The following is a 144179-nucleotide window of genomic DNA, read 5'->3' as shown; positions in this document are numbered from 1 at the left end:
AGAGCAAGAGGCCTTGTCCCCTGATCCGGCAGTTCCCTTTAAGATAAGTATTGGTTTATTTAGTGGCAGGAATAGTTTAATCATCTTAGCGTGTGCATGGGTAGTATTATAATTGTATTATAATAAACTCATTTGTGTGAACTTACTAATTGGTGTATGGTTTATTGCTTTATTGCTTTGAACTTGACCTTGAAACTTGTGGCGGTATCTTAACGATACCTGGCGACTCCAGAGCTAAGTAGCGAAACAGAGCCAAATTGAGTGTTAAGCACACTCACCCAGAACGAGCAACACTCTCTTTCTCCTCAAGCTGTCTCCGGAGCATCCTCACGACCTCCTCTGTGCCTCGCAATTGTGCCAAGCAGGACACAATTGCCATCGGCTTACGAACTCTACTCAAATTCTTCTTGTGGATCTCGGTCAGGTTATCCCATCAAGTTTGTCCTGTACTACCAGGACCTGTTTCCTCATTCGCACAAAACTCAGACCATAGGGGCCATCCTTTCCCCTTTAGGCATTTCCTAATCTCCTCTTCCCATATGGGACATTATTCTGCTTTGTTGGTCGCTGCGACCTCGGGCTCTTGTGGATGCATAAGGCATTCCATTGCCTTCATTGCCATCTCTATGATTATCTCTGTTTCTACCGGGAATTTGGGACAAGGGGGAATAAAGCGGTGGTGCAAACACGGATACGGCTGAAGCTATTTTCCTGTTTACGCAACTCCCGAAAGTTTCACCCAACAAAATATATCGAGGTTACCTTATATCCCTTGTTGGTACGCATGCAAATTACACACTTTGAATCTGGAGGTTTGATCGATATTGGTCTTACGCTTGTGGTTTCTTTTACTTTGCCAATTTGGATTTCTAATTCAAACGCATTTGTGGGTTCTCTCGGAGTAACACAGCACTTCTGGGTCGAGTCCCTTTAGATGTCGCCAATAACTGTTGCCTTTTTTAACCTACTGTAAATACGGCGATCAATAAGGTTGCCCTTCTTTCTTTTGATATCGATATTGTATTTCTCAGAGTCGCCAGGTATCAGATGATACCACCACAAGGTTCAACCAGCTATCGATCAAAGAGTCAAACACCAGTTAGTTAGTTCAAGACCAAGGGTACTTTATTTACACACACAATTAATCATGCAACATAGACACTACTAGTTAAACTACACCTATCAACTATGACAACCTGTACTTAACTTCAGGTACCCGGATTAGGTCAGAGTAACAGTGGCCATTGTTCGAATTCTATCGGGTTTGTAGAAGTAACTGCTGCTCAGCTAGGCTCATCTGTCTAGTAGTGGGCGTTGAACTTGAACTTGCTTCTGGTGGTTCTGCACTTGGAAATAGACGTTGCCGGAGCGCCAGGTCCAAGAGAGATCGAACACATGGTGGTCTCTCTCTTTATCCTTCGGGTTTTCGCGCTCTTTTGGGCGGTCCTTCAGTTTGGACCCCACTAATTTGGTAATTCTTGATCACTGTGTTCGATTTGAGCCAATAAAGGGGCGGGTGCCTTGATGGCCGGGTGTGTCCTAAGCGGTCATTGACCCTGTTGTTTACTCTTCCTTAGTGCAGGGAGTGGTGCCGAAATGTCTGGGATTGTATCGGTTGCTCAAGTATCAGTCTTTTGTCTGACGGAGATGGGCCATCAAAATGCTAATCGATTGGGGGTTTCAATACCGTCTGGATTCTTCGCTCAGAAATATACATTCAGGATCTGAGCCTGCCTGAATCTCGCATTGTCCATTTTTCCCGTTATGCTTTGCGACCGTCCATGTTCCTTATTGTAAGTGGCCATTCCAGATGGCTACACTCCCTCTCATTATAACATTTCTGTCACTTTTATGACTTCTTGCTAAGATAAAAGGATGTCTTCTCCAAAATCACCAAAGCATCCAACATAATGGAGTGGAGGGAAACTGAAAGAGCTGAAGACAGCCATCATCTCAAGCTGTGAAGAAACCATCGTCTACAAGACCAGGAAACACCAAGACTGCAATGAGAATGACCACACCATCCAAGATCTCTTTGACAAGAAGAGGAAAGCCTTCTGCATAATGAAGTTAAAACAACTATATAGTTACAAAAGAACAACTATCATGTACATGGCATGGGCGATCTCAACCGCGTCTCCATGCCGGTACCCAAACTGGCCGACTTTATATAGAAGTTTAGCTATACATAGTTTGGATTCCCTGCTCTCTTTAATGAGAGAGTTTGTATTCAGCGAGGATCATGGGGCCATTGGATGACAACTCAGAGCAATCCCATGGAGTGGCAATGGTGGCCACCAGCCCCCCTGATTCCACCACTCTGATAAGGCCATGTCTCACTGTCAGCACACAGAACAGGGTGGCACGGCTGTGCATGTGCCGCTGACAAGTGAGCCTAGGCCCTCTGGCCCCAGAGCCCCAGAGGACGCCCACTAGGGACATTGAAGACCACGGGACAAGGCAAGAAGCTGGCTATCTCCACCTCTAATGTGCATCTTGGGGACACACCACGACATAGCAGTAGAGCTAGCAAGGCAAAGCACATCAAAGATCACTGAGGGCACTGGGTGAGGAGGTGTGTGGGGGGATGTAGCTAGGGGCTGGGTGTGGGGCGGCACTATCGGGAGAGCGGGAATTGTAAAACACTATAAACACCCTTGTGCACAATCAGTATGATACCTCTCTCACTTTCTTCTGCAATGCAGGACGACTTCTGAACCCTTGGCCCATATGTCCAGGCATCCCCTCCCCCGCCCCCGGATACACCACCTACAGGTGATGGGTGTGAGTGAGTACTCAGCAGACAGGCAGAGGTCAGACTATAGCATACGTTGAGGAGCATCGGCGCTCAGCTCTTTCCGGGTCATCAACAACCCCCTGCCCTCGATAGTGACCCGCAAACAGCGCCGAAACAGACCAAGTACCCTGGAGAGATGTAACACATACCCTTGGAGGGTGGGAGATGGGAGTGGGGGTGGTATGGTATCGACGATGGACCTGGCCACATCCTAAGCGTATCGGGAGAGTATGAGGGCCTCCCTGACCCTCCGGGCTTGCCGGACCCTCGCCACTTCCGCCTGTCCTGCAGCCTCCGGCTGGTCCTCCAGCTCCACCCTGGCCTTGTCCACCAGACCCTGTTAACCTAGGGCTGCCTCATCATCCTCATCCTCCTCCTCCTCAAAGGTTGGCACATGTTCCTCATCATCAGCCTCATCTCTCGGGACCGGGCACTAGACCCTCCTCAACCTTCGGGCGTGGACATGTCCATGGAGCTGTGTCTCCTGGGTGTTCGGATGTTGGGTGCTGTGTGAGTAGTGTTGCCTCCCACAGTGTCCTGGCATCATGGTCTGGTTAGGATGCGAGGCAATGACTCCCACATACTACATGGCCAGCCATCCGCAGGAATCCACCTGGGTTGTGAAGTGCTCAGTTAGTTAACCACGATTGCCTATTACCTATTAGCCTTCAGCCGCACGTCCAGAGGCCTCGGCAGTTGGTGGGGGTTATGGTGATTGGTGCATCAGATGGGTAGGGACAAGGGTTGCTCCCAGAACAGATACACATGATCCAGGGGTTGGCATGGTGGTGCCATGCGTAGTTGTCCCCTCCGGTTGTCCCCCCAGCACCTCCCACACCCTCCTATGGCGGCCCACCCCTACAGAGGGTCCCCTACCCCACTCCGAGCACTGGGGTGGCAAGCCCAGTACTCCCAGCCTCTTTGCCTTTGAGCAAAGATGGCTACTCACCTCCTCGCTCCCCACAGAAGGCCATGTTCACGTTTTTCAAAAGCAGTACTAATCGGCACCAATGTGACCACTTGCTGGGGAGGCCGATGAATGACAGGATGCCATTGAATATAGGGTGGCTTTCGTTAATTGTATGGAAATAGGGCTTAAGTGGTAATAAGTGGTTTCTCGCCATGCTACAGCGAGATCCCGATTTCGCCTATAGGAGCCAGCCGGTTGCATCGCAAACTGTTTGGTGCCTTCTGCAGTTCCCGTTTCCGGCCTCTCCCACTATTCACTGGCCTCATTTCCCTCTAGTGAGAGTGCAATGAGGCAGGAGACTCACACCCAGAGTCCCATGTCGGGCACGTATGGCCGGCTGTTTTCTGGCGCTGGCAGCACCGAGAACAACCCCGCTATTAAATGTAAGTCTGCTTCATTTCAAGGCCTTGGTGAGGAACTCAGTATCATTTCCTGCACTAATGAGCTCCACTCGCCAGTACAGAGAGAGATCAGGCCACTATTTTAAAATGGCGCCCGGATCTCTGAACCCCCCCCCCACCAAGGACTCCAGACTCCTCCAATCCAACTTAGCAATGAGGGGGCCCTCAAGCCCCCCGCACTGCAGTGATCTGTACATCTGCTGGTATGTAAAGGGTTAACAACAGTATCAGTGCTAAACAACCACTAGATGGCAGCACCAGATCCATGTATATAAACTGTACTCAGAGGATATTCCCGCCTCTTCGTATCGGGAGTGACTAGACAGCAGAGTGTTAGAGAAAAACAGCTTAGTTGGCACATTGAGTTAAACATTATTTATACTTCTTCTTATTTACTTATTCATCAGTTATAGTTGTAGAAAAGTGAGCACTCATTGATATATATATATTCGTTACTCATTAAATGTTATTTGCTTAATTTGATGTTTCATTGAACTACAACCACCAGACCATTCTGGAAGTAAGCAAAAGAGTAACAATGTATTACAATCACGTAATATAACACGCACCTCATCTCATAACAGCAGGGCACCCCCAGGCCCGATCCCTGGCACAGGCAAGATGCCACCCAGGTAACGTGGCATGCCAGCCTGGCAGGGCCCATGCTTACCTGACAGTACCACCTGGGCACCCTGGAAATGCCAGGGTGGCACCTGGGTGGCACCACCAGGGACCTGTGTGGCACTGCTAGGGTGTCAGGTTGGCGGTGACATGGTGCCTGGGGGGCATCGGGGGTGCCAGGGTACTACCCTGCTCCGGGCGCGACCATCCAGTGGCTCCCATTCACCTCGGAGACCCCCCACCCCCAAGTGCCCATACGCCTGGTCAATGTTGGTGGACATCAGTTCTAAACAGCAGTTGCTTGGGGTCTCCGAGGCCCCAGCATTAGATCCCACGCTTTGGGTAACTCTGGCGCGAACATATTCAATTGAGTTTGACTGCACACTTGAATATGCAAATCTGGATCATGAAGCCTCGTGAGATCTCGTTAGATCCTGTGAGGTGTAACAAGGCCGTTAAATCTCATGAGGGGCCCTTGTTGCATCCCAAGTCGGATGTGATGAGCCAATAGATCACGCCCATGGTTTCCTTTTTCACAAAACAATGTTGGCTTTGTTGGATTCCCTTGAATTTATCTTCATACCCTGTTATAATATATTTAATAATGGCTTCTAACATTCTCACTGTTACAGATGTTCGGCTAACTGGCTGATAGTTTCCTCTTTTTTGGTATCTCTCCCTTTTTGAAAAAAGGAGTTATATTTGCTGTCTTCCAATCTAATGGAACCTTCTCCAAATCTAATAAATTTTGGGAAATTAAATCCAATGCTTCAATGATCTCACTGGCCACTCCTTTTAAGACCTTAGAGTGAAGTCCATCAGGATCCGGGGATTTGTCGGCCCGCAGCTCCAACAATATTCTCATACCACCTTCCTGCTGATTGTAATTATCCTGAGTTCCTCACCCTCTCCCAATTCTTACCGTACAGCCATTTCTGGGATATTACTTGTATCCTCGATCGTGAAAACAGAGGCAAAATACCTGTTCTATATATTTGCCACCTCCTTATTTTTCATTATTAACTCATCAGTCCCATTATCAATACTTACTTTGTTAACTCTTCCCTTCAAAATATCTATAGTAACTCTTACACAAGATGGCGCCAGAGCATGGCGATTCTCTGAGCTCTCTCACACAGATCCTCTTCTTACATCTCCTATAACCTAATCACTTAAAACATCATTCTAACACTAACGCGACCACTACATTGTGTACCTTGTTTTGCCCTGGAAATGATCTGTTTGAGCGCACATCGAAAAATACTTTTCACTGTACCTTGGTACATGTGACAATAAGCAAATCCAATCCAATACTATCTGTTTTTATATTTCTGTCTTTCTCAAGTACTCCTTATTAATCTTTTAGTCATTCTTTGCTGTTTTTATACTCTGTTCAATCTTCTGACCTGCCCCCGATCTTTGCACAATTACATGCTTTTTCTTTAAGTTTGATACTATCTTTAACTTTTTTGGTTAACCACAGATGGTGGGTCCTCCCCTTGGAATCATCCTTGGAATTGGCACTTCAGGCTGAAGATTGTTGCGAATGCCTCAGCCTTGTCTTTTGCACAGAGGTGCAGGGCTCCACCATCATTGATGTTGGGGATATTTGTGGAGCCTCCTCCTCCAGTGAGTTGTTTAATTGTCCACCACCATTCATGGCTGGATGTGGCAGGACTACAAAACGTGGTTCTGATCCATTGGTTGTGAAATCGCTTATCTCTGTCTATTACTTGCTGCTTATGCTCTTTGGCAGGCAAGCATTCCTGTGTTGTAGCCTCACCTGGCCGTTACATCATTTTTAGGTTTGCCTGATGTTGCTCCTGGCATGCTCTCCTGCACTCTTCATTGAACCAGAGTTGGTCCCCTGGTTTGGTGGTAAGGGTAGAGTGGGGGATCTGCCCGGCCATGAGGTTACAGATTGTTGTTAAGTACAATTCCGCTACCACTATTGGTCCACAGTGCCTGGTCAATCATGAGTTCAAAGTTTATCACATTTAGCACAGTTGCAGTACCACACAATATGATATCCTCGATTTGAAGACCGGACTTTGTATTCAGAAGAACTGTGCGGTGGTCACTCCTACCGACAGCAAACAGGTTGGAGAGGGTGAGGTCAAGTATGTTTTTCCCTCTTGTTGGTTCCCTCACCACCTGCCATAGTCCCAGTCTAGCAGCTGTGGAACAAACCATTACAATGGGACATACATTTAAGGTGAATGGTGGAAGATATAGAGGGGATGTCAGAGGTAGGTTGTTTACCCAGAGAGTAGTGGGGGCATGGAATGCACTGCCTGTGGAAGTAGTTGAATCAGAAACATTAGGGACCTTCAAGCGGCTATTGGATAGGTACATGGATTAGGATAGAATGATGGGGTGTAGATTAATTTGTTCTTAATCAAGGCCAAAAGTTAGGCACAACATCGTGGGCCAAAGGGCCTGTTCTGTATTTTTCTATGTTCTATGTCCTTTAGGACCCGGCCAGCTCAGTCTGTGGTGGTACTACCAAACCACTCTTGGTGATGGACATTGAAGTCCCCCACCCAGATTATATTCTGTGCCGTTGCCACCCTGAGTGCGTCCTCCAAATGGTGTTCAATATGGAGGAGTACTGATTCATCAGCTGAGTGGGTGCAGTGTGTTGTAATCAGCAGAAGGTTTCCTTGCCCATATTTGACCGGATGCCGTAAGACTTCAATGGGGTTCGCAACCCACGTTGAGGATTCCAGGACAAATTCCTCCCAACTGTACACCATTGTGCATTGTTGCTCGTTGTTTTCTCTCCTTAATTGGCTCTGTTTATGGAGGTTAAAATGGTCGCCTTCCTCAATTTTTATTACGTTTGCTCAAGAGTCAGCAGGTATCTTTCGATACCGCCACAAGGTTCAAAACCGAATACTGATCAAAGACTCGATACACCAGTTAGTAAGTTCCAATCAATGCTCATTTATTTACACACAGTCAATTATACTCATGCACAAAACTCTACCAACTAAACTATCACTACTACTAAAGCCTATACTTAGCTTTGGGCGCCCACTCAGTCAGAGGAACAATGGCTGTTGTCCGGTTCTGAGGCTGCTGGGGTCGAGCTGGTACGGAATAGTAGCTAGGAGCGTCTGTCTCGTAGCGTGCATTGATTTTGGACTTACTTAGAACATAGAACATAGAACAGTACAGCACAGAACAGGCCCTTCGGCCCTCGATGTTGTGCCGAGCAATGATCACCCTACTTAAACCCACATACCCGTAACCCAACAATCCCCCCATTAACCTTACACTACGGGCAATTTAGCATGGCCAATCCACCTAACCGGCACATCTTTGGACTGTGGGAGGAAACCGGAGCACCCGGAGGAAACCCACGCACACACGGGGAGGACGTGCAGACTCCACACAGACAGTGACCCAGCCGGGAATCGAATCTGGGACCCTGGAGCTGTGAAGCATTGATGCTAACCACCATGCTACCGTGAGGCCCTGATGTTGTTCTGATGAGGCCCTACTTGTTCTGGTGCAGCAGCTAGGCAGGACTCTGCTCGCTGAGAACCTAGGCCAAGAGTGCGATTCTCTCTTGGGGGCTTCTTCTTATACCCAAAAGGGGCTTCTCGCGCTTTTGAACGGGCCTTGAACTTGGTCCCAATTAATTGGCCCATATCTTGATCATCGGTATCGATTTCCTCCAATAAAGGGGTGGCTACCCTGATTGCTGGGTGGGCCCTAAGTGGCCATTGGCCTGCTTTGTTCTAGTCTTCTCTGGCGCCGGGGTGTCTGCTTTAGTATCGTTTGCCTAAATGTTACTCTTTTGTCCCCGGAGATGGCCCATTAGTATGGTAAAGTCTTTGCAGTATCGGTCTTGTCTGGGAGCTGTAAACTCCAATCAACAGACAAAGCTTGCACCTCTTTGCTTTCTCAGCATTGTCCATTTTCCCTGCATTCTTTGCAAAGTGTCCATTTTGTAATCAGGACGTGGCCACCCTAGGTGGCTACACTTCCTCCTTGTGATCCTCAACGCTAAGCTTGAAGGATCACATTACCACGTCGTCTTCGTTCTCTGACCAAGCGGGGCACCCATAAGCAGGCTCTACACTGCCCTATCTTATGAAACACAATTTTACCTAAAATCATTTTAAATACATACATTATTATAAAACTCTATGGGCGCTATGACATTCAGGCATGCATTACAAAATAAAAATACTGGAACCTCTGTCTATCCTCAATAAACTATCCTCACTCAAACAATCCAAAAATAATCTATAATATCTTAAACTGTACAAATAGCAGCACACAAATTTATCTGGCTTGGCAGTCAAGCACAGAGTTTACATTTCTTTATTGAACAAAACACACACAGAAAAAAAACGGATGCACTTTAATTCATGTCAAGGGGTTCGGGGGTTTGGTGAAGTCCGAAAATATGGGACCTAAACATGTATACCGGGGTGCGAGAGCGGTGGGCTCTCCTTCGCCATTTCCTGATTCTGCCTGCCTGCACGACACTGCAAAGTATCGCCAGTACTAAGTACTACATACGATAGTGAATACCAGGGGATAAACTTATCACACCAGGTCGGGGTATTGTTAACTGTCGCGGGGCTAATTATCTTGGTGTTCCGTGTATTGCAGGAGTGGGAATCATTGACGGCTTGTGGTGTAGAGGTGAGGGGGTTAGCGGCCGCGCGCAATCGAAGGGATCCCGCTGAGATCCAGGTGAAGAAGATGGAGGTTGTTTTCATCTTTCCTGTTGACGGTCTTCTTCTTTCTCTTCCTGTGGGTTCTTGAGTTTCCGGAATTCTGTGAACACAAGCATAATATCTGTTATTATCTTGCTTAAGATCTCGTGTGTCTGTCTGTCTGTCCTTTATTGCCACTTACCCTTTATAATTGGTCACCATCTGTGACTCCCTCATTTTTAAAAAACTGAATATGTGGACAAGACATCCGAGAAAAATACTGACACAGTGCGAGCCATCTCGCAGCCTGTGCGATTTACCATCCCAGTGTTTGAGGATGTAAATAGCATATGGAGAGCAACCTAAAGGTCGCTGTAAAACAAACCAAAAGTTCAGAATGGGGTGCGTATGGGCCGCGGCGGGTAAGAAATGGATGGAATCCCCGGTCAGGAGTGTGATCAGTGCCGTTTGTGCTCTACCCGAGCGTAGCTGAGCAAAGGGGTGTCCTCAGGCAGGACGGGGACCAGTGCCGTTTCTCCACTGCCTGAGTAACCGGCAAGAACGGGTAAGAATGTGGTTGTCCTGGGGTTGCAGTTATGCATCTTCTCTCACGAAGCAGAAGAGCAGTTATGAACTGTTGTCTGTGGGCAAAATGTTATCTCTAAATAGGTTTCTGTGGACAAACTTATTCCAACGGTTGTCTGTGGACAAACTTGTTCCATTAACTACCAGGGGTTATTAAAGGAGTGGTGGCGTGGGGCCGTGAAAAACGTGTAAATTTAAAAACAACACTTAACATCAACACTAACGAACAAATGTACAACAAACATGGTGCAGGTTCCATCAGAAAGGACACCGTATCTCTCCATCGGTTCCTTTTTACCATCATCTGGACACCTCATTGCTCAATAGCGAACAGAGTCGCGAAGGGATTTGTCTGGTGGGAGTCAGACTCTATGTCATCATCTTCTCCCGGCTGCCATACTCTTGACTGGAGTAGCTTTGCCAAAGCTGCGTGGGGCGAATTGGGGTCCGTCTCATCGTTTGGGATGAGCCTGAACGAATTGTCTCGGTGCCAGAATTGTGTGTCGAGTTTGGAGCTACTGGGGTTTAATCCGTAATCGTCGGCCAGTGGGTCTGGGTCAGGGGCTTTGATGTATGTAATCTCGAAGGGGTCACTGGAATCATGCTCGGATTCGCTGGGAGTGGGGCCTGGTACAGGGGATAGTCATAACGTGGTGTGCTGTGGCTGTCGTCATCGTTATCGCTATCACTGTCGCTGTCGCTGCTGGTTGCCGGAGTCGTGCCTCTGGGGGTGGAGTTGAAATTGTGTCTGAGGATGGGCTGGACTGGCTGGGGGAGGGTAGGAATGCGTCATCTGTGGGCGGGGCGTGATCGTCTGCTGCTGCGAGCAAGATGTAGTGTGTATGGTTATTCTGCAAGCCATAAGCCTTGAGCTGGTTTATGTGAAACCACACAGACTTGCCATTGGGATATGTAATCTTGTATACCGAGGGGCTGACTTTGTCCGAAATGGAGTACGGTCCGGAAAATTTAGGGGAAAGGAATGAACTTGGGTTGTATAAGGAAAGCATCACTTGCTGCCCTACTGCAAACTCAGTGACATGTACTGCCTTGTCGAAACAAGCCTTGCTCTGTTGCTTCTGTGTCCCAAATCTCACAGCTGCTGCGAGTTGGGCTGCTTTAATGTTCTCAATTAGCTGCTGTACAGCGTTTTCATGTGTGAGGGCTGTGACTGCGGGGCTGGCCAAATCCAGTCCTAATAAATACTCTGTTCCTTTCATGGGGCGTCCGGTCATGAAAGTGTGGGGGGTGTATCCTGTGGACGTGGATACCATGTTCCATAAAAACATTAAAGCAAATGGAAGAACTGAATCCCAGTTGCTGTTATTCTGCTGCACCATTTTCCTGAGGGTGGCTTTTAATGTCCTGTTCATCCTCTCTACAATACCACTTGACTGGGGGTGGTTTGCAATATGAAACTTTTGTCTAATGCCAAAAATTGTGAGGACGTTTTTCATTACGCGTCCTGTGAAATGGGAGCCTTGATCGGACTCTATACTATGGGGGAGTCCCAATCTTGTAAAGATGTGGTGGGTTAGGATTTTAGTTGTTGTTTTTGCCGTATTCGTTCTTGATGGAATAGCTTCCACCCATTTTGTGAAGGTGTCGATGACCACCAACACATACTTATATCCATTTCTGCAAGGTGGTAGGGGTCCTACGTAACCTATCTGGAGGTTAGTCCAGGGGCCATTAACGGGGCGGGTATGACTAAGTTGAGCATTTTTTGCATATCTGTCCGGATTGTTCTGGGTACGGATCAAGCAATTCTCAATATAGTGGGTTACATCGGCTTTTAAATCAGGCCACCAGCAGAGCGGTCTGAGGTGGGCTAAGGTGGGTTCAATGCCTTGGTGTCCATGATTGTCATGGAACTGACAAATGATCTGGTTCCTGTCCTGGCTGGGAACTACATAAATGCCTTCTTTCAAAATCACACCGTCATGTGTGGTTATTGTATTTTTAAACTTATCGTACGGGGTTGGGAAGGTTCCCTTTAAAACTTCCCTGAGTTTCTCATCCTCTTTCTGAGCCTTTGCTAGATCCTGAATGTTGGTCTGTGAGACCTGAACTGCGTGTACTGGGGTGTTTTCGGGGGGGTTCCAAAAATAACCATGCCTGGAACCTGCCTTCACTAGGGCATCTGCTTTAACGTTACCAGGGGGAGAAGAACGGTGATGACTGCGAACCTTAATGATGCCATTTTGTCTATCTCTCACTTTCTCTAAGATATGTTGGAGTAATGGGGATGAGGGTAGGGGTTTTCCGTCTGCTGAAACAAATCCTCTCATTTCCCACAGGGGTAGGAATTCCGTTAAACTATTACAGACATACAAGCTGTCCGAATAGATGTCTGCTGGGGTCAGGAACGAGTCGGGGTGGTCTACAATATAAGCGATTTCTGCCAGTTCTGCTCCCTGCAAGCCTAAGTGTCCTGGCAACTTTAGTGAAATCTAATCTAGGGCGCGTCCCTGCGCGTCCCCTACATAAATGCCGCAACCGCTGATTCTCTTTCCCTTTAAAACTGTGGAGGAGCCATCCACATAAATTTTCATGGGTGCGCACGTGTCTGTGGGCTGGGGTCTCTGGGGTGTACTACCTGTTTTCTTTGGAGGTGTCTTTGGTATAAATGGGCCTGTGTTGTGTTGTGTGGTGATGATTTTACACTCATGAGGGGTGACTGCATTATCGGCAAGGAAGGTGTGGGTCTTGATTCTTTTAACTGTAATGTCCCGTCCCTGTAAAAGAAGGGTCCAACGGGCTGCGTGGATTTGGCTGACTGTGCCATCTTTAAGTCGGCCATCTGACAATAGCTGTGTTGGGGTGTGTTCAGTGAGAATGGTGATGGGGTTGAGTCCTGTAATGTAGGCGAAGTACTATACTGCCCAAAAAACTGCGAGCAGGTGCCTTTCACAGGCAGAAAATTCTTGCTCGATAGCATCTAAAACGCGTGAGGCGTATGCTACGGGGCGTAATTGGTCATGGCGTTCCTGGAGGAGCACGGCCGAAAGGGTTCGGTCGGTGCTTGCTACTTCGATAGCGAACGGGGAAAGTGGGTCTGGGACCTGTAGTGCGGGGGCTGTGCTGAGTGCTCTCCTTAAAGCATCCACGGCATCCGTATGCTGTGGAAGCCATTCCCAAGGTGCCTGCTTCTTGAGAAGTTCGGATAGGGGCGCTGCTTTAGTGGCGAAACTGTCAATATGGTTTCGGCAGTAACCAACCAGTCCTAGAATGACCAGAGGCTGAGACATTGTGGGGAAGGGTTAATTTGACGATCGAGTCAATTCTCTTTTGCTCGATCTTGCGTTTACCATGAGTGATTACTGTACCCAAGTAAATCACTTTTTCTTTCAAAATCTGGGCCTTCTTGGGGTTGACTTTACAACCAATTTCTTTTAAGAGTCCAAGGAGTTCGGCGAGAAGCAAAATGTGCTCTTCCTTTGTGTCTGTTTGTAGTAGCAAATCGTCTACATACTGGACCAGACAGTCGGGACGGGAAAATTTTGCTAATCCATTTGCCAGCTGTCGGTGGAAAATGGAGGGGGAGTTGTGGAAGCCTTGTGGAAGGCACGTCCATGTATATTGTTGTCCCTGGAATGTGAAGGCGAATTTGTACTGGCAGGCTTTATCCAATGGAATGGACCAGAGGCCGTTGCTAATGTCCAAAACCGAAATTTTTTTTGACTGGAGTCCCTGTTTGAGCATGGTCTCGGGACTCGTGGCTACAGTGGGGGATTCTGCTGGGATTACTTTCTTCAGTTCCCGGTAATCAATGGTCAGTCGCCATGATCCATCCGGTTTCCTGACAGGCTAAATGGGTACGTTGTTTGTGGAGGCTACTGATCTGAGTACGCCTTGGTCAAGTAAACTCTCTATTATCTTTGAGATTTCTCCCTCTGCTTCCTTGGGAAATCTGTACTGCGTCTGGGGTCAGGACCTGTAATATGCACAAAGCCAGCCAATTTGCCACAGTCGTGCTTGTGCTGTGAAAATGCTGCTTTGTGTTCCTGCAGGACTGCTCTAACCTGTTTGTCTGGACTAATGGCTCGAGAGTCAACCCAGAAGTCTCCTACTGAGCTAATTCTGTTCTCATACTCTCCAACTGTGAGCGAGGCGGGGGCTCATGCTGCCTTTGCCATTTTCCAAACACACTTGTTTACTGGATCAAAAGAAAGATTGTGGGAGCTCATAAAATCGATCCCTAGGATATGTTCAGCTGTCTGGGGCAAATCAACCAAAACTACGGGGTGCTTAGTTGTAATGTTACCTATTTGTATCGCTACAGGGTCTGTGATGTGACCCTGTTGCAAATGACCTGCAAAACCGCTGAGTGTGATGGTGTCTGTTGTGGGCCACGTGTCTCGTTGAAACATCATGGAGGAATTGAGTGTGGTGCGGGACCCTCCTGTGTCCCAAAGAAATTCTACGGGGTGTCCCCGGACTTTGCCTGCTACTACCGGTCTACCGGACTTGTCTCAAAGGGTGTCGCAGACCCAAGTTGGGGAGCCCGAACACTGTCAGTCGGTGCCGTTCATGTCTGCATTCTCTAAACGGGCGCTAATGCTATGGATCGGCTTTGCCCTATTCCTATTTAGGGTGCCTATCTGTTGGTTTCTCTGCTGCTTTTGGGGCGCGTTGCACTCTCGTGCAAAGTGTCCTAAGTGTCCACAATTGTAACATTCTTGGGATTTGGGCTGGGGTAGGCTGTTCCTGCCCTCATTTACCCATGCGGGGTTCTGGTGAGCTCTAACTGAATTCATAGCTGCCTGCTCTTCATCTGGTTTTATAAATGCGGTTTTGCCTTGTACTGATTGCTCCCAAGCGCGGGACAACTTTTCAAAACCCATTTTTCATTGTGGGCCTCGTCTGAGGGGTCATAATTTGCACAAGCCTCTGTCCTGCGTCTGTCGTGTGACAGACCAGTATTCGAGTTCATTTGGCCATATTATCTGGGGACAAATGGGCGCAGGCTAACTCTCCAAAAACTGCTGTGAAGTGTATCCACAAGCGTCCAGCAAACGCTGTGGGGTGCTCGGTTTTATTTTGCCTACACTTGTTTAGACCTTCTACTGGGTCTCCTCTGTTGTAGCCGATCGCATCTAGGATCGCTGTGTGCATTTCTTGGAATGTGCCTCCTCCTACATTCTGTGGGTTGGGAAGGGCTGCCACGACTGAAGGGTCGAGGCTTAGAACTGTGAGCTTCACTTGCTCCTCGTCCAGGCCGTACATGGTGGCCTGCTGTTTAACTCTAGCGTAAAACTGGTGGGCGTCTAATTTGGGAAGGAATGGTGTAATTGTTTCACACGTGTCCTGTAATTGCGTTACGGTTAACGGGGTTGTATAAAGGAAATCTGTGTCTCCTTCTGCTGCGGCCCTGCAGTGTGTGGTTACAGGGTTCATGGGGGTATGTTCCGCCTGTTCAGTCGGGGGTTGGGGTGCTTTCGTTTTCTGGGTTTTTTTCTGCGTACATGTCCCATGCACGTATCTACGGGCAGTTTCATTAAATTCCTGCCAATCGGGGCTGTTTTCCTGATCTAACTGGGATCCAAATGTACTTTGATACCCATTTTGAACGGAAAGCAGAGATTGCAATTCTGCAATTTGCTTCCGGCACTTTGCGTGGTCTACAGAGCTCTGCCTTTGTTCCGTCGTGGAAGTATGGAGTGCTTATAGGGCTGCTTTCAAATCATTGCACTGTTTCTGCAATTTCTCACTTGTTGCTCGGTTTCTTGTCTTGCCAAGACTGCATGTTGTGTGTCCTGGTAGGCCTTATCATATTGGATTCTTAGCAAGACAAGACTGGTGTGCCCCCTTGGCATCATCCACTTCTCTGTCCCTCGCTGCTAACTTCTCTCTTAAATCCTTATTCTCCTTCTCAACTTCGCTCACATCTACCTCACTATTTCTGTCTCTCTCCTCAATCTCTCTACAGAGCGTCCTAACGACCTCTTCTGTACCTCGCAATTGTGCCGAGCAGGACACGATTGCCATCGGCTTGCGAGCTTTCCTTAAGCTCTTCTTGTGGATCTCTGACAGGTTCTCCCACCAAGTATGTCCTACGCTCCCATGACCTGTTTCATCATTGGCGCAGAATTCACTCCAAAGGGGCCATCCTTTCCCTTTGAGATATTTTCTGATCTCATCTTCCCATACGGGACACTGTCCTACTCTACTGGTCGCTGCGACCTCAAATTCCTGGGAGTTCATAAGGCGTTCCACTGCCTTCATTGCCATCTTCTCTATCTAGGTTCTCTACTGAATTTGGAACAGGGGGTGATAAAGTGTTGATGTAAACACGGGTACGGCTTACGCTATTTTCCGGCCTACAAAACTCCATTGGATTCTCAATTCAAATCTGGGTTCTCTCGGAGTAGTGAGGCCACTTCTCAATCGAGTCCCGGCGGAGTCGCCAGTAAATGTTGCTCGCTGTGTTCTCTCCTTAATTGGCTCTGTTTATGGCGGTTAATATGGTCGCCTTCCTTAATTCTAATTACGTTTGCTCAAGAGTCGCCAGGTATCTTTCGATACCGCCACAAGGTTCAAAACTGAATACTAATCAAAGACTCGATACACCAGTTAGTAAGTTCAAAATCAATGCTCATTTATTTACACACACAGTCAAATATACTCATGCACAAAACTCTACCAACTAAACTATCACTACTACTAAAGCCTATACTTAGCTTCGGGCACCCACTCAGTCAGAGGAACAATGGCCGTTGTCCGGTTCTGAGGCTGCTGGGGTCGAGCTGGTACGGAATAGTAGCTAGGAGCGTCTGTCTCGTAGCGTGCGTTGACTTTGGACTTACTTGTTCTGGTGCAGCGGCTAGGCAGGTCTCTCGTCGCTGAGAGCCAAGGCCAAGAGAGCGATTCTCTCTTGGGGGCTTCTTCTTATACCCAAAGGGGGCTTCGCGTGCTTTTGGGCGGGCCTTGAACTTGGTCCCAATCAATTGGACCATATCTTGATCATCGGTATCAATTTCCTCCAATAAAGGGGTGGTTGCCCTGATTGCTGGGCGGGCCCTCGGTGGCCGTTGGCCTGCTTTGTTGTAGTCTCCTCTGGCGCCTTGGTGTCTGATTTAGTATTGTTTACCTAAATGTTACTCTTTTGTCCCCGGAGATGGCTCATTAGTATGGTAATGGCTTTGCAGTATCGGCCTTGTCTGGTAGCTACAGCTCCAATCAACAGACAAACCTTGCACCTGCTTGCTTTCTCAGCATTGTCCATTTTCCCTGCATTCTTTGCAAAGTGTCCATTTTGTAATTGGGCCGTGGCCACCCCAGGTGGCTACAGCACCACCTCTGCTGGGTCTGTCCTGCTGGTGAGACAGGATATACCCAGGAATAGTGATAGTGCTGTCTGGTACATTGTCTATAAGGTGATTCCATTGGTACTGTTGCTTGACTAGTCTGTGAGACAGCTCTCCTAATTTTGTCACAAGCCCCCGGATGTTAGTAAGGAAGACTTTGCAGGGTCAGTAGTTCTGGGTTTGCCATTGTCATTCTGGTGCCTAGGTCGATGCCAGTAGTCTGTCCCGTTTCATTCCTTTGAGGCATTTTAGCAGTTTGACACAACTGAGCTTGCTCGGCCATTTGAGAAGGCAATTAAAAGTCAACCACACTGATGTGGATCTGGAGTCACATGTGGGCCAGACTAGGTATGGATGGCAGATTTCCTTCATGAAACAGCTAGCTTTTTATGATATTCACAATGGTTTCATGGTCATTACTAGACTTTTAATTTCAATTTTTTTTAAATAACCTGGGTCCCAAAAGAATATCCATGTCTCAAGTCCGTGACAACTTTATCAATCTCTCCTTAGCTCTGTCCTATCATTAACTTTGCATTCTGCACTACCCCTCTCCAAGTATTTAATTCATCACATTTCTATCCCTCACCATTCTCCACAGATGCTGTCAGAGCTGCTGCAGTTATCGAGCCCTGTATCATCATCATCCCCGTACCAAAAAAAAGTCAAGCAGCATGCCTTAATGACTAGCGTCCAGTGGCTCTGACATCCATCATCATGAAGTGCTTCGAAAGGTTACTCATGGCATGAATCAACTCCAGCCTCCCGGATTGCCTTGATCCACTACAGTTTGCCTACCGCTGCAACAAGTCCACAGCAGACGCCATCTCCATGGCCCTGCGCTGTACCCTGGAACACCTAGATAACAAAGACACCTATGTCCGACTCCTATTTATCGACTACAGCTCAGCCTTCAACACCATCATTCCTATGAAACTTATCTCCAAACTCCGTGGCCTTGGCCTCGGCTCCTCCCTCTGCGACTGGATCCTGAACTTTCTAATCCACAGCCACAATCAGTAAAGATAGGCAACAACACCTCCTCCAAGATCATCCTCAACACCAGTGCCCCACAAGGCTGTGTCCTCAGCCCCTTAGTATACTCCTTATACACCTATGACTGTGTGGCTAAATTCCCCTCCAACTCGATTTTCAAATTTGCTGATGACACCACCGTAGTGGGTCGGATTTCAAACAATGACGAGACAGAGTACAGGAATGGGATAGAGAATCTGGAGAACTGGTGGGACGCCAATAATGTCTCCCTCAATGTCAACAAAATGAAGGAGATTGTCATCGGCTTCAGGAAGCGTAGTGGAGAACATGCCCCTGTCTACGTCAATGGGAAGAAGTAGAAAGGGTCGAGAGCTTCAAGTTTTTAGGTGTACAGATCACCAACAGTCCTGTTTCCCCCATGCCGACACTATAGTTAAGAAAACCCACCAATGACTCTACTTTCTCAGAAGACTGAGGAAATTTGGTTTGTTAGCTACGACCCTCACCAACTTCTACAGATGCACCATAGAAAGCATTCTTTCTGGTTGTATCACAGCTTGGTATGGAGCCTGCTCTGCCCAAGACCGAAGGAAACTACAAAAGGTCATGAATGTAGCCCAGTCCATCACGCAAACCTGGAACTCTGGATTAGAAGACCAGCGACCAGTGGGCAGCACGGTAGCACAGTGGGTAGCACTGTTGCTTCACACCTCCAGGGACCCAGGTTTGATTCCCGTCTTGAGTTACTGTTTGTGTGGAGTCCGCGTGTTCTCCCCGTGTCTGAGTGGGGTTCCTCTGGGTTCTCCAGTCTCCACCCACAAGAGGCTCCAGGTAAGAGGGAGACCTATAAACCCCAGAGGCTCCAGGTAAGAGTGAGACCTATAAAACGCAGAGGCTCCAGGTAAGAGTGAGACCTATAAAACGCAGAAGCTACAGATAAGAGTGAGACCTGTAAAACCCAGAAGCTCCAGGTAAGAGTGAGACCTGTAAAACCCAGAGGCTCCAGGTAAGAGTGAGACCTATAAAACGCAGAGGCTCCAGGTAAGAGTGAGACCTATAAAACGCAGAGGCTCCAGGTAAGAGTGAGACCTGTAAAACCCAGAGGCTCCAGGTAAAGAGACACCGGTAACACAATAAATTGATAATTGAATCCCAACCAGCCTAATAGATATTTATTAGAGTTGGTGATCTTTCCCATTCCCTGTGCGGGAATGATTAAGCATGAAATTGTCCACATGAATACCACACGGATTAAATTGCACCAAATACCCAGCTCGTTTTGGGGTTTATGCAGAGCCTCTTGCTCTTCCGGCTCTCCAGATTATGAATACTGATAAGACGCAGTGACGCCAGCGACGCCGAGTGGTATTCATACGCACGATGAAGGTGGCGGGGCGGCGTGCACATATTGATAAGCGTGATGATGTCATTGCCGGGGTGCCATATTAATAGGCGTGATGATGTCAGTGCCGGCGAACGTATATTGATAAGCGTGGTGAGGTCAATGTTGGCGTGCGCATATTGATGACCGTGATGAAGTCAGTGTCAGCTTACGCATATTGATGAGCGTTATGAGGTCAGTGTCGGCGTGCGCATATTGATGAACGTGATGAGGTGGCCGCTCGCCGCCATCTTGCTTGTTTGTGTCCGGTTTCCAGGCGGTTGGGCACCGAGCGACCCGTTACCTGGTGACCGAGTGAGTGAGGCCGGGAGTCGGGCACCGCCGCCCTGCCCAACGCGGTGAGTACATGGGGTGGGAGAGAGTCTTCCCACTCATCCTGGAGCGCCTGATGGAGGCGCCGGGTTTGTGAGAGCGGCCAGATCGGGGCTGCGCTTCAGAGAGCGGGGAGGGCCCATGAGAGAGGCCCGGGAAACCCCAAACCCGCGCCCCCACCCCCGAGACCCCCCCTCCCTCCCCGAGACCCCCCCATCCCTCCCCGAGACCCCCCCATCCCTCCCCGAGACCCCCCCATCCCTCCCCGAGACCCCCCCATCCCTCCCCGAGACCCCCCCCATCCCTCCCCGAGACCCCCCCCATCCCTCCCCGAGACCCCCCATCCCTCCCCGAGACCCCCCCATCCCTCCCCGAGACCCCCCCATCCCTCCCCGAGACCCCCCCATCCCTCCCGAGACCCCCCCCATCCCTCCCGAGCCCCCCCCCATCCCTCCCCGAGACCCCCCCATCCCTCCCCGAGACCCCCCCCATCCCTCCCCGAGACCCCCCCCATCCCTCCCCGAGACCCCCCCATCCCCCCCCGAGACCCCCCCCATCCTCCCCGAGACCCCCCCATCCCTCCCCGAGACCCCCCCATCCCTCCCCGAGACCCCCCCATCCCTCCCCGAGACCCCCCCATCCCTCCCCGAGACCCCCCCATCCCTCCCCGAGACCCCCCCCATCCCTCCCCGAGACCCCCCCATCCCTCCCCGAGACCCCCCCATCCCTCCCCGAGACCCCCCCATCCCTCCCCGAGACCCCCCCATCCCTCCCCGAGACCCCCCCATCCCTCCCCGAGACCCCCCCATCCCTCCCCGCTACCCCCATCCTCCCCGAGACCCTCCCCATCCCTCCCCGAGACCCCCCCCCATCCCTCCCCGAGACCCCCCCCCCCATCCCTCCCCGAGACCCCCCCCCATCCCTCCCCGAGACCCCCCCATCCCTCCCCGAGACCCCCCCATCCCTCCCCGAGACCCCCCCCCATCCCTCCCCGAGACCCCCCATCCCTCCCCGAGACCTCCCCCATCCCTCCCCGAGACCCCCCCCCATCCCTCCCCGAGACCCCCCCCATCCCTCCCCGAGACTCCCCCATCCCTCCCTGAGACCCCCCCATCCCTCCCCGAGACCCCCCCATCCCTCCCCGAGACCCCCCCATCCCTCCCCGAGACCCCCCCATCCCTCCCCGAGACCCCCCTTCCCTCCCCGAGACCCCCCCCTCCCTCCCCGAGACCCCCCCCTCCCTCCCCGAGACCCCCCCCTCCCTCCCCCCCCCGAGACCCCCCCCTCCCTCCCCGAGACCCCCCCCCCTCCCTCCCCGAGACCCCCCCCCTCCCTCCCCGAGGTCCTCTAGCAGGACATGTGAATCATCAATAAAGCGATGGAAGGTATCCCCAGCAATGTTATGAGGCAGAATCTACTCAGCAATAACCTGCTCGGTGGGTTTCAGCAGAGGAATTCAGCTCCTCGCGTCATTACAGCCTGGACAAAAAAGCTGTGGTTAATTGACATTAAGGTCCGAGTGTGGCATTAGGAAGCCTGTCAAAATTTGAGTCAATGGGATTCGGGGAGAAATATCTCTGGTTGGGGTCTTGCCAGGTGGTGTGGGAGGATGGTTGTGGGTGTTGGAGATCAAACATCTCAGTCACTGCAGGAGATATGGCACAGTGGTTAGCGCTGCTGGCTCACAACTCAATTGACCCAGGTTCAATTTCAGCTTCGGGTGACTGTGGAGTTTGTGCGTTTTCTCCGTGTCTGCGTGGGTTTCTTCTGGGTGCTCCGGTTTCCTCCTGCAATCCAAAAATGTGGAGATTAGGTGGATTGGCTAGATTGGGTAGTGTTGCAGGGTGCAAGTGTGGGCTTAAGTAGAGTGCTCTTTTTAAGGGCCGATGCAGACTCGATGGGCCAAATGGTTTCCTTCTGCACTGTAAATTCGATGAGTTTCTCAGGGTTATGTTATGGGTCCAACTGTCCTCAGCTACTTCATAAGTCAAACCATGCAGTGAGACCTGGACCTCGTTCAGGTATTGGGCTGAAAGTAGTAGTTGTGCCACCTTAGTGCCAGTCCAGCGAAAGAGAATCTAAATTTCTGCCCTTGACATTCAATGGCATTGCCACTGCTGAATCCACGATCACTACCCTGGGGTTACCATTGAACAGAAACTGAACTGGAGCAGCCAAAAAAATACTATGACCGCAAGAGCAGGTCAGAGGCTGGAAATGCCACCCCTCTTAGGGGTGGCATGTGGCACAGTGGTTAGTACTGCTGCCTCATGATGCCAATGTCCCGGGTTCGAATCCCGGCTCTGGGTCACTTGTCAGTGTGGAGTTTGCACATTCTCCCCGTGTTTGCGTGGGTCTCAACCCACAACCCAAAAACGTGCAGGTTGGGTGCATTGGCCATGTTAAATTGCCCCTTAATTGGAAATAAAATAATTGGGTACACCAAATTTTTTATTAAAAAAAAACTCACTCCTGACTGCACAAAGTCTGTCCACCATCGACAAAGCACAAGTCAGTAATGTAATGGAATATTCTCCTTTTTGCTTGTATGCGTGAAGCTCCAACAACACTCCAGATGTTTGACACCATCCAGGATAAAGCAGCTGGCTTGATGAGCACCCCATCCACCACCTTATCTCCCTCCACCACCGACGCATGGTGGTAGCAGTGTGTACCTACAAAATGCACTGCAGTAACTCACGAAGGCTGTCGACAATAGCTTCAAAATCTACAACTGTACATCTAAAAGGATGAGAGCAGCAGATGCATGGGAAAAGCTCTAATTTTACCACCAAATGGACTGCAACAATTCAAAATATCAGCTTGACGCCAGCTTCCCAAGAATAATTAAAAAGGGGCAATAAATGCTAGCACTAACCCACACCACTCACCATCCCGAAACATTACCTCACTGCTCTCCATTCCCAGCACTCCTTTACCCAAGGCCAGAATTGAAACCGGGAAACTTAATTTAATGTTTAATCCCCCCCAAAGATGGTTGACCATGCAGCTCTCTCTCAACACTGGACTGTTCAGTGTGAATCTAGATTATGCACTCAAATCTGAATCGATCTTGAACCCACAAAGTGCTGACTGATGACACCACTAAGCCAATGGATTGGAATCAGAAGCAAGGACCTTGACTGGTTTTTGTCTCGATGAAAAGGAGCACGAGTAATGCTAATGGCCTTGGTGTAATTAATGAATGCTGTAGCATGACAAGATACAGAATGTGCTGGACTAGTCCAGATGCTGGAGTAGATAAGAACATTTCCCATCTTTAGGAGAACAACCTTTCAATATTGTGATGGTTACTGAGCAGATACGGTTATGGTAGAGTTTGGGTAACTACATTTGGGAGAATTTGTATTGAAAGGGAAGAAGTGCAATGGGTTGAAATATTTTTTGAATAAATTCTGCTGGGGAGGCACTGCACATTATTTAAATTTTCTATCCCTGGTTTTGTGTAATCAGCCTTTGTCATTTGAAGTATCCATGTTAGCAATTTGTGATTTAAATTGCTGCTTAGGGACCATGCGTTGGGATAATTTGTTACTAAAATGAAAATAAAAACATAGGCAACTTCCACTGATCCAGCTCTTGGAATCTATGCATTTATTCAGCATGAGAAGCAGAATCTTAAATCACAATTTTATAACTTTGTATTCCCTCTCCTGTATCTGGTCTTTATGCATTCCATTAGCAAGTGTCAGGCAGCCTTTTTAACTGTGGAGGGACATCAAGGCCATTCTGCATCATGTCAGCACCCAATGTCCACACATTGTAGCAGGGGTGACTGGATCGGGACCCTGGATTGGCACCCTGCCTCATTCTATGCAGCTCAGCCTTGCTGTGCTTCAATATCTGTAGATCACTGCTTCGACTTGTAAAGCTGAAGAAGTGACCGGCCAGAATCATAGAATTTATGGTGCAGAAGGAGGCCTTTCAGTCCACCGAGTCTACACTGGCCCCTGAAAGAGCACCCTACCTAAGCCCATACCTCCACCCTATCCCCGTAACTCAACAGCCGTACCTAACTTTTGGACACTATGGGGCAATTTAGCGTGTCCAATCCACCTAACCTGCACACCTTTGGACTGAGAGGAAACTAGGACCTGGAGGAAACCCAAGGAAATGTGCAGACTCTGTGCACACACAAGTGACCCAAGCCGGGAATTGAACCAGAGTCCCTGGTGCTGTGAAGCAACAGTGCTAGCCACTGCTACTGTGCTGCCCAAGGTGGCTAAATTGCCCCTAAGCTTCCAGGGGCTTTCAGGTTTGGTGGGGTTACGGGGATAGGGTGCGGAGTGGACCTCGGTGGGGTGCTCTTTCAAAGGATTGGTGTAGACTCAATGGGCTGAATGGCCTCCTGCACTGTAGGAATTCTGTGATTCTTCTATGATTCTGCATTTCTTCCCAGTGAAATGTTAATAATGGAAGTTTCAGAAATCGTATGTCAGTCATTGTTTTTTTTCTTTGTCTGTGATGGAATGTGGGCATCATCAGCAAGGCCAGCATTTGTTGGCCATCCCAAATTGCCCTTGAGATTAGTGGCTTGCTGGGTCATTTCAGAGAGCAGCTAAGAGTCAGCCATTTTAGGGCAGCACGAGGGTGGCATGTGGCGCAGTGGATAGCACTGAGACTGCAGCGCTGAGGACCCGGGTTCGAATCCTGGCCCTGGGTCACTGTCTGTGGAGTTTGCACATTCTCCTCATGTCAGCGTGGGTTTCACCCCCACAACCCAAAGGTGTGCAGGTTAAGTGGATTAGCCACGCTAAATTGCCCCTTAATTGGAAAATAAATTAATTGGGTACTCTAAATTTAAAAAAAATGTTAGGGCAGCAAGGTGGTGCAGTGGTTAGCACTGCTGTCTCTCGGCGCAGAGGTCCCATGTTCGATCCCGGTTCTGGGTCACTATCCGTGTGGAGTTTGCACATTCTCCCTGTGTTTCCGTGGGTTTCGCCCCCACAGCCCAAAGATGTGCAGCTTAGGTGGATTGGCCACGATAAATTGCCCCTTAATTGGAAAAAATGAATTGGGTACTCTAAATTTATTTTAAGAAAGAGTCAGCTATGTCTTAAATATTCATTTACAGGATGTGGGTGTCATTGCCCGTCCTTGGTTGCCCTTCAGAAGTGTGAAGACAGAACAGTTTTAACCCTGCCACACTCACGGAAATGACAAATTATTCACCATGATGCAAAGCACCATAAGATTTTGCACTTGTTTAGTGCCAAAACTACATTATATTGATGTGAAAGTTGTAATGTAACTGAAATGGTACCAGGTTAAGCAGTAGAGATGCAAGTTGACAGGTAAGATGTTCTTCCATTATGCTTCTGCCTAGGAATCCGTGTTTACAGTGCAACAACTTGGGTTACTGTGTGTACCCTTCATGCAGTGTTGGAATATTGTCTGGAAATACTTCTCCATTTGAAAAAAAACCTTCCCTTTAATAACTCCCAGACAATAGAATCTCTATAATGCAGAAGGAAACCAATTGGCCCATCATGTCTACACCGACCCTCTGAAACAGCACTGTACCTTGGCCCAGTCGCTGCCCTACCCCCGTAACCCCACCTAACCTGTACATCTTTGAACATAAAGGAGCAATTTAACATGGTCAATCCACCTAACCATGCACATCTTTAGACTGATGAAACCAGTGCGACTTGGACTGCAGCAGGGAGCTCATCTGAAGTTGGCCGAGTCACACTGTCTGGACCTGTAAAGAATGAATTACCTGCAAAGACTCGCATTCAAAGTATCATCTTGCATAATTGGCTTTGTCTATATATGCTGTGTTTGTGTAACCTACTTATTCACTCACCTGATGAAGGAGCTACGCTCGGAAAACTCATGATTCCAAACCTGTTTGACTTTAACCTGGTGTTGTAAGACTTCTTACAATGTTCCGTGGGCACAGGTTCAAATTCTACCACAGTAGCTGGTGGAATTTAAATTCAATGAACAAATCTGGAATTGAAAGCTTATCTCCGTGATGGTGACTGTGAAACTATCATTAATTGTTGTAAAATAAAATTACCTGGTTCACTTCAGGAAAGGAAACCATCCTTAACCTGGTCTGGCTTTGACTTGAGACCCACTGCAGTGCGGTCAACTTTTAACTGTCTTCTGCTATTGCCCTGCAAGCCACGCGGTTCAGCTAGCAATGCCCACACTCAACCCCAACTGGGTCAACTTCATGCACTGACTGGAAGCTGGCCCAGGGGCACATGTCAAGTGCAAGTGGACTACCAACAGCACCCAGGCGACATTGCAAGGTTCACTGCCCTAATGTAGCTTGAGACATCCTGATTGAACCTTGGTCAATGCTGAAGCTAATGTGATTCAATAAAAGCAGTCGCAACATTTCTACCATTTGTTTTATATAAATATTGTTCCTTCGTTCGCGTGATGCTCTGATGAATGTGATTGCATTATTGACTTGTCCTCAATCGTTCCACAAGGGAGTTGTAATGGAATATTCCTGCGATGCTTGCGGATCATCCAATGGAGCTTCTCACAGTTTATTTGTAATTCAATCCACCTTTCAACAGTCATCAATCAGTGGCTGTACAAGATATAGTTTATGCAGAGTGTCACATTATTGAGCACGCCCTCATAGCTTTTGCAGCCATGTGTTTGTGATAAATCTCTTCTGCAGCCATCTGTTTGACTTGCCGCCTCCCATGCCATATAAATGAGAATTAGAAGATTTTTTATTTCTTTCCTCTCTCCTGGCCTTTCACTCCTTTCGGAGAAGCCTCTTACAAGATAACGTTCATCTATTTGAATTGCTGTCCAGTGCCTCGGCCCATGGCTTTTTTCTAAAGAATGCACACGAGGGTGAAAGGGATAGAAGATGGTTTCCTCCCACAGTCCAAAGATGTTCTGGTTAGCTGGATTGGCCATGCTAAATTGCCCTAGGTGTCCAAAAGGGTTAGGTGGGGTCACGGAAATAGGGTGGAGGTGCGGACTTAAGTGGGGTGCTCTTTCCAAGGGCCAGTGCAGACTCAATGGGCCAAATGGCCTCCTTCTGCACTGTCAATTCTATGAATATGCTGGTACAGTTAGATGAAGTAGGGTCTCATGTAGATTATAAAGGTTGGCATAGATCAGTCGTGCTGAAAACATTGCCTCTGAGCAATGTAAAACCTTGATTATGGGGAGACTGTCACAGCTAAATGCGATTCTGTCCTTGCCCCAGTGTCTGTTTCCAACAGGCGTCATCAATGTGGAAAGAGGCTTAGCAGACGTTCTGTTCACTCCTTTTTCCTTCCCAGTTCATTACTACTGCCTGTGGCCCAGTCCACGCTGCACCATCCTACCAACTGAAGTCAGTGAGGTGTTAAAAGAAATGCATTTTTTTATGAACTGTGTTGAAGTGATTGTTATTCCATGATGTGGACTTTAAAGCTGTATGGATTGCTAGACAATGCCATGGAACAGCTCCATGGTGAATTAAAAACTTGTAAATAAAGCAAAAGCCTGATTAGATTCATAGATGTTTACAGCATAGGAGGAACTAGGAGGAGGCCTATTCGGCCCATCATGTCCATGCTGGTCAACAAAGATCTAACTACACTGATCCCATTTTCCTGTGCTTGGCCCATAAGCCTGGAGGCTAAGGCAATTGCTGGAAATCTGAAAGAAAACTAGGAAACAAGACAGGTCAGTCAGTGTCTCTATCAATGAACCCACATCCGAAACATCAGCTCCAATGATCTCTCCCCAGAGGCTGTCTGCCTTTGAACGTCCCCAGTGTCTGCTCCTGTCGTTGATGAAAAAAGTTGGGCTGTTAATTTATTTCCTTACAAGTAAACACTTTTTCTACAACAATCGAATGGAAGTATGACGCCAAGTGTGTCAAATCATTACCAGGTCACTTTAGTGATTGCACCATTGTCATGTGCTTAATTGTCCACACCAATCCCTTCAAAGATGCTATTCCGTAGACTAGTTGGGTGGCAGGGTGGCACTCCCTTCTCTTGGTTCCACTATTACTTATCCAGTTGTAGCCAGAGGACATCTGTGTGGCTTTGAGTGCCCTCAAGGATACATCATTGACTCTCTTTCTATTTCTCAACAACCCGTGGCAACAGCATCTGGAAATGGTGTAGTATGATGTTCTCTGACTGCACCCAGTTCTACCTCACCACTGCCTCTTCCCTCCACTGCTTCTGCATTGTCACACTGCTTCTCTGAAATTCAGTACAGGATGAGCTGATATTTCTACCTTTTTGGAGATTAGGAAAATCCTGACTTTGGTCTCCCATCACAATCGCCATTCCCCGGCCACCAATCTTCTGGCAGTTGTCTGACGTTGGACCAATTTTAGCCATGCTATTTGGTCCTGAGCTGAGCTTCTGATCCCATAGCATATGCGTCACAGCGACTCTCTACTTCCACCTCCATCACAGCACTCTGCCTTTGTTCTTCTATCGCCTCTATGCTCATGGACCTACTTTAGCTCCCAACCCACTAATGTGCCAATATTTAAATTCTCAACTTGTCTTCGAATTTGACCATGGCTTGTACATCCCTATCTCTGTAACCAGTTCCTCCACTAAAAATCCTCCAGAAACCCTGCATTCATTGACCTGAAATTTTAACTTTGTTTCACTTCACCGATGCTGCCTGACCTCACCGATGCTGCCTGACCTGAGTGTTTCCAACATTTTCTTGTTTTCATTTCAGCATTCCTCCAAGTCTGCTGTCCCCTGTGCATCCTCCATTTCCTTTGCTTCACCATTGGCAACCATACCTTTAACCATATCTGCCCCCATCATTTTTTGATAAAGTTAGAGTAGCCAATTATTTTTCTTTTCTAATTAAGGGGCAATTTAGCGTGGCCAGTCCACCTAACCAGCACATCTTTAGGTTGTGGGGGTGAAACCCATGCAGACAGAGAGAGAATGTGCAACGTCCACACGGACTGTGACCAAGGGCTGGGATTCGAACCCGGGTCCTCAGCGCCGCAGTCCCAGTGCTATCCACTGTGCCACATACCGCCACCCTCTGCCCCCATCTTTGCTAATCCTTTCATTAAACCTCTCCGCTTTGAAACCTCTCCTTTAAGGCACTGCTTAAAGCCTATCCCTATGACCATGCTTTTTGTTCACCTGTGCTATCATCCCCTTTTGCTCCTCAATTCTAGGTTTGCACTTCTTGAGCAGCCTTGGGATGTTTTGCTGTGTTAACAATGCATTTAAATGCTAGTTGTGTTTTATAACTGACTTTAAAGCTTGGTTAACCTCGCTGTGCACGTTTGACCAGTTCTTTGTCAGGATGGCTGGGATCAGTTTAATCCTCAGTGCAAAAGAGTAAATACTTGGAAAAATCCGAGGTCTGGCAGCATCTATGGCAAGGGAGTCCAATATGGTTCTTCATCCTCTGTCTAATGCACATATGAAAGATTTTGATTCATTTAAATAATGACTCTGATTGGGAAGTCAGTGACAAAGGACTTTAAACTTAAGAATTAGTTGCAAGGACCAATGTGAGTTCGGAATAATGTTTTACTAATTTTGATGTATATAATATCCAAAGTTGATTTTATTGTTTTAAAGATTTAGTTTTTCAGATCCTCCAAAACAGTGATAGTCAAACTTTATTTTTTTATTTTGCCTGAACCCACCTTTGCAGACCGACTTTTGCACCCACACCTGCTGACCTTCGCTTATCTTTAATTCAAAAGTGGAGCCTGCTTGGTCCTCACAATCTCACACCAAGCAGGTTAGAAGAGAGGGCAATGTGCATATCTGGTGCAGATTTAAGCCAGTTCCTTTGTGCCGTCTACAGTATGGTAGCACAATGGTAGCACGGCAGGGTCCCAGGTTCGATTCCCGCTTGTGTCACTGTCTGTGTGGAGTCTGCACGTCCTCCCCTTGTCTGTGTGGATTTCCTCTGGGTGCTTCGGTTTCCTCCCACAAGTCCCGCAAGAAGTGCTTGTAGGTGAATTGGACATTATGAATTCTCCCTCTGTACCAGAACAGGTGCCGGAGTGTGGCAATGTGGGATTTCCACAGTAACTTAATTGCAGTGTTAATGTAAGCCTACTTATGACAATTTTTTAATAGATGTTTTATCATTGGGTTTTTGAGCAAAGTATATTTACCGTTATGTACACAGGATAAGAAATATATACACACATATATAATAGAAGAGAAGGGCACACCCAAAAATACAAAAAAAAAGAATAAAAAATAAAATAGAATAACTGGGAGGGTATTGTGCACCAGGTCAACTGCAGCAACTCTGTACAACTGGCAAAATTATTTACAACACATAAGTAGGCAACTGTTTGTGGGGGATGGGGGGGGGGGGGGGGGGGGGGGGGGATACATTTGGGTGCCGGAGAAACAATTACTGTGGACAATACTCGAATGGGTTTGGTGTTGTCGCTTGCTTCTCCCGAACGGATCTCGATGTCGTCGCGCGCTCACCTCCGCTTCAGCTGCTCTTACTGTCTTTCGCCAGTATTCTCCTTTGTCTCTAATCCTGGAGATGCCAAGTTTGTTATCGTATCCCGTGCCCTCCTTCCGGCTGTCATTCCCTTGCCTCCCCTACCTCCCTGGTTCTCTCTCGTTCGCTGTCTCTCTCTCTCTCTCTCTCTCTCTCTCCCCACCCCCCTGTGGTTCGCCTTTCTTTCCTCTTGGGTTTAGCTGTCCCCCCCCCCCCCCCCCCCCCCCGTCCCCCCCCCCCCCCCGCTCTCCCGGTCTATCCCCCTTTGGCTACTGTCCCTTGATTCTTGGCTACCTGGCTATTCTTCTGCTTGTTCATTGGCCACAAACATCCCGGAACAATTGGATGAATGGTTCCCATGTTCTGTGGAAGCTGTCGCCTGACCCTTGGATGGCGAATTTGATTTTCTCCATTTGGAGAGATTCTGAGAGGTCCTCAGCCAGTCTGCAGCTTTGGGTGGTGCTGCTGACCGCCAGGCCAAACAGGATTCTACGGCGGGCGATCAGGGAGACAAGGGTAAGGGCGTCCGCCCTCCTCCCCAGAAATAGATCTGGCTGCTCTGAAACCCTGAAGACCGCCACTTTCGGGCATGACTCCACCCTCATCCCCACCACATTGGACATTGCCTCGAAGAAGGCTGTCCAGTACCCCGCAAATCTCGGGCAAGACCAGAACATATGGGCGTGGTTGGCCGGGCCTCCTTGTCACCATTCACATCTATTCTCCACCTCCGGGAAGAACCTACTCATACGGGTTCTTGTTAAGTGGGCTCTATTTAGCTGCGTCAGGCTGAGCCTTGCGGATGTGGAGGTGGTGTTGACCCTGTGCTGTGCTTCGCTCCAGAGTGCTCACCTTATTTCAATCCCCAGGTCCTCCTCCCATTTCTTTCTTGTTACGTCCAGTACGGTGCCGACCCTTTCTACCAGTTGGTCATACATGTCGCTGCAGTTTTCTTTATCTAGTATGATCGCGTCCAGTAACTCTTCCAGTAATGTCTGTCGTGGCGGTTGTGGGTACATCCTTGTCTCCTTTCGTAGGAAGTTTTTGAGTTGTAGACACCTTGGCTCGTTCCCCCTGGCTAGCTGGAATTTCTCTCAGTTCGTCCAGTGTTGCGATCCTGCCGTCCGTGTATAGGTCCCTGACTGTCAGTGTCCCTCCGTCCTGTCCCCACCTTTTTGAAGGCGGCGTCAGTCAGCGCTCATGTGAATCTATGGTTGTTGCAGATGGGAGCTTTGTCCGACATTTTGGTCAGGCCAAATTGTTGCCGTAGTTGGTTCTAGGATTGGAGGGTGGCTGTCACCACCGGGCTCCTGGAGTGTTTTTTGGGTGGGGATGGTGGTGCTGCCGTGGTGAGGGCCCGGACGGAGGTTCCCATGCAGGAGGTCTCCTCCGCGCGCACCCACTCGGCTTCTGGCTTCTTGATCCATCCCCTTATTCGCTCGGCCGTCGCCGCTCAGTGGTAGGATTGTCGGTTTGGTTCGGCTCACACCCCTTTTAAATCTTAAATTTAAAAAAAGAAAAAGGCCTTGTAGTTGTAGATCGGAATGGATCTAAGTAGGAAGGGGTACCTGGGCAGTACGTTCATTTTGATTGTCTGAACTCTCCGTGAGGGAGAGTGGGAGTGTGTTCCATCTTTGCAGGTCCTTTTTTATTTCCTCCATCAGACTGGTGAGGTTCCATTTGTGGATCCCTTTCCAGTCATGGGCTATTTGGATCCCCAAGTTCAGGAATTTGTGCCGGGCCTGTTTAAATGGCAGTCCCGTTAGTGCTGCACCCCCTACTTGTGGGTGTACCGAGAAGATCTCACTTTTTTGCTCGTGTTGAGTTTGCAGCCCAAGAAGGCGCTAAACTCTTTCAGGAGTGCAATGATTCCGTCCATGCTGCTTTGGGGGTTCGAAATGTAGAGGAGCAGGTCATCTGCACAGAGTGAGACTCTGTGCTCTCTGCCGCCCCTTCGGATCCCCCTCCAACTTTTTGCTGCTCTGAACGCGATTGCTAGTGGTTCAATCGCTAGAGCAAGCAGCAGCGGGGACAGTGGGCATCCTTATCTGGTGCCCCTGTGCAGCTGGAAGTATCGGGAGTTGGTGTTGTTTGTCCGTACGCTCGCCATGGGAGCACTGTATAGGAGTTTTACCCAGGAGATGAATACTTGGGCACAATAATAAAGATTATAGATTATATTATCTTTGACAACAGAAAATCTAACCTCGCATGGAGATTTTCATGAAGGGCAATAGCAACAAAATGCTTGTAATACTCCACTGGATACTGCTGAGAGATGCTGCTGCAGAATTCTGACAGCCTCGTGGGCTTTTGTTGTGTTTTTAATGTGCTACCATTAGGTTAGGTGCAGCAGCGCTTTTGATTTGAGGACAGCTATATGTTAATAACTGACTGGGGCCTCAACCTCAATGAAATTTTCAACTACCACTTCTTTTTCTAAATCTGAAACTTCATAGAATCCCGACAGTGCAGAAGGGGGCCATTCGGCCCATCGAGTGTGCACTGACTCTTTGAAAGAGCACTCTACTTGGGCCATGCCACATTACCCCACCTAACCTTTTGGACACTAAAGGGCAATTTAGCATGGTCAATCCACCTAACCTGCACATCTTTGGACAGTGGGAGGAAACCCACGCAGATGCAGGGAGAACATGCAAACTCCATACAGTCACCCAAGGCCAGAATTAAATCCAGATCCCTGGCGTTGTGAGGTAGCAGTGCTAACAATTGTGGCACCGTGCCGCCCCTTTTCTCCTCTCATTTGCCAGTACTTCCCTGCAGATAACACATGCATTGGTACAATTGACAAAACCATACCTCAATAAACCATCTTTAAACATCTGTGTTCCTGAGTTAAGTTTCTTCTTTTGTTGGCTCCAGAGGCCCTGGAGCACTTTACAGAGCTAAAACTACTACTGCTCTGTCCTACTGTGGATTCTCCTGAGCTGTGCTCTCCAGATTTGATTGTGACATCCTATCCAATAGATACACTGCCTATTTGTGCACCTGGCCATTCCTTGTAAGAAAACGATTCATCTTCACAGTCCTCGTGCCTTGCTTGCCAGCAACTAGAAAGTGAGGAAGCTTTCCCCTGTGATTTGGCGACAAAAGCATATAGGTACAGGGTGCTTGATGTCAAGTGTACGTGCAGGGGGCATGACTTGCTTGATGCTGCTTCTGGTCGGAAGACTGCACACGCCCTCATTTCCTTCTCATTTAAAAGGCGGCAGGGGCACCATTCCTAATAAAAATACTAGTAACTGCTGGTGGCTGAGATCGGGACCACCACGACCAATCACCCTGCTCTTCGAGAACATGCTTGCCGTATCCAGGTGCAAACCCCAGGAAAGATTAACAGATTTGTAAATTTGAGATTTTGTTCACTGATTCTGAAATGTTCCTTAGATTCTTGTTAAGGAATTGGTGAAATGCTTTGAAGTTTTTATTTAATGGCCTGTTGACTCAATTCAGATGAAAATTGGGTTATCTTTAGGTATGCTGTAATTAGGGTTCGCACCCCACCCTCACACTATTGTGATGTTATGAGCCAGGTTTCTCCCATTTGTATTTCGGGGAAGGTAGTTCTGTATCATAAAGTTGCCATAGTCCCAGATGGCCATAGACTGCTTTCCCCTTTGAGGGGGAGAGCTGACTGGTGGTGGTCTAACCTGAGGATCATCACACCTCGGGTGGGTGGCAAGGCTGAGAAGGCGGCGCCTTCATGAATAACCTCAGCCAGTACAGGATTTGAATCTGTGCTGCTGGTCTTGTTCTGCATCACAAACCAGCTGTCTAGCCTACTGAGAGAAACCTATAGTCTATATCTATATCATATACATATATATGTGTTTGTTGGCTCTGGAAAGCCTGCAGTTATTACCCTTTTTTTTGCATTAAAACTCAACAATTAAGTGCCACATAGGACCAGCCCCTACTAGGGGTAACACGTTTTGCCAAGGACAGCAATCCAATTGGGTTTTATGACAGTCTGAAAGCTTTCTGGTGCCAGAAATAACCAGATATACTGAAAGGAATTCCCAATTTTCCACATTGGGATTTTCAAATATTCTTTCACCGAATGTGGCCATCATTGGCCTGGTCAGCATTGTTGCCCATCGATAATTGCCCTTGAGAAGGTGGTGGTGGGCTGCAGTCCATGTGGCATAGGTACACCCACAGTGCTGTTAGGGCAAGATTTCCAGGATTTTGACCCAGCAACAGTGAAGAAATGGTGATATATTTCCAAGTCAGGATGATGAGTGACTCAGTGGGAGAGCTTGCAGGTGATGGATTTGCTTGTGCTTGTCCTAGGTGATAGAAGTCACGGTTTTGGAAGATGCAGTCAAAGGATGACTGGAAAGGATGTTTCCACCTATGGGAGAATATAGAATGAAGAGCTATTCTTTAAAAATAAGGTGTCACCCATTTCATACACATTAGGAAATACAATTTCGCTCAGGGTTGTGAGGTTTTGCAATTCTCTTCCTCAAAAGGTAGTTGAGGAAGAGCCTTTGAATATTTATGCGGCAGAAGTAGATTGATTATTGATAAACTTTTGCCCCCTCGCTCCTCGGTGATGGGCAGAAGTGTGCGGTTGAAGTTACTATCAGATGAGCCATCATTTTATTGAATGGCAGAGCGGACTGAGTGGCCTACTCCTAATTCATATATTCGAACCTTGATAAGTTGATGAAGTACATCTTGTAGATGATGCACTCTGCTGCCACTCTATATAATGGTGGTGAACTGAAGAGAGTGAGTGTTTAAGGTGGTAAATGGGATACCTGTCAAGTGGTCTACTGTGTCCTGGATGGTGTTGGACGTTGAGTGTTACTGGAGCTGCACTGGTCCAGGCAAGTGGAGAGTATTCCAGTGAGGAGGAATAGTTTCCAGCCTCTGACCTGTTCTGCCCACAGTATTTATATGTCTGGTTCGGTTTCTGGTCAGTGTTAACCCCTTAGGATGTTGATGGTGGGGAATTTAATTATGGTGATGCTATTCAATGCTAAGTGGAGATGGTTAGATTCTCTCTCATTGGTGGTTATAATTTCCTGGCACTTGTGTGGCGCCAATTTTCCTTGCCATTTACCAGCCCAAGCCTCAATATTGTTCAACTCTTGCTGCGGTTCTGAGTACTGTACCCAGTCCTGCCACTTTACTGCCATGCTTCGGTCACTTTTTGTCATCTATCCTGGTCACAGGTTTGGGAAGATTGAAGTTACACTCTTGCAGGGAAATTGCTTCGGTCACTTTTTGTCATCTGTCCTGGTCACCGGTTTGGGAAGATTGAAGTTACACTTACAGGGAAATTGAACATTCGGTAGCATACTTTGGTTCTCTAGCTGGTTTTGTTAGTAGCAATTGGTTGGAATACAGAAATCTTTGATTCATATATGTTTACAGCACAGAAGTGTTCACGCCAGTCAACAAAGATCGACTGCACTAATCCCATTTTCTGGCACTAGGCCCATTGTCCTGGAGGTTTCTCAGCACAAGTCATTTTTTATTTGTTCATGCGACGTGGGCTTGGAATCTGTGCTGTGCAGCATTTATTGCCCTTCCCTAATTGCCCTTGAGGGGGCAGTTAAGAGTCAACCACATTGCTGTGGGTCTGGAGTCACATGTAAGCCAGACAAGGTACGGATGGCAGATTTCCTTTCGTAAAAGGGCATCCAGATGGGTTTTTACGACAATTGACAATGGCTTCATGGTCATCACCAGATATTTTAATTCCAGAGTTTTTTTTAAATTCAAATTATTGAGTTCAACTAGTCCACACTACTGCCTCTCCTATCTAAATACTTCTTGATGTTACATGAGCATCTGACTTCATTGGCCTTTCAGGCAGCGGGTTCCAGACACCCACCACCCTCTGGGTGATAGTTTCGTCTCAACTCCTCTCTTGGCCTTCTACCTCTTACCTTAAATGTATGATCCCTGGTAATGACCCATTTCCCAATGGAAAAAGGGCCTTCCTATGCTGATGGACAGAATATATCTGCCCTTAGATAGACACAAATTAATCGGGAATAGTCAGCATGTATCTGTTAATGGAAGGTTGAGTTTGACAAATTTAATTGAATTTTTTGAGGAGCTAACAAGTGTTGATACGGGTAATGCATTTGATGTGGTCTATATGGACTTTAGCAAGGCTTTTAATAAGATCCCTCATGGCAGACTGGTCAGGAAAATAAGGGTAAATGGGACCCAAGACACATTGGATCTAAAATTAGCTGAGAGGTAGAAAGCAGAGGGTGACTATCGAGGAATGTTTCTGTGACTAGAAGTCTGTTTCCAGTGGAGATCAGCAGGGCTCGGTGCTCGAACCCTTGCTATTTGTGGTGTACAATGATGATTTGGACTTAACTGTAGGGTGTATAATCAAAAGGTTCACAGATGACCGAAACATTGGTTGGGTGAGAAATAGTGAGGATAGCTGTCGATTGCAGAAGAATATCAATGGACTGGTCAGGTGGGCAGAGCAGTGTCAAATGGAATTCAACCTGGAAAAGTGTGCATTTGGGAGGGATAACGAGGCAAAAGATTACACTATATGATTGGTAGGACCATGGAAAGTACTGACGATCAGAGGGGCCTTGGGAGTATATATATCACAGATCCCTGAAGTTGGCAGGGCGGGTGGATAAGGTGGTTAAGAAGGCATTTGGGATACTTGCTTTTATGCCAAGGCATCGAATACAAGAGCAGGGAGGTCATGCTGGAACTGCATAAAATGCTGGTTAGGTCACAACTGGAATACTGCGTGCAGTTCCTGTCACCACATTATAGGAAGAATGTGATTGCACTGGAGAGGATGCAGAGGAGATTTACCAGGATGCTGCATGGGCTGGAGTGTCTGAGCTGAGGAAAGATTGGATAAGTTGGGTCTGTTTTCCTTTTAAGCAGCAACGGTTGACATAGATAAGATTCTTTCCAGGAACTCTCCCACTACCATGATTAGACTGACTGGCTTATAATTTCCTGGTCTATCCCTACCTCCCCTTTTTAATAATGGGGCAATGTTAGCAGTCGTCTTGTTCTCTGGCACCTTACCTGTGACCAGAGGGGATTTGAAAATGGCTGTCAGTTATTTGAAAATGACCTCGTGGTATCCCTTCTCCCTTGTCTTTTTCAGCAGTTTGGGATACATCTTATCTGGGCCTGCGGATTTATCCACTTTCAGGCTACTAAACCTGCTGGTACCTTCTCTCACTATCTTACTTTTCTCTAATATTTCACAATCTTCCACCCTTAGTCTGTACTTGCATCATCCTTCTTCCATTGTGAAGACCAAAACAATCTATTGAATAAGGACTTGTACCCACGTCTTCCGGGTCCCCCCACACTACCTGTATGGTCTCCAATTGGCCCTACTCTTTCCCTAGTTATTCTCTTGCTCTTGATATATTTTTTAAAACCCTTTGGGTTTTCCTTTCTTCTACCCACCCAAACTTTTTCATGCAATCCCTTAGCTTTCCAAATTTCCTTTTTTAAGTTCACGTCTCCACTTTTTATTTTGGTGAAGTACTGACCCTCTTAATTTTTAAGGTGTCGGCAGTAGCTCAATTGTAAGACTCAGCTCGATGGGTTCAGATTTCACTCCAGAGACTTCAGCATGAAACCTCAGCTGACAATTCAGCACTGTCTGGAGAGAAGACTGCAGTGAAAGAGATGAGATGTTAAACCGAAGCCCTGTTGGCCCCTGTCCTTGGGTGTCAAAGATCATACACAAGGCTAATTTGAAGAACAGCGCAAATTGTCGTTTCCTACTTTATGGCATTGACTACACTTCAGAAAATAAATGTTCTGAGATTGAGTTCGTGATTAAAAACAGCACACACCTTTAAAAAGTACAGTCTTATTTGTTATGGTTTTTCAACTGCTGTGGTGTGAAGATAGTAGGATTGATATTGCCCCAAAGTTGTGATCAATTGAGTCAAAGGGCTGCTTTCCTCCAACCCAATTTTCTAGGTTGGAGGATACTTCAACCCGTAATTCATTAACCAGCAACTGAAGTTTCATGAGAAAAGTGAGTGGACAGCAGCAAGAGAGAAAGTCAGCAGCTGTGGAAAAGTTTAAGCGTGAAGAGCTTTTGCAGCAAAGCACTTAATCCCCAGCAACTGGTTTGTTATAGCAATAAAGCCTCTTATCTGGGTCACCTTTGTGCTCTTTCAAACCACACTGCTGATTCGATAGGCTTCCCTTCTCTGATCTAATTACTCGTTTGTTTTCAAGTGCTGGATGTGTGTAATCAGCAAAGAGGGCGGGTGCTTTGCAATGTGCTAATGACTGACATGCATGTCATTGTGGGAAAGAAGATCATGCTGGCATCGTATGCCCTTGCAGTTTCACAGACGCGTGAAAGAAGTGTGTGGGAAGCAGTCTTTAGTTGGCTGATTGAGGGCTCCAATCTGCCAGCAATTTCTTGGTCTGAGTGAGTTACAAGTAAGTAGACTGAATGTGACCGTAGTGATCCTGTGAGAAAACAAACTATTTTGTGACTATTATGGAGGCCAAACTTTCAGTGACTCTCGGAGCATGAAATTGTTTGTAGTTTTCTTGGGTTCAAAGAGCTTCTGTGAGATTGTTAGCAGCACTGATGTTTTTCAGTACATTCAACAGCAGATCCTTTTGCTTAAAAGCAGACAGTGCCAGTATAAATATAGTTTTTGTGAGTAACAACATTTGAAATATAGGCAGCTTTTCTAATTTTCTGGGTTGCACAATTTGTTATAGGTAATTTTTAAGATCTATTTATTTAGAATTTAGAACAGTACAGCACAGAACAGGCCCTTCGGCCCTCGATGTTGTGCCGAGCAATGATCACCCTACTCAAACCCACGTATCCACCCTATACCCGTAACCCAACAACCCCCCCCCCCCCCACCACACCCTTAACCTGAATTTTTTTAGGACACTACGGGCAATTTATCATGGCCAATCCACCTAACCCGCACATCTTTGGACTGTGGGAGGAAACCGGAGCACCCGGAGGAAACCCACGCACACATGGGGAGGACGTGCAGACTCCGCACAGACAGTGACCCAGCCGGGAATCGAACCTGGGACCCTGGAGCTGTGAAGCATTTGTGCCAACCACCATGCTACCGTGCTGCCCGAATCTAAATGCTGTTTGTTTTTCTGCTCAAAATATTCATAAATGTGTTGAAAATTGTGGTATTTTCTTATCGACTGCTCTGCATACAGAGCTACAAATCAAGGTATATTTACACCAAGTGCTGCAGGCGACCAGACCCAGTCCTTTCGAAGAAAACTGCTGATAGAATAAATAACTACTTAGATTTCTGTAACAAATTTTACAATCTTAGGATGGCTCAAGGCGCTCAATAATTGATAAAATGTGGTATGTGCAAAAGCAATGTTGGCCAAAAGAACTTCCCATTCTTTAAAAAATGGCCAAACAATCTTTTTCATCCACCTGAGAGAGGGCAGAAGAGAGATTTCAGATTAACATCTCATTTGAAAGTCTAACACTTCCAACTGCAGCTGCTTCTTTAGTACTGTATTGATTAAGCCGAGATTATGTGCTTCAGCTGTGAAATGAGACTAAAACATGCATTTAAAAAAAAAAAATTTCATGGGATGTGACATCGCTGGCAAAGCCAACGTTATCGCTGGCAAAGCCAACGTTTGTTGCACCCCCCCCCCTAATTGTCCTTGATCCGAACATTTCAGAGGACAATTACGTCAGCCACATTACTGTGGGTTTGGAGCCACATGTAGGCCAGAGCAGGAAAAGGTGGCAGATTTCCTCCCTAAAAGGAAGAAAGGACGTCAGTGAACCATATGGGTCTTGACAACAATTGAATGATAGTTTTATGGTCACCATTACTAAGACTAACTTTATATTCCAGAATTTTCTTAATTTAATTCAAATCCCACCAACTGGTGTGGGATTTGAATCCATATCCCCAGAGCATTAGCTTGGGCCTCTGAATTGCTAGTTCAACATTACAACGCTACCACTCTGACTTGGGGGAGAGTGGTACCACCTGAACCATGGCTGGTACCTATTTGCTGGCAAATGCCTGGCACTGATAGAGACTGTAATGTTATTGTAAGAATCTCACACACCACTTCTGGAAAACATTTATGTAATTTAAGCACCTGAATGTACTCGTGCTGTTTTATGGATAATCTATATTGAGAGGACATTGGAATCTGGGGACAACTGGAATTAAGTGTTCGGATAAATTATATTGGCTTTAAAAATAACTCTTCCATCTCAAACACCTTCCCTTTTTAAATTTCACGGATGGTGGTATCTATTTGATTTGCCATGTTGTTTGTTTCCGCTGTGATCTTGACCATGCCCTGCCCAATGGATTAAAAATCTAAAAAAATCCGAGGCCACTCAGCTCCTGACCTCATTACAGCCTTAATTCAAGTATGGGCAAAAGAGCTGCATTCCAGAGGTGGCTCCAGAGATTAGATGAGTGATTGCCCCGAATAGCATTTAACTGCAAAAAAAGCTTTAGTACATTTCTTCTGCAATTTTATAATAATCTTTATTGTCACAAGTAGGGCTTACATTAACACTGCAATGAAGTTACTGTGAAAAGCCCCTGTTTTCTTCATCACTCCCACTACCTTTTACAGTCACATACTTACAAACTCAGGCGCACTTCTCCGCATTCCTAAATCCAAGGAATAGGCGGGGAACCGTATGTTTTCTGAAATTCAGTGTACATAACATTTATTATGTCTTCTGTATTCCCCACATTAGTGATTTTTGTCAAAATGTTGCCTGCGGTTCACCCAGACACGGCCTACTTTTCACAGGTCCTCAACCAATTCTTGAAGTAGTTTTCCACTTACTTCTTCTATCTCTGACAGATTAGAAATGTTAACGCTTTCAGAGTTAAACTCACGAGCCTGGGAGTTCTTAGTTTATCCCTTCATTTTTTAAATAAGCAAAAGGTTTCCAATCATTCTATGATCTGGCATTATCTCGACGTTCAGCAAACTTTCAAATAAACCATCTGGGCCTGGAGATTTGCTTTGCCTCTTTCCTAAAATTTTCTTCAAGAAGATTTTCCTTTACTTATCTCAAATGCAAAATAAGAATTCTTGAACTCTTTATCATTGCCAGACTGTTATGAATGGGTCTACAAAACCTAATGTTATATGAAAGCTTTTTAAAATGATCTCTGCACTCATATTTTCTTTGTCCCCTGTTGTCGCTTTTCTTAATCCCCTCTATCGCTTTGTTCCCACACTGGCATCTACCCAGCAGTGTGGAAAATTGCTCAGGTATGTTCCGTACATACAAAGCAGGTCAAATCCAACCCGGCCAATTACCGCCTCATCAGTCTACTCTCAATCATCAGTGAAAAATGATGCCGGGGTCATCGATGCTATCAAGCAGCACTCCAACTTTGCAATAACCTGTTCACTGACACTCAATTTGGGTTCTGCCAAGGCCACTCAGCTCCTGACCTCATTACAGCCTTGATTCAAGTATGGACAAAAGAGCTGCATTCCAGAGGTGACTCCAGAGATGAGATGAGTGATTGCCCCGAATAGTATTTAACTGCGTGTGGCATCAAGGAACCCTAGCAAACTGGAGTCAATGGGAATCGGGGGAAACTCTCTGCCAGTTGGAATCATACATGGCACAAAGGAAGATAGTTATGGTTTTTGATCAGTCATCTCAGCTCCAGGACATCACTGCAGGAGCTCTTCAGGGTAGTGTCCTCGGCCCAACCATCTTCAGCTGCTTCCTCAATGACCTTCCGTTATAAGATCAGAAGCAGAGGTATTTGCTGATGATTACCTCATGTTCAGCACCGTTTGTGACTCTTCAGAAGCTGAAACCGTCTATGTACAAATGTAACAAGACCTGGACAATATCCAGGCTTAGGCCGACAAGTGGCAAGTATATCTTTGCGCCAAATAAGTGCTAGGACCATCACCAAGCGAGAACCAAGCCATCACTCCCTTCACAATCAATGACATTACTATCACCGAATCCATCACCATCCTGGAGGATTACCATTACAAGAAACTTAACTGGACTAGCCATCTAGATACAGTGGCTATAAGAGCAGGTCAGAGGCTGGGAATCCTGTGGCAAGTAACTCCCCTCCAACTCCCCAAAGCCTGTCCACAATTTACAAGGCACAAGTCATAAGTGTAATGGAATACTCCCCACTTGCCTGGATGAGTGCAGCTCTGACAGCACTCTTTACCACAACGCCATCCAGGACAAAGCTCTGCTTTATTGGCACCTCAACCGCAAACATTCACTCCCTCCACCACTGACTAATAGTAACAGCAGTATGTCCCATCTCCAAGATGCATTGCAGGGACTCACCAAGGCTGTTTAGGCAACACCCATAACAATCTAAAGGACAGGCAGCAGATACCTGGGAAAACCACCACCTGGAAGGTTCCCTCCAACCACTTACAATCCTATCTTGGAAATATATCGCCATTGCTAAACTGTCACTGGATCAGAATTCTGAAACTCTGTCCATAACAGCACTGTAGGTGTGCCTACACCAAGTGGACTGCAGCTGTTCAAGAAGGCAGCTCATCACCTTGAGGGAAATTAAGAATGGGCACTAAAAGGGTGGCGCAGTGGTAGCACTGCAGTCTCACGGTGCCGAGGTCCCAGATTCGATCCCGGCTCTGAGTCACTGTCCGTGTGGAGTTTGCACATTCTCCCCGTGTTTGCGTGAGTTTTGCTCCCATAACCCAAAGATGTGCGGGGTAGGTGGATTGAACACGCCAAATTGCCCCTTAATTGGGAAAAATTAATTGGGTACTCTAAATTTTAAAAAAAAAGAATGGGCACTAAATGCTGGCCTAGCCAGCGAAACGCACACCCCATGAATGAATTTTCTAAAAACCTATTCTTCACTCGTCCATTTTTCATGCTGGACATTAAAACTCTGGTTGCATCGCCCTAGAATTATGGCTTTTCTTTTGTAGGAAGAATGACGTTGTAATATAATTACTCTTTTTATGCAGATTTATTGTTCATCTACAAATTTATCAACTAGCAATTGCTCCCTATCCCAACGATTCGTTCTCCATTGGTTAGTCTTTGTTACTCCATTACATTTGTCTGTAAATGCAACCCCCCCCCCAATCTCCTTCACATCTGATTGTGAGCTTTGTCATTTCATCGTCATTGTTTTCTTTATAGTGCACAGGCATAACAGGCACGGTGGATCGAATGACTTCCCCCTGTTTCCATCAGACCACATCGCCCATTTTTTTGGCTAGTTAAATTTGAGTTTTGCTCAAACGAGAGAGATGTTTCGAAGCTTATGGTGGCGCAGTGGGTTAGCACTGCGGCCTCACGGCGCGGAGGTCCCAGGTTCGATCCCGGCTCTGGATCACTGTCCATGTAGAGTTTGCACATTCTCCCCATGTGTGCGTGGGTTTCATCTCCACAACCCAAAAAAAGACGTGCAAGCTAGGTGGATTGGCGACACTAAATTGCCCCTTACTTGAGAAGAGATGAATTGGTTACTCAAAATTTATTTTTTTTAAAGTGTTTCAAAGCTTTTTGGCTTTCTTGTGAGACTAATAAAGATTATTACAGTGTATTATTATTATTACACTCATCGGGGCAAAGACAAGATTGCCAAATCTCCATGTTCAAACCAATTTAGGGTTTGGGTGCTGATTGTTGATAAACCAACTCTGATTGCATGAGTAGTTGCCATGGAGGAAGGAATAAGGGGGCTATAGGTTTCCCAAACTCCTGGTAATTCAAAAAAGGGACAGCTTCAACTTTTCTTGTTGCATGTGCCTGAGTATGAATACATGTCACTGCTCACGAGAGTAAATGAACCACGTTACACGCTTGACTTAAATCTTAGATTTGTTGTTAGTGTAGTTGTTAGCGCACTCTGGTTTGTTCAGCAAGTACTGCCCGATCATATCATCATCTAACAGTAAATGTGTTTTGGGTTTTGCAAGCATGGCTGGTTGAATAGGGTCTGTATCTGCCTATTACAATCAGCCTGGGACTTGGGGCCTACTTACTTGGCATCACATCGACACTGAAATTCATAGACGACATTGCTCAATTGTGTGGTAGGCAAAACATTTTTTGGACTTCCTGCGACTGGAAAACACCACTTGCGTAACTACTGTATAGCATGAAATACTTGCATATCCTGTTAGGATTGTTGCATTGGCTGGGAGATTGTCCTGTTCGACCACAATACCATAAGATATTGGAGCAGAATTAGATAATTCAGCCCATCGAGTCTGCTCTGCCATTTGATCAAGGCTGATGTGTTCCTCACCCCCATTCTCTTGCCTTCTCCCTATAACCCCTGATCTCCTTATTAATCAAGAACACCAGATTTGTGTTTAACATTCTGTTATCTACAGCGCTACAGACCAATAGTTGGAAAGTGAATTTGACAGAATGGTTCTTTCGAGCATAAGAGCTAGGAGCAGGAGTGGGCAATTTAGCCTCCCGAGCCTGCTTCACAGTTCAAAACTATCATTATTTATCTCATCATAGCTTCAACTCCACCGTTATGCCTGTTCTCTGTAACCTTTCAGCCATTACTAATTAAAAATCTGTCTAACTCCTCAAATTTACTCTCTGTCCCAGCATCTACCGCACTCTGGTGTGGCGAATTCCACAGCTTCACAACTCTTTGGGAGAAGTAGTTTCTCATCCACTCTGTTGTAAATTTGCTACCTCTTTATCCTGAGATTATGACCTCTCATTTACATTTTGAGATACTTCGCCTTTCCAGGGTAATTTGCCGGTTTGGTTGAACTTTATGAACAACCCTGGGTGCATCAGTAGCTGCTCTAACAACCAATTTAAGATAATGACTTGAGTTCATAACGCGGCTCATATATGCTTGCTGGAAGTGACATTATGCATACGTAGGAATTGTTCTCTGCAAACAAAAGGAATAGGTTTTTGCAATTGCACTTTCGGGGGCCTAAAGCTTTCTCCATGGCTACATCGTGGCCAATCAGAGTGCGTTTGCCAACCAATCAGCACCCTTTTCGACTGTTGTGATTGTTTGAAAGTTGTCAGTCTTGCATTTTCCTGATGAATGCAACATGTCTCTTTTCAACAAGATTCAAGTTCTGTAATGCCAACGACTGTCTAAAATGAAGTATTGCTGCTTTGAGCTCAAGACTGGCTGATCTAGAAAATTATCTCAATTCAATTCAGTAGGTCTGTTCCCCATCTGACGTCCTATCTGTTGCCCAGTCTGTATGCTGGTTAAAATCTCCCAATCTTAGCTCAGTTGACTGGATGGCTGGTTTGTGATGTGGAGTGAAGCCAACAATGTAGGTTCAATTTCTGCACTGGCTGACGTTACCATGAAGGCCCCTTCTCAACCTTGTCCCTCGCCTGAGGTGTGGTGACCCCCAGGTTAAACCACCACCAGTCTGCCTCATGGCGCCGAGGACACGGGTTCGATCCCAGCCCTGGGTCGCTGACGGTGTGGAGTTTGCAAATTCTCCCTGTGTCTACGTGGGTCTCGCACCCCACAAACCGAAAGATGTGCAATGTAGGTAGATTGGCCACACTAACTGCCCCTTAATTGATGAAAAAAATCAATTGGGTACTCTAAATTAAAAATAAATCACCACCAGTCAGCGGTCTCTCAAAGTGGAGAGCATCCTATTGTCCTCCGGGAGATTGCTGAGTTGCATTTTTAATTTTTATCCACTGTAACCCACAGTTTGGTCTAATGTTGCACACCTCAGTGCTCTTTCCAGATACAATCCAACTGTGGAAAAAAATAATCTGTAATTGATGTAAGACCTGATGAAGGATCATTGACCTGAAACAATAACTACTTCTGTTTCCACAGATGCCAGTTAGAACATAGAACAGTACAGCACAGAACAGGCCCTTCGGCCCTCGATGTTGTGCCGAGCAATGATCACCCTACTCAAGCCCACGTATCCAACCTATACCCGTAACCCAACAATCCCCCCCCATAACCTTACTTTTTAGGACACTACGGGCAATTTATCATGGCCAATCCACCTAAGTTCTGCTGATTGTTTCCAGTCATTTCTGTTTTTATTTCAAATTTCCAGCATCCACAAGATTTTGCTTCTGTAATTGAACTATGAGATATTTTTCAAAATTCTCATGAATGTAGTCCAAAAAATGTTGGCGTCTGCCATTTTAATTTATTTAAATCCTGGCGCTGGTTCAACATTTGTTTGTGTGGGGTTTCTTTTTAACATGAATGTTTAGGAAAGGTTATGGTGTTTTCCTTGGAACTGCAGCATAACAAGTTGAGAAGTGCTTCTGATTGTAGTAACAAAGGCTGGGTATGTATAGACAGTGAACTTGTCCAGTGTGAGGTGACTGTTCGACTGGCTGCTAACAATTCAACATGAATATTCAACAAATATGATCAAGTTTACATCATTAATACCTGTCATGTAACTCCAGGTGTGGGGAATGTAATAACTCCTGACCTGATATTTGACACGTGGGTTATTCATAATTCAGAGTAGTTTGGCCGGTCCGATGGTAGTGGGTTATCGTTGATATTTGCTTACAAAGTCAGTTACAGTGGAGACACTCTGGATAGTCCTACTTTCAAATACCAAATTACAGAAGGTGGTTTATGATAAAGTGGAGCAAGTGAAAAGACAACACTGATGGTTGGAACAGAATTGTACAAATGAAATTAAAAATGGTTTATATACTTTGTTATGAACAGGAAGGGGACTTAATTTAAACAACACAAATTTCTCCTTTTACTACCCCTCTAAACAGAAAAGTGTTATGGTTTGTTTCCCTCTTTAGAAGCGGTGACATCTTTTCCGACCACATAGTTTTGGTTTGATCTATTTTTCTGCTAACCCCACAGAAAACTCTAGATTGGATGAACTCAAAGGGATAGTTTACTTGCACACAAAACATGAAAAGGGCTTCATAATGTCCCCCTCGCCTTCAGATAAAGAGATGATCAAAGTAAGAAGTCTTACAACATTCTTTCTGTGCCCACCCCAGTCCAGCGCTGGCATCTCCACATCACGCTAGAGATGGATAGAGAAAATAAAAATTTACAGTACAGAGACCACAGAGAAAAGAAACATTGTTTCATTTGTGTTCCAGAGTGCAGAATCAAAGTCCAATTTGGAAATATCCTTTACGGAGGTCAGTGTACTGAAAACCTGTGTGATAGATTTCGCTTTCCGGCGATGTTGGCTTCGCACAATGAGCTAGGCAAGCAGAGATGAATCAGTCTTAAGAGTCAATGGCACAAACTGCCAACAGGAATGTAGATGAGACTAGATGTTCAAGGCTACTACTCAGATGGCAAAGCAGACTGAGACTATGAAATTCAGCAAGCTAATACTTGTTCCCCAAGCCTATGACACTCGCCTATCCACTATCTTTAACAAAAGTCTTGTATTCATCACCTGGATTCCAGCAACTGGTAAATATCTCTGCCTTTAGGAATTGAAAGGAAGGTTGCTTTGTCGTTGGAGATAATCTATCTGTCTGGTCATTCTGGCTTATTAAACATAAGTGGCCTTTGTATAGCTCTTGTTATGGGAGTGGCGGTTTCCGAACCCCAAAATGTATCAACCTCTCCCTTTTAATGAATTGTTGCTTTTGAAGCACACTGCTTGTTACCCAGGTGTGGTAGTACAATTATGGACACGTGGGTTTTTAAACACAAAACAATGTTTATTCCATGAATTCAATTTAACCCTTTTAAATAAACATTGGATCCCTTAACACCCAGGCGGGGCCTCACGGTAGCATGGTGGTTAGCATCAATGCTTCACAGCTCCAGGGTCCCAGGTTCGATTCCCGGCTGGGTCACTGTCTGTGTGGAGTCTGCACGTCCTCCCCGTGTGTGCGTGGGTTTCCTCCGGGTGCTCCGGTTTCCTCCCACAGTCCAAAGATGTGCGGGTTAGGTGGATTGGCCATGCTAAATTGCCCGTAGTGTAAGGTTAATGGGGGGATTGTTGGGTATACGGGTTACGTGGGTTTAAGTGGGGTGATCATTGCTCGGCACAACATCGAGGGCCGAAGGGCCTGTTCTGTGCTGTACTGTTCTATGTTCTATGTTCTATAAATAATCCCTCAAAATGTTCCTTCAAGCCTCCAAAAGACTTAACACCTTTAAACAGAAACACACCAGGTTAAAGACATTACTATTATGAGTTTAAATCACCCAAATGATTCAGAGATAATCTTTCCTGGCAGAGATCACGGCAGATCCAGCTCACTGCAAACACTGACCCAAGCTCTTTTGCTCAAAACTGGCTTTTCCTTTCAAACAGCTCACAGCAAACTAGCCAGGTACTTTTCAGCTGCTCTCTCTCAAACTGAAACTAAACACTGCAAAATGGCTGAGCTAAAAACCCAGCTTCACCCACACTCTGACATCACTTCAGTAATATGAGCTGCCCTATTTCTTAAAGGTACATTGCTTAAACACCCATTTCTTAAAGGTACTCTCACGTGACACTCTCTGAAGTTGGGCCATAAACGCCACAAGAGATTGTTGGCGGCTCCTCATTGGAAGTTGAGTTTTTTAATTAAAACTGCCAAGTGGCTCCTTTGCATTCAGGGGTCACCGACAGGCACAGTTTCGGCATTTTAAAAGTCTTTGTTCAGTTTTTTAAATTTTAGAAATAGTGATGAGCATTTTATAAGAATATGTAGTGTGAGATCATTCACAACTTGATTCAGTTTTTCATTTAAAAAAATAAATAAATTTAGAGAACCCAATTCATTTTTCCCCATTAAGGGGCAATTTAGTGTGGCCAATCCACATACCCTGCACATCTTTGGGTTGTGGGGGCGAAACCCACGCAAAAATGGGGAGAATGTGCAAATTCAACACGGCCAGTGACCCAGAGCCGGGATCGAACCTGGAACCTCGGCACTGTGAGGCAGCAGGGCTAACCCACTGCGCCACCGTGCTGCCCTGATTCTGATTTTCATGATTCCTGATGGTCCTGGTCTAATTGTGATTCTTGCCATTTTGGTCTCCCTTATTTCCATCATTAAAGAGAGAAATCTGCATTGCGTTGAAGGCCCTAAAGACTTTATACATAAGCAAGTCACAGTCAGAAATGTGTGTTCCTTGCACCTCCTTTACTTTTCCTGCAGTTAAAGGGTCAGGACGTTGCAAATAATGCCATTTTGAGGCAGAAATTGGGGTACACAGGAATCCTAACAAATGTCACTTTGTGATACTTGGTGTAAGTTTACAGTGTGATTAATTATAAAACTATACATACGTAAAACTGCATTGGAACCTTTCTGATTGGTGCCCTCAAGCTGCTCCCAGCATCAGTGATACATTTCTTTCCACTGCAATAAATAAAATGTTAATTAATATGTATGCTTTTTGAATTTTTTTTTTACTTTATTCCGTTATAATGGTCTATTTTGGATTTCATTTGGGTCCAAATCCAGCAAGTCAACCCCTTGGAAGAATTAGCCATGTAAAATTCCACCCCATGACAGTACAAAGTAAGCGATGCGCCAACCCAAGTTTGGAAAGAGAAAATCCCTCATTGTACTCTGCCATGCTGTCGAGGTTCAAGTGTACATGGTACAAAACTCTCACATCCACAAAAGCTTTGCTGAAATCCCAATCACAAGACTGTTTCTGAACTTAAGTTGTCCATGTCTTCCTTTTAATAATAATGCCCCTCAAAACAGTACCTACGTCAGGTTTTATAACAGAAATATAAAAATCTTTAAAAGATATTTTAATCACTTTGCAACTAATACAAGAACACCTCAGTGAAAGCGAGGAGTGTTCAGCTCGCTGGATATAGTGTTGCAGATGTGTTCTGATGGTGTAAAATTGGCTTCAGTATCACTGGGCTGGAGAGGGAGAAGTCAGCCAGGGTTCCTGCTTCAGATTCCAGGAAAGTAGGTGAATGTGGACGCAGGAATTGACTGTGATGCTTTCCACAGCTCACTGCCTTGGATCCCTGGGTCTCTCAAGGTATCAAGCTTCATAAGAGCAGGTGAAGGTCATTCAGCCTTTTGAGCCTGTTTTGCTATTCTGTTAAATCATGGCTGATTTATATCTTCACCCCATTTAGCCATCTTGGTTCTATATCCCTTAGTAATTTAACCTTCTATCAATCTAATTTTTCACATTTTCAATTGGCTTAGCATCAACAGTCCAGTGAAAATATTTGACTTCAGGACAGCGGAGCAGACAACTGTCTCAGTACGTTGAGTAACCAGACATCTGTGAAGAAAATAGACAAGCTAATGTTTCATTAAAAGTTTCCTTCAGCCACACACCACCCTGACTTGGTCAAAATCCTGGAGCTCCCTTCCCAGGAGCACTGCACCACCATGTATTATAACCACCTCACTGTCATCTTGAGGGCAATTAGGGGTGGACAAAAACTGCTGGCCTCGTCCCATGAACAAATTTTAAAAAGCAGGTGGTGGCACAGTGGTTAGCACTGCTGCTTCACAGAACTCAGAACCAGGGTTCGATCCCGGTCCCGGGTCACTGTCCGTGTGGAGTTTGCTCATTCTCCCCATGTGTGCATGGGTCTCACCCCACAACACAAAGATGTGCAGTGTAGGTGGAGGATTGGCCAAGCTAAATTGCTGCTTAATTGGAAAACCTTTTTTTAAAAAAACAATTCGTTTTTAGAAAAAGATTAACGTCTGATGTGTCTTGCCTTTTCTCTTCTGAAGCTGACAGGGATGTGTGCTTCTAATATTGGCTGTTCATTTTCTCCCATCTTATTTTATTCTCGCTTCTGGATTTGCTCGTATCTTTATTGAATCTTAATGATTCATGTGAAATTCTGCTTGAGCTGGGCATTTGATCACCTTTTTGTGATTTCTACGGTTGCAGCAATTTTCTGCAAGACTTGTAGCATGTGTGTTATTGAGCACTCAAGATGAGGGCCTCACAGGTGCAATACCTTATTGATACTATTTTATTGTCAGATAAGTAGATGTTTTTAGAAACTAGGTTCGTATGCTGGTAGTTGCTCATTATGGAGATTCAGGTGGTTTCATAAGTAGATTTGACCTGAAGCTGACTGTCAAAAGGGAGGCTTTCAGAGCCATCAGCTGACCATTTGTAACATACCTGGATCACTATATCTGCTGTGCAAAATCACCTTTTATTCATTCTATGGAGTAAGACAAAACATTAAAGCATAAGCCCCTACCCCTTTTTTAAAAAAAATCTCATAGACCCTGGCCCATGTGTGACACTGTGGAGTTTGCACGTTCTCCTCTACTCTGCGAATTTCCTCCGGGTGCTCCTGTTTCCTCCCACAGTGCAAAGATGTGCAGGTTAGGTGGTGTTATAGGGATTGGGAGGTGGGAGTAGACCTTGGTAGGATGCTCTTTTGGAGGGTTGCTCTAGACTCGATGGGCCAAATGGCTTCCTTTTCCACTCTAGGGCTTCTGTGGAATGCTGACAGCTATACAGTTGAATTAGGCGTCACAGACTCGCCCTCGGGCCAAGAGCCTCAGCTAATTTGATTTGCTTTCGTGCTTCCTGGCACTGAATGAGACTAGTTAAGAGTGCCCTTGCTACTACTTGCTTGCAGACACAATAAAGTACTGTTGGTGACTGTAACATTGCTCTGTGATTCAGTTCCTTATTGGACATTTGGAGTGGAAGTGTACCCTGTGCCTCTTCCACGTGCAGTTGAAAAATTCAGTTAGTATGTGAGATTTGTTTTTTTCCTGAGTGGTAGAATTGAATATGGAGTTACAAGTGTTGTAGCTTGCCTCTGGGTTTCATTTCATTGAAGTAGTTTCCTGTTTCGCTTTGGCTTAAAGGATCAGGCTGGCTGTTTTTGTAGGCTGAAAATGATACTCCTGTCAGTCGGTTATCTATGTTATTCTATGATATGTTGTTGAATGGAAAATCCAGCTTAGCCATGGCATTAATACCTAGCCTCTTGAGAAGCTGAGAGCTGGATTTCCGTATTAATTCTTTCTCTGGCCCTGCCCATAAAACATATATAGGAGAATGAAAAACAACATGCATCACACTCATCATTGCTATTAAGGCAACTCTGGTTGGATGTGACCTGCTTTGAATTATTGGTGACCATGATGTGGAGATGCCGGCGTTGGACTGGGGTGGCCACAGTAAGAAGTCTTACAACACCAGATTAAAGTCCAACAGGTTTGTTTGGAATCACTAGCTTTCGGAGCACAGCTCCTTCATCAGTCACCTGATGCGCTCCGGAGGCTTGTGATTCCAAACAAACCTGTTTAGCACAGGGCTAAATCGCTGGCTTTGAAAGCAGACCAAGCAGGCCAGCAGCACGGTTCGATTCCTGTAACACCCTCCCCGAACAGGCGCCGGAATGGGGCGACTAGGGGCTTTTCACAGTAACTTCATTTGAAGCCTACTCGTGACAATAGCGATTTTCATTTCATTTTCAACTTTAACCTGGTGAGTAAGACTTTTTGAAGTATTGGGAGATGGGTTGTGCAGATTTGCTGGTGTATCCTGAGCAAGTGCACAGTGTCCCAGGAAATGATTTTGGTCATTGTTTGAAATATTAGTGATGGAATTCTGCATTACATTTAAACCAATAATAAGGGAAAATTACTTTACCAAATTCTTTACATATGGAAATTAATTAGAATGTTTGAGTCTAAATCTGCACCCGTTGATCAAGTTTCTGCTTGTCCATCTAGGCCAACTAACACTTGAATATTGAATTCCAGTGTGCTGCAACTAAATATGAATCTTTCCATTAATGAGCCAGACAGAGCTGCTTGGTTTGAGTAGGGGCCCTGGTTCAATTCAGCCCTCGGGTGACTGAAGTTTTCACTTCCTTCTCGTGTCTGCATGGGTTTCCTCTGGGTGCTCCGGTTTCATCCCACAGTCCAAGCGTGTAGGTTAGCTGGATTGGCCATGCCACATTGCCCCTTGAGGTTAGGTTGGGGGATTGGGCCTAGGTAGGTGGTATTTAAAGGGGTCGGTGCAGACCAATGGATCCGAATGGCCTATGCACTGTAGGGATTCTATTCTGAGAGTGTGAGGGCATCTGCCCCCATCCTCCTGAGCAGTGTAGGTCCGTACCCTATTTCATGGAATGATCAATTGAAAGTACAGAAATCCTCGTGACAGCACTGATTGAAAATGACAAAGAAAGGGATGAATTTTATTTCTAGAAGTTCAAAAGGCGGTTAAATTCTCATTTTTAAAGAAATTCTCTTGAGTTTGGATAAGATCATGAGTAATTCTCATTGTTACGCTATTCTGTTAACTTTAAACCAATTCCAAAGTTAAATCTGTAACATGCTGTTAAAATGCAACAAAATTTTGACTCAAATTTAAGAGACGTCAAGCAAAAGCCACCATGTATGATGACCTAACCTCAAGTAGAACTATGTACACCAGCGAGTCTCTGGTTTGAATTTTGGACTGTGTTGAGTTTTTTTATTTAGCGTACCCAATTCTTTTCTTTCCCAACTAAGGGGCAATTTAGCATGGCCCATCTATCTAGCCTGTACATCTTTGGGTTGTTGGAGTGAGATTCATGCACACACGGGAGAATGTTCAAACTCCACACAGACAGTGAACCGGGGCCGGGATCGAACCTGGGTCCATGATGTCGTGAGGCAGCAGTGCTAACCACTGTGCCACCATGCCGCCCGAGGGACTGTGCTGAGTTAATTAATCACAGTCATGGTATTGTTGGAACTTTTGCCACCCTGCCTGGACACCAAGGTTATTGCAATGTTAAATGTTCATATAAGCAGAATTTTTCCATTTCCCAGCGAAAAGGAACATAACAATTGAGTTTTTTACCCTTCATTATACATGTGACCCGAGACCCACAGTAATGAGGTTGACTCTCAAATGGCCTAGCAAACCATTCAGTTCAAAGGTGTTTAGGAATGGGTATTAAATGCTGGCCCAGCCAGCGATACCCACATCCCCTGAACAAGTAGATATGAAAGAAAATCTGCATGTTCCATTTAACCTCATGGAAGGCTTGTCTTCCTGAAGTCTGAGTCGGTCTTTTTTGACACCACCTCCAGTTTTCTTCCCTGCCCACCTGTTTCTCCACTGCTCAAGTGGCTGTTCTTCAAGCTCAATCTGGTTAGTGAATGTCAGCATCACAGCTGAGCCTGGGCACCATTCTCATCTGGTTCCCACAAATAACCTTGCTTCTGAACAGCAAATAAAAACAAGAACTTCTGATCCTTGCCACCAGCGGTTCTAACAAGGAGCCAGTTGTAGAATACAAACTACTGAATTGAGGGTAGCTTAGATTCCCATCATATCATTGATCAACCTGGTCTCTAAATAATGCGCAACAGACAGAAACAGCGCTGGAACCATTCTTTCCTATTTAATGGATAGTGTCGAGGATATTGACATTCTGATAATACAAACAATAACTACCCTTTGTATAAAGAATTTTTAATATAAAACCGCATCAGAGGTTGCATTGTGAATAGCATTAAAAAAACTGGCTAGGTCAAGGTACACAGTTTTAGACTAGCTGAGGTTTATGCACAATTTGAGGTTGGGGAGACGTTTATGGGCCCCAAGTTCAGACTGCCAATTCTGAAGCTGAAGAAGGCACTTGAAAGGTTTCAGAAGCTGAGGTAATGGTGAGGATGAAGGTGAGCACTCTTAGACACAGCTTGGACTTTGAAGCTTTCCTCAACTCGATACCAAGATGATAAATAGCTAAGTACAGCCTGAGTAAGGGAGAGGAATGGAATCAGTGGCAAGGCATCAGAATTAGTTGTAGCTGCTGAAAACAACAATTCTGATTGTCCATGTGAAATTGGAGGAAGTTACAATTCATTCAAGACTTGGAATAACATCATCAGAAACTGAATTGTCTTGAATCCTGCAGCTCACAGATGGTTGTTTATTACACATCCTTCACAGAATATATTGTTCCATATTAAATGTTGTAGCACCTCATCATTTTAAAACAATGCATCATCTGACTTGTTGCAGGTGACTTGCGAATCATTTTTAAAAATAGACAGGCAGCGCCCATATAAGCTGTAGTCCTGTTACTATTATAACTATCTTGCATCAGCACTTGGCTTTACCCGTCACAACTGCATGCTTGCCAATTACAGGTCTTTGCTATCGCAGCTTCTGATAATATGTGGTTACTTGCTGAAAGGACATTTTTCCGGAGCGGATTGCTATGACACAAATGTTCCAAATGTGCTTTAAAAGGCATGTTTGTCTGGTTTGGGCGAGTGACTTTTCAGCATTTGCAATACAGGAAATATTCTGTAACTAAGGTGATCCTGATTTGTTGCCCATGTTGGTTTTCTGATGCCCCCATTTGTCCTCGTCTGCAAATACTGACCACTTTTTAATTTCAGTTTTGTGAATCTTGTATCTACAAAGACGAGGAATGTTGTGGAATGATCACACATTTTGGGATCGGAGTTTCAGCATTACGTTGATGGTTTGGATACCAAGTAAAGCTCACTGCTCTGTCCAGCCAACAAGCCTCAACTCCAGCCTCCGAAAAACATCCCTGCCACCCCAGGTTGAGGTCATCCTGTGGTCTCTCGATGATCAAGGATCACATTAGTTTTGTACCCGCTTTGAATAGGATTAAGATTGCCTAACCACATTTCATGTTGAACCTTTACAGTAAATACAGAGGATTTGTTCATCAGCCTTCATCCCAGAGGTTAGAGGCTAATGCTTGAGTTGTGGTGCCAGAATCTTTTTGAACTTCAAGTGAGCTGACAGTTTTTCTTTTTTCCCTTTTCTCTTTTAGAAGTGAGCATTGAACAAGATCGCAGTTTGGAGTTGCTCTTACCTGATACTCATTGGTCCTGGGCTGGTCCTCTGGCCCGTATACACCTCCCCAGCAAAGCCAGGCCTATGCGCTGTGCTCCATGTCTCCTCTGAGCTGCGGCCCAGTAACGCAATGTGCCTTTTGGACACCATGGAAGTGGGGAAATATGGTAACAACACAGTTCCAGAGAGAAGCAAAGGCGTGCTCTTGGAGCCTTTCATTCACCAAGTTGGCGGACACACTAGTATGATGCGCTATGACGATCACACAGTTTGTAAACCTCTCATCAGTCGAGAGCAGAGGTTCTACGAATCACTGCCACCAGAAATGAAAGAATTTACTCCAGAGTACAAAGGTGAGATGTTACAAATCTTGTAACAAAGGTTAGCAGTCTTTTATCTGGAGAATTATTGTTAACATCTTTTATCTGTGGAGAAAATTTTAATGCGCCTTAAAAGAAAACATTTTTCTGGGCTTGGGATGAGAACGAGTGGAGGTATTTGTTACCTGGTTGAAATGGAAACACTTTGACTAATAACTGAATCTGCTGACACTCTGCAGTATTCCTGCTTTAAATAAATCCGGTATCTAATCCATGCACAAAATCATGGCCACTGGGAGGATAATAAATTAACCGTAACACTGCAGAGCTGGAAGAGACTCATTGTTTAAAAATAGTACTTTAGGCTTGTAAAGTCAACTACATCTATCAGTGCCCAAATGTGGCATTCTCCAAACTCTCAGCTCCAATTCTACTCCCTGTGTTCCTTTTAAAATAGCAGTTCATTCCATTGATGCCAGATATGCGAGGACAGGGATGTCCAAACATTTGGTTTTGGGCCTTTCCATTCACATGCGTATATGCCAGGTTACTGATACCAATAGTTTTGATATTCTCATTACTGATTTACACACTAACGAGGAGCAAACACATTTCCAGGTGATTCACCTGAAGAAGGAGCCGTGCTCCGAAAGCTCGTGTTTGAAACAAACCTGTTGGACTTTAACCTGGTGTTGTAAGACTTCTTACTGTGCTCACCCCAGTCCAACGCCGGCATCTCCACATCACATTTCCAATTGATCAAGTTGAAACCTGGCAGACCAGAAAACATGAAACTGGATTGAGATGCTTTGGCAACATGGACCAAAGCAGGTTGTCCCAGGGCCATACATTTGCTATTTTGCTCTATGGAACCCTATCTTGTGCTCACCTTCTTTTACCGATACACATGGTGTGTGTTTGGGAGTCACTGCACAACAGTTAGGAACAGAAACTCTGGCTGATGAGTATTTCTTTCTTTCTCTGGTCCAATACCACTGAGATGAGTTGTTCCTCATCATAGCCCCCAGCTGTGATCAGCAAACTCATCTTGAGGATCTTTCTGTCAGACCCCACTGAGCTATAAAGAGAACATTTCTCTTAAAAGATTAGTGCTTCCTCAGTGTTGCCCCCTCTGCATTTATTGAGCCCTTCCCGGTCAGAATCACATCCTCGCCCAACCTCTCAAAGCCTAAACTTCACCCCTCTTCTTACAGACTATTGCTTTGTCCCTTCAAATCTTTGAATATGGAGACCTGGAGGATATACCTGTTTATCCAAAACATCCTCCAGGTCTCATTCGAATATGTCCAAATTTAAAATATGCCTAATTGGGCATAAATCAGAGTAAAGAATTGGGGCCCAAGGAAATGCCAAAGTCATATCAGTATTTATTCTTTGAGTCTTAAAGTTTTAACTCACTTAGCCACAATTCATGCACGTCGGGCACTGTGTTTAAGAACCTGTAATCTGGGCTGCGTTTCACTTTTTAATACAATTTACAGTGATGCCATAAAAATGTGTTAAAAGAAACACTAGCTGGTCCTAATGATTTAAACAATGCTCAAAAGTTGCAATAGACCCACCAGAGAATGACACTATTGGAAAGAAACTCTGGCCACAGTATTGAGAGAGTCTCCCCGCCCTAAACAATACTTTTTTTTTTATAAATGTTTTTTATTCAGTTTTCATGTTTTATATTGAACAAAGTACAAATTGTTAGAGAGAGAAAAAAAACACGCAAAAATTAACATATATATTTACAGGTGAGCATCTTCGTAGTAATAACTGTGGCCTCCCCCTCTTTGTCGGCATACTTATTTTACATTCCCCAACATGTTTATTGGCGTTTATTTAGTTTGGTTTTGGGCCTTAGCTAGCCATCAAACCCCCGTAACGAGCCCGTAGCCCCCCCCCCCCTCCCCGCCGGCTACCTTCCCCCGACTATTCTTCCTCTTGTACGTTGGCCACAAACAGGTCCCGGAACAATTGCATGAATGGCTCCCACGTTCTGTGGAAGCCGTCGTCCGACCCTCGGATGGCGAATTTGATTTTCTCCATTTGGAGAGATCCGAGAGGTCGGACAGCCAGTCTGCAGCTCTGGGCGGTGCTGCTGACCGCCAGCCAAACAGGATTCTACGGCGGGCGATCAGGGAGGCAAAGGCAAGGGCGTCCGCCCTCCTCCCCAGGAATAGATCTGGCTGGTCTGAAACCCCGAAGACCGCCACTATCGGGCATGGCTCCACCCTCACCCCCACCACTTTGGACATAGCCTCGAAGAAGGCTGTCCAGTACTCCACAAGTCTGGGGCAAGACCAGAACATGTGGGCGTGGTTGGCCGGGCCTCTTTGGCACCACTCACATCTGTCCTCCACCTCCGGGAAGAACCTACTCATACGGTTTCTCGTTAAGTGGGCTCTATGTACCACTTTTAGTTGCGTCAGGCTGAGCCTTGCGCACGTGGAGGTGGAGTTGACCCTATGCAGTGCTTCGCTCCAGAGTCCCCACCCTATCTCCATCCCCAGGTCGTCCTCCCATTTCCTTCTTGTTGCGTCCAGTACGGTGTCGTCCCTATCTACCAGTCGGCCATACATGTCACTGCAGTTCCCTTTCTCTAGGATACTTGCGTCCAGTAGGTCTTCCAGTAGTGTCTGTCGTGGCGGTTGTGGGTACGTCCTTGTCTCCTTTCGTAGGAAGTTTTTGAGCTGCAGGTACCGTAGCTCGTTCCCCCCAGCTAGCTGAAATTTCTCTGTCAGTTCGTCCAGTGTTGCGATCCTGTCGTCCGTGTATAGGTCCCTGACTGTCAGTGTCCCCCCCGTCCTGTCTCCACCTTTTGAAGGTGGCGTCAGTCAGTGCTGGTTTGAACCTATGGTTGTTGCAGATGGGAGCCTTGTCCGACATTTTGTTCAGGCCAAATTGCTGCCGCAGTTGGTTCCAGGATTGGAGGGTGGCTGTCACCACTGGGCTGCTGGAGTGTTTTTGGGTGGGGATGGGAGTGCTGCCGTGGCGAGGGCCCGGAGGGAGGTCCCCATGCAGGAGGCCTCCTCCGCACGCACCCACTCGGCTTCTGGCTCCTGGATCCATCCCCTTACTCGCTCGGCTGTTGCCGCCCAGTGGTAGAATTGTAGATTCGGGAGGGCTAGCCCCCCCCCCTGGATTTTGTTTTCTGTAGGACCTTCTTTGGGATCCTAGCATTTTTACCCCCCCATACGAACGCCATGATAAGTTTGTCCAGCGCTATGAAGGCGGCCTTGGGGATGTAGATCGGAATGGATCTAAACAGGAAGAGGAACCTGGGCAATACGTTCATTTTGATCGTCTGGACTCTTCCTGCGAGGGAGAGTGGGAGTGTGTTCCATCTTTGCAGGTCCTTTTTTACTTCCTCCGCCAGGCTGGTGAGGTTCCATTTGTGGATCCCTTTCCAGTCATGGGCTATTTGGATCCCCAGGTAGCGGAATTTATGTCGGGCTTGTTTGAACGGCAGCCCCTTTAGTGCTGCCCCCCCCCCCCCCCCCCCCCCCCCCCCCCCCCCCCTTGCTGGTGTACTGGGAAGATCTTGCTTTTGCTCATGTTGAGTTTGTAGCCCGAGAAGGCTCCAAACTCTTTCAGGAGCGCGATGATTCCGTCCATGCTGCTTTGTGGGTCCGAGATGTAGAGGAGCAGATCGTCTGCATAGAGTGAGACTCTGTGCTCTCTGCCTCCCCTTCGGATCCCCCTCCAATTTTTTGCTGCCCTGAGCGCAATTGCTAGCGGTTCGATTGCTAGTGCGAACAGCAGTGGGGACAGTGGGCATCCTTGTCTGGTGCCCCTGTGCAGCTGGAAGTATTGGGAGTTGGTATTGTTGGTCCGTACACTCGCCATGGGGGCGTTGTATAGGAGTTTTACCCACGCGGTGAACCCTGTTCTAAACAATACTTGGGTGCATTTGAATTCGGGGGAGTGCCCAGTTTTGTGGGTTTTGGTATAAGGTTTGAAAGATAGACATGGAAGACCAAAATAATTTGGGTTGGAGTTATGTATATAATTGAATTACGCCCAAAATACTGCAATCTTTTAAACCACGCAATTGGTTTGTACCCAGATCACAGATGTATCCAGGGGAAAATGTGGAGGGAACTCGAGGCCATTGTTCCAAATCCGTGCCCACTTTACCAGTAATTCCTGTTTGACTCTCCAGTCGGATTTCAGCTCTTACTGCAGCACTGAAATGTCCGTGGCCAACATCACAACAGATTCTCACATTGGGCACAGATGCTGGCATATAATGAATGAAAATGAAATGAAAATCGCTTATTGTCACGAGTAGGCTTCAATGAAGTTACTGTGAAAAGCCCCTAGTCGCCACATTCCTGCGCCTGTCCGGGGAGGCTGGTACGGGAATCGAACCGTGCTGCTGGCCTGTTTGGTCTGCTTTAAAAGCCAGCGATTAGCCCTGGGACGGCAGACATAAGGCAGAGTTACCATAGAATCTACGGCACAGAGACAGGCCCTTTGGCCCAAACTGGTCCAAGCCAACCAAAAAGCCCATCTAAGCTAACTCCATTTAGCCCATATCCCTCTAAACCTTTCCTATCCATGTATCTGTCCAAATGCCTTTTAAATGTTGTCAATGTCCCTGCCTCAACATTTCTTCCAGCAGCTCATTCCACATACGTACCACCCTCTGTAAAAACAAGTTGCTCCTTAGGTTCCCAGTAATTCTTTCCGCTCTTAACTTAAATCTATGCCGGCAGCACGGTGGCTCAATGGTTACCATTGCTGCCTACGGCGCTGAGGACCCGGGTTCGAATCCCGGCCCTAGGTCACTGTCCGTGAGGAGTTTGCACGTTCTCCCTGTGTCTGCGTCGGTTTCACCCCCACAACCCAAAGATGTGCAGAGTAGGTGGATTAGCCATGCTAAATTGCCCCTTAATTGGAAAAAAATAATTGGGTACTCTAAATTTTTTTAAAAACTTAAATCTATGCCCTCTAGTTATCGATTCCCTTGAGTGCATTCACTCTATCCATGTCTCTCATGATCTAATACACCTCTATAAGATCACCCCTCAGTTTCTTACGCTCCAAAGAAAAGTCCTAGCCTGTCCAGTCTCTCCATATAACTCAGTCCCTTGAGTCCTGGCAATATCCTTGTAAATCTCTTCTGCACTCTCTCTCTAGTTTAATAACATCTTTCCTATAGCAAGACGACCAAAACTGAACACAATACTCAAGGCGCGGCCTCACCAACTGCAACATAACTTCCCAGCTTCTATACTCAATGTCCTGACTGATGGAGGACAGCCTGACAAAGGCCTTTTTCACCGACCTATCTACCTCTGACTCCAGCTTTAGAGAACCATGCACCTGAACTCCAAGGTCACTCTGTCCCATGATACTCCCTAAGGTCCCACCATTCACAGTGAAATTCCTACCTTGATTTGACTTTCCAGAATGCAACACCTCTCATTTATCTGCATTGAACTTCCCAGCTGATCAACATCCTGCTGCAATTTTTGATAATCTTCCTCACTGTCTACAATACCACCTATTTTAGTATCATCCGCAAACTTGCTGATCATGCAAATCATTGATATAGATAACAAACAGCAATGGGTCCAGGACTGACCTCTGAGGCACACCATGAGTCATAGGCCTCCAGTCCGACAAGTATCCTTCCACCATTACCCTCTGTTTCCTAACATCAAGCCAATTATATATCCAATTTGTCAGCTCTTCCTGGGGTCCACGTGATCTAAGCTTCCAGAGCAGCCTACCAAGTGGAACATTATTAAAGGCCTTACTGAAGTCCATATAGACTACATCTACCACCCTGCCCTCATCAACTTTCCTGGTCACTTCACCAATGAACTCCAACAAATTTGTAAGGCATGATCTCCCATGCACAAAGCCATGCTGACTACTCCTAATCAAACCCTGTCTTTCCAAATGTTTGTATATCTTATTCCTCAGAATACTCTCTAGTAACGTACCCACCACAGATGTTAGGCTTACAGATCTACAATTCCCAAGTTTTTCTTGCAGCCCTTCTGAAATAAAATAAATTCATAGATTAATTGAATTTGCAGTGCTGAAGGAGGCCATTTGGCCCATCGAGTCTGCACCGACCCTTGGAAAGCGCACCCACCCTGTCCCCGTGACCTCCACCCTGTCCCCGTGACCTCCACCCTGTCCCCGTGACCTCCACCCTGTCCCCGTGACCTCCACCCTGTCCCCGTGACCCCCACCCTGTCCCCGTGACCCCCACCCTGTCCCCGTGACCCCCACCCTGTCCCCGTGACCCCCACCCTGTCCCCGTGACCCCCACAGAGGAGAAATATTCATTGAGAACTTTTCCCATCCCCTGCGGTTACACACAAATGTGTCCACTTTGGTCCTTGAGGGGTCCTATTCTCTCTCTCGTCATTCTTTTTCATTTAATATACTTGAAGTCCCACAAGTCTCGAAAGATGTGCTGTTAGGAAATTTAGACACTCTGAATTCTCCCTCTGTGTACCCGAACAGGCGCCAGAATGTGGGAAGAGAGGATTTTCACAGTAACTTTATTTTAAAAAAGAATCCCTTTGGATTTACCTTAATCTTCTCGGCCAAAGCTTTCTCGTGTTCTCCTAATTTTCTTGAGTATCTCCTGTACACCTCATGGGAATCCATTCATTCCAGCTGCTTGTACCTGAGCCATGCCTCCTTTTTCCTGGCCAAAACCTCGGTATTTTTTGTCATCCAGGGTTCCCTACTCCCTGCCAGCCTCGTCCTTCACCCTAACATTAACATATGGACCCTGAACTCTAGCTATTTCACTTTTGAAGGCCTCCCACTTGCCGGAGGTCCCTTTGCCCTACTCCAATCAACCCTTGCAAGCTCCTGTCCTAATTCCATCAAAATTTGCCGTACCCCAATTTAGAACCCCAATAAGGTCACCATCCCCTTGTTTCTTACTTCCACCCACAAAGCCTTGCAAGATGATCCTTCAGTTATTTTGTCTCTTGACTACTGCCATGATGCCCCCCTTAATCATAATGCAACTTCCCATATTCTCTTTTCTCCACCTCTGTCCCACCTAAAGCACCTGTACCCTGGAACATTAAGCTGCCAGTCCTGTCCCTCCCTTAGCCATGTTTCAGTTATGGCTATAATATCCCAGTCCCATGTACCTATCCATGCCCTGAGTTCATCAGTCTTGCCTGTCAGTCCTCTTGCATTGAAATAGATACAATTCAATCCAACAGGTTTTCCCCTGCTCCCTGCCGTACTCCCGCTCATGTCTATTCAGCTTGCTGTTGCTGAGTACTGTATCTCCTTTCAGCTGCTCATTTGCTTTACTGCTGCTGAGGATCCCACCCCCTGCCAATCTAGTTTAAACCATCCCTTGTAGCATGACAAAATCCTCGCTCCCCCCTCTGGATATTGGCACCGCTTCAGTTCAGATGCAACTCCCTCTTAAACAGGTCACCTCTGCCCTGAAAAGATCCCACTGATCGAAGAATCTGAATCCCTGCCGCCTGCATCAATTCTTTAGCCACGCATTCATCTGCCATATTTTCCTGTTCTTGCCTTCAGTAAGACGGCAGTAACATGGCACTGAAAGCACAGAGATTGCCTCCCTCGAGGTCCTGCTTCTTAACCTTTTTTCCCTAGCTCTCTCTAATTACTCCTCGGGACCTCATCCCGATTTCTGTTTGCATCATTTGTGCCAATGTGCACAACTTCTGGCTGTTCACCATCCCTCCTTAGAATATTTGAGATATCCTTGACCCTGGCACCTGGGAAGCAACACGCCATCCTGGACTCCCGTTTGCAGCCACAGAATCTCCTGTCTGTCCCCCTATCGAGTCACCTATCACCTTACCGTCCTGTTTACCTTTTACCCTTTCCCGCTGCGCCCCAGCGCCAGTCGTAGTGCCACAGATGTGGCTACTGCTGCTTTCACCTGAACAGTCATCCATCTCTTTTTTTTTTTCTCCCCCCTCACCCCGTGCCAAAAATATCTGATGTGGTATATGGGAATGGCCACCGGGTACTCCTGCGCTCTCTGCCTGCTTCCTTTGCCTTTCCTAGTGGTCACCTAGCTACTCCTGAGTGGCTCTAGCTCTCTAACTCAGTCTCCCAGGAGCTCCAGCCGGATGCACTTCCCATAGGAGTGCTACCTGCGCTCCTACATCCTTCAGGTGGAGCATATCACTGCCCTCATTGCCATCCCAACTTCACCAAGACTAAAGAGGATATTACCTGAGATTACCTGTACTCTGCTGAGATGCCACTCGCCAAAGTCTCTCTCTTGAGCCAAAGCCTCACCACTCAAACACTCTGCTGCAAATAGTTCACCTCTCTCTCTCCCTCCCTTTTTCTTTCTTTTGCTTGTGGTCCTCACAGTGACTTTTTTTTTTGGTTAGAGGAGGAGGAGGGAGGAAGGCAAACATTGAAGTAGTGTTTGGGGTTTAACTGTCCCATGACAACAGCTCCTCCAACAACTTTCCAGAAGTACTGACCGCCCAATGCTAATCTTCCCTGCAACAGCCAATCAGCGTCGCCGATCTGCTGGTCCAGTTGTGGCCACAATTAGATTAGCCGTGATCTTATTGAATGGTGGAGCAGGCTGTAGGAGCCTAAGGGCCTACTCCTGCTCCTAGTTCTCGTGTTGTGATATTTCTGTGCTTGGGCATCGCAGTCAAGCCTAATCCTATCCACGCTTAACTATATTACACATGTACTTCCAGCTGGCATCACTGGATGGTGATGAAGAAATGGAATCCTTGCTGATTTTCCACCCACTCAAGCCAATCCTAGGATCTCTTGCTGTCCCTCACCTTAACAGAGAATGAGGATACAACCCTTTTTTGTTTGCATGGTTTAGTTATTCCATATTCCAAATTTCACCAAAACAATAGAAGATTAAATCTTGCATGATTATTGGGCATTAAGGATAGACTTGTCTGTTACTGAGATGAATTGGCTGATAAGTCATATCAGCATCTCGGCAACTGAGCTAGAACATAGAACAATACAGCACAGTACAGGCCCTTCAGCCCAAGATGTTGTGCCAACCATTTACCCTAATCCAAGATCAACCTAACCTCCACCCCTTCAATTTACTGTTGTCCATGTGCCTGTCTAAGAGTCGCTTAAATGTCCCTAATGACTCTGACTCCACTACCTCTGCTGGCAGTGCATTCCACACACCCACTACTCGCCATGTAAAGAACCTACCTGTGACATCTCCCCTATACCTTCCTCCAAACACCTTAACACCCTCGTGACAGCCATTTCCACCCTGGGGAAAAGTCTCTGGCTATCCACTCTATCCATGCCTCTCCACTCTATCCATGCCTCTCATCACCTTGTACACCTCTATCAAGTCACCTCTCTGCCTTCTTTGCTCTTGTGAGAAAAGCCTGAGCTCCCTCAACCTTTCTTCATAAGACATGCCCTCCAGTCCAGGCAGCATCCTGGTAAATTTCCTCTGTACCCTCTCCAAAGCATCAACATCCTTCGTATAATGAGGCGACCAGAACTGGACACAATATTGCCAAGTGTGGTCTAACTAGAGTTTTATAAAGCTGCAGCAAAACCTCGCGGCTCTTAAACTCAATCCACCTGTTAATGAAAGCCAACACACCATACGCCTTCTTAACAACCCTATTAACCTGTGTAGCAACTTTGAGGGATATATGTATGTGGACCCCAAGATCCCTCTGTTCCTCCACACTTCCAAGAATCCTGCCTTTAACCCTGTATTCGATGACTTCCGATGGCGTGGGCGAGCAGGGCGGCCGCAGCGAGAAGAGCTCCCGCCGGTGGCCACGATTCGTGGCGATTTCGGGGAAATCCCCGAGTCTTCACGTACCCCCCCCGGACTATCGGCGGCATTTGGGGGCATTACGAGCAGCCAGCGGGGCCGGTTTAAAAACCGGTGAAGAACCCCGCGCGGGTGTCGGGCGGCGGGGGGGGGGCTGAGGCGCTGGGTCCAGCGCAGCGTCGAGCCAGAGCAGCGGTGGCGGAGCTATGAGGAGGCCGAGGCAGCAGGCCCGAGACCAGGGCACGATGTAGGTGGGGTGTCCCACATCGGATGGCTGCCACTTAGGAGGAAGAAAGAAGGCTGAAACCTGGTCCCAGGGGAGCTCTAGGTGAATGTAGAGGAGAAAGAAAGAAGGTTTAAGGAAGTTTGGTGAAGGTTTTTTTGTTTCTCTCCCCTTTTTAAAAAAAAATAATAATTCAGATTGATGAAGGACAGGAGGGTGGAGGGGGAGAGAGGAGAAAAGAGAAAATAAAAAACAATAAGCCGCTAAAGGATGCGAAAAGCAGCGTCGAAGAAAGGAGAAAACGCGGGTTCGCCGCTGAAGGAGAAGACGAACAAAAGTGTTGACAGGATGGCGGAAGCCGAACTGCATAGCGGGGCCGCACTAACGGTGGAGATGATGACCGAGGTTATGGCGGTGGAGCTGGAAAAGCAGTTTGCGAGGCACATGGAGGCCTTGAGGAAGGAGTTGGCGTTCGTATTGAAGTCATTGGTGGAGGAGGCAATCACCCCGGTAAAGGTGGCGGTGGCAAAGGCATCGGCCGAGGTGAGAGAGCAGGGCGAGAAGATGAAGGAAGCGGAGGAGGCTGTGTCACGACACAGCGACCAGGTCACCTCGATGGGGGATGAGCTGCGGAGGGTGGTGGAGGTTAACAGAGGACTCCGATCAAAGCTTGAAGACTTAGAAAACCGCTCAAGGCGGCACAATTTGAGAATTGTTAATGGTGGGTTGATTGGCGTTCTGTGTTGTGACGGTTAAATGTTATGTTAGTGAATTGTAGGGGTTGGATTGTTGGGGTTTGTTTTGGTGTTTCTTTCTCTGGGACTTGGTGGAAGGGAACGTTATGTCTTGACGGGGGGAGCCACCCGCGCTAGCTAACTAAAGTCAGCTAGTGAACGGAGGTGAGGTGAGAGGAGGGCTGCGGACGTTGGAGCCTGGATAGCAGGCTTCAGTGGACCTACGAGGCGGGCGAGGGGGGTGGGGGAGATGGATGTTGGGGATGTTGTTTCAGGGGGAAATGTAGGGGGTTTCTCGGGAGGGGGGAAGGGGTTCAATGTTAACAATGGACAGGGGCGGATCAGGCTTATGGGGCAGGGCCCGGTGGGATGACGATGGTGGATAAGAAAGGTGAGGGGGGAGGGGGGCGGGTGAGGAGGATGAGAGACCCCCAGTAAGGATAGTCACGTGGAACGTGAGAGGGCTAGGCGGTCCGCTCAAGAGGTCAAGGGTGCTTGCGCATCTTAAAAGTTTGAAAGCCGATGTGGCAATGCTGCAGGAGATTCACTTGAGGGTGAAGGACCAGGTGAGACTTAAAAAGGGCTGGGTTAACCAAGTGTTTCACTCTGGATTTGATGGAAGGGCTCGAGGGGTAGCGGTGTTGGTCAGCAAAAGGGTACCAGATGGAGAAGGTGGTGGCAGATCAGGGGGGTAGATATGTGATCGTGGCAGGGGCACTGGCGGGGAGATTAGTGGCGCTGTTAAATGTATACATTCCCAATTGGGTAGATGTGGGATTCGTGAGGAAGGTGTTTGGGGCCATTCCTGACTTGGACACACATGAGCTGATTGTGGGGGGGGGGGGGGGGACTGGAATTGGTGCATGAGCCAAGGTTGGACAGATCACGGCCGCGCTCGCTGGTCCCATCAGGGGGGGTGAAGGCGCTGGCTGGGCTAATGGTGGAAATGGGAGGGGTGGACCCTTGAAGGTTCCTGCACCCAAGGGAACGGGAGTATTCGTTTTTCTCAGCAGTCCATAAGGTATAGCCGTGGATCAACGTTTTTGTGGTGGGAAAGGCTTTGCTGGCTGTAGTCAAGGGGACGGAATACTCTGCAATTGCAGTGTCAGATCACGCTCCACATTGGGTGGATATGGTGCTGGAGCAGGGGGTAGCGCAGAGGCCGGGGTGGAAACTGGATGTGGGGCTTTTGGGAACCAAGTATTCTGAGAGAAAATTGAAACGGCAATTAAGGAATATGTAGGTTTCAACTGAACGGGTGAGGTGTCGAAGGCTTAGAAAAGTCCTCTGTTAACCTCCACCACCCTCCGCAGCTCATCCCCCATCGAGGTGACCTGGTCGCTGTGTCGTGAAGTCTGGGAGGCTCCAAAGGCGGTGGTGAGGGGTGAGGTTATTTAGTTCAAGGCCAGGGTGGACAAAGAGGAGAGGTTGGAGCGGCAGAGGGTAATAGATGAGATGTTGGCGGTAGATAGGAGTAATGCAGAAGGTGGGGACCCAGCGAAGCTGGAAAAGAGGAAGGAGCTACAGGCGAGCTTCGACCGACTGTCCACCAGGAAGGCGGTGCGCCAACTAAGACGTGCAAGGGGTGCAGTTTATGAACATGGAGATAAGGTATGTTAGTAGGTCAGCTCCGGAGGGAGGCAGCGGCAAGGGAAATTCTTCGGGTAAGGGATAGGGCAGGGAAGTTGGTGATGGCTCCGGAGCTGATTAACAAGGTTTTTGAGGAGTTTTACGAGAGGCTGTACAGGTCAGAGCCACCCGGGGGAGACCGTGAGATGCAGGAATTTCTAAATGGGCTGGAGTACCCGAGGCTAGGGGAGGGGGACAGGGCTACATTAGAAGGAGCAATACTGGAGCAGGAGATAAAAGATGCGTTTGGGAAGATGCAGTTGGGGAAGGTGGGAGGGCAGGATGGGTTTCCGGTGGAATATTATAAAAAATTTAAGGATAAGTTGGCACTCCTGATGGTGGGGATGTTTGAAGAGGTGATAGGGAAGGGAGTGCTGCCACAAACCTTGGGGCAGGCATCGATTTCATTGTTGCTTAAAAAAGATAAGGATCCGACGGAGTGTGGGTCGTATAGGCCCATATCACTTCTGAATGTGGACACAAAAGTATTGGCGAAGGTACTGGCGGGTAGGCTGGAGGAGTGCCTCCCGAAGGTGATAGGTGAGGATCAGATGGGGTTTGTGAAAGGGAGGCGGCTGTTTTTGAATATTAGGAGGGTTTTGAACGTCGTTATGGCACCGGCGGAAGGGAAGGAAACATAGGTGGTTGTGGCATTGGATGCCGAGAAGGCGTTTGATCGGGTAGAATGGGGGTACCTGATGGCAGTACTGGAGCGGTTTGGGATTGGACCAAGATTTGCGAACTGGGTAAAGCTATTATATAAGGAGCCGAAAGCAAGTGTCCGCAAGAACAATATCAGTTCGAGATACTTTTCTCTCCACCGTGGGACGAGACGGGAATGTCCTATGTCTCCCCCCCCCCCCCCCCCCCCCCCCCCCCTGCTGTTTGCACTTGCGATTGAGCTGTTGGTCATCGCATTAAGAAGTTCGGGGATATGGAAAGGAATAGTGTGTTGGGGGGGGATAGAGCACAGGGTGTCCTTGTATGCCGCCGACTTGCTGCTGTATGTGTCAGAACCGAGTGCGTCGATAGGAGGAATATTGGAGCTACTGCGGGTATTTGGGTCTTTCTCGAGGTACAAGAGTGAGTATTTTGTGGTGTCTCAGCCAGGGTGGGGGGGGGGGGGGGGGGGGGGGGGGGGGGGGGGCTGCCATTCCGTAGGGCAGGGACTCACTTTAGGTATCTGGGGGTGCAGGTTGCCCGGGAGTGGGGAAGGCTTCGCAGGTACAACATCACTAGTTTGGTGGGGAGAGTGAAAGTCTTCCTCTGTCACTGGCGGGTTGGGTACAGGCGGTTAAAATGAATGTGTTGCTGCGATTTCTAATCGCGTTCATATGTTTTGGTCCTGTCCAAAGCTAGGGGAGTACTGGAAGGAGGTGTTTAGGGTTATTTCCAAGGTGGTGTGCGTGAAACTAGACCCGGGTCCCCGGGTGGCTGTAGTTGGGGTGTCGGACAAGCCAGGGTTGGAAACCGGTGCGGAGGCAGATATCATTGCCTTTGCCTCGTTGATCGCCCAAAGGCGGATCCTGCTGGGATGGAGAGCAGCCTCTCCACCCTGTGCTCTGGCGTGGCGGGGGGACCTGTTGGAATACTTGACCCGTGAGAAGGTTAAGTTCGAACTGAGGGGAAGCTCGGAGGGCTTCTACAAATCATGGGCACTATTTATTATGCACTTTCAAGAACTGGACAACATCGAACATTAGTTTGGGGGGTGGGGGGGCTGTGTATATTGAAGATGACTATGGGTAATCCCTGATTCCTTTTTGTCATTTGTTTATGTTAACATGCGGGGTGATGTTTGGGGATTGGTGGGAGGATGGGATCGTTGTTATTGTTATTGGGTTTGACATATTTGTTGTTAATTATTGTTTGTTGTTGGTGGGTGTAAATTCAGGAGAAAATGTGAAAAAGGAGGATAAAATATATATATTTTTTTAAAACCCTGTATTCGGCATTCAAATTCGACCTTCCAAAATGAATCACTTCACATTTATCAAGGTTGAACTCCATCTGCCACTTCTCAGCCCAGCTCTGCATCCTGTCAATGTCCTGCTGTAACCTGCAACAACCCTCTACACTATCTACAACTCCCCCAACTTTTGTGTCATCGGCAAACTTACTAACCCACCCTTCCACTTCCTCATCCAAGTCCTTTATAAAAAACCACAAGGAGCAGAGGTCCCAGAACAGATCCTTGCAGGACACCATTGGCACCGACCTCCAGGCGGAATACTTTCCATCCACTACCACTCGCTGTCTTCTTTCGGCCAGCCAATTCAGTATCCAGACAGCCAAATTTCCCTGTACCCCATGGCCCCCAAACTTTCTGAATGAGCCAATCATGGGGAGCCTTACCAAATGCCTTACTGAAATTCATATACACCACATCCACTGCCCGAACTTCATCAATGTGTCTTGTCAAGTCCTCAAAGAATTCAATGAGGCTTGTGAGGCATGACTTGCCCCTCACAAAGCCATGCTGACTATCTTTAATCAAATTATGTTTTTCTACATAATCATAAATCCTATCTCTCAGAATCCTTTCCAATATTTTGCTCACCACAAGACTGATGGGTCTGTAATTCCCAGGGATTTCCCTATTCCCTTTCTTGAACAGGGGAACAGCATTCGCCTCCCTCCAATAATCCGATAATCCGTTACTACTCCAGTGGAGAATGAGGACGCAAAGATCATCATCAACGGCGCAGCAATCTCCTCCCTCGCTTCCCGTAGTAACCTTGGGAAAATCCCGTCAGGCCCAGGGGGCTTATCTATCCTGCTGCTTCAAATTTTCCAGCACATCTTCCTTCTTAATATCAGCCTGTTTGAGTCTATTAACCTGGTTCACACTGTTCTCATGAGCAACAAGGTCCCTCTCTCTAGTGAATACTGAAGCAAAGTATTCATTTAGGGCCTCCCCCATCTCCTCAGACTCGAGGCAGAAGTTCCCTCCACTATCCCTGATCGGCCCTACTGTCACTCTGATCATCCTCTTATTTCTCACATAAGTGTAGAACGCCTTTGGGTTTTCCCTAATCCCTCCCGCCAGGGCTTTTTCATGCCCCTTCTAGCTCTCCTCAGTCCATTTTTGCATTCCTTCCTGGCTACCTTGTAACCCTCTGGAGCCGGGTCATATCCTTGCTTCCTCAACCTTACATAAGCTTCCTTCTTCCTCTTGACTAGAAGCTCCACTTTTCTTGTCATCCAAGGCTCCTTCACCTTACCATTCCTTCCTCATCTCAATGAGACAAAATAATTGGGCACTCACAGCAAGTGCTCCTTAAACAATCCCCACATTACTGTTGTGCATTTCCCCAGGAACAATTGTTCCCACTTGATGCTCCTCAGCTCCTGTCTAATAGCAGTATAATTTCCCCTCCCCCCAATTAAATACCTTCCCATACTGTGTGTTCCTATCCCTCTCCATGATTCTAGTAAAGGTCAAGGGCTTGTGGTCATAGTCACCGAAATGCTCTCCCACCGAGACATCTGATACCTGGCCTGGTTCGTTACTGAGCACCAAGTCCAATATAGCCTCTCCCCTAGTCGGCCTATCTACATATTGAGTCAGGAATCCTTCCTGTACACACCTGACAAAATCTGCTCCATCCAAACCATTTGCACTAAGGAGGTTCCAGTCAATATTAGGGAAGTTGAAGTCACCCATGACAACAACTCTGTTAATTTAGCACTTTTCCAAGATCTGCTGCCTAATCTGTTCCTCTATCTCTCTGCTTCTATTGGATGGTCTATAGAAAACTCCCAATAAAGTGACTGCTCCGTTCTTGTTTCTGACCTCCACCCATACTGACTCAGTAGACAAACCCTCCTCAACTACGTCCTTGTCTGCAGCTGTGGTGCACTCCCTAATTAAGTGCCACTCCCCCTCCTCTTTTAACTCCCTCCCTATTCTTCTGAAAACATCTAAACCCCGGAACATCTCATAACCATTCCTGCCCCTGTGAAATCCATGTCTCCGTGATGGTCACAATATCGTAGTTCCAAGTACTGATCCATGCGAAGTTCATCTCCCTTATTCCTGACATTCCTTGCATTGAAACAGACACTTTAAACCCATTCCACTGAGTGCAACTTTGCCCCATCAACTGTCTATTCTTCCTCACAGACTTGCTGCATACTATTTCTGCCTGTTCAACAGCTACCCTATCCTCTGATCCATAGCTCTGGTTCCCAACCCCCTGTCAAACTAGTTTAAACCCTCCCGAAGAACTCTAGCAAGCCTCCCACCCAGGAAATTGGTGCCCCTCCAGTTTGGGGGCAATCCACCCTTCATGTACAGCTCCCACCTTCCCCAGAAGATATCCCAATGATCCACATATCTGAGCCTTCCTTCCTGCACCAGCCCTGTAGCCACATGTTCAGCTGCACTCGCTCTCTAGTCCTTGCCTCACTTGCACATGGCAACGGTAGCAATCCTGAGATCTGCTCTGCTCTTTAGCTTCCAACCTACCTCCCTAAAATCACATATTAGATCCTCATTCCTTTTATTAGCTATGTTGTGGTGCCTATGTACACCACAGCTTCTGGTTGCTCCCCCTCCCCCTTATGAATCCTGACTCGATCCGAAAAATCCCTGGCCCTGACACCCGGGAGGCAACATACTTTCCGGGAGTCTCACTCGCGACCACAAAATCTCCTATCCATTCCCCTAACTATTGAGTCTCCTATCACTATTGCTTTTCTATTCTCCCCGCTTCCCTCTGAGCCACAGAGTCAGACTCCGTGCCAGAGACCTGGCTGCTAGGGCCTACCCCAGTAGGTCACCACCCCCCCCCCCCCTTGTTTTGAAGGGTAACGGCCACAAGGGATCCTTGCACTGTCTGCCCGTTCGTTTTCCTTCCCCTGACTAACCCAGCTACTCTTGTCCTGTACCTTGGGTGTGGCTACCTTCCTGTAACTCTTCACTATTACCCCCTCTGCCTCCCGGATGATCCGAAGTTCATCCAGCTCCAGTTCCCTGAGGCGGTCTCTGATTGGATTGGATTTGTTTATTGTCACATGTCCCAAGGTACAGTGAAAAGTATTTTTCTGTGAGCAACTAAACAGATCATTAAGTACATGGGCAGAAAAGGAATAAAAGAAAATGCATAGTAGGGCAACACAAGGTATACAATGTAACATCGGCATCGGATTAAATAAGCATCGGCATCGGATGAAGCATACAGGGTGTAGTGTTAATGAGCTCAGTCCATAAGAGGGTCATTTAGGAGTCTGGTAACAGTGGGAAGAAGCTGTTTTTGAGTCTGTTCGTGCGTGTTCTCAGACTTTTGTATCTCCTGCCCAATGGAAGAAGTTGGAAGAGTGAGTAAGCTGGGTGGGAGGGGTCTTTGATTATGCAGCCCGCTTTCCCCAGGCAGCGGGAGGCAGGTTTGTGTGATGGACTGGGCGGTGTTTATGACTCTCTGAAGTTTCTTGTGGTCCTGGGCTGAGCAGTTGCCATACCAGGCTGTGATGCAGTCAGATAGGATGCTTTCTATGGTGCATCTGTGAAAGTTGGTACGGGTTAATGTGGACATGCCGAATTTTCTTAATTTCCTGAGGAAGTGTAGGCGCTGTTGTGCTTTTCTTGGTGGTAGTGTCGACTTGGGTGGACCAGGACAGATTTTTGGAGATGTGCACCCCTAGGAATTTGAAACTGCTAACCATCTCCACCTTGGCCATTGATGCTGACAGGGGTGTGTACAGTACTTTGCTTCCTGAAGTCAATGACCAGCCCTTTAGTTTTGCTGGCATTGAGGGAGAGATTGTTGTCACTGCACCACTCCACTAGGTTCTCTATCTCCCTCCTGTATTCATCTCCCTCCTGTCTTCTGACTCATCGTTATTTGAGATCTAGCCCACTGTGGTCATATCGTCAGCAAACTTGTAAATGGAGTTGAAACTAAATTTTGCTGCGCAGTTGTGTGTGTACAGGGAGTAGAGTAGGGGGCTAAGTACGCAGCCTTGCGGGGCCCCGGTATTGAGAACTATTGTGGAGGAGGTGTTGGTGTTCATTCTTACTGATTGTGGTCTGTTGGTCAGGAAATCGAGGATCCAGTTGCAGAGTGGGAAGCCAAATCCTAGGTTTTGGAGCTTTGATATGAGCTTGGCTGGGATTATGGTGTTGAAGGTGGAGCTGTAGTCAATAAATAGGAGTCTGATGTAGGAGTCCTTGTTGTCGAGATGCTCTGGGCATGAGTGTAGGGCTAGGGAAATGGCATCTGCTGTGGACCAGTTGCGATGGTATGCGAATTGCAGTGGATCAAGGTGATCTGGGTGTATGGAGGTGATGCGCTTCATGATCAACCTCTCGAAGCACTTCATTACGACTGTAGCCAGGGCCACCGGACGGTTGTCATTGAGGCACGTAGCCTGGTTCTTCTTTGGCACCAGAATAATGGTGGTCTTCTTGAAGCAGGTGGGACCTCGGAGTGGAATAAGGATAGGTTAAAGATGTCTGCGAATACCTCTGCCAGCTGGTCCGCGCAGGCTCTGAGTGCACGACCAGGGATCCCGTCCCGTCGCCTTCCGAGGGTTCACTTTAGGGGCAGCACGGTAGCATAGTGGTTAGCATCAATGCTTCACAGCTCCAGGGTCCCAGGTTCGATTCCCGGCTGGGTCACTGTCTGTGTGGAGTCTGCACGTCCTCCCCGTGTGTGCGTGGGTTTCCTCCGGGTGCTCCGGTTTCCTCCCACAGTCCAAAGATGTGCGGGTTAGGTGGATTGGCCATGCTAAATTTCCCGTAGTGTCCTAAAAAGTAAGGTTAAGGGGGAGTTGTTGGGTTACGGGTATAGGGTGGATACGTGAGTTTGAGTGGGGTGATCATTGCTCGGCACAACATCGAGGGCCGAAGGGCCTGTTCTGTGCTGTACTGTTCTAAATTCTAAAAACTTTCAGGAAGGCCGATCTGACCTCGAATCTGTGATGGTGGGTGTGGGTGAGTTATGGGCTGCTGGGGCACTCGACAGTGGATTGTTGGTGACCAGTTCGAACCGAGCTGGAGTTGGGTGCACTCCTCGCAGGTATAGTCAGCGGGGACACCCACATCCTACATGAGGAGCATGCAACTGCCCTAGCCTCCATCCCCTCTGATCTGAATTCATAAAGAGATTTAAAGGGGGAGGAAAAAAGGATTAAACACCCGTTAGGCCCTTGTACTATTTCTATTCTCCCAAGTGAACCCTTGAAAATTGGTGATTCTGCGAAATGAAAGATGATAGCTTGCTGCCCCCCAAAAAAACTCAGTGGGTGACAGAAAGTGTGAAACACACTGCGATTTGGACATAGCGAGATACCAAAGTACTCCTCACAAAGATGCAAATACCATTCCTGAATGTAATATCAAGCGCATCCCAAATTAGAAAAGAGGGCATGTTTTGACTCAAGAATGTTTTGAATGAATTACACAGCAATTAGTCATCATTCCTATTTGTGGCATGCATTGTGTGTGTGTGTGTATGTATATATATTTGTAAGCCTGTGGTGTTAGCACAGTGGCTGTGCCCCCTGTTCCTTAAGCAATAATGTGCTGGAAGCTGTTTGAGGCTTTTAAGTAGGAGATTGATAAGATTTTTGTTAGTGTAAAGCATAAATAAATAAATAGCGTTGTGATAACCATGCTTGAATTGTATGGTAGAACAGGGTGAAGAAGCTGTATAGCCTACTATTCCTATGAATAATCATCACTTGTGGTTGCCTGAATGTGCGTTTCCAGTTGTTCCACAATCCTGACTTTGGCTGTCATGTGTAATGCAATTGAGGCAATCTCTCTCTTCAGAAATCTTCCTTAGCAAATTTGGAACTTTCATACAACTCCTTTTGTGCGAAGTTACTGACAAGGTTGTTTGTGAACGGAGGAAACTCCCTGTGACATAAATAGAGCTGCTTCCACCTGGCTGCTCTGGCATGTTATCAAGCTAGTCATAGTTGGAAAAAAAACTTGCATTTATATAACCTCTATCATGTCCTCAAAGTACTATGATCCCAGACCAGACCCCAACAGTGGGTATGACACTGGTCCGAAACCAAAATATTTTACTTTATTTTGTAAGCCTGTGCAGAAAGATAACTTTGCTCCAGGAGTGATTGCACGAAGAAATATGTTTCAAAACAAAATTTTATTATCAACACAATATTCAACTCTTTAACATTACACCCAAAAATAGTTTAAATTTTTTTTTTTAATTTAGAGTGCCCAATTATTATTTTTTCCAAATAAGGGCAATTTAGCATGGTCAATCCACCTAACCTGCACATCTTTGGGTAGTGGGAGTGAAACCCACGCAGACATGGGGAGAACATGGGGTCCTCACGATCTCACTCCAATCAAGAGGAGAGGGCAATGCGCATATCTGGTGCAGACTTCAACCAGTTCCTTTGTGCCATCTTCAGCACAGTAGTTAGCAATGTTGCTTCGCAGCGCCAGGGTCCCGGGTTCGATTCCCACTTGGGTCACTGTCTTTGTGGAGTCTGCACGATCTCCACATATCTGTGTGGGTTCCCACCATGTGCTCCGGTTTCTTCCCACAAGTCCCAAAGAAGGTGCTTCTTAGATGAATTGGACATTCTGAATTCTCCTTTGTGTACCCGAACAGGCACCGGAATGTGGCGATTCGGGGATTTTCACAGTAGCTTTAATGCAGTGTTAATGTAAGCCTACTTGTGACAATAATAAAAATTATAAATTAGAATAGGCATGTTGCTTGAGGGAAGTCTTGCAATTAGACTCAAATGATGAGCTTTTATCGGGAACATGAGCCTCAAAAGTAACACCGATAATCCTTTTCTGTCAGTGAGCTGCTTCCAGTGGAACAATTAAATGAGAATTGCATCTTTTGTGAGGGTTTGGCTGCAGATTGTGCCCAATTAGTAATCGTTGTCATGGAGGTAACGGCTGGTTTTCAGTTCGACTGGTGTTCCTGACGTTCATTCTTGTGGTTTCTGATTACATCAGACTTGCTGAACTGAGGAGTTGCTCGTTTTTGCAGCATGTTCTGTACTTGGAGTGCTGGAAGGACTGCGCCTAAATAAAGCATAACTACTTTTTTTAAAAAACCTTTTGTATGGATTATAAATAGAACAACCTTAACAGAAAACTAACTACAAACACTTCGGTCTTTGTCTCCTAAAGACACTGACTTTTGTGGGAGTGCTCTTTGACAGTAGGAAGAGTAGTTGCTGGCAGGCAATCCATAGAAGGACATGACCTAGAATATACCACACAGAAACAGACCATTTGGCCCATCTAGTCTGTACTGGTGATTATACTCCATATGAGTATTCTCTCTCATTCTTTGGACTTCATCTCAGCATATTGTTCAATTCCTTTTCCCCCTCATTATTGAGGAGATCACAAGTGAGGCCAAACACCACCACACCCAAGATCTACACAGTTAATTTCTGAGAGATTCAACATGTTAATTGTATTTCCCCTTCAGGAATGTCAAGTCCAATAATGGTCTCCTAATTTCTTCTGCAGCTACGAACAACTAACCGAGCCCTACAACTCTCCCAGATTTCTGTAAACCTCCAATTCTAGCCACTTGTGCATCCCTGATTTCCATTGCTCCGGCACTGATGGTCGTGCCTTTGGCTGTCACGGTTCTAAGCATTCAAATTCTCCTTCAAATCTTTCCGCCTGTCTAATTTAACTTACTACTAAAAATCGACCTCCGTGACAAAGCTTTTGGTCACCTGTCTTTGTAGCTCTATGTCAAATTTCACCTGAACACTTCTGCTCGTGTCTTGTGATGTTTTACTATGTCAAAAGGGCCAAATAAATGCAAGTTGTTAAACACAAAGTGAGAATCTAACTTCTGATATGTCTGGCTGAGTACTGCACTGGGTGCTCCTTTCACTTGTAAGTATATTGGAGTCACAAGTATTTTGAAATGAAAGCTTTGTCCAGTACTGACTTGAAGGAAAACATCTGTGTTTGGTTCTTCACGTTGAGATTATTGTTTGACTGGGACTGTTGGACACATGATGTGTGTGTGATAGCTAGGCTGCACAAATTTTCTTAGTATTGTTGTGCTAATGGATTAAAGGGAAAAACAAAAGGATTACATTGTGATGTACTCTAGACTCAGCAGCCCATTAACTCTAATTATTCCCACCACCCGTTACCGTGCAGTGGTGCAAATTCAGTACATGGTGTGGCTGAGAGTTTGTCTCCATGCTTTACGCAATGCTCCAGTGTTAACGTGTCACCAGACATCTTGTTCTTTGAACCATATTGAATTCTGCAAGTTTTGAGTGGGAAGAGGAGAGAATCGCTCTCTTTTCATCTCGGTGTGTTCTGTGACAAGAGCCCGTGCCGATGTCTGTGTAGGAGAACTTATTATGTTCTATTTTGGTTCTGATTCTTGGAGTAGGAGGAGGTGCCTGCTGCACTAAGAACGCTGGATGGTGTGATGAAGTGCTGAGTACATAAACACTTAGTCAAGTCCAAATCTGTTGTTGGCTGAGAGCATTATTCAGTGGGGATTGAAGCTTTGCAATCAAGCTGACCCATAATCAAAAACCACGTCTAACAAGGCCAATCTGTAGAAAAAATCTAGCAATCTGTTTTGACATTTCCTCCTGTAGCCTCAATTTGGAGAAAGTTCCAGATTTTCCCTATTCTTTGTGTGAAGAATTGTTTCCTGGCATTACCCCTGAATGATCGAGCTCCAATGTTTAGGCTTTGGCTTTTTGTTCCGGACACCCAACTGGAGGAAAAATGTTTATCTTGTCTGCCAGATCAAATCTTTTAATCTTATCTCTTCAGTAATTTTTTATACTCAAGTGAATGCAATCTCATCGCCAAAACCTCTCTCCATAATTTAACCCTTTGAGCTGCAGAATAGTTCTATAACTCTGCACTAAATCCTCTAAACAGTCACGGTATCATTCCTGGAGTGAGGTGCTCAAGAGCTGAACACTGATGGAGTCTAGCCAGAGATTTATGTAACAAACAGATGTCGTCTTTTGTTCCCCATTCTTCCCTCGGTAATTTTGTAATAATTATAGTAATCTTTATTAGTGTCACAAGTAGGCTTATATTAACACTGAAATGAAGTTAATGTGAAAATTAAATGTAATCCATGGAACTTTGCCAAATCCCAGAAGGCTTTAACTACATTATTAGTGAAAATTAATATTGTTGGAGGTGGGAGAAAGTTTTAACAATTTTCATCTCTCAGAATTTGAACTAAGTACTCAGTTTATATGTTGAGTAACCAATCTTCATCTGTTCTTATGGAGATCTTTAGAATTGTTAAATGTGGACATTCTGTTAGATGATGCTACTTTCAAGGGTACCAAGGTGGTTTGTGACTGGCTGTTTATTCCAAGGCAAATACACCAAGTATTGTAAACACTATGCATTCTGAGAATTATCTCCCGTCATAGCACAATTTGAATCATTCCTGAGATAGTTGCTGTAGTAATAGGCCAAAGTTTGAGGGCAAGGCTCACTACTGAGAACTCTTGGTTCAGATTCCTGTATCCCAATGAGTTGCAGACTTAAAAAGTCACATAGGGCCATAACGTCCGAGCCTCCCAGCACCAAGTTGGAGGGGCAATCCCTCTCGGAACCTGAAAGGTCAGAGTTTGCACAGCAATTGCCCAGAAGTACAAACATTCCTTGGGCAATTGCCCTGCACTGGGAACCATCTGAAAATGCAATTTAAATCACAAGCTTTGGAAGGTTCCGGCTATGTTAGAAGAACCAAAATGGTTTTGAACTGATGAGGGACTATTGCCCCCTCACCCTCCCAAGGGAGGTGACTGAGACCCCAATTGAGATGGGGTTTCAAAAGTTTGAGGGAAATAACAGGGAAGAGAATTCCAGTGCAAGGTAGAGGACTTTGGTAAAGGTTGAACCATTTGTAAAAGAAGACAAATTCAAAGCCAAATTTTCAGTTGTGTATGTTGGAGGACAAGAAGCCAATGGTGTGTGAGGAAAGGGAAGTAAGCAGCGCGACTCGGTGCTACTGCGGCCATTTGAATTTGACAAATGTTGGCTGTTGTATAGGATGAAACACCCAAAGGAGGTTTGGAAGAGCTGAGTGTGCAGGTGAAGATTCAATAAGTTGAGAAAGGATCAGGATTACAAAAATGTACAAATTGTGTTTAAATAAGGACTGCTTTGTGGTATTCTTCGAACCATAATTCGGATCAGCGGTGGGGGGGGGTGTTCTGATGTCCTGGCCTTCGTCTCGCTCATTGCTCAGAGACAACTGCTGATGGGTTAGAGATCAGTTACTCCATCCAGTGCCTCTGTGGATCTGTTTTTTAATCGATTTTATATCTCAAGGCAGTCAAGTACACCATGAGGGGAGCAATTGAGGGGTTCTACCAAAGATGGCAGCCGTTTATCTTGTACTTCAAAGAGCTGGTCACCATTGGGGGCGGGGGGGGGGTGGTATTAGCTCTTTTTTGTTTTTTTTCTATGGGAAGGAAAAGGTCAGTGATCGGTATGTTGTGTTTTGGTGTTACCTACAAAATGAAAAGTTTGAGTAAAAATATTTTTTTGAAACTTGATATGGCTTTGATTGTTTCTTGTTGGTTTAATCATGTTGACCTCCTAAATGAGAAGATAACTCGTCAAGATGGTTTTGACCTGTATGCTAAAATTAAGATTGTGTGTCTTGGGCTAACTGATCTCATTTATTGCAAACCCTAGCGTCAGGTTTTTTATTAATTTGTTGAGAATTTTCTTTTAGTTCAAGTTGGAATGCACTCCTGACTGTGACAGTATCTATAATACAGAACATAGAACAGCACAGAACAGGCCCTTCAGTCCTCGATGTTGTGCCGTACAATGATCACCCTACTCAAACCCGCCTATCCACCCTATACCCGTAACCCAACAACCCCCCCCAACCTACTTTTAGGACACTACGGGCAATTTAGCATGGCCAATCCACCTCAGCCGCACATCTTTGACTGTGGGAGGAAACCGGAGCACCCAGAGGAAACCCACGCACACATGGGGAGGATGTGCAGACTCCACACAGACAGTGACCCAGCCGGGAATCGAACCTGGGACCCTGGAGCTGTGAAGCATTTATGCTAACCACCATGCTACCGTGCTGCCCGTGCTTCTGTTTAAACCACGTTGGAATTTTCTCAGTGTCCCACTTCTTGGGATTTGCAAGCCTGGCCTTTTGGCCTTTTATGGACTGGCCGAGCCATAGTTCTTTGACTTGGAGATGCTGCTTTGCCACTATGGCCGCGATCAAACAAACATATCCTAAGTGTAATTTTCAGCTGGATTTGGCTGGGAGTTTCTCCCTGGCTCTGTTGGCGAGTTCCACTGCTATCTAACCACTTAGTCAATTATGTGGGACCTGGGGAGTTTCTCCCTGGACTAACCCGTGCTTAGAATTTTTTCCATCACTGGTGAGCTGAACTTGCTGCCGGACTGGCTCTTCAGAGATTGGGCCACCATTTTGAAAGGGTGCCCCGATCTCTAAGTGAGAGTCCCCCAACCACGAGTAATGTCGTCTCTCCACACACTGGCCTTAGCCCACAATCCCCCAAGTGGGAACACCCTGTTGTAGGGTCACTAAGGGGGCCCCCTTTTCATGCCATACCACGCCGTCTTTCAGGTCCCCCTCCACCTTCAGTACTCCACCCTTCACTTTTCTCTTCTCCCCCCCCCCCCCCCCCCCCCCCCAAAACTTTCTGGAGACCCCTTTGTACTCCATCATCCCTCCTTCCATGGGCATGGCTCCCTCCGGCCCAGTCCTTAGTGTCAGCCTGGCAGTGCCAAAGTACCAGCCTGGCATTGCTAACATGCCCAAGTGCCAGAGGGAGAGCCAAGGTGCCCCCCTGACCATCCAGGGGTCTCCAATGGCCTGGGAAACCCAGCCAGGTGCCATGACGCCAGGTCCATGTGGGCTAGTACTAATCAACATCAATGCAACCTCTGGAGAGCTGGTTAGGTCATGGGAGGCTACTAAATCAGGCTTCTATCTCACTAATGGGGCAGCATGGTAGCATGGTGGTTAGCATCAATGCTTCACAGCTCCAGGGTCCCAGGTTCGATTCCCGGCTGGGTCACTGTCTGTGCGGAGTCTGCACGTCCTCCCCGTGTGTGCGTGGGTTTCCTCCGGGTGCTCCGGTTTCCTCCCACAGTCCAAAGATGTGCGGGTTAGGTGGATTGGCCATGCTAAATTGCCCGTAGTGTCCTAAAAAGTAAGGTTAAGGGGGAGTTGTTGGGTTACGGGTATAGGGTGGATACGTGAGTTTGAGTAGGGTGATCATTGCTCGGCACAACATTGAGGGCTGAAGGGCCTGTTCTGTGCTGTACTGTTCTAAATTCTAATGAGAAGGAGATTGTCCTTAATTGGCCTCGATGATCTGCGCGCCATGTCTAGGTGGGATCAGGATCCCGCCAACAGGAGTAGGCCCGTTAGATTGCAATCCGCTCGGCACCCGTTACGGTTCCCGATTTGGACCTCTCCCATGATCTAGCCTGGCGCAACACGGTTGTCAAATTGCGTCCTTTGTCTTTCAGAACATGCCCATGCTCTCAAATTATCCTCAAAATCTACCTATGTCCTTTTGAAGTTCTATACTCCTGATGGTTCAGCAAATGTTCAAATTTTGTATCGACTGCAAATGTTGAAGTTGTGTCCTGTATACACAGGCCTGGCCATTGATATATATTAGGACAAGCAGGAGTTTTAACACCAACCCTTGGAGAACTTCACGAGAAACCTTTCAAGATGAAAATCAACTGTTCACCATACCCTGTTTCCTGTCCCTCAGCCAATTCTGTATCCATATTACTGTTACCGTTATTCCATGAGCTCTAATTCGCAACGTGTTATGCAACACTGTCCAATACTTTTGGAAATTCATGTACATCACATCCCAACAGCATTACACTCATTAACCTCCCCTATTACCGCATCACAAAGTTCCAGCGAGTTAGTTAAACGTGATCGCCCATAACTAATCCATGCCAACTTTGCTTAATCAAACAGCATTTGCTCTAGTAACTATTCATTTTGCCCCTAATTATCATTTCTAAAGCTTCTTATCACCAAGGTTTAATTTTTTGTTTTGTTTTATAAACTTAGAGTACCCAATTCGCGCTTTTACAATTAAGGGGCAATTTAGCGTGTTCAATCCACCTACCTTGCACATCTTTGGGTTGTGGGGGGTGAAGCCCATGCAAACACGAGGAGAATATGCAAACTCCACATGGAAAGTGACCCAGAGCCGGTATCGAACCTGGGACCTCGGTGCCGTGAGACTGCAGTGCTGCCACAGTGCTGCCCTATCACCAAGGTTTAATTGACTGACCTGTGATTGCTGAGTTTATCTTTACATCCTATTTTGAACAAGGATGGATGTAACTTTAGGACTGAGTTTAGGAGGAACTTCTTCACCCAAAGGGTTGTGAATCTATGGAATTCCTTGCCCAGTGAAGCAGTTGAGGCTCCTTCATTACATGTTTTAAGGTAAAGATAGATAGTTTTTTGAAGAATAATGGGATTAAGGGTTATGGTGTTCGGGCCAGAAAGTGGAGCTGAGTCCACAAAAGATCAGCCATGATCTCATTGAATGGCGGAGCAGGCTCGAGGGGCCAGATGGCCTACTCCTGCTCCTTGTTCTTATGTTCTTATGTAACAGTTGCAATTCTTCTAGCACTATCCCCAGTATAAAGAAGATTGGAACATTCTAATGGTAGCACAGTGATTAGTACTGTTGTTTCACAGCGTCAGGGACCCGGGTTCGATTCCCCGCTTGGTCACTGTCTGTGCAGAGTCTGCACGTTCTCCCTGTGTCTGCGTTGGTTTTCTCCCACAGTCCAAAGATGTTCGGGTTAGGTAGATTGGTCACGCTAAAATTGCCCCACAGTGTCCGAAAGTTAGGTGGGGTTGCGGGGGATAGGGTGGAGGTGTAGGCTTAGGTAGGTTGCTCTTTCAGGGGCCGGTGTAGACTCGATGGGCCGAATGGCCTCTTCTGTCCTGTAAATTCTATGATTCTAACCAGTGCCTCTGCAATTTCCACTCTGACTTCCTTCAGTACCCTTGGATGCACTTCATCCGGTCATGATTCCTTGTCAAGATAGCCTTTCCGATACCACTTAGTTCATTTTAAAGCCTTCGTCTGAGCTACCTCCTTTTCTTTTTTTTTTGATAGCGTTGCCTTGTTTTATACTCTTTTACATGTTGCATTCCCTTTTGATTTAGAAGTTGAACACACTGCTCTCTGTTCAATTTAATGAATGAATTTTCCTTTTGTTTTTAAAAAACCATGCACTATAGAAAGTGGTTGAAAGAGGTCATTTTTTACATTGATGCCAATTTTTAAAATCGGACAATTTCAAAATTAAAGCGTCACACAAGCCAGATAGTTGAGTAAGTCGCAGCCGTCGTCGAAGCACTTCCTCGAGTGCTTGAGAACGCAAGCCCAAAGATCCATAACCGTTTCGTTATTCATGCAAATTGAGTGAGCAAACAGCACAAGAAAACCACTTGAATTTTTAACATTGTTTATTATTAGCATGTGTGTGTATGGAGAATTTGGATTGTTCTCCAAGAGGGTAGGGGGGCAGTAAATGTGTGTGTGTGTGTGGTTGGCACTTAGCTTTTTTGTATAAAGAATCATTAAACAAAATGTGATACTATGTCAATAGTTTCCACTACTTGGCAATTTCTAATAAAATTTCTTAAGAAAATGATTGTCCACAGTGTGTCGTATAGGTTTCAGAGGTAGGTTTTTTACACAAAGAGTGGTGAGGCCGTGGAATGCCCTACCTGCAACAGTAGTGACCTCGCCAACATTGAGGGCATTTAAAAGTTTATTGGATAAGCATATGGATGATAATGGCATAGTGTAGGTTAGATGGCCTTTAGTTTTTGACTTCCCATGTCGGTGCAACATCGTGGGCCGAAGGGCCTGTACTGCGCTGTATCGTTCTCTGTTCTATGTATAAAAAGGTAATGTGCAGAGAGCCTGTCCAAACTAGGGGCTGTGATGAGGTGGTCTCTCAGCTTTTCCTAAGGTTCGTGTTTGAAGGTGCAAAGCAGTTTCCTCTGAATCTCACACACTGCATTGTCCAGCGCTAAAAACCCAGTGACTACTCTCGTCATCATAATAGCCCCTAGTTACCAAAATAAAATCCCCCAAAACAAATAAATTACATTTTTATGAAAACTATGTACAAAATATATTACAAAAGCCTTTTTAAGTAGAAACCTTTTTTAAAAAAACAAAAACAAATTGTAAACATTATTTACAGAGGTATTGCTCCAGGGATTTATATCGCTATGTATTGAGGATGCAGTTACTTTCCAGTAGTCTCATGTCGTCAGGATGAAAAGCTCCTTGTCCTTTTAATGGCAGCCACAGGCTCTGACCACCATGTTCCTGTACTTTTTCAATATAACATTCGAGCTGTCATCGAAGAAAAGGACACAAATTGCATTCAGCTTGGTGGGAGCACAGCATGGTTTTGGAATGTATTCTGGGTTCATGAGATGGACCAGTGTCTGTACAATTGCATGGTTTGTGGCATTCATGTCTGCATTTAGAGGAAATGAGCACTCTCCATCACAGTAATACGCTGCGTATCCTTCTGGTGCTATTATCCACTCCTGCCATCCCAAGTCCCGAAAGCTGACATAGAGTTCATGCTTTTTGCAAGCCTGTCGTTGGTCGCTGGTGTTGTATTCAGTTAAGCTTCTTGCTCTGGGTGACTCTTGAACTGTTGCAGATTTGGTGCGGCCTTGGTGCCTGCGTTTATTGGTAGCCGACCGTGTTGTTCGAATGTGCACCTCACTGACTTTGAAGAAAACCACCATAAAGGGTTGTTTGTCATGCGGCCCATGCTACCCAACGAGGCCTGCCAGTTTGGGGTTGATGCTTTGACCATCCAAGGTCTGCACATGCAGCTGGAGTCCAGGGTTGTGGTGTGGGCTCATCACCCATAGATTGCTTGCAGCAGTGATGTCAAAAACCTGCCAGCCTTCTTCCGAGACCCAAACCACCCGGGTATCCAACAGGAACAAATCTGTGTCGCTGTTCATGCGCTCGTGGAGCACCTGGTAGATGCTGATCTCAAAAGTTTCATTCTCGAAACGACCTCTCACCCATTCCTTAAAAATACAAAACTCTGCAGCAGTGACAGCCTCTCCCTCCGGAATCCGGGACAGGTTAAATTTATACTCCTGCTGATGCGGTTGGTAGAGAGCAAAGCTTTTATCGTGCTCAACCAAGTTAACAAAACTCATGACCATGTCGGCGCGGTTGAGGAAGGTGCTGTCCTGCAGGCTGGCCAGCGGCGGGCTCTGCGTGGTGAACACAGCTCAGTAGCGGGGCGAGAAGCCCTCGCCTCCTCCTCCTCTCCCCCTCCTCCTCCAGTGGACATGGCATTGTACAGGTCGAGCATGAAGAGTGGCGCCAAGTTCTGCTTGCCGAGTGCGGCCGCGGCCGGTGCGGCAGCCCCAGGATGGAGAGGATCTTCCGCTGCATGTTCCTCTTCTCGTGCTGCTAGCTTACCTCCTTTTCATCGCAAACTAGACAGCAGTTTCTTCCTTGCTAAAGGCAGATGCAAAATATTAATTTAATACTTCACCCACCATTCCTGTCTCCATGTGTCAATCTTCCATTTTAATCCCTAATCCATTCCTCTTATTATGCCTGTGGAAGAACATAGAACATAGAACATAGAACGATACAGCGCAGTACAGGCCCTTCGGCCCTCGATGTTGCACCGACATGGAAAAAAAAAACTAAAGGCCATCTAACCTACACTATGCCCTTATCATCCATATGCTTATCCAATAAATTTTTAAATGCCCTCAATGTTGGCGAGTTCACTACTGTTGCAGGTAGGGCATTCCACGGCCTCACCACTCTTTGCGTAAAAAACCCACCTCTGACCTCTGTCCTATATCTATTACCCCTCAATTTAAGGCTATGTCCCCTCGTGCTAGCCACCTCCATCCGCGGGAGAAGGCTCTCGCTGTCCACCCTATCTAACCCTCTGATCATTTTGTATGCCTCTATTAAGTCACCTCTTAACCTTCTTCTCTCTAACGAAAACAACCTCAAGTCCATCAGCCTTTCCTCATAAGATTTTCCCTCCATACCAGGCAACATCCTGGTAAATCTCCTCTGCACCCGTTCCAAAGCTTCCACGTCCTTCCTATAATGAGGCGACCAGAACTGTACGCAATACTCCAAATGCGGCCGTACCAGAGTTTGGTACAGCTGCATCATGACCTCATGGCTCCGGAACTCAATCCCTCTACCAATAAAGGCCAACACACCATAGGCCTTCTTCACAACCCTATCAACCTGGGTGGCAACTTTCAGGGATCTATGTACATGGACACCGAGATCCCTCTGCTCATCCACACTACCAAGAATTTTACCATTAGCCAAATATTCCGCATTCCTGTTATTCTTTCCAAAGTGAATCACCTCACACTTCTCCACATTAAACTCCATTTGCCACCTCTCAGCCCAGCTCTGCAGCTTATCTATGTCCCTCTGTAACCTGCAACATCCTTCCGCACTGTCTACAACTCCACCGACTTTAGTGTCGTCTGCAAATTTACTCACCCATCCTTCTGCGCCCTCCTCTAGGTCATTTATAAAAATGACAAACAGCAACGGCCCCAGAACAGATCCTTGTGGTACGCCACTCGTAACTGAACTCCATTCTGAACATTTCCCATCAACTACCACTCTCTGTCTTCTTTCAACTAGCCAATTTCTGATCCACATCTCTAAATCACCCTCAATCCCCAGCCTCCGTATTTTCTGCAATAGCCGACCGTGGGGAACCTTAGCAAACGCTTTACTGAAATCCATATACACCACATCAACTGCTCTACCCTCGTCTACCTGTTCAGTCACCTTCTCAAAGAACTCGATAAGGTTTGTGAGGCATGACCTACCCTTCACAAAACCATGCTGACTATCCCTAATCATATTATTCCTATCTAGATGATTATAAATCGTATCTTTTATAATCCTCTCCAAGACTTTACCCACCACAGACGTTAGGCTCACCGGCCTATAGTTACCGGGGTTATCTCTACTCCCCTTCTTGAACAAAGGGACCACATTTGCTATCCTCCAGTCCTCTGGCACTATTCCTGTAGCCAATGATGACCTAAAAATCAAAGCCAAAGGCTCAGCAATCTCTTCCCTGGCTTCCCAGAGAATCCTAGGATAAATCCCATCCGGCCCCGGGGACTTATCTATTTTCACCTTGTCCAGAATTGCCAACACTTCTTCCCTACGCACCTCAATGCCATCTATTCTAATAGCCTGGGTCTCAGCATTCTTCTCCACAATATTATCTTTTTCTTGAGTGAATACTGACGAAAAGTATTCATTTAGTATCTCGCTTATCTCCTCAGCCTCCACACACAACTTCCCACCACTGTCCTTGACTGGCCCTACTCTTACCCTAGTCATTCTTTTATTCCTGACATACCTATAGAAAGCTTTTGGGTTTTCCTTGATCCTACCTGCCAAAGACTTCTCATGTCCCCTCCTTGCTCGTCTCAGCTCTCTCTTTAGATCCTTCCTCGCTTCCTTGTAACTATCAAGCGCCCCAACTGAAACTTCACGCCTCATCTTCACATAGGCCTCCTTCTTCCTCTTAACAAGAGATTCCACTTCTTTGGTAAACCACGGTTCCCTCGCTCGACCCCTTCCTCCCTGCCTGACTGGTACGTACTTATCAAGAACATGCAATAGCTGTTCCTTGAACAAGCTCCACATATCCAGTGTACCCAACCCTTGCAGCCTACTTCTCCAACCAACACATCCTAAGTCATGTCTAATGGCATCATAATTGCCCTTCCCCCAGCTATAACTCTTGCTCTGCGGGGTATACTTATCCCTTTCCATCACTAACGTAAAGGTCACCGAATTGTGGTCACTGTCTCCAAAGTGTTCACCTACCTCCAGATCTAACACCTGGCCTGGTTCATTACCCAAAACCAAATCCAAAGTGGCCTCACCTCTTGTTGGCCTGTCAACATATTGTGTCAGAAAACCCTCCTGCACACATTGTACAAAGAACGACCCATCCAATGTACTCGAACTATATCTTTTCCAGTCAATATTTGGAAAGTTAAAGTCTCCCATAACAACTACCCTGTTACTTTCGCTCTTTTCCAGAATCATCTTCGCCATCCTTTCCTCTACATCTCTAGAACTATTAGGTGGCCTATAGAAAACTCCCAACAGGGTGACCTCTCCTTTCCTGTTTCTAACCTCAGCCCATACTACCTCGGAAGAAGAGTCCCCATCTTGCATCCTTTCTACCACCGTAATACTGTCCTTGACTAGCAGCGCCACACCTCCCCCTCTTTTGCCCCCTTCTCTGACCTTACTAAAGCACCTAAACCCCGGAACCTGCAACAACCATTCCTGTCCCTGCTCTATCCATGTCTCTGAAATGGCCACAACATCGAAGTCCCAGGTACCTACCCATGCTGCCAGTTCCCCTACCTTATTTCGTATACTCCTGGCATTGAAATAGACACACTTCAAACCACAGACCTGAACACTGCCGCCCTCCTGCGAAGTCAAAACTGTACTCCTGACCTCTCTACTCTCAATCTCTCGCACCCCAAAACTACAATCCAGGTTCCCATGCCCCTGCTGAATTAGTTTAAACCCCCCCAAAGAGTACTAACAAATCTCCCCCCCAGGATATTGGTGCCCCTCAGGTTCAGATGTAGACCATCCTGTCTATAGAGGTCCCACCTTCCCCAGAAAGAGCCCCAGTTATCCAGAAATCTGAATCCCTCCCGCCTGCACCATCCCTGTAGCCACGTGTTTAATTGCTCTCTCTCCCTATTCCTCATCTCACTATCACGTGGCACGGGCAACAACCCAGAGATAACAACTCTGTTTGTTCTCGCTCTGAGCTTCCATCCTAGCTCCCTAAAGGCCTGCCTGACATCCTTGTCCCCTTTCCTACCTATGTCGTTAGTGCCAATGTGGACTACGACTTGGGGCTGCTCCCCCTCCCCCTTAAGGACCCGGAAAACACGATCCGAGACATCACGTACCCTTGCACCTGGGAGGCAACATACCAAACGTGAGTCTCTCTCGCTCCCACAAAATCTCCTATCTGTGCCCCTGACTATTGAGTCCCCAATTACTAATGTTCTACTCCTTTCCCCCCTTCCCTTCTGAGCAACAGGGACAGACTCCGTGCCAGAGGCCCGTACCCCATGGCTTACCCCTGGTAAGTCGTCCCCCCCACAAGTATCCAAAACGGTATACTTGTTACTCAGGGGAACGACCGCAGGGGGTCCCTGCACTGACTGCTTCTTCCCAGTCCCTCTTACAGTTACCCATCTATCTCCAGTCTTTGGTGTAACTACTTCCCTGAAGCTCCTATCTATGACCCCCTCTGCCTCCCGAATGATCCGAAGTTCATCCAGCTCAAGCTCCAGGTCCCTAACACGGTTTTTGAGGAGCTGGAGTTGGGTGCACTTCCCACAGATGAAATCAGCAGGGACACTGACGGCGTCCCTCACCTCAAACATTCTGCAGGAGGAGCATTGTACTGCCTTCCCTGACATCCCCTCTAGATTAAAAAAAAACAAGAAAAAGGAAAAGAAAGGAAGAGCTTACCTGATATTACCTCAAACCCTGATCCCGCTGAAAGGTAAGCAAATTTAAAGGCACTCCCTCACCTTCACGACAGGCCCCTGCTCCCGCTTCCCAACCACCGTGGGGTGGGGGGGTTGGTTAGAGGAGGAGGTAGGGTGGGAAACACTCACAAAGTGTTTCGGGTTTAACTGTCACTTGCCAACAGCCCCTCCACAAACCACCTTCAACTTAGGCTGACCGCACTGCACGTATGCAAATTTCCCCAGAACAGCTGATCAGTAGCTCTGCTCTGCTGCCCTCTGCTGGTTGCTTGCCTTTACTCAAACTCCTTGGGTCTTCTTCGCAGGTTCACCTTCAACTTAGGCTGACCGCACTGCACGTATGCAAATTTCCCCAGAACAGCTGATCAGTAGCTCTGCTCTGCTGCCCTCTGCTGGTTTTGGATTCTGCATTGTGTAAGCAGCCAGACTATTCTCAGACTCACTTTTTGCTTCTCCAAATTGCTTTTTCAATTCCCCTCTGAACCTTCTATATTCAGCCTGGTTTTCAATTGTATTATCCACCTGACATCTATCTTGAGCAAACTTTTCTGCTTCCTCTTAATCTATGTCTTTCATCATCCAGGCAACTCTGGATTTGTTTGCCTTACCTTTCTCCTTCATGGGAATATTTTTTGTCTGTACTTGAATTATCTCTTCTGTAAAGGCACCTCATTGTTTGGTTACCATTTTTCCTGCCAGAGCCTCGCGTCTTCATGAAGAAAAGACTTCTCAAAAATCAAAATTATGGCATAGCTTTAGGGCAGGACCGAAGGATGGGGGAAGAAAGGACAGATGATGAAGAGGTCAAAATGTGTGTAAGAAAGGCGGTGGCATTGGTAAACTGGGTTATGTAAATGAGATTACTTTGGCTTAATGCAGGGGTGGGCAAACTTTTCCGTGCAAGGGCCACATTCAGAAATTCACAATTCACAAAGGGCCGCATAGTATATTAAGTAAAATAATTACTTCACCTGGTTATGATTCTGGGCGCCTCATATAGAACATAGAACAGTACAGCACAGAACAGGCCCTTCGGCCCTCGACGTTGTGCCGAGCAATGATCACCCTACTCAAGTCAACGTATCCACCCTATACCAGTAAGTAACCCAACAGCCCCCCCCCCATTTTAACCTTAAAAAAAAATGTTTAAAAAAAAATTTTTTTTTTAAAAATTTTTTTTTTTTTTTTTAATGACTTGTTGGGCCGCAGAAATACCTTTGGCGGGCCGCATGCGGCCCGCGGGCCGTAGTTTGCCCACCCCTGGCTTAATGGGTTGTGGCGAACAGATACGTCTTGGAATGAGAATAGGGAACTGTCTTATCCTCGTGACTCATCAGTCATCTGAGAGAAGATTGTGAGCAATGCTGAAATAATGAACAGAATGACCCTTGTCCAAGCAAGAGCATTTTACAGCCCAAAGAATTTTACAGTAGGAGTATGCATTCCTGAATTTTCTTTGGTGGAATGAAAAATTACTACCCACAAGGACACAGCTGGAGATGGTGAGTCTGTGTACCAGAAAAGTTGAATGGGAAGTGAATAAAAGACACACAAGTGGTTAGTACTTCTGCCTCTCTGCTCCGAGGACCCGGGTTCGATCCCGGCCCCGGGTCACTCTCAAGTGTGGAGTTTGCACATTCTCCCCTTGTCTGCGTGGGTCACCCCCACAACCCAAAGATGTGCAGGATAGGTAGATTGGTCATGTTAAATTGCCCCTTAATTGGAAAAAAAGAATTGGGCACTCTAAATTTATTTTTTAAAATTTTAAAAAGACAGGCAAGTGTGGGAACAAGTGGAGCTGTGGAATATAATTGCGCATTCTTGTCATCTGTATCCAACCTGCTGATGACGCTAAGTGCTGTGTGATATCTTGAAACACGCTGTAGCTATATTATGAAGCGATTCATCCATTGTACAATTGTCACACTTTGCTGTGCCAGAAACAATTTCTTTTTTTTTAAACTAATGCAGTCATTACATGCTGGCTTTTTTTGACCAGAAGCTGGAACTTTACAAGCACCTGGCAATCAACAAATTTTCCTCCTAATAATAGTAATTAGTCTCTAATTTGACTTGAATCTGTACCTATCTGCAGAAAACATATAACTTTAAAGGACACACCAGCTTTAAAACCTCTAAGAGAAGTGAAAAAGTTTAATTTTACACATTGAAACTTCCCAAACATGTGTTATTGGACAATGATTTTAGTACCTTTTATAAAAAGTCTAACTTTGTCCTTGCTAGCAGGAAAAGGCATTCAAGATAAATTTCCCCAAGTGTACTTGATTCAAAGCTAATCTGATCACTGTGAAGGAAGCTGCTCATGCCAAAGCTTGTAAACTGTACTTGAAAGAATGAACATTGCACAGCACAAGCAGCTGCAATTTCTTCAAATTCAAGTAGCTGTTGATATTTGTGTGGCTGCCGACGAAGATGGTAAACTGCCAGATTCTGGGTGTTGGCTGAATTATCTCAGATTGAAAACACGGTGACCTTTCCTGTTCAGACTCTGGCTGTGACAAAAGCAGCTTTGTATAAACAGTGATATTAATAGCTCTCTACACATGGGGAACTGATTATAAAGACCTGTTTACAAATTATATGTTGAACGAAACTGTTAAATCACACATGTTCATTGCAACCAGTTGCTTTGAAGGATGTTTTTATACTGTCAGAAAGTAAAGAATTGCTACATTGACTGTCACCTAGGCCATCTTTTGCACTCTATTTTTTGTTGCGAGTTGCAACTCTAGTCTGAGGAATGTGCATCGCAGACTGAGGAGACTGCTGGGCGCCTGCCGCTCTGTACACAGTGGAGGCACACTCAATCGTACCATACCATGATGCTAATTTCCTAATCCTCTCTGGCTACAGGAGAGGTGCCAGAGGACTGGAGGACAGCTAATGTGATGCTATTATTTAAGAAGGGGGATAAAACAGCGGTGGCATGCTGGTATTGTCACTGGACTAGTGAAACCAGAGACCCAGAGTGATGCTCTGGGAACCAGGTTCAAATCCTGCCACTGCAGATGGTGAAATTTGAATTCAATAAAAATAGTGGAATTTATAGTGCAGAAAGAGGCCATTCGGCCCATTAAGTCTGCATCGATCCTTGGAAAGAGCACCCTATGTAAACCTACGCCTCCACCCTAACCTGGCCAATCCACTTAACCCCCCGCGCACAGCTCTCTTGTCCAGGCCTGAGGTCAGGAGCTGAATTCCTCTGTTGGAACTCTGCTCTAGAACACAGCCTGAGCAGGTTATTGCTGAATGGGTTCTGCCTCATAGCATTGCTGTTAATACCTTTAGTCACAAATTAAAAGTGCAATGGTGTTCATTGTCAATTGCTATAAAAATCTATCTGGTTCACTAATGTCCTTTAGGGAAGGAAATCTGTCATCCTTACCTTGTCTGTGCCTTTTGATCCACAGCAACAAGGTTCACTCTTAACTGCCCCTCAAGGGCAATTAGAGATGGGCAATAAATGCTGGCCCAATCTGCGATGTCCACGTCCCATGAACAAATTAAACAAACACAGGTAAACAAACAAAAGACAGCTGGTCTTTTTTTCTTTTTCAACACCCTTTCTGACTGCTTGTCTCCAGACACTCCAGTCAACATCAAGGACTTCCCAGTCAAATGGAGGCCTTTCTTGCAGTCCATTGTACATAGACGCGGGTGATTTGCAAGCTGGTCATCCAGCTGGTTTCCTAGAATGTAGCTGTTCTCCATTCATCTCATATGACCAAGGCAACATGCATGCTGAAGTCCACGTAAAGAAGTCTTTATCCTGGGGACTTCCGATGATGGCATGTTGGTGGAGGTCGCAGGTTGGGTGACTCCTGCTCAAGGCTATGGTTTCTGGACTTTAATGCCTGGTTTTGGGGGCGGTGCAGGAAGGTATAAGGAAGGTGGGAGATGTCGAAGACCCAGAAGAAGGGGGCGAGTGAAAGTCCACCTTCAGGTGAGCGGGTGAGCCTGACAGAAGAGAGATGGCATAGACTGATCGCTGGGTGGGGCCATGTCCCCACAGTGGAAACTCTGACTGAGGTGCTGGTCGGAGAATTTGAGAGGCTGTTCACCAAACGTATGGCGGTGCTGCGGAGGGAGATGATGGCTGCGATGAATGAGTGGGTAGAGGAGGTGATTTGCCCGGTGAAGGCAGCAGTGTTGAAGACATCGGCCGAGGTACAGGAGCAAGGAGCGAAGCTGAATGGGTGGAGGAGGTCTGGTCGCAGCATAGTGACTAGTTCACCTTGATGGGCAAGGAACTGCGGATGGTGGCAGAGGCTAAACCTACGGATCGTGGGCCTGTCAGATGGGGTGGAGGGCACAAGGCCAATCAAGTATTTTGCAAAGGTTTGTTGGGGGAGGGAGAAGAACCCTCGCATATGAGCTGGATAGGGCATATTGGTCGCTCAGGGCAAATCCGGAAGCAAATGAGCCACAAGGACAGTTATAATTTGCTTCCATAAGTTTAATGTTAAGGAGAAGGTCTTGAGTTGGGCAAAGAAAAGGTGTGAAGTGGAAAGGCGTTCGTATTCAAATGTACCAAGATTTGACAATGGAACTGTCAAGAAGACGGAAGCCCTTAGAAGGGTGAAGGCGGCACTGTACAGCAACAGTGTGGTCTTTGGTGTGATTTACCTGGTGAAGTTGAGGCTGAAGAACAACTCGAGGGATTTCTACTTCGAGACTGTAGAGGCAGGGGAGGCATTCGTGAAGGCCGAACTGAGGATGGGGATTGTGCTTTGTCTTTATCTCTCTTTGTTGTTTCTTGTTTTGTATTTGGTGGGGGGATCGCTTGGGTTTTGGGTTGGTTAAACGGGGGAGGGTAGATTATATTTATGTAGAGTTGGTGACTAGTATATTGGGCTTTAATAAGAGTTAAGGTGGTTTTCTAGGGCTCAGTGTTGCATTGGTTTTGTTTGTTTTTCTGGGACTGGGTTATGGGGGAGGGGATTGGGAGGAGAGGAGCCTGGGCAGGGGCCACCGAACTAGCAAGTATAATAATCTTTATTATTGTCACAAGTAGGATTACATTACACTGCATGAGTGTACCCATAGAGTACCAAGTGTTCCCTGCAATCTCGGGGGTTTTGCATGTGGATGTGGAGCCCGGTCCCTGGAAGCCACATTCGGGGTGTCGGACCGGTCCAAGTTGCAGGCAGGTGCGGGGGCAGCCTTTGTCTTAGCCTTCGCCTCGCTGATTGCTCGTGGGCAGGTCATGTTAGGGTGAAGGTCAGCTTTTCCACCCTGTGCCTTGGCATGACGGTGTGATATGCTGGAGTTTTTGACGCCTGAGAAGGTGAAGTTCAAGCTGAAGTGGGTGAAGGAGGGGTTCTACAATTGTTGGGATTTATTCGTCATGCACTTTCGAGAGTTGGTTACCGTTGATTGTTGAGGGGGGTTGGGGATTTTTTTGTTTGGTCGAGGTTGTTTTTGTATGGTGAAAATCTGTTGAATAAAAAAACTTTAAAGAAAGAATAATCTTTATTGGCACAAGTAGGCTTACATTAACACTGCAATAAAGTTCCCTAGAAGGTATAGTCGCTCAATGCTGGGAATTCTGCTGAGAGCAGTGTGCAATGCCTCATAGAATTGACCTTGAGACCTGGGCTAGAGGCGAGTGTCAGGGGATATATTCACATGGGGTTAACTGGGCCTGTGCTGGTTGACGAGCGTAAGACGTCTGCCTGAATCTTCCATGGTGGTCCAATCATCCTGGTAGAGCTTTTTTTTAACCGTGAAACCCAGTAGCTCACATGCTACCTCCTGGGTTTCCCTGCCAGAAAACTGTAGAATTTCTCTTTAAGGGATCCACTTTGAGTGGGTCTCGCTTCTTGCAGTGTAACAATTTCCACATTGACAAAAATGTACAAGGCTCAATCACGAATGTCTTGTCCATGTCCCCAGCTTGTGAAAGGTCATCAGTGAGGCCAGGGTGCATGGTCCTTATATTCCAGATTGCAATGCAAAAGACTGGTATCTTATTTGTTAATTTTGTCTTGCCTGGTACATCGATTAACAATCCTCTGTTGTGAGTAAACTCTCTCGGCTCCAAGCATCCGTTAAAGCAAGCAGGCTATGGCAGGACAGCACCTGACTGAAGACTTCCCAGCTTGAGGCGAGCATTAGTTATCCAGTGAGGTGCTATGATATGAGGTTAAAGTTCCTTTGTGTATTACAATGCTTTCTTCTTCTGGAAGCTGAAGCAGAACAGCATCTGAACGTGCTTAACTCACTGGGAAGCCTCAGAAGGTGAAGTGTATGCAGTGGCAAATCCCATTGCTGCTTTCTCTCTCAAAAGATGCTTCTTGACCTGAAAGTTTTCCAGCATTAGTATTTTGTCTTTACTAAAAGCAAAGATTGTCATCTTATACTTCAAATGTAGATATATTCAAATGTATTACCTTCTCAAAAAAATTAGAATTGAGAAAGTGGATTCGGATGCTGCTTGTGTTGCTACAGCAGCAGAATTCCATTTCCCAATAGAAAGGTTATTGAATTGGTGTTGCTGCGTTATGAGGTGGTGAATAGGCAAGGATTGCTAACATTTGTAGAATTCCCAAATACGAAATTGTGTAATTGATAGTGGGATAATTTGTACAACTGAACTTAGCTTGTTTAAATGTTGTGCTATTCCTATCCAGGTGTTGTGTTGGTATGTTTCGAAGGAGGTCGTGATGGTTACATTAACCTGGTCGCGTACCCGTATGTGGAAAGTGAAAATTTAGAGCAAGATGAGATTCCAGAAAGGGAGCAACCTCGCAGGAAACATTCACGGAGAAGCCTTTACCGGTCAACTAGTGGCAGTGAGAACCTGATTCAGAAGGATGATTCTGACAATGCAGAGAGGTAAGCAGAGTGGTTTCAATATGCGGGTAAATGTGCTTCAGTGTGGATAGTGTTCATAACCTCATTCAGAGGGCATGTTCTAACAATAGTTTGATTGATCGGAGCACTCGGAGATGCTGCAATTTTGGAAGCCAGACGAATACTGCAATTTCTTATACATGCAGCTCCTGACCTCCGTCACATATCTCTGCATAGTTATCACAGTGACTCGAAGTGAAGTGTGGAGGGCAGCTGTATTTGTGTTTTTCTCCATGCAGTGCGCTCCTGGTCTCGGGCACATCAGTGTGCAGTTGTTTCGGAGAAGACCACAATAGGACCAACAGTTCTATTTTTAATAGGACCCTTTTATTTCTTCTGTGGGCTGAGACCAAATAACATATTTTTTTGCCTTCTGTTGGACTGCCGGAAAAGGGAACACTGAATCCCATGAATTGACCATAAAATTAGCTCATAAAACTACAAAGTGTGCCAAAGACTACAGCTGAATCTGGGGCATAGTAATTATCATTGCATTATATGATCCATATCTGTTCTGATTTTTTTAAACAGTTAGCGAGAGATATATTGCTCTTTGAAGACTCTAGCATAGAGAGTTAATCAGAATTGTGTTAGGGTAAACAATTTTCTCTTCACAGCTGGCGTCTGGTGTTTTGATAAAGCAGTTGTTCATTCCGTCATGAGCAACATCAAATTGCAGGCTGGAGATGTGTGTTTAAAATTCATGTGTGACTGCAAACAGAACAGCTTATTGACTGGACTTAAATAAAAACACAAAATATGCCGGAAATATTCAGCAGCTCTGGCAGCATCTATAGAGAGAGAAACAGGGTTAACTTTTCAAGTCTGTGACCTTTCATCAGAACTGGACTATGTTAATGACTACTTTTTTTGACCCTGTCTTAATGTTTTGATTCCTTCCAAATTTGCCCGATGAAGAGAAGCAGGTTTTAAAGTCAATCATTCACAACAACCTGCATTTTTTTTTATGGTGCTTAAAATGTTGCAGTTATTCTTAGACCTAATCATAATGATTTCAAGCTCATTTGAAAGATAACAATAAGATGCATTTATATAGTGCCTTTAAAGCAGTAAAATATCCCAAGGTACTTCACAGGAGTGGTATCAAACAAAACCTGTCACCAAGACACGTAAGGTGACTCTAGGATAGGTGACCAATAGCTTGGAAACGGTTGGTTTTAAGGAACTTTTTAAAGGAGAAGCGGCAAAGAGATTTAGGGTGAAAATTCCAGTTCATGGGTGAAGCAAAGGAAATCGGGGTGCACAAGAGGCCAGAATTGGATGAACACCGTTTTCTCAAAGGTTTGTACGGTGGGGAAAAGCCATGGAGGGATTTGAACATAAGAATGCTGAGTTGTTGTATCGGACTTTGTGGCAGGAGAGTAGGAAGGTCAAAGAGTGCTTGAAGGATTCATACAATCACAGTGCAGAAGGAGGCAATTTGGCCCATCTTGTCTGCACTGACCCTCTCAAAGAACACCCTACCAAGGCCCACAACCCACTCTATCCCCATATCCCAATAACCCCACCTAACCTTTTGAACACTAAGGGACAATTTATCATGACCAATCCACCTAACCTTCACATCTTTGGACTGTGGTAGGAAAACGGAGCATAGCTTTACTGATGTTTGGGGACTCAAATGGTTAGTGCATAAGAAAATAATGGAATAGTGAATTAAAAAAATTATATGGCCATTCGATATTTTTAGAGCTTTGGCATCTCAGTTATTCCCACGAGCTCACCAGGCTAAATCGCTGGCTTTTAAAGCAGGCCAGCAGCACGGTTCGATTCCCATACCAGCCTCCCCGGACAGGCGCCGGAATGTGGCGACTAGGGGCTTTTCACAGTAACTTCATTGAAGCCTACTCGTGACGATAAGTGATTTTCATTTCATTTCATTTCATTTCATTTCATTACATCACTGCCTGATGGGATGTTTTGCAGTGCAGCCTCAGGAGGGAGAAATTAAAAGAGACATGGCAACAGGATCTGGAGTCGAGAAAATCTAACAAGAAAAGGAGGAATTTAAATAAGTTTGGGAATAGGAGTGATGGTTTGGGATTTGGAGCAGCAGCCAAAACAGTCATGCGATCAGGAAAAACTCAAATTGCATGAGCCCTATAACATAGTCATGTTGGGATAGATATGTCAACAGGGAATTTTGAGGAGACAGTCTAAAGGTGTTCAGAGTTAAAGTTAGCAGTCCTGTGGTAGGATAAGGCTAATGTAAGGAACAGGAGAATATGCATGAAGCATCCTACAAAGTGTTGTCTTGATTCAGAGAAGACAGGTGTGACGGTTGAGGGCAGCACAGTGGCTAGCACCGTGGCTTCACAGCGCCAGGGTCCCAGGTTCGATTCCCCGCTGGGTCATTGTCTGTGCGGAGTCTGCACGTTCTCCCCGTCTCTGTGTGGGTTTTCTCCGGGTGCTCCGGTTTCTTCCCACAGTCCAAAGACGTGCAGGTTAGGTGGATTGGACATACCAAATTGCCCTTCGTGTCCAGAAAGGTTAGGAGGGGTTATTGGGTTACGGGGATAGGGTAGAAGTAAGGTCGGTGCCGACTTGTTGGGCCAAATGGCCTCCTCCTGCACTGTAGGTATGTATGTTCTTTGTGAGAGAGTCATAGAATCCCACCGTGCAGAGGTAGACCATTTGGCCCTTCAGATCTGCTCTGAGCCTCTTAAAGAAGGTCCAAGCTCTGCCATATCACTGTAACCCCATATAATCTACTGATCCCTGGACACTAAGTGGAAATTTTATCATGGCCAATCCACTTAATCTGCACATCTTTGGACCAGACGTTTAAGGGTAAAATATCGGAGGATGCAATGCGACAGGTATTTCCGTGGAAAGAAGATGCTGATGATGTGCAGAATCGGCTGCTTGGCAGAGAATGGGAGTAAAATTGGAGTATATGATATGATATCGAAGTGGTGAACAAATGTACTTCAGGCCAGGAGTGTGAATTTCTGACCAGGAGCCAGACTGAAGCTGACACCTGAAATCAGTATTTCATACTTAGCCGGTAACAGCAAACTTGGAGAACGAACTGTAAACTGCACAAAGTTGCTTAAAATTTAAACAATTGGAGTAAAGGGTGCTTGCGCATCTTAAAAGTTTGAAAGCCGATGTAGCAATGCTGCAGGAGACTCACCTGAGGGTGAAAGACCAGGTGAGACTTAGAAAGGGTTAGTCAGGTGTTTCACTCTGGATTTGACGGAAGGGCTCGATGGGTAGCGGTAATGATCAGCAAAAGAGTACGCTTCCAGATGGAGACGGTGGTGGCAGATCAGGGGGATAGATATGTGATTGTGACAGGGGCACTGAAGGGGAGGTTAGTGGCACTGTTAAGTGTATACGGACCCAATTGGGACGATGTGGGATTCGCAAAGGAGTTTGGGGCCATCCCGACTTGGACACAAGCAAACTGATAGTTGGGGGGGGGGACTGGAATGGTGCAGGAGCCAAGGTTGGACAGGTCACGGCCTCGCTCGCTGGTCCCATCAATGGGGGCGAAGGAGTTGGCTGGGCTAATGGTGGAAATGGGAGGGGTGCACATTGGAGGCTTCTGCACCCGAGGGAACGGGAGTACTCATTTTTCTCTGCAGTCCATAAGGTATATTCGCGGATCGACTTTTTCGTGGTGGGGAAGACTTTGCTGGCTGGGGTTAAGGTGTCGGAATACTCTGCAATTACAGTGTCAGATCATGCTCTGCATTGGGTGGATATGGTACTGGAGAAGGGGGTAGTGCAGAGGCCGGGGCGGAAATTTAGATGTGGGACTTTTCGGGGATCAGGGATCTGTGACAAAATTGAAAAGGTAATTGAGGAATATGTAGGTTTCAACTGTCCGGGTGAGGTGTCGAAGGCAGTTGTTTGGGAGGCTCTAAAGGCGGTGGTGAGGGGTGAGGTGATTTCATTTAAGGTCAGGGTGGACAAAGAGGAGAGGTTGGAGTGGCAGAGGGTAATAGATGAGATGTTGGAGGTAAATAGGAGTTATGCAGAAGATGGGGACCCAGCAAAGCTGGAAAAGAGGAAGGAACTACAGGCGAAATTTGACCGACTATCTACCAGGAAGACGGTGCGCCAACTGAGACGAGCAAGGGGTGCAGTTTACAAACATGGAAATAAGGCAGGTATGTTAGCAGGTCAGCTCCGGAGGGAGGCAGCGGTAAGGGAAATTGTTCAGGTGAGGGATAGGGCAGGGAAGTTGGTGGTGGCTCCGAATATGATTAAGAAGGTTTTGAGGAATTTTATGAGAGGTTGTACAAGTCGGAGCTACCCTGGGGAGACTGGGAGATGCAGGAATTTCTAGATGGGTTAGAGTACCCGAGGTTAGCGGAGGGGGACAGGGCTACATTAGAAGGAGCAATACTGGAGCAGGAGATAAAAGATGCGATTGGGAAGATGCAGTTGGGGAAGGTGGCAGGGCCGGATGGGTTTCCGGTGGAATATTATCAAACAAAAACAAGGATAAGCTGGCACCCTTGATGGTGGGCATGTTTGAAGAGGCGGTAGGGAAGTGGGTGTTGTCACAAACTTTGGGGCAGGCATCGATTTCCCTGTTGCTAAAAAAAGATAAGTACCCGACGGAGTGTGGGTCGTATAGGCCCATATCACTTCTGAATGTGGACGCAAAAGCATTGGCGAAAGTACTGGCGGGAAGGCTGAAGGATTGCCAACCGAAGGTGATAGGTGAAGAACAGAGATTCATGGGTTCATGAGAGGGAGGCAGCTCTTTTGGGGGGGCTGCCATTCCGTAGGGCAGAGACTCACTTTAGGTATCTGGGGGTGCAGGTTGCCCAGGAGTGGGGGGGCTCCGCAGGTACAACATTTCTAGTTTGGTGCGGAGAGTGAAAGCTGATCTGGCAAGGTGGGATGGTCTCCCTCTGTCACTGGTGGGTCGGGCACAGGCGGTTAAAATGTACGTGTTACCGCGATTTCTGTTTATTTTTCAATGCCTGCCGATTATCCTGCCAAAGGAGAGATTGAAGGAAGGATTACTTCGTTCATATTGGGGAGGGACGGTGGCCAGAGTTAGAAAGGTGCTGCTACAGAGGGGAAAGCAGGCAGGGGGTTTGGGTCTTCCGAACCTGATGTATTAGTCCTGGGCAGCGAATGTGGAGCTGGGTCAGAGGGGTTAATTGCCAGTGGGTCAGAACGGAGGAGAGTTTCTGCAGGGAGTCGGGATTGAAAGCACTAGCAACAGCGCCACTCCCGATAGCTCCGGGGAAATACTCAGGGAGTCTGGGAATAATAGCTTCATTGAGAATTTGGAGGCAGTTGTGCCAAAACATCAGGTTGGGGGCAATGTCAAGGGAAATGCCGATTCGGGGGAACCACAGATTTGAACCAGGGAGGTGGGATGGAAATTTTTAGGAAATGGGCAGAGAAGGGGATTAAGACACTAAAAGATTTGTTTCTTAGGGTCGGTTTGCAGGATTGAAGGAGCTGGAAGCGAAGTATGGGCTGGAGCAGGGGGAAATGTTTAGATACGTGCAGGTTTGAGATTTTGCCAGAAAGGAGATACAGAGCTTCCCGGTGGAGCCGGCCTCCACATTGCTGGATGGGGTGCTGACGACAGGGGGACTGGAGAAGGGGTAGTGTCAGCGGTTTATGGAGCTATTTTGGAAGAGGAGAAGGCACCACTGGAAGGGATCAAAGCAAAGTGGGAGGAAGAGTTGGGAGAGGATATGGAGGAGGGGTTCTGGTGTGAGGTGCTCCGGAGAATGAATGCCTCCACCTCGTGCGCGAGGTTGGGGCTGATACAGCTGAAGGTGGTATACAGAGCACACCTCACAAGGGCGAGGATGATCCGATTGTTTGAAGAAGTAGAAGATGTGAGTGAACGTTGTGTGTGGGGGTTGGGTGGGTGGGGGGGGGGTGGGGGGAGCCTAATCACGTTCATATGTTTTGGTCCTGTCCAAAGCTAGGGGATTACTGGAAGGAGGTTTTTAGGGTAATTTCTAAAGTGGTGCACGTGAAACTGGGCCTCCGGGAGGCCATATTCAGGGTGTCGGACCACCCAGGGTTGGAAACGGGTGCGGAGGCAGATGTTGTAGCCTTTGCCTCGTTGATTGCCCGAAGGCGGATCCTGATAGGTTGGAGAGCAGCCTCTCCACTCTGTCCCTGGCGTGGCTGGGGGACCTGTTGGAATTCTTGACTCTTGAGGAGGTTACGTTTGAACTGAGGAGAAGGATGGAGGGGTTCTACGATTCATGGGCATTCATCATGCACTTTCAAGAACTGGATAACATCGAACATTAATTGTGGGGGGGGGGTTGTGTGTGTTAATGGTGACTATGGGTGATCCCTAATTCCTTTTTGTCATTTGTTTGTGTGAACATGCGGGCTAATGTTTGGGGTTTGGTGGGAGGATGGGATTGTTGTTATTGATACAGGGATTGGCATATTTGTTACTGATTATTGTTTATTGTTGGTGGGTGTAAAGTTGGGAGAAAATGTGAAAAGGAGAAGAATGAAAAATATATTTTTTTAAATGTAAACAATTAGACTACAAATTAGTGACGCAGCAGCTGATCCTCCGATTTACTCCGGTGCTGAAATATGTTCTTGATCCCCAGAGAAGTCAGAAGCCAAAGTTCCATTGCTCACTGAGAAATGAGGCACAGTCAGGAGATGTTGAGAGACACTTTAAACCAGCAGGTAGCTTGTAGTTGGTTCTAAAATGCACCCACTATTCAAGCCAGGGCAGCTTAAACAATATAAGAGGACATTGGAGGAAATACGGCAGAGAATAACATTGGGTGGCCAAGGAGAGAGGTAGATGGCAAGGCAAGTGTTTAGGATTAGCAACGCCAAGAGTAGAGCCAGTTCGTCGACGTGTGCAGACTTGCTCATGGAGACCATTCTGTGCACCATGAATGGTTGCTTCATTATTGGATGAGCAGAAGTACCTGATTTGAGGTTGACGACAGTATTACAATGAATAACAATAACTTTATTTAGAGATTTAGCACAATAAAACATCCCAACCAGGTTTCAAGCTGATGATCCTTTGTTACAAAAACAGAAAATGCTGGACAACCTCAGAACGTCTGACAGCATTTGTAGCAAGAGAATGGAGCTAACCTTTGTTATCCAGCCCTCGGGCGACGGAAGTGCTTTGATTCTTCCCTGTTGTATATTGTTACAGACCAGGCTTTTTTTTTCTTTATTCATTTGTGGGCTACGTTGGTTAGGCCAGCATTTGTAGCCCATCCTTCATTGCCTTTGATGGGGTTTTGGTGAGCTACCTCCTTGAACCACTGCAGTCCATGGGAGGGAGTTCTAGGATTTTGACCCAGCAACAGTGAAGGAATGGCGATATATTTCCAAGTCAGGATGGTGAGTGACTTGGAGGGGAACTTGATTTAAGCCTGTTGAACGCCTTTGCCACAGATCTGGATAAATAATCAGGGCCTATTGTGATGTTAGCCCTTTGGGTCTCCACAACAGGCCTGGTACTTCTGTTCTTTGATCAATAAGTCCACCAATGATAGACAAATGAAATGAAATGAAAATCGCTTATTGTCACGAGTAGGCTTCAATGAAGTTACTGTGAAAAGCCCCTAGTCGCCACATTCCGGCGCCTGTTCGGGGAGGCTGTTACGGAAATCGAACTGTGCTGCTGGCCTGCTTGGTCTGCTTTCAAAGCCAGCGATTTAGCCCTGTGCTAAACAGCCCCTAAATATGCAATTAATTTGTTCTTTTAAAAAAACTCACTTAATTTCCCTTGCATTGAGGTGCCATGCATATCCCATTGTACATTTTGACATCAATCTTCAGCCGTGCATTTGAAAAATTATTACATATTATTAAACAAAGGTGTCATGCCCAGTAAAGGCATGTCAAATTCATAACTGTTTAAATATGAACTTTACTCAATGAAATCTTTTGGAACTGACTTTACTTATTAAAATAGACAATATGTGTTTCAAGAGCTGACCGCTGAAAGATTTCTGACCTGACATACAACTTCAAAAACTGGCACCCTGTCTCACAAGGACAAAAGAGGTGTCAACTCCCCATATCCTGAGACTAACGAGAGAAATTCCTGAATTGAATGGGTCTTTCTGAAACAAAGACAGTGAGTGTTTAACCTCCCTGAGGGTGAATGTTTTCAGACAATAAACTTAAGACCGATCACGCATGTGGAAAAGGGAACAGTGAGATGCCACATGGTAGGGAAGCCTCAATAGTTTCCTTTTTTAATCTTTAAGTGCTGCCTGCAGAGACACTGGAGCAGCAGAAAGGGCAGTAACATTTGAGCCTTGAGGACCAGAGACTTTTAACATCGTATGGTCTCCATGCCTGTTCCCTTTTCGGGTCGACCAACAACAAACTGACCTCCTGATGCCAAAACTTCAAGGACTATCATTGCTACCTGAAGAAAATCTGTCTCTTCAAGGCAATTCGGAAAACCACTTTGGTACATGATTCTGGCTGCTAAATGTAACTAAACCCTCTTCTTCACTAAGCCTGCAGCGTGTTTTCCAGAACCAAACAATCGTGAATAATGAGCTAATTCAAATTGTGTCCACATGTGCTCACACACATCTTCCTTGCAAAAAATTACTGGTTTACATACAGTTGGGAAGGGAACAGGGATTTCAGTCGGTCTCTCTCACCTTGTCTGTAACAAAATGCATGGGATTACTGCCATCCTTTGTAACCCGGAGAAGGATTCATTAAGAGGCAATTCAGTAACATCATTGCAGTGTTAATGTAATCTTACTTGTGACAATAATAAAGATCATTATAAATATTTCATTATTATTATAAATGAAATACAATTCCACGAGAACTGCTTTAGAACAAAGAACAAAGAAAATTACAGCACAGGAACAGGCCCTTCGGCCCTCCCAGCCTGCGCCGATCCAGATCCTTTATCTAAACCTGTCCCCTATTTTCCAAGGTCTACTTCCCTCTGTTCCCTGCCCGTTCATATATCTGTCCAAATGCATCTTAAATGATGCTATCGTGCCCGCCTCTACCACCTCCGCTGGCAAAGCATTCCAGGCACCCACCACCCTCTGCATAAAAAACTTTCCACGCACATCTCCCTTAAACAGGGGCTGGTTTAGCTCACCGAGCTAAATTGCTGGCTTTTAAAGCAGGCCAGCAGCACGGTTCGATTCCCGTACCAGCCTCCCCGGACAGGCGCCGGAATGTGGCGACTAGGGGCTTTTCACAGTAACTTCATTGAAGCCTACTCGTGACAATAAGCGATTTTCATTTTCAAACTTTCCCCCTCTCACCTTGAAATCGTGACCCCTTGTAATTGACACCCCAATCTTGGAAAAAGCTTGTTGCTATCCACCCTGTCCATATCTCTCATAATTTTGTAGACCTCAGTCAGGTCCCCCCTCAACCTCCGTCTTTCCAACGAAAACAATCCTAATCTACTCAACCTTAGTTTGTGAATTTAATTTTGTCCAGAAAAATTATCCAATAACTTTTAAAATCTCCCTCCAATTTCATCTTGCTTCCTGAAAACCAAATTTCAAAGATGCCAACTGTACTCCTGTGCCTCCAGAAATGACCATTCTCCCCGTATGCAGATTGAGTGCTGTTGTGCAATTCAACTATGTGCATGGCTGTAGATGAGTCCGATCTTGCCCTCACTTACTGCCTGTGCACACTGTGTCCAGCTGGTCTTATTGAGTAGCAGTCTAGGTGCAAGCCCTTGCAAAATTCTTTTCTCACCATTTCGGGACTGAAGTAAATTGTCAGGGCTCGGATTAGCAATTGTAACACAGACTAGGAATTACATCCACATGGGTTTTTAGAATTTATTCTTTCATGGGACTTGGGTATCTCTGGCAATGCCAGCATTATGGGCCCACCAAGCTTCCGCTGCTCCATTCTGCTCTCAATACCAGCATTATGAGTCAACCGTTCTATACTCTAGAGTCACATGTAGGCCAGACCAGGTAAGGATGGCAAATTTCCTTCCCTGAAGGACATTATTGAGCCAATGGATTTTTATGAACAATCCGTGATGCTCACTATTACCAAGACTAATTTTAGTCCATATTTTTTATTTGACTAATTTATTGAATTTATATTTTACTATATTTTCTGGGATTAGAAGCCATATCTCCAGAGTATTACCCTGGGGTAATGGGCACATTTCCACTGTGCCACCATCTCCCCATGACCTTTATGGCTTAGTACTACACAATGTTGGCAACACAGTGGCGCAATGGTTAGCATTGCTGCCTCATGGCGCTGAGGTCCCAGGTTCTATCCCGGCTCTGGGTCACTATCCGTGTTGCATATTCTCCCTGTGTTTGCGTGGTTTTCGCCCCCACAACCCAAAGATGTGCAGGGTAGGTGAATTAGCCACATTAAATTGCCCCTTAATTGGGGAAAAATGAATTGGGTACTCTGAATTTATTTTTTAAAAGTGCTACACAATGTTTACCAACTGGAGTGAATTTTGTCTACGCATTATGCCCTTAATGTAATTACTTTGTCAAAAAGGCAATGTGCTGAAGTTAGCTCCATCATGCACTAAATTTCAGAATCATATTTAAAGTACATTGCAAAAGAGCCAATGTTAACCTGTGAGGAAAATGTGTTTAGTTTTTACGTAGTTGGGATCGGCCTGATACTATTGTGGAGATAATGTGGAGACCAGGGCTATGAGGATAGAGTGACAAGGGTGGGGCTTGCTCTTGAAGAGCACTAGCATGGGTATGAAGGGCTGAACAACCTTATTTTTGTGCTGCGACCATTCTATGATTTGTTTCTCGTTCCAATATACAGAGTAATGTGTTTTAAATTTGTCCTGCATTTTGCTCTTTGGTGGCCATTTTGCCCTTTGGTGCCCATTATATCACCTGGCCGTTTTCAGTGTATCGGACTCGCTGGGGAGACGGGGTGAAGACGGATGTTCTTGCCTTTACCTCGCTGATGGGGGCAGCACGGTATCACAAGGGCTAGGGTGGAAGTGAAGGCTTAAGTGGGTCAGTGCAGACTCGATGGGGCCGAATGGCCTCCTCCTGCACTGTATGTTCTATGTTGCTAGCCCGGAGGCAAGTTCTGCTAGGATGGAGATCTGCTGCTCTGCCCAGTGCCTCGGTCTGGTTGGTTTACCAATTCTGGTGGAATTTCTACATCTGGAGAAGGTCAAGTACTCCGTGGGGGGGCCGAGGAGTTCTTCCTGAGATGGCAGCCATTAATTTCTGACTTTAAAGAATTAATCACTATCAGTTGTTAGGTGGGGGTGTTAGTTCTTTGTTCTCAATGACGGAGGAAGAGTGTTTCTTTCCTTGGTGGGTTTTGTATAGTTGGTTCTGTTTTTTTTAATGTTCCGTTTCTCCATGTTATTGTATTTTGCTTGTCTATTATAAATGAAAACTCTTCAATAAAAGTATATATATATTTTTAAAATTGACTTTATTTAGCTGTGTGCAGCATGGAAGGCAGTGGAGAAATAAAATGTATACCAAACTAGAGAATAATGGTCACAGACCTGAAATCTTAACTCTACTCTTCACAGATAGTACCGGGCCTGCTGAGTGTTTCCAGCATTTTCTGTTTCTATTTCAGATTTCCAACATTTGTGGTGTTTTGTTTTTGCACTGGCTAAAGATAGCTGTTTATTTCATGGGGGGCAGGCAGTCAGTGTTTTAGTGAATATGATCCAGTCACATTCGCCAATTGAAATATTAATGCATGTAAACTTGCTGACTTGGATCTGACTTTCAGAACAATTTCTAGTGACTCAACGGGCAGCCAGCAATATTGACGTCCACACCGTAGTTGCTTGAAAGGTAGAGGTGATCAATACGCTGCCTGGCTATTGAGAAATAATCTGCTTATTCTACAATAGCGTTTGCATCTAAGAAAGATTGGTCTATATTGGGATAGCTGTCTTCAGTTGACTGTTGAGGTGGTGGAAAACAATCCTGCAAACGCTTGTGATGTAAGATTTGCAATGAATTTCAATGATTAACATTATTATTTGCTTAGTACAATGTTTGATGTCCCACACAAACTGATTATCTTTTATACAGGTAACTTCTTGTCCATAAGTGTGACAATTTTCTTTAATCTCCATGAGGCGCTATTTACTTTCTGCCTCCTTAAACTCTGATAATATTTAGTACAGCCAATGGTGGTGAAAGAATAAATAGTCAGCCCTTCATGCCCATGCTGGCTGTCTGCAAGAGCAAACTAGCAAGCCCCACTCCCTCACCCTGCTAACCTAGAATGTTTCAGATTCTAGGAGATAAGATCTCCCAATTTTAAAACTACCTGTTTACTGTTGCCATGTTTTGAAATTGTGAGGAGAGACCCAGTTGGAATAGTATGAGGAAAGGACTTGCAGTATTTGGTGCCTTTCACGATCTTCAGGATAGCTCGAGGCGTTTACAGCCAAATCAAGCACTTATTACTGAAGTATAGTTACTGTTACAGGAAACATAGTGGTAAATTTGCTCACAGTAAGACCCCAAAAGCAGAAATGAGATCATAACTAACAATGCTGAAACAAAATTCTCTGGTTGGGAGATGAATATTGGCCAGTACATGAGAACCACATATCATTTTAGGACCATGTGATCTTTTGCATTCACCCAAGTAAGCAGATTAGACCTCAGTCTAACACGTCATCTGGAAGGCAGCAAAGCCAACAGTGAAGCACACTCAATACTGCACTGAGGTGTCGAACTGGATTATGTGTTTAAGCCTTGGCAATATTGTTCCTATGCTATTGTTAGAAGGGACATTTCTGATGAATGTACTGTTAATAACTGTTTGTTTAGTCAGCACTTATTTCAAATAAAATGACATATGGAATGTTTCTGAGACACAGAACAGAGACCAGTATTGAATATTACACCAGGATTTCTGCACAGTTCTATTATGCAGTTTAATTCATTAAAATTGTATGGGAGGGTTTAGGTGGGTATTTTCAATTGTCCTACTGTGGCCACTTGAACCATGAAAAATAGGATGCTGTGCAATTGTGGATTGGTGCTGTAAATCTGAAGTAGAAGGGGAAAGTTTCAGAAAATGCAACAGGTCCAACAACATTTGAAAAGATAAAATCGATTAACATTTTGGGTGTAGGCCTTCAAGACAAGTGACAACTGAGGTTAGGCTACTTACAACAAACAACAGAGGGTGGACAGAACAGGTGTATCAGAGTCCGGGTTGTTAACTATCACAGAGGAATGATTAATGGGGTTAACCAGCACGGAACAGATGTGGGAAAAGTGCTTGGGAAAATCAACGGTCATCGTGGGTGGCACAGTGGTTAGCACTGTTCATCACAATGCCAGGGACCCGGGCTCGATTCCGACCATGGCCATCTGTCTATGTGGAGTTTGAGCATTCTCCTCGTGCCTGCGTGGGTTTCTTCCGGGTGCTCCGGTTTCATCCCACAGTCCAAAGATGTGCATGCTAGGTGGATTGGCCATGCTAAATTGCCCCTTAGTGTCCAGAGATTATGTGGAGTGATGGGGTTGCGGGCAAGTGGGCCTGGGTGAGGGTGCTCTTTCAGAGGGTTCACGCAGACTTTTATTTTTTTTAAATCTTTGATGAATTTTATTGTGAATTGGTACTCAAAAATACACAAATGCAGTTTAGAACTGGATGACTTGACCCTTCCTTTTCTTATCTCCTCTGAGCTCAAAGTGCTTGCATCTCTTGATGGCCAGCATTCTCTTTGACCGACAGTTGGACGCACTCCAGTCTCAGTTCCAAGCACTCCAGTTTCAGCACAATCATCTTTGTGGTCTTTGCCTATTTCTGAAATATAGGCTTTGTCTGTCCAACATAACCACTCTGCTTTCTGTCATAGCGTCACTTACCCTGTGCATATAGGGAATCCTTTCCCTTATACTGGGTAACCTTGGGAGCTGGTGCCAATGACATTTCTTGCAGTATGTCTTTCGGGTCTTTGGTACGATGACTATTTTCCCAGGTCGACGGTGAGCGGAAAGCCGGTTGGTGCAGACTCGATGGGCGAATGGCCTCCTTCTACACTCCGATTCTATGGTCTCGATAAATCAGAGAAAATGCATTATAAATATAACAATTTTGACTGGGCAGCACGGTGGCGCAGAAGTTAGCACTGCTGCCTCACAGCGTCGAGGTCCCAGGTTCTATCTCGGCTCTGGGTCACTGTCCGTGTGGAGTTTGCACATTCTCCTAGTGTTTGCGTGGGTTTCGCCCCCACAACCCAAAGATGTGTAGGCTAGGTGGATTGGCCACGCTAAATTTCCCCTTAATTGGAAAAAAGGAATTGGGTACTCTAAATTTATTTTTTTTAAACAATTTTGCGAACAAATGGGAATGAAGTGGAAGTAGAAAGATTTCCAAGTCTGGACCTGGACAAGGAATGGGTCACATACCCAAAAGTTACTGCACAAATCAGACCCTGGAAACATGTAGAGGAGGAATGAGCATTTGGAATGTTTCAGGTTGGATACTTCTATTGAATCTCTTTGTTTATTTCACAGAAACTAACTGATTAAACTTTTCATAGTATTTGTGGAACACTCGTAGATCAATACCCTGATCTCTTCCTTCATTACATGACTGATGATGTTGGTGCTGCTTCCTGCTCCCTTTCTAATCTGAAAATCTTATTCACTAATCCATTCTCATCCTTCACTTTCACATGGTCTCTGCTAAGTATCTATTGCCTTTCCTGATCCCCCTCTATCCATGGCATTGGTTTTCTACAGGCATTGTTGGAACTAGACCACTCCCACAACCACTTAGCTATAGTTTGATGTTTCACATTCAGTTTCTCTCCCTCGCTGAAATAACCTTCAATATCATGCAGCATTCTTTAACCTACTAATTTCGAAAACTTGAAGACCAATTATCAGTAAACCTATGAACAGGTCCTTAGAATCTCAGACAGGGCTGTCATCGTACAACACTTGGAGGTCCAGAATTGGTGTGTACAAGTCTATCGCTGTATAATATCACAGTTAGATGGCACTTGGGGCGAAGGGGATCAAAGGATATGGGGAATTAGGCTATTGAGTTGGATGATCAGCCATGATAATGAATATAGTAAAAAGTCTTACAACACCAGGTTAAAGTCCAACAGGTTTGTTTCAAACACTAGCTTTCGGAGCACTGAGGTTCACCTGAGGAAGGAGCAGTGCTCCGAAAGCTAGTGTTTGAAACAAACCTGTTGGACTTTAACCTGGTGTTGTAAGACTTCTTACTGTGCTCACCCCAGTCCAACGCCGGCATCTCCACATCATGATAATGAATGGCGGAGCAGGCTCAAATGGCCACCTGCTCCAGTTTTCTATGTTTCTATAGCAATGCAATACAGTACTGGTGGGTACATGTCTATCATTGTCTGCCATTGGGGTAGTTGGTGGATATAGGTCAGTCACTGTATAACATGGTACAGCAATAGTGGGTACAGGTCTGTCACTATGACACTGGTATAAAGTACTGGTGGATATATTAGGTTACAGAACTTGTGTGTACAGACCTGTCAGTGCATCTGTAAGGTACAGCTCTAGTGAGTGAGTACAAATCTATCACTGTGAAACACTGGGTGGTACAATACTGGTGGGCACAGGCCTGTCATTACATCATTTGGAAGTGCACTACTGTTGGGTGTAGACCATTCGCCTGGGTTGCAGTGTTGGTGGATACAAGTGGGTTTCTGGAAAGCACGTTGGTGCAGTGGTCACAGGTTCAATCCCGGCCCTGGGTCTCTGTCCGTATAGTGTTTGCACATTCTACCTGTGTTTGCGTGGGTCTCGTACCCACAAACCAAAGATGTGGATACCGTGCTATCACAAGTGGATAGCACTGTGGCTTCACAGCGCCAGGGTCCCAGGTTTAATTCCCCGCTGGGTCACTGTGCAGAGTCTGCACGTTCTCCCTGTGTCGGCGTGGGTTTCCTCCGGGTGCTCCAGTTTTCTCCCACAGTCCAAAGGTGTGCAGGTTAGGTGGATTGGCCATGTTAAATTGCCCTTAGTGACCAAAAAGGTTAGAAGGTTAGGTGGATTGGCAACGCTACATTGCCCCTTAATTGGAAAAAATGAATTGTGTATTCTAAATTTATTTAAAAACAAATTGGTCTCTAAATTATGATTTCTCTGTATATTCTTTTTTTAAAATAAATTTAGAGTACCCAATTATTTTTTTTCCAATTAAGGGGCAGTTTAGCGTGGCCAGTCCACCTAACCTGCACATCTTTGGGTTGTGAGGTGAAACGCACACAGACACGGGGAGAATGTGCAAACTCCACACGGACAGTGACCCAGAGCTGGGATTCGAACCCGGGTCCTCAGCGCTGCAGTCCCAGTGCTAACCACTGTGCCTCATGCCGCCCTGCTCTGTGAGCAAGATTCTCTGGCCTCCACGTGGCATGTTTCTTGGTGACTGGCCGGGGACAGGATTTTCGTTGCTGTCCATAGGATTTCCCATTGAATTCCCATTGAATTCATCATGTGAAGAAGCACTGTGGCGGGACGGAAGATCCTGCTGGCATGAACAGCCTGAAGATCCCACCCAGAGTGAGAACTCTGACTTCTGTTTGCTTCCCCAGTAGCAGCTGCTACATAGCTTGCTAAAACCTAGTAAAACTGCTGGTACTTGCTAAGATTGACAGTTGAGTCGACCTGTTTTCAGTACAATTTAAACATTGAACTGAAGGCATTTTGTACCATTTACTGAGTGTAGCAGATTGAATTAGTCTGATTCAGTCGAAGCTCTGAGTCATTTGTTTAGTTCACTTTAGAGAAGTCTTAGAAACTCTTAGCTGTGGTTCACTGAGGATGGCCACAGCCCTCTTGTGGAGGAATGCCTGTGCTCTGTTGGTTCCTTGATACTGAATACAGAGCAAGCCACTGATGGCTGTTTGAAGGGAACTCTCAACTTGACAGCATGATTGAGGATTTAATAGGAACAGCTTCTTTAAATCTAGGAGTGAATTCACAGATGCCATTTGAGAAACTCAAGTCTTCTGATGGTGCCTTGAATCCACTTTGTTCTGCATTACCCTTATTGGGATCAGGTCAAAGTGTCTATTTGAAAGTACACAATTCTGACTGGTTGGCTGAATTGACACTAATGGGTGGGTGATTCTGATTTCTGTTAGTGTGTATTTCTGATATTGCATGTGTTTGCATTGCTGCAGGGATGTCGTGACTGGTGCCAAACAGCGACATGTGATATCAATTGCCCACGTACTGTGAAGGTAATTGAAACTCTGGGTAGAAAATGTGCCAGTTACCCATGTCACAAGTACTCGTCATTGTGTTGGTACCAGCTTGCACACTGTGAGAGACACAACCTGGGCACTCTATAGTAGAAAGGCCCTTTGCAGTGAGTATAAATTAGCACATTCCTGCTGCCAGTGATACGCAACTTCAGATGCAGCAGACTATTGCTTTGGTATTAATGAGGATGGAATGATGTGAATGCTGCCCAGAACCTTGGGGCTGCGTGTTTTCATTTTCTATCAGCTTGGTTTTTGAAAAGTAGCTCTCATTCCTTAACACTCACTGCTGATGTTATAAGCTTGATATTTTCCACATCACACACCTTTTCAAATCCTAGATTTTAGATGTTGTCAACTTTGGATGTAAAAGGAAATGGGGTTTATTGTTTTTTAAAATATTAATCTTTATAGTGAATGTGTATTTCTCAAAGTGGGCTCCCAATAAACAAAAATAGACGGTTACCAGTAAAATATGGCACTGCCTTTTGGTTGGGACTAGAAAAACATGCAAATTAGTACACCAAGATGCTGTTGCCTATCTATTGAAGTATTGAATTGCAGTGTGGCTACATTCAGGTCCGTGTGCTTAAGTAAGTCTCCAATCCCATCCTGCCATCTGTGAATATGTGTAACTGCTCTGTAAAATGACTCTTGTTCCCTTCTTCATCCTGTTTATTTCCTCTCTAACTTTCCCACAGCACTCAGGAAATGAAGAGTCCAAGGGTGGAGCTGCAGGTTCCATCGGACATTCCCTTCCAAATGCTAGATAGTAATAGTGCACTGATTTCGGAGAAGATCAGCTTCAACCCATGGAGTCTACGTTGCCATAAGCAGCAGCTGAGTCGCATGCGCTCGGAATCAAAGGACCGGAAACTCTACAGTATCCTTTACTCAGACATGCTCGTAATGTACTGTGGTCAACATTGTGACAGCCCTGCTTGCCATCCTCTCCTCTTTATTTAGCACAGTCTAATATTGCTATAGCACCTCGCTAAATCTGAACAGAAACGTACAGTGCTCCTGAATCTCCAGATGAATTGGTACGGCTGCACCGGTACCGCATACCAATAAAAACCTGCATTTATATAGAGCATTCAAATGTCGAAAGATACTCGAGGTGGGCAGATCTAAAGAGAGATTAGGAGTGGTGACTACAAGCTTGGTCCAACTGATGGACTTTGAAGAGGACAGGAGAGAGAAGGTATAGGGGGGGAATTCCAGTGAGCGAGGTGAAGGAAGCAGAAGGCAAAGGCAAGGTGGAGGAAAGCCACAAGAGGTTTAGGTCAGAAGACCTGAACATTTCGAAGGGTTGGGGGTAAAGAGACTGGAGGGAGTTATGCCCTGCAATAGGCAGGGATGCAAATTATAAATTTATGGGAACCAAAGAACCATCAAAGTGGTGGATGAGCAGGACTGAGTGCAGGATAGAATATGGACAGGAGGGTTTTGGATGAGCTTAAGTTTGCAGATGGGAGGCTGACCAGGAGAACATTGGAATGATTACGTCGAGTGGACAGAGACATGGGAGTGCCAGGTGGGCTAAGGATGCTGCAGGCAATTTAGCGAGATATTTCTGCATATCGGGAGACAAACTGACAACAAACAAGTTTGGATTGCAAAGCTGGGTAAAGGAAAAGGGTTGTCTGTGTGTGAGAACAGGGTGGGGAAATGCTTCAAAACTGCTTGCTTGCAGTCTAAATTCTGACGTGGTCTGGTTCGGAATAATATTCTTTTTTTTCTGTTTTGTAACTTTGATATATTTCTATTGTGGTAGAAATGGGAGAGGATAAAGGGACAGAAGTTCAACTGAAATTGTGAATGTTCCATTCACCTGAGACGGTAACTGAGGAGGGGAATGAAGTTTCCGATGAGGGCTGAACACAATGGTTTACCTGGGGGAAATGCCAGTGTCATCATGAACCTCACCCTTGGAGAGAGATGGTTAACGTCTAGTGTCACACTTTTCCTTGCCCCACCCAATATGTAGATGTACTGTTTACTGCTGCATTATGTAGTCCATGTTAACTCCATTGTACATCAGTTTTGATTGTATTATAATGCATTATATCTACCAGAACATAGGGACGGGAATAGACCTTTCAGCCTCTCGAACCAGTTCCAGCATTTAATTAGAATATGATCAATCTGTACCTCAACTGCATTTCCTCACTTTTGCCCCATATCCTTTAATGCTGTTACTTAACAACAATTTATCAATCTCAGCTTTGCAACTTTAAACTGATCTAGCAGGCACAGCATTTTGGAGCTGAATCTTCTAGATTTATACTCCTTGTGGTTGCGGGGGGGGGGGGGGGGGGGGGGGGGGTGCTTCCTGACTTTGTTTCCGAGTAGTGTTTAAAATACACCCAGAAAAGTATCCACTTCATGTTTAATAGACCATATATGGCATGTTAATTTTAGTGTCTCAGAATTTGTGGGGCTGTCGCAGGTTTGGACTAAAGCACAAACTGCTGACCATGAGCACTTGTCCCACAACTCGCCAAGGGGGTTGTTTCCTTGACAAGGAAAAAGGACCATGGCAAGATCCAACAGCCCCTGCATGTGGTGGTAAAGGGGTGCTATTTGGACATGGTTTCTTTTTTTTTATAAATTTAGAGTACCCAATTATTTTTTCCAATTAAGGGGCAATTTAACATGGCCAATCCACCTATCCTGCACATCTTTTGGGTTGTGGGGGTGAAACCCACGCAGACACGGGGAGAATGTGCAAACTCCTCATCGACAGTGACCCAGGGCCGGGATTCGAACCCGGGTCCTCAGCGCCATAGGCAGCAATGCTAACCACTGTGCCACCGTGCTGCCCTGGACATGGTTTCTTGGATCACTTCACTTGAGCTGCTTTGCTGTTAGGTTAAGGCATTGCTGCTAACTTTTTAATTTCTAATGTTTGACACAAGTTACATTATAATTTACGCTGCTGGGCGTTTTGCTATCATACTATCAAATTTAGCAATTAGAAACATATAATTCCTACAGTGTCAGGCCATCGAATCTGTACCGACCCCTGAAAGAGAACCCTACCTAGGCCCACTCCCCCGCCCTATCCCCGTAACCCCACCTAAACTGAAAATCCCTGGACATTAAGGGGCAATTTAGCACAGTCAATCTACCTAACCTGCACCTCTTTGGACTGTGGGAAGATACCAGAGCATGCGGAGGAAATCCATGCAGACACTGGGAGAACATGAAAACTCTACAAATACAGCCACCTAAGGCTGGAATTGAACCCGGGACCCTGGAGCTGTGAGGTGGCAGTGCTAATCACTGTGCCACCTACATTCTGCTTTCTATCCCCTCAGAGATTCTATATGCACAAAATGGAAAGTTGGTCCATTAGCTGATCTCTGGGGACTCCAATTTTATAGTGGCCGGATATAAGTATTTATCTTTTTCTAAGGATAGTCGGGAATTCTTTTCCCTGAATGTAATTAACTAATTAAATTCCAATGATTTCAAGTACATTTTGCACAGCACTGCTGTTGTTGTAATTTAAACAATGGATCAGCATGTCCTTGCTCTTTGTGATCCTTTTTAGACTGTTTTAATGCTCAAAACCAAAGGATTCCTGTGCTATTTTCAGGTACTGATAGCAACAATTGATATTTGGGAATCCCACAAGTGGTTGGTGAAATCTTTCTAGCTCTTTGAAACACTGTGCACTAGGTCAAAGGTAAGATGAGGTTTGCTTGCTCACACCTACATCCATAAACATACTAGGCATTGGTGTCTTGGACAGAGGATGTTGTAAATGCACAGCACGTCAACCAGTGTCTGAGAAGTAACATGCTTCATGTGTGTACTCTGATGCGTTTCACACCGCAAGTCCACCGCAAGGGGCCGCACGGTAGCATGGTGGTTAGCATAAATGCTTCAATGCTCCAGGGTCCCAGGTTCGATTCCCGGCTGGGTCACTGTCTGTGCGGAGTCTGCACGTCCTCCCCGTGTGTGCGTGGGTTTCCTCCGGGTGCTCCGGTTTCCTCCCACAGTCCAAAGATGTGCGGGTTAGGTGGATTGGCCATGCTAAATTGCCCGTAGTTTCCTAAAAAGTAAGGTTAAGGGGGTGGTTGTTGGGTTACGGGTATAGGGTGGATACATGGGTTTGAGTAGGGTGATCATTGCTCGGCACAACATCGAGGGCCGATGGGCCTGTTCTGTGCTGTACTGTTCTATGTTCTAAGTGTCATATTCTGCTTCACAGATGGTGACTGGCTGTGTGTATCTCGTATTTGAAGCCAATTCCATTAACACAAACATTCAATTGCTAGCAGCTGCCTTGCATTTTATGGTGTGTAACTGGTTGCACTGAATTTAGCAGGGACCACAGGAACCAGTTGGCCCTGCCCTTTTATGAGGAGGACTTGTATTTCCTTTTAAGCAAAACAATGAGAAACCACCTTGTATATTTCCCTTGGTCCTATTGCAAATTGAAAATGAAAATGGGAAGCTCCCCCACCCTCCAGCCCAAATCCATAACCCATCTGACCTTAAGGACACTAAGGGGCAATTTAGCATTGCCAGTCCACCTAGCCTGCACATCTTTGGGCTGTGGGAGGAAACCCACACAGACACTGGGAGAACATGCAAACTTCACACAGTCACCCAAGGTCGGATTTGAAGCCAGGTCCCTGGCGCTGTGAGGCAGAAGTGGTAACCGCCCTGCTGCCCAATGTATACACTCTGAGCTGTTCACTAATTCACATACGCATTTGGAACTGTGGATTTCATCTCGGCTGCTTTATAAATCTTCAGTCACTCCCAGTTAGTTGTGTATTGATAGAAAATACATTTGATGCCGCATTAATATTAAGTGCCACATTGCTGAAATATAAAGAATTCTCATGTCTGGTTATAGTTTTCCCTGTGATTCTGGCAATAGATTTTTATTATTTCTTTGAGCCTTCCTCTGCTCTAAGATCACCTTTCAATGCTCCTTCCTGACCAAGTCTCAAAACTCTTGTGACATTCTGGACCTAGACCCAGCTCCCTTGTGCAGTCTCGGCACCCAATTAATAATCTTTATTGTCACAAGTAGGCATGCATTGTTAAATAATGGGTTAAGAGACATTCCAATTAGTTGTCTCATTTATGTTAAGCATCCAGTAATTGACACTGATACGTAAAGGGGCTTCAGGTGACTCTTGTGTCAGGTGATGTGATGTTAGAGTTTTGTGCAAAGTCTGTTGAAGGAAATTAAAGTTGTTTTGTGGAAAAGCAGCAGAACCTTTTGAGTATACTACAGCAGCTAAACGTGTAACATGCATTAACACTGCAATGAAGTTACTGCGACAAGCCCCTAGTCGCCATATTCCGGCACCTGATTGGGTACGTTGAGGGAGAATTCAGAATGTCCAATTCACCTAACAGCACGTCTTTTGGGACTTGTGGGGGCAAACCAGAGCACCCGTAGGAAACCCACGCAGACACAGGGAGAATTTCGCACAGACAGTGACCCAAGCCGGGAAACGAACCTGGGACCCTGGTGCTGTGAAGCAACAGTGCTAACCACTGTGCTACCCTGCTGCCCTTCTAAGCTGTATTTTTGATTCCATATCTTAACAAAAGCTATCTATTTCCACTTCTGTAACATCGCCCCAAGCTCAGCAAATTTACTGAAATCCTCATACAACCTTCAGAATCGACTACTCCTTTTCTTAAAGTATGTTCATTAAGAAATTTTTATAATAATCAGAGTAATGAAACAAACAGAAAAGTACAATAGAAGGGAAATTTTTAAAAAGGCAAACACACACACAACCCTCTAAAAGCTGACGGTGACTCACTCCTTAAAAAAGGAAATAAATGGCTGCCACCTTAGGTAGAATCTCTCCATCCACCCCCGATGGTGAATTGACCTCCAAATACAGAAATGGCATTGGGTCACCCAGCCAAGCAGAGGAACTGCGAAGTCGAAGACCTAACCCAAGTAAAATTCACCTCTGTACTATCAACAAGGCAAAGGGGAGGACATCTGCCTTCACCCGAATCTGACACCCCAAATGTGGCCACCAGCAGACACTGATCCAAATCTACAAGGAGAATCTCCAACATGGTGTTGAACAAAAACCTATCCACTTGGGACAGGACCGGAAAATATGCGTATGGTTAGCCAGCCCACAAGAACACCGCTCACGCTTATCCTCAACCCTAAGGAAGAACCTGCTCAACCTAGCCTTTGTTAAGTGCGTCGTATGCCAAACCTTAAAATGAATCAGACTCGGCCGAGCAAATTAAGACGTGCACTTGACCCTGTAAAGGTCCTCACTCCACAGCTTGCCATTAAGAATGGGACCCAATTCGTCCTCCTATTTCGCCGTCACACAACTCAACGGAGCAGAATCCATTGAAAGGATGTGACCATATAGGTCCAACTTAGACCTCGCATCAGGCTTAGCCAAAGACAGAATCATCTTCATCGGGTAAGAGGGTGGCCAAAGGAGTGGAAGGAAGAACTTTACTCGATAAATCGTGCATTTGGAAGTACCTAAAGACTGGAACTGGGCAGCTGGAATTTCTCAGCTAACTCCTTAAAACTAGCAAACCTCCCCATCACGAACAGGTCTTCAAACTGACCCTTCCAAAAATGTAAACGTTTAGTCTAAACCAGCTGGTAGGTAAAGGTGATTATTACATATGGGGGCTAGTGAAGGCAAGGAATGGAGGCTGAAATGCTGCTTAAACTGCTTCCAAATTCTCGGAGGAAAATCTTACAGTAGAAAAAGGCAACGGTGCAGTAACTATTGAACGAAGACGAGAGCTAGTGCAGGAGCGCACTTCCATTTGTCCCAATATGGACCCAGGATCGCTAAACAGCAACAATATTTATTGGCTGTCCAATAATAAAACAAAAAATTGGGAAGGGCCAAGCCCTTTAGAGCAGAACCCCACAGATTCTGGGAGTCCTACCCATCCAAATAAAATAAAATATAAATTTGTTGACCTCAATAAAAAAGGATATGGGGGGAGAAAATGGAAAGACACAAAGAGAAGCTAAAATCTCGAGAGCAGATTCATTTTAATTGTCTGAACCCTACCTGCCAAGAATGGGGTAGGTTGTTCCACCTCTGCAAGCCTAGCTTAATATCACCAGCAGACTGGAGTAATATAATTTATGAAGTGGGGCCCAGCTGTGGGCGCCCAGATCCCTAGATAATGAAAGCTTATCTTGGCATGGTGAAATGGTAACATCCCCAGTTGGGCTCTCCTCCTGGGGAGTTAACCAGGAAACATGCACTCTTTCCCAAAAGCTGAACCCTTTTATTAATTAAAATTGCTGCACCCCTGGCCCTAACATCGAAACCCGAATGAAAGACCTGCACTACCCACCTAGCTTTGTTAAGTGGTGGATCTTTAGGAGGAGACCTCGGCTGACGTGTACGATGGCTCGGTCCAACAAGAGGGGATGTGAAACCACCCTCCTCCCACCATCTTGCTGAACATGCCCCCAAAGTACTCCTTGGGCATTGGGCCCTCCATCTCCTCTGGCAACCCCAGAATATTTTGCCTCCTGGACCTATTTTCTAGATCAGGCATTGTCAAACTTGGGGGCGCGACCCGCAGGTGGGTCACGGGCGGGTGTCGGGAGGGTCCCAGAGCCTCCCCATTGAGGGAGATAATCTCTCCCTCGATGTCAACAATACGAAGGTGAGGGCAGCACCGTGGCGCAGTGGGTCTAGTCCTGCTGCCTCATGGCGCCGAGGTTCGATCCCAGTTCTGGGTCATATCCGTGTGGAGTTTGCACATTCTCCCCGGTTTCGCGCCCACAACCCAAAAAGAAGTGCAGGCTAGGTGGATTGGCCACGCTAAATTGTCCCTTAATTGGAAAAAATGAATTGGCTACTCTAAATTTATATTTTAAAAAGTACGAAGGTGATTGTTATCGACTTCCGGAAGCGTAGAGACGAGCATGTCCCTGTCTACATCAATGGGAGCGAAGTAGAAAGGGTCGAGAGCTTCTGGTTTTTAGATGTCCAGATTACCAACAACCTGTCCTGGTCTCTTCCCCCCCGCCCCCATGCCGACATTATAGTTAAGAAAGCCCACCAACGACTACTTTCTCAGAAGACTGAGGAAATTTGGCATGTCAGCTGCGACTCTCACCAACTTTTACAGATGCACCATAGAAAGCACTCTTTCTGGTTGTATCACAGCTTGCTATGGTTCCTGCTCTGCCCAAGACGGCAGGAAACTGCAAAAGTCGTGAATGTAGCCCAGTCTATCGCAGAACCCATAGAGTCATAGAATGTACAGTGCAGAAGGAGGCCATTTGGCCCATTGAGTCTGCACTGGCTCTTGGAAAGTGAACCATACCCAAGCCTACACCTCCACCCCACCCAACCTTTTTGTACACTAAGGCAATTTAACATGGTCAATCCGCCTGCCCTGCACATCTTTGGACTGTGGGAGGAAACCGGAGCACCCAGAGGAAACCCACGCAGACACAGGGAGTAAGTGCAAACTCCGCACAGACAGTGACCCAAGCCGGGAATTGAATCTGGGACCCTGGAGCTGTGAAGCAACTGTGCTAACCAGCCTCCCATCCATTGACTCTGTCTACAATTCATCAGCAAGGCAACCAGCATAATTAAGGCCCCACACATCCTGGACATACACTCTTCCACCTTCTTCCATCAGGAAAAAGATACAAAAGTTTGAAGTCACGTACCAACCGACTCAAGAACCGCTTCTTCCCTGCTGCCGCCAGACTTTTGAATGGACCTACCTCGTATTAAGTTGATCTTTTCTCTACACCCTAGCTATGACTGTAATATTACATTCTGTAGTCTCTCCTTCCTTCCCCATGTTCAGTGTGTGTTGTCTGCATAGCATGCAAGAAACAATACTTTTCACTGTATACTAATACATGTGACGATAATAAATCAAACCAAATCCAATATATTATTCTGTTCTTGATGCCCATTGTGAAGGGCTGGAGGTGGCTGATCGTGTCAAGTCGTTTCCTTTTTCTAAAAAAAAGGGCTGGGTATAAGTATTCCATGATTGGTTCCTGCAGGGCTACTGCCAGGTCTCGTATCCTTGTTTATTCGGGTGTGAAAATTTATCTGAACTTTATTGGTAATTACAGGCAGTTGCTGCACCGTTTTACCATGTTTTCCTGGCTTTATCCTATTCTCCCTAAACTGGTGCGGCTTTTAGAGGTATCAAGTTATGGCTAATGATTGTATTGACCCAGTTATATTCCTGTGCCCATCTATGTTTAGCCTTTTTTTGCTTGCTGTGCTGTATCATTCTTTTGTTTTTGTTGCATTTATTAAAATGTAAAACTTCAATAAATCAACTTTTTTTAAATAAAAACTGCCACTTGTATTCACACGGGAAGATGTCCCATGGCACTTCATATCAGTATTATCAGACAAAATTTACATGAGGTTCATAAGATACTAGATCTGATGACAAAAAGCTTGGTTAAAAGATGTAGATTTTAAGCAGTATCTTAAAGAAAGAGAGGAGTGGAGAAGTAGAGAGGGAAGTTAGACATAGACATAGAACATACAGTGCAGAAGGAGGCCATTTGGCCCATCGATGTCTGCACCGACCCACTTGAGCCCTCACTTCCACCCTATCCCCATAACCCAATAACCCCCAACCTTTTTGGCCACTAAGGGCAATTTATCATGGCTAATCCACCTAACCTGCACATCTTTGACTGTGGGAGGAAACCGGAGCACCCGGAGGAAACCCACGCAGAACCGGGGACAACTTGCAAAATCCGCACAGACAGTGACCCAGCTGGGAATCGAACCTGGGACCCTGGAGCTGTGAAGCCACAGTGCTATCCACTTGTGCTACCGTGCTGCCAAAGGTTTAGGACTGAGGCAACTGAAGGGCTTAATCAATAAAGAGACGGTATTGAATAGGCTGTCTGCACTTGATTTGAGCACCGGGACTGGATGCGATGCATCCAAGAATATTGAAAGAAGTCAGAATAGAAAAAGGGTACAGGCCATAATTTTTAAGGAGTGTTGCCAGAGGACTGGAGAATTGCGAACGTTACACAACTATTCAAAAATAGGTGTAATGGTTATCCCTGCAACACAGGCCAGTCAGTTTACCTCTGTTCTGCCAAACACTTTCAGAAACGGTTCAGAACAAAATTGATAGTTACTTGGGAAAATTTAATTTAATTAAGGAAAGCCAACATGGATTGTTATGAGAAAATCGGGTTTACCTATCTTGCGAGTGAAAGCTTTTTGAAGAGGTAATAGAGATGTTGATGAGGGTAATGCTGTTGATTGATGTCAAAAAGGCATTTGATACAGTACTGCATGACAGAATAGTGAACAAAGTTAGAGCTCATGGCATAAAAGGTACAATAACAACACGGTTACAAAATTGACTGACGGGAAACAAAGAGTAGTAGTTAATGGCTATTTTTCGGACTGGAGAAAGGTTATACTGAATCATAGAATCTACAGTGGCAGAGGAAGGCCATTCTGCCCATCGAGTCTGCATCGGCCCTTGGAAAGATCACCCTACTCAAGCCCAAGCCTCCACCCTATCCCTGTAACCCAGTAATCCCCTTAACATTTTTGGACACTGAGGGCAATTTAGCATGGCCAATCCACCTACTGTGGGAGGAAACCGGAAGCACCTGGAGGAAACCCACGCAGACACTGTGTGAACATGCAGACTCTGCACAGACAGTGACCCAAACCAGGAATCGAACCTGGGACCCTGGAGCTGTGAAGCAACTGTGCTACCGTGCTGTCCTAGGAATTGGTGTTTGGACCCTTCCTTCCCTGATCTATAATAATGACCTAGACCTTGTTGTACAGGGCACACTTTTAAATGTTTGATATAAAACTTAGAAGTCTAGTGAATCATGAGGAGGAGAGTGTGGAACTTTAAAAAGAGTACACAAGTCGCAAATGACATTTAATGCGGACAAGTGTGAAGTGATTAATTTTGGTCTGAAGAATGCAGAGCGAAAGTATACACTAAAAGGTACTCTTCTAAACTGGGTGCAGGAGCAGACGGACCTGGAATATTTTTTCACAAATCAGTGAAGATGGCAAGCAATGAAGTATACAGGGTCCTGCATTTTTTTCAATAGCAGTATGGTGTACAAAAGCCAGGAGTTTATGTAAACCTGTGTAAAACACTGGTTGAGCCTAAAATGGAAGATAGTCCAATGGGCACCACACTTCAGGAAGGATGTGATGGCAATAAAGTGTAGAAAAGACTTATGAGAATGGTTCCAGGGGATGAAAGAGCATCAGTTACACAGAAAGATTGGAGAAGTTTGGGACTGCTCTCTTTGGAGAAGAGCAGATTGAGAGATACTCAGAATCACTGAGTAGATAGGGGGAATCTGTTCCCATTGGTGAAAGGTTAGATTTACTGGAATTGGCAAAGATGCAATGATGACATAAGAGCAAGCTTTCATGCAGAAGTGTTTCAGATCTGAGGTGCACTGCCCAAGAGGTGGTGGGAGAAATTCAGGCATTCAAAAAGGAATTGAATTGTTACCCGAAAAGGAAATAGTTGTAGAGCTGCTTGGACGAAGCAGGGGAGTGGCACCAGGTGAATTGTTCCTTCAGTGGGCCAACATAGGACAGGAATCATTTCTATGGTCCAGCCACCTTCCAGTACTGCGTCAAAGGTGGCCAATCAGTTTTGTATGAACATTGGATGGGGAAGGTCATGCAGTCAATGCCTACATGGCAGGATAATAGTCAGGAAATCTTGATTCTTCCCTCCTATGCCTAGACAACTGGTGCTGAAGTGAATGTTCTTAAATCTTCCATTACTTTAATTGATGTTGCTAATTCTGTCAAAATTGGCAGTCAAACCTGTGACCTCTTGGTTAGGTATGTCATTCGTTTTTCCTTATGCAACTGAAAGCCCAACTTCCATTGATTGAGCAATTAAAACCAGGGATGCACAGAGAGGCCAGAACTTGAGGAGCACCGAGATCTTGGAAAGTTGTAGGACTGGAGAAGATTACTGAGATAGCAATGAGCACGGCAATGGAGGGGTTTGGAACCATGAATTGGAACTTGGAAAATTTAGCGTTGCTGAACCAAGAGTTAATGTAGGTCACGCGCACAGGGCAATGAGTGAATGGGAATTGATGCCAGTTAGAATACAGGCCACATGGAGTTTTATAAGCTCATATCATGGGGTGTGGAAGATGGAAGTCTGGCCCAGAGAATATTGAATATTCAAGGCCACAGGCAACAAAAGGCATGGATGAAGCTCCAACAATAAATGAGCTGCCTGAGTATTGTGGCATCTCCCCTGATCACTAGTCCAGGCCTCTGGGGGACTAGTCCAGTAACATGGCCACTATGCTACTTGTACCTGTTACGTTAGGATTGGGCTCAGTGGCTTCTGAAAGACATTCCTTAACAAAGCTCCTCAGAGTTTCTGCTTCTCGAAAATGTGGTTCATCAGTTTGGGTATCCTTGTATTCTGGACCTAAAGATGGGGACCAGGCAACATGGAGATGATGCATCTGAGGAGAAGGCAGCACGTCAGATGAAGAAATGTGAATTGAGTACATCAGGAGCACTGGGTGTGCGAGTGTGTGGAATGCAGGTAAGTGACCAATTTCAAATAATAAAATGTAGTCTGCATTTTACACATTCTGTAAAAGGTAAATTATTTTGTTTAAATCTGCACTGGAAAGAACTTAACTCGGTGTCTTATCAGGGAGTTCAAACTGTTGAATGGATGAGAAATTGGCTGAAGTATGAAACACACCAGGAACTTATTAAATAAGTTTGGGGAATGCGGGGGCAGCATGGTGGCACAGTGGTTAGCATTGCTGCCTACGGCGCTGAGGACCCGGGTTCGAATCCCGGCCCTGGGTCACTATCCGTGTGGAGTTTGCACATTCTCCCCGTGTCTGCGTGGGTTTCACCCCCACAAGCCCAAAGATGTGCAGGATAGGTAGATTGGCCATTCTAAATTGGCCCTTAATTGGAAAAAATAATTGGGTACTCTAAATTTTTTTTTAAAGTTTGGGAATGTTGGGTTGGAGAAAGGCTGAGGTGACATGTTCAGTGTTCTCACTAATTTACATTAAATGACAGATTCATCAACACAATGCACTCTTCAAATTTGCAGGCAGTACTAAACGAGGAAGGTCTGAATTTGAGGAGGCCAGTTGGAAACTAGAAGATGACTTGGATAAAATATGTGGTTAAAACAATAGCAGAACAGTGTCAGCTTGGCTCAGTTGGTAGCACACTCACCTTTCAATCACAGGTTTCTTGTTCCAGTCCCATCACAGGACCTTAGCATCTAATCTAGGCAGTTATTTCAATGCAACATTTAAGAAGTGGTTGAAATAGTAAATTGTAGGCCCTGTGAGCCTGCTTAAGTGGATGCAAAACCCCCCTGCTGCCTTTAGGAAAATTACAACACGAGTAAGTCATTCAGTCCCTCGAGCATGGTCCACACCATTTACGGAGATCAGGGAAGCTCGGTATCCCATCCGCCTGCCTTGACTCCAAACATTTTTTATAATCTTGACAAGCAAAAACCTACAAAATCTCAGATTTGAACTTATTAATTAAGCCTAGTATCTTGCTGCATTTGTGGCAGTGTTGCACACTTCTACCACTCTGCCTTTTCTCACTTCTCTCCTGACTGGCTATGTTCTGATTCCCAGATATGTCCCTTTGTCCTAGACTTCTGCCAACTGAAAAATACAGTTCAAACTCCTTTTTTTTAAAAAAAATCATCAAATCAAATCACCCCTGATCTGTATTCCAGAGAATATACATTATCTTATAATGTCAACTTTGTATTCCTGGTGATATTCTGCTGTGTCTGTACTGCATTCCTTCCAAGGCTAATATATTCTAAGGTGCCATACCCAGAACTGTATGCAGTATTCCAGATATGGTCTAACCAGGGTTTTGCGCAGCTATAATAAAACATCTTTCCTTTAAATTCTATCCTTCTAGTTCTATAAACCAAACTCCTGTTCATCGTTTTGATTCTCCAATTTGAAGACTAAAAGGAAAGTTTGCCTGGTGTCTTGGCCAATGTTCATCCATCAATTTTATATTTATTATATTTTTTTTAAAAACTGATTTCTTGGTCATTAGTCTCAGAGCAAATTTGCTGCTAGCAAGACTTCAAAATTATTTAATTGACTGAACATTGTGAGATCAAAAAGGTGCTAGAGAAATGCATTCCTTTCTTGTGAAATTCTGTATAAAGTTATAAGCACTGCAGATGGGCAAATAAGTGGAGTGGGTAAGAAATTGGAAGATACCTAGGTATTTTGGACATGGTGCTGAACAAGTCCAGTCACAGCAGAACAACAATCCTCAAAGGAACGAAAACGCAGTCGAACCTCAGAGGAAATAACGATAAAACTGTCCTAGTCAGACCATACTTTGCCCCTCTCTGTCAGCACTGGTCACTGACTCATTGGAGGGCTGCAGTCAGATGAAACCAAAGCCATGGGTTTGATCCCTAGTGTCAGAGTCTTTTGAGGAAAGGGTAAGGAAACATTGGCTTCACACTGAAGATAGAAGTTGACTGAGAGATGGTCTTTTGAGGTATATCAGATGAGAAAGAATATATGATTTCTTGCACAGTAATTCGAGCTGAACCATGGCAGTGGGAAGAGATCACAATCAAGACTCTGACTCCTATCAGGAAGATTTTTCAACAAATAGATTGGAGATGACTGCGACTGGTTGGCCGGGTGTCCTCTGACAGGAAACACTAGCAAGGATCCACTCCAAATCATTATTCAACTGTGCTAGAAAATGGATACTAAGAGATGAAAAAATTGTGTTTGTTCATATTGCAAACCATAGAAACAATTGAAAGTTCATGGCACAGAAGAGGCCACTTTTCTGCATCAGCCGAAAAAACAAGCCACCCAGCCTAACTCCACCTTCCAGTATTTGGTCCATAATCTGCAGGTTATGGGTCTCCAGGTGCAAATCCAGGCATCTTTTTTTCCAATTAAGGGGCAATTAGCGTGGCCAATCCACATATCCTGCACATCTTTTGGGTTGTGGGGGCGAAAACCCACGCAACACGGGGAGAATGTGCAAACTCCACACGGACAGTGACCCAGTGGCGGGATCGAACCTGCGACCCTCTGAGCAGTGAGGCAACCATGCTAACCACTTGCACCACCGTGTTGCCCATCCAGGCATCTTTTTTAAATTAATTGAGTGTTTCTGCCTCTAACCAACCGCCCTTTCTGGCACTTAATTCCAAACCCCTACTACCAACTGCTTTGAAATATTCTTTCTACCAATCATTTAATAAACCCCCTTTGTCACTGACGTCTCTGCTAAAGTAAAAAGGCCTTCCCTTCCCACTCTATATCCAGGTCCCTCACCAATTTGGTACATATAAATCAAATCTCCTCTCAGCTGCCTCTTGTTCCAAGGAGAACAGGAGGACATACCCAGCATATCCAATCTGTTCATAGCTATGCAATTTCTAGTCCTGGAAACACCCTGGTAAATCTCCTCTGTACCCACCCTTAATGCAATCACATCCTTTCTGTATTGAGCTAACCAGAACTGTATACATTATTGAGGTTATGGCCTCACTAATGTTTTATACAGTCTTCGCTAATCTTGTGTTCTACGTCTCAAGCTAATAAATAAAAGGATTCCATATGCCTTCTTAACTACTTTGTCAACGTATCCAGCTATCTTCAGGAATCTGTGGACATTCACTCCAAGATGCCTCACTTCCTTTACTCCTCTCGATATCCTCCCATTTATTGTGTTATCCTATAACCATGTTTAAGTCACATAGCAGCTGTTGAAGGGAAGTATTGAGAAGCTGTTAGAGTTTGTGAGACTATAACCTAGCATAAACTAAACTTGCAGGAGAGAAGAGGCATGGGGAGATTCCAAAAGCATACTCCCTTCACTGGCCAGTTCCTTCTTTCACATTCCAGTTCTTCACATTGTCATTAAGAGTGCCTTTACGAATTGGATGTTTTAGAAATGTACCTTAAGAAATGAAGCTGATCATATTACTGAAGTGATGTCGCAGGCGGGGGGGGGGGGGGGGGAGCAGAGCTCACTTCTGCTTTTTGGGAGTTTTACTTTCAGTTTGAAGAAAGCTTGGGTGTGGCTGTGAGCTGCATTGCTGGTGATCTCTACCATGAAGGAATATCTCTTAATCCTTTGGTGAAATCGGAATTGTAAAAGGTCTCGGTATTGAATATAAATCTAATGTACTTCTGTTTGAAGGATCTGTTTCTGTTTGAAGGAGTTGTTAAGGTCTTTTGGATGTGTAAAGGAACAGTTTGCAGGATTGGGTAGTGTTGTATTATTTTCAGGGTTATCTTTGAAGTAAGGGGTGTTAAGAGATCCAATGTTTTATTTGAAAGGTTAATTTGAGTTCATGGAATAAACATTGTTTTGTTTTTAAAACCACGTGTCCATAATTGTAACACTACACCTGGGGAGGCAAGCCGTGTGCTTCAAAAGCAACAATCCATTAAAGGTGGGGGTTGGTTGCACTCCATGATACATTTTGGGGTTCTGAAAACCACCTCTCCCATAACAACATCCAATTCTACAATGAATCCTGAATGACGCAGCCAAAGGAAGTGCACTTTTTGGACCAGTGTTTATTCACTTCCCTTTTTCACAGTAACTTCAATTGCAGTGTTAATGTAAGCAGGATCTTATCTTTATCATTTTGTTATTCAGTACCCCTCGCCTTGTGTTGCTGCCTGTTTCTTTACTGATAATCATCTCCTGTACACAGTAACCATTCCATTGGTGTCCTTTATTACCGTCTCTATCTCTAATGATATACAGCTCTTTCATGCAGTGGCACGTAACTGTTTCCCCAAAGTTCTGCATTACTGCCTATATTCTCTACTGATATAGTTCCCTCACATTGTAGATGGTCATTCCTCTCTACAGGACCGTTTCTAACTAATTATTTTTACTGATTGCACGCACTGTCTGCCTCCGTATTCCCTTTTCAATCTTCACTCAAATCATTAAACTGTTCACAAGAGTGAATTACAATTCTTTGCAATGGAGTTACAAACAAACCCTAGGTTGTGGGACGGATGTATATTGCGGAATAGTATTTGTAGGTAGGAAATTCAACAGTTGAAAAGAATGCCGAGCATTTCCGGATACTAACGGCCAGTTTATTTATGCTGTAAAATGTTGTCCAAGAGGCCATTCTTACCAGTTATGTTTGTCTTTTCAGGTATATCAGGTTAGACTCAGGGCATATGTATGCAGGAAACAAGTACTATGGTCGTAGCCTTTCCATCGAAGGTTTGGCAAAGCTATCTATCAATTTCTGCACAATGGCAGGTACCTGCGTGTGGACTTGTTCGATGGCATTCTGCAGAAACTCCGCACCCTCAAAGAGGTTCTGGAGAAGCAAGCTTCTTACCGCCTTCTACTCCAGCTCTTTGTGATTATCTACGATGGAAAGGAACGGAAGGCAGACTATCGACACAAATCACAGGGCAATGAACCAAGACAGCCTGCAGGAGAGCAGCCAGTTCCTCGCCATCCTCATCTTCCTCCTCGACCAGCAGCCAGGACCTGCCCAAAATTGACGTGCGAATGATAGGACTTTGCCCACAGCACATTCAAGGGGGTTTCGGGATGACCAAAACTGTGCACGATGGGCCTGACACAGGTTATATCTTTGGACTGGAGAATCTCATTAGTATCCTGGAAGAGATTCAACTCCAGAATCAGTAGCATATTCCAAACTGTTCTGATTTCTTTACCTATTAATCGGGAGGGATAGGTGCTGACCTCTCCTCTCAAGCACATACTTAAGACTGCTTACTCTGATACTCATCGCAGCGATGACGCCACAGAAAAAAATACTCTCAACTTCTGGCAAATTGCTAGACAAAAGAAAGCGAGTTTGTTGTTCGAACTGTTTGTTATATCCCAATGTCTAAAACTTTTACCAGCCACGTGGAGCAGCACTGCCTGTACTGACACTAATGCATCTTGTAAAAGGAGCAATGCCATTCACTTACTGAGGCCTGTCTTATAGTGGCAGGTGCCAACGTGGGGGAAAAGGGGGTACCCACTCGGTACCAAGCAGCAAGCAGGCCAGGTAATTTCTCAAACTGCACCCAAAGACCGAGGCTGCATGAATTGCTGTATATTTGTAAATGCGGGGACAAATTTCCTCATTTACGACCACCTGAATGTGTGAAGAACTCCATAATTTAGCACTCAGGTTCTTTAGCTGACAGGTGTGAGGGTTTGTTTTGAATTTCATTTCGTCCTTTGAATATTATTCCCTTCAGATACCTTGCCAGGGTTAATCTCTCACTGTGCCAGCGATTTAATGCACAGAGCCTGTGGCCCGCCTGTTCCTTGGAAGGCTGTTGCACATTCTTCGGAAGACAGATCAGAGTAGCATTCAAGAGTCGGATCACGGACCAACGCTGGATTACTGTAAAGGACTGTGCGTCAGAAGGTTAGAGCTTCGTACGGGTGTTAGATACAAGTATCGCAAAGCAAGGCTCTTCTCCAAGCTAACGCAATCTTTCCTTTCAACACTGGATATGTGAGCAGACAGAAAATAAATAAGACTGTCACGGACTTCCAGTGAATGCAACAAGAAGTAATGGAAGTGTGGAAATCATTTCCCATTGCTCTTCCCAGAAAGACATGGCTTTTACCTGTTGTTCGTATAGTTACAGATATATGTCCTGCTGATTCAGTGGAGACATTTAGTAATTTGTAGGAAAGCACATTGACATAATGCAGGTGTGTTTATAAAAACTGGCCTGTTAGCTGTTCCTAATATAAAGCTCTTATGTTGCCATCCTTTCGTTTATAATATGTTGACTTTACACATTTTTGCTTACAAGTACTTGCAGTAGTTATGAGTTTCAAACTAATTCTACTGTGTAATTTTAAGATTGCTATTTTGTTACGTTGATCTCAAATCTTTATTTTTGTTTATCGAAGTGTATGTTCCAGTCTAGATCATGAAGTACTGGGAGCTCTGGTTTACAGAATGAGGTCTATCCCTTTAAGCTGCAGTATCTGCTTTGAGTGACTCGTACGAGAAAAGCTGAAACCTGTAGGCATTTCTCCAAAGTGAGGCGAGCTGGTGGCCTGGAGCATTGACCCAAGTGGCCACGTTAGAAAGTATGAAACTGATGAGTCCGATTAACCAACCCCTAGAGTGCTCCCTTCTCAAAATTCTAAGTTTGAATTCAAAAACCCACGTGTAAGTATTTTATTGTGAACTTACAGCACACTTTGCACACTGTATTGCGTCTACTTGCATCCAAGAAAATGGGTGTGTGCGATTGGAAGATGTCATTTTTCCTTCCCCTAGCAACAAACAGTTGCACACCCAAGCTTCCAAGGGGAAAGTAGATTTATAATTCCACACTCTTGCTCTTTAGGGTCATGAGCAAGGTTTTATTAGCAAGCTCCTGGTATTATTCTGACCCTGCCAGTTGGTTATAAACTATAACCAGTATCCCTCGGCTGGGTGCTGTGACAGGGTTAATTGTACATAGAGCACAAGTAAATACATGACGCACACCAAAAGAGGTGCACGAGCCTGTGGCATCTGCCGGAGGGGGCCTCTGGATAAGTTCCCAGTTAAAGGAATACTTGTGAACAGTTGTGAAAATCTTTACTGATTCACATTGACCCCCGTTTGACCAAATGATTGGACCATAATGCACTCCAGTGGCTTCATTTCCAGCAAATGGATCCCGCTTGGTGATTCCCATAGTTAATGTGAGATGCCCATTGAACAGAGCAGTGAGGGGTGTTCATGTGTGGTAGGCAGAAGTAAATGAATTGAATGAATGACTTTTCATCCCTCCTGACATTCATCCCTATGGGCACATTGGACATATGGCCAGATGCACAAATTTTATCCAATAGATTTCACTGAAAATATAATCTAAATTTCTTGGCGCATCTTTAAATGCCTCTGAATCACATGAATTAAAAAAATCAAAATTAACAAACATTGTATCAGAGCAATTAATAAGATGCACAGAATATTAAATTTGTTTGTGTGCATCTGCAAAGGTCCCTGTCTTTAATTCACTCTACTTCTCACCCAAAGGTCGCCCTGAATCCAAAGTTATTTATTGTTATCAGGATACTTCTGAAAGAGGCTGTGTGCTATTCAATAGATGTGAAATGTCGAGGTTGCAGTGCTTAATGACCAGGGCTGTGCCCATCCCATATAACACCCCTTCCCACAGGAACTAAGCACCTGCTTTCTTTGTGGAACAGCCTGTAGACATTCAAAAACAGTTTCCTATACTATAATTATTCCAATGCCCTGATTAGGCCAGTAGAAAAGACAACGGGCAAGTGGCAGTAGCACTCTCAATTGGAGGATCACTACTGCATGCTGGGACAAAAAGTTCAATTCATTGCCTTTTGCACCCAAAAGTTCAATTCATTGCCATTACATTCCGGAAAAGAGAACAGTGCACAGCGCTTTGGCAGAGAGGGAGGAACATTGCTGTGAGCATCACACCATTGCTTTGACCTGGAGCTGACAGTTTAATGCAGCATGCTGTGAGTTATAGCTCTGTAGTTGGGACCAAGCATCAGCGAAGATGATTCGAGTCCACCAGCACATGTGCATCAAGGCTCACAGTACCTAGAATCAAATATCTGGAAATAGTTCATTTCAAATTAAGGACATTGAAGACACTGGAGGTCCAGGTGGGATAAAGTTGTCAGGGGAAATTAGTGATTTTTTAGAATCTCAGAATTGTTTTTTAATTTGTTTTATCTTCAGGGGCATATGTGGATGGGGACCAACATGGCTAACTGAGAGGAGTTTAATTAAACATTCAGGTATTATGATTGGTTTGCTAGTTACTCATAAGCTTAGTTAAGTGAAGATTATTTAATAAATACAGTATTTATTCTAGCAGTGCAGCGGTTTCTGAATGGCTCAGGTTCCCATTCACAAATAACCACTTAGCACATTCTTCCCACTCCAGTCACATGATCATCTTTTCTAACCTCTGAGGGGGAGGAATAATCAAAGCAGTGTTGTTAAATATCTCTGCAGCCCTCAATCTTGCTTCTTAATAAATCCAATTCTGAGAAGCACTGTACAGACCTGTCACAGGCGATTACGTTTTAAACCGCCCTGGAGCAGGATGACGCTCTTGAGACACTGACAGTGAATGAAATGTATTTAGTGGAGTAATTCGGCCCTCAAGTTTGTAACGTACAGGCTACCCTGGTTTTTTTAAAAAACATTAAAATTGTTGTAATCTTAGTTATTTAAAGACTTTTTCAAAACTATTCAAATGAGTTAAAGATCACTTCTATTTCTGAGCTGTGTCCATCTTTTTGGGTTCTTTGTATCTCTGGCAGCACCTTACTGAGGAGCATCTATGATAACGGAGGCTGATGGGCCCAGAAAGCCCAATTCTGAACTTTTTAAAACGTTGATTCCAATTTCCTTTTTAGTTATTTTCTGCAAAGAGAAACATCAGTGCAAAGTTGACGTTTGGGGGAGGGAGGGAAAGCACAGCTATTTTAAAACATGAGGGCCAGTTAAAGAGAATCAGGAAGGAATGGAAATGGCATAAGGTTTTCCCAGGATCATGGAGCACTTGGTGCTCTATCAGCCCTTAGAGCATTAACTTCACTGATTGTGGAAGTCCTCAATTGTGAATGAGCATCTCGTCGGCCCCAGGTTCTTGTAAATGGTGGAGATGTCCTGCAATAATTCACCCCTGGGTTGAGTGGAATGTTGGGTAGGCTGAACCCCTGAGCTGCCTGGCCAGAGAGGCACAATTTAAAGATACGTCTATGGCACACAGTGAACTACCTAGTGTGAAGAATAGCCCAATCCAGGTAGGTTGTTTAGAAATCTGTTTAGATTCTTCAAACTTTGTCGTTTTGCACAACGTCCAAATATATGGGGCCGATCTACAGAATGACAACCCAACAGAATCTCACTCGAACTCTCCACTGGATTTTCCAAGGCAGGTAGGGTTTAAAATGCCTGTTGATGTCTGTGTAGATCATGGGGTGTTCCCCACTCCCCCCCCCCCCCCCCCACTGCTGCCAAATTTATTTTTCTGCAGGATATGAAATCTGCTTGTATGATCTGCTAATCTCTGATTTCTTAACCGCATTTTCTTAATGTTGCCCCTCGTGGCGTTCCTTATCATTACTGCCATCTTGGGGAATGGCAGTCAGAATATTGCGCTGTGAAGAAGCAGGGTGTGGTGTAATATCCTTTTCCAGTGAATGTTGTGCCCAATTGATGCACCTAGAGCTGAGGCAACCTGATCAGAAAGGATACTGCAGCTTTGATGTGGTACTCCATAATGGAAAGTGGGGTGGCCATTGAAGGATGAGGCTGAACAGTTTTTTCCCCTTGTTCTCTGGTGTTGTTAAAGCCTCAATTGGCTCTTGATAGTTTACTACAACTATCTTGCAGAAATGTAGGGACATTTTGAATTTCTGCACATTAAACCAGACAGAAAAACCCCTCAGCTCCGAACAGACAGAGGAATTGTTTTGTTATATTACTAATTTATTCAAAGTAGTTTCAGTGGGTTTTTTTTCACTGTATTTCTATTGTGCAACTGTTTCTTCAATGGTAGACTCTCTTCAGGAATCTTTGGGCATGAGCATACTGTATCCTTGTGATCTGTGTTTGACAGTGTTACCTCCCAGTTGTCACAGTTATGTATAAAATAAATACATTTAGGAAACATCCAATTCTTTGCTTGGTCTTTCATTGCCTGTTAAACCTCAGATCGGTAATCCCTCGGTGTGTAGCAACAAAACCTGGATAACATTAAGGCTGAGATTCACACCACAACTGAAAGATAATGACCATCTTGAACAAAGAAAGAACTTCCATCTCCCTTGGCCTTTCACGGCACCATCATCACAGTCTCCACTGAGGGGAGTTCAGCCTTTTGTACCCAGAGCAGTTGGCTGAGGGTGGGACTCGAGTAAACTGTTGTATACTGTCACTGCCCTGAAATTGGTTTCACGCTGGTGGGTGGGTTGAAGGCTAGTAGCCACTAGGTTCTAGTCGTGCTATGATTTTTATATTGCTGTGGGCACGCGCTGTACTAGCCTGCTCTTCTGCCTAACATTTTCGGGAATCCCATTGTTTCCATTTTCCCAGTTTGGGGAGGGAGAATTTCTCAATGGCTTCTTAATTTGTCTCCCAGCGAAGTAGTTGAAGCAGGATATAGAGAGATTTTAATTAGTAATGTGTTGAAGGGGTTATGGAGAAAGGGCATGAAAATGGATTGAGCCGAGGAGGAGAGATCAGCCATAATCGTATTGAATGGCGGAGTGAACTCGAGGGATTGAATTGCCGACTCCTGCTAGTTTTTATGTACATAAGAGAAGATTGGTTGGATGGGTTTGTGGGGGGGGGGGGGGGGGAGACAGGCTGTTGGGTTGGGGGGAGGGGATACAGCTAAGGCAAGAACTATAGTTTGGATCCAGAAAGAAAATCAGAGCATTCGGGGCCAAGAATAGAGGTAACATTATATCCTATATAGGACTGGATTACTCTTCCATCCTGGCATATATTAACATGTTTAGGCTGTGCTGGGCACTCACTGAAAGGGGGGTGGGCAATAAGGTTACCTTCCCAGTCCCAGCAATAGATGTCAACCTGGGACAGGGGTTTGAAATGTCTTGTTAGATTTAGATGAGCATTAATGCTTTTTCTTGCATTGAAGTGGATTCCTGCATTATGGCCTTGTTGATCTTAATTGGCTCAAAGTACACAATTGCAAGTGTTGGGTATGGGGATAAGGAGAGGGGAATGGCACCAAGTCATGATGCTTGTTTGGAGAGCCAGTGCAGAAACAATGGGCCAAATGGCTACCTTCTGCTCCATAACAAACCTGTGATTTCACAAGTGTTATGTGACAGGTCATTTATCTTTGTAAGGATTCTCACTATGCCACCACTAATGGTGCTTAACTGGTACTGAAAGTAAATGTTAACACTCAAAATGGATTTTGCTTCAGGCAGAGCTTGATTGGAGTTTTAAATTGCCTTTTGAAATGGAATGTTGTAACCTGCTATTGGAGCTAAAAGCCGACAAAAGCAGCACCGAACTGGGCAGCATAGGGGGACAGTGGTTCGCGCTGCCTCACAGTGCCTGGGACTGGAATTCCGAACTTGTGTGTCTGTGAGGAGTCCCCGTTGTCCCCGTTTCTTCTGCGTGGGTTCCTCCAATAGGCCAAATGGCCTAATTCCTATATCTGCGGTCTTTCTTTGCTCCTCCACTTATGCTGGCCTGTTTTGCTCTGAACCAGCTGCACTCTGTTCTCTAAGGTCCAACACTACATTGTTACAAAGCCTGTTGACAAGAATGGTGCTGCTTCAAGGTGCTGCATAGGGCGCACATGACCTGGGCAAGGTTGAGCGGGGTTCTTTGGGAGAGAGGACAGATGTGTTAGGTGCTCAGGGAGCCCAGCAAACCATACCCACATGTTCTGGGCGTGCCCAGCGCTAGAGGTCTTTTGGAGGGGAGACAATGTCACGGGTAGCACGGTAGCAGAGACAATGTCACGGATGGTTGGATCCAGGGTTGAGCCGAGCTGGGGGCTCGCAATATTTGGGGTGGCAGAGGAGCCGGGAGTGCAGGAGGCGAAAGAAGCCGGTATTCTGGCCTTTGCGTCCCTGGTAGCCCGGCGAAGGATTCTTCTTCAGTGGAAGGATGCGAGGCCCCCAAGCGTGGAGTCTGGATTAACAACATGGCAGGATTTATTAAATTGGAGAGGGTCAAGTTTGCCTTAAGGTGATCGGTACAAGGGTTCTTCAGGCAGTGGCAACCGTTCCTAGACTTTCTAGCGGAGCGGTAGGCAATAGTCAGCAACAGCAGCAACCCGGGGGGGGTTCATGAGGGTTTATTTGTTTTTCTTGATTGGGTGTGTATATTTGCTTTCATACCGTTTATCTTTAATTTATTCTTTGTGTATATGGGGGGGGGGGGGGGTTCTTATTTCTTTGTGGGTTTTTTTTATTGTTGACAATTTGTGAAAACTTGAATTTAAAAAAATGTTTTAATTAAAAAAGAATGGTGCTGCTGTTGTCTGGCTTACTGACTTCTACATAGCACAGACTTAACACCAAGTCACCAACAGATCTTCCTGTCTCCCTTGAACCATAAACACCCCCCCCCCCCCCCCCGCGAACATTTGTTTCCAGCACTGCCCCAAATTGCCTGTTTCTACCTCCTTCCCAAGGACAGAACTGTCTGGTAGACCCATCATTTCAGTTGTCCCTGCCCCATTGAACTGATTTCTTCCCAACTTGACTCTACTTTCCTCCCCTTGTCTAGTCTCTCCCCACCTAACCACCACAACTCTTCTGATGCCCTCCATCAATTCAACAATTTCCAGGCCCTAGCCGTGTCCTCACCATGATGGATGTCTAATCTTTCCACTCCAATCCCCCACCAGGATTCCCAGAAGGTTGTCCACTCTCCAATCTGTCTCCACCCACCACTACCCCTCCACCAGGTATCACACTGTCACATGTGGGTTGCCATATCACTTTGGTTAAAGGAAGGAAGCCAGCCTACACTCTAGATGGGCTGGACAAGACACAGCGACTAGCCTTAAAGTGATGCACCAAGGCACACATGGCTGCCCTTTAGCAGCAGAATAATACTTAGATGTTATAATTGATAAATCACTTGTCCCTAGCGCACAGTGGATCTGAGTGAGCACAACGCCACAGGCATGTCGCTAGCACCAATTAATCTGGTTGTTATAATGCAGCACTTAAAAGTGGTGCAAATCTCCAGCAGATCATTAAACTGTGTGTGGGGGTAATTAAGTATATTGCTGTGAGATTGAAACACTAGCTGCACAAGTGTCAAGAAACAAAAGGTTATTCAGATGATGAAGCGTACATGAAATTATAGAACACTCATAAGCCCAGCAGTTTTTTTCCTCTTCCAAGTATTCATCCAATTTTTTTTTGAAATTGTTATTGAATCTGCTTCCACTACTCTTACATTCCAGACAATAACTTGCTGCCTATTCTCTTCTTTGCCTTCAGATGCCAAACGTGTCCCGTGGTTACTGATCCTGCTGACCATGGAAACAGTTTCACTTTTTTTATAAACCACATTACCAGAAGCTTTCACTGCCACCAAATCCAATTCCCCTCATCTGCCCCTGTAACTGAAATCACAAATCCCTATCCAAGCCAGTGACATTTTTCCTAAAGTGTAGCAACCAGTTTGTGACACTACTCCAGCCTGGGGTCTAACCAGTGTTTTTATAAATGTTTAGCAGAACTTCCTTGTTTTTTGTGTTCTAAACCTCTCCTAATAAAGCCAAGGATTCTATATGTTTTTGACATCGCCTTATCAACTTGCTGTGCCACTTTCAGAGATGTGTAAACATACAGCAGCAGATTTTCTGTTCCCGCACCCTCTTCAAAAAGGGGATGGGACGTTCGGCGGGGCCAGTTCGGCATGGCCGATTCGGCGGAGGAGTTTTTCGGCGGAGGGACGTCAAATTAGTTACAGTCGCAAAATGTTTGTGCAGCCCATTTCTTGTATCTTTTCCTTCCAGCCGCCTCAGATATCGTGTTTGTGCACCAAACCGGGTCTGACTTTACACAGCCGGTGTTACTGGAAGATATTGTGACTTTACACAGCCGGTGTTACTGAGATATCGTGTTTGTGCACCAAACCGGGTCTGACTTTACACAGCCGGTGTTACTGAAGATATTGTGACTTTACACAATTGTTAAGTCAGACAGCAGTGTAGATCACTGGGCAGCTGCTTCAATACTTTCAGTAACACCGGCTTTCTTTAAGAGACCCAGCTTGGTGCACAAACACGATATCTTCAGTAACACCGTCTGTGTAAAGTCAGACAGCAGTGTAGATCACTGGCGAACTGGTTTAATGTTGGTGCCTTTCTTTAAGAGACCCGGTTTGGTGCACAAACACGATATCTGAGGCGGCTGGAAGGAAAGATACAAGAAATGGGCTGCACAAACATTTGCGACTATAACTAATTGACGCCGAAACGTCCCTCCGCTGAAAAATTCCTCCGTCGAATCGGCTACGCCGAACTGGCCACGCCAAACTGGCCACGCCGAAACGTACCAAACCCTTCAAAAAGGTGCCATTTATTTTACCAAATGGGCCAACAGTAAATACATTAAGACCGTAAGACATAGAAGCAGAATTAGGCCCCTCGGCCTATCGAGTCTGCTCCGCCATTCAATCATGGCTAATATTTTCTTATCCCCATTCTACTGCCTTCTCCCTATAACCCCTGATCCCCTTATTAATCAAGAACCTATCTATCTCTGTCTTAAAGACACTCCGTGATTTGGCGTCCACAGCCTTCTGCAGCAAAGATTTCCACAGATTCACCACTCTCTCTGGCTGAAGAAATTCCTCCTCACCTCTGTTTTAAAGGATCGTCCCTTTGGTCTGAGATGGTGTCCTTTGGTTCTAGTTTTTCCTACAAGTGGAAACATCCTCTCCACGTCTACTCTATCCAGGCCTCGCAGTATCCTGTAAGTTTCAATAAGATCCCCCCCTCATCCTTCTAAACTCCAATTAGTACAGCCCCAGAGTCCTCAACTGTTGACCTGATAGTAATAATAATAATCTTTATTGACAAGTAGGCTTACATTAACACTGCAATGAAGTTACTGTGAAAAGCGCTGGTTGCCACGTTCCGGTGCCTGTTTGGGTACACTGGGAGAATTCAGGATGTCCAAACTACCTAACAGCTCGTCTTTCGGGACTTGTGGGAGGAAACTGGAGCACCCGGAGGAAACCCACGCAGACACGGGGAGAATGTGCAGACTCCGCACAGTTACCCAAGCTGAGAATCGAACCTGGCGCTGTGAAGCAACAATGCTAACCACTGTGCTACCGTGCCGCCCATGCAAGGCGGCCCATCAGGCAAGCAATAGTGGATGTATTGCAATTACACCAATTCAAATTCTTTTGGCATCACTGCCGATATTATTTCACAGAGAAACCTGAATAAAGTGTCAAGACATGTAGAGCAGGACACCACGAGATTAAACATCACCCTCATGTCCAGTGACAAATTTCTATGTAAATATTTATACTGGTAATCAAAAGCAAAATATTGCAATTGCTGGAAATCTGATTATAAAACCTACCCTCTTGCTTAGGGATGGCACCTTTATATGCAATTGTAGAGATACAACACCTATCCTTTACCTCCTCCCTTCTCACTGTCCAAGATCTCAAATACTCATTCCAAGTGAAACAGCGATTTACTTGTACTTCTTTCAATTTAGTTTACTGTATTTGCTGCTCACTTTCAGGGAGCCTCGCTGAGGGAGGGGACACATGACTCACTAGTCCATTCAGGGACAGGAGTTGGAAATTCATTGGGACGTGTTGGGAATTGTCCCAGCCATTGGACCCGAGAGCTGTGTATGGAAA

General features: G+C 45.8%; 1 protein-coding gene and 2 pseudogenes across 1 annotated transcript; 1 reads left to right on the top strand and 2 right to left on the bottom strand.

Moving 5' to 3' along the window:
* The first annotated feature begins 38827 nt into the window (after positions 1-38827).
* Positions 38828-138463, top strand: ip6k1 (inositol hexakisphosphate kinase 1). Its single transcript, XM_038810841.1, is given in 8 exon segments — positions 38828-38985; positions 56287-56662; positions 98293-98497; positions 116438-116619; positions 128143-128322; positions 132965-133024; positions 133027-133349; positions 133352-138463. Coding segments are annotated over 7 exon segments (1281 nt in total). The 5' UTR covers positions 38828-38985; positions 56287-56439; the 3' UTR covers positions 133460-138463.
* On the bottom strand, positions 86342-95371 carry LOC119973615 (annotated as a pseudogene).
* Positions 112089-115773, bottom strand: LOC119973613 (annotated as a pseudogene).
* Positions 138464-144179: the final 5716 nt, after the last annotated feature.

This window comes from Scyliorhinus canicula, chromosome 11, assembly GCF_902713615.1.
Source record: "Scyliorhinus canicula chromosome 11, sScyCan1.1, whole genome shotgun sequence".
NCBI classification, from domain to species: domain Eukaryota; kingdom Metazoa; phylum Chordata; class Chondrichthyes; order Carcharhiniformes; family Scyliorhinidae; genus Scyliorhinus; species Scyliorhinus canicula.
This window is presented reverse-complemented; position numbering and strand designations above follow the sequence as displayed.